General features: G+C 45.0%; 4 protein-coding genes across 9 annotated transcripts; 3 read left to right on the top strand and 1 right to left on the bottom strand.

Annotated features, from left to right (window-relative positions):
* Positions 1 to 654: 654 nt before the first annotated feature.
* LOC110510179 (reticulon-3) lies at positions 655 to 11,872 on the bottom strand. Of its 4 annotated transcripts, none has more exons than XM_036968008.1 (8): positions 11,854 to 11,872; positions 11,410 to 11,502; positions 4,405 to 4,612; positions 4,119 to 4,257; positions 3,361 to 3,430; positions 2,124 to 2,170; positions 1,982 to 2,040; positions 655 to 1,773 (listed from the first exon to the last, which is right to left on the bottom strand). In XM_036968008.1, the coding sequence occupies exons 2-8, from the start codon at positions 11,486 to 11,488 to the stop codon at positions 1,725 to 1,727; spliced, it is 651 nt and encodes a 216-aa protein (XP_036823903.1). In that variant the 5' UTR covers positions 11,489 to 11,502; positions 11,854 to 11,872; the 3' UTR covers positions 655 to 1,724. The 4 variants fall into 4 exon arrangements, with proteins under 4 accessions (XP_036823903.1, XP_036823902.1, XP_036823904.1 ...); XM_036968007.1 differs by lacking the exon at positions 11,854 to 11,872 and adding an exon at positions 11,606 to 11,821; XM_036968009.1 differs by lacking the exons at positions 11,410 to 11,502; positions 11,854 to 11,872 and adding an exon at positions 10,760 to 11,007.
* Positions 11,873 to 12,048: 176 nt separating this feature from the next.
* Positions 12,049 to 44,608, top strand: LOC110510173 (mitogen-activated protein kinase kinase kinase kinase 2). Of its 2 annotated transcripts, none has more exons than XM_036968004.1 (32): positions 12,049 to 12,478; positions 14,206 to 14,263; positions 14,796 to 14,886; positions 15,515 to 15,579; positions 15,880 to 15,935; positions 17,130 to 17,177; positions 17,389 to 17,431; positions 17,568 to 17,640; positions 17,737 to 17,868; positions 18,037 to 18,099; positions 19,629 to 19,710; positions 19,862 to 19,972; positions 20,122 to 20,200; positions 22,260 to 22,318; positions 22,431 to 22,477; positions 22,570 to 22,614; positions 25,283 to 25,316; positions 25,408 to 25,621; positions 25,801 to 25,907; positions 26,007 to 26,048; positions 36,009 to 36,093; positions 36,186 to 36,265; positions 36,360 to 36,420; positions 36,503 to 36,623; positions 37,416 to 37,474; positions 37,593 to 37,696; positions 42,374 to 42,548; positions 42,690 to 42,758; positions 42,920 to 43,006; positions 43,244 to 43,314; positions 43,418 to 43,473; positions 43,589 to 44,608. In XM_036968004.1, the coding sequence occupies exons 1-32, from the start codon at positions 12,386 to 12,388 to the stop codon at positions 43,674 to 43,676; spliced, it is 2,598 nt and encodes an 865-aa protein (XP_036823899.1). In that variant the 5' UTR covers positions 12,049 to 12,385; the 3' UTR covers positions 43,677 to 44,608. The 2 variants fall into 2 exon arrangements, with proteins under 2 accessions (XP_036823899.1, XP_036823900.1); XM_036968005.1 differs by having other exon boundaries at positions 12,051 to 12,478; positions 22,576 to 22,614.
* A 153-nt stretch (positions 44,609 to 44,761) lies between these two features.
* Positions 44,762 to 67,238, top strand: LOC110510176 (serine/threonine-protein kinase 26). 2 transcript variants are annotated; one of them, XM_021591544.2, is made up of 11 exons: positions 44,762 to 45,244; positions 47,545 to 47,775; positions 62,190 to 62,246; positions 62,329 to 62,437; positions 63,401 to 63,558; positions 63,896 to 64,081; positions 64,193 to 64,341; positions 64,487 to 64,583; positions 64,665 to 64,727; positions 64,812 to 64,945; positions 65,739 to 67,238. In XM_021591544.2, the coding sequence occupies exons 1-11, from the start codon at positions 45,194 to 45,196 to the stop codon at positions 65,797 to 65,799; spliced, it is 1,296 nt and encodes a 431-aa protein (XP_021447219.1). In that variant the 5' UTR covers positions 44,762 to 45,193; the 3' UTR covers positions 65,800 to 67,238. The 2 variants fall into 2 exon arrangements, with proteins under 2 accessions (XP_021447219.1, XP_021447220.1); XM_021591545.2 differs by having other exon boundaries at positions 44,764 to 45,244; positions 65,593 to 67,238.
* A 30,773-nt stretch (positions 67,239 to 98,011) lies between these two features.
* LOC118945291 (proline-rich extensin-like protein EPR1) lies at positions 98,012 to 117,209 on the top strand. Its single transcript, XM_036967716.1, has 12 exons — positions 98,012 to 98,129; positions 110,195 to 110,544; positions 111,002 to 111,107; positions 111,271 to 111,350; positions 112,686 to 112,773; positions 112,955 to 113,052; positions 113,978 to 114,075; positions 114,284 to 114,839; positions 114,967 to 115,066; positions 116,135 to 116,322; positions 116,405 to 116,863; positions 117,129 to 117,209. Exons 1-12 carry the CDS (start codon positions 98,012 to 98,014, stop codon positions 117,207 to 117,209), a joined length of 2,322 nt encoding a protein of 773 aa, XP_036823611.1.
* Positions 117,210 to 121,896: the final 4,687 nt, after the last annotated feature.

Genomic DNA, 121,896 nt, shown 5'->3' with positions numbered 1-121,896 from the left:
TCCAGGGGCCCCCCACTGATGTTATGTAAAGAACCTGGCATAAACTATGGCAAAATATGTAGAATGTCATGACATTTGCTTTAAAATTGAATTGTTTTAGCCATAAGGAAAAATGTAGAATTATATCCAGCGGATCTTTCATTACAACAAAAATGGACTCGGCTGATGAGTCACTCCCTGGTTATACATGGCCTTTGTGTGCCGCAAAATGGATGTCATGGTTTAAAATATTACACTCACTGTCAGTACGAAACACACATGACATTCTCTGTGACATGAGCACATTCATTTGACATTAGGTGGTAATGTCTCGTCGTTGGCTTGGAGGAACGGTAGTCCATACTAGTTTCTTTCCCCTAGCGCCTAACATGTGCAAGCCAGATGGCACTATATCCTCCGTGTTACTTAGCAGAGTAATGTAGTGCCATCGTCATACTCCTTAAACCCATCTTCTCAGGGTTGAGTCATGTAAAAATGCTTTGGCATTTTTCATTCAATAATCAGAGGCAAATACGTAGCCTACTTTTACAAGCAACCTTTTATCTAATCCTCCGATTGCATCATGTGTGATCCTTTACACCGATACGCTAATTCTGTTGGTTTTACCAGCTCACACACACTGACAAAACAGGATAAATGAGCCGTGACAGCTTGTTGCGACGGTTTCTTTCCTTTTTATTTCAAGTTTGAGGACTTGCTTGCAAAATACTCAGTGCAGATAGCAAACAAGTGTCCTATAGGATGAACTGAGATGATGCTGAATTGGTTGAGTGCCCCCTCCAAACAAAGACATTACGTCAAACAATTCATTTTTCCCCCCCATCAGACATCATTGCACACATGATAGAACAGCAGAAGGTCACTTTCTTTATTACCACGACTCAGAATGCTCCTCTGCCCGGTTTAAAAAAAATCCATAACCGAGACACCAGTGATGCAGTCTCACCTAATCTGGATCCCAGCTTTGAGTTCTTTCATAAATAAAAATGTAAAAAAAAATCTTTATTTTATGCCAATTCACAAACTAAACCAACAAATTACTTTTCCCTCAAAAAAAAAAAAAAACTAACCAGATTAGTGTACAAACATTTGCTTTAAAAAAAAATAAATAAAAGCTATACACCATTCTGTATCCTTGAAATAATTAAAAGTTCCCCCTGGCTCAATCAGGAATAATTTGTTAAAGCCCCAATCAGTAGTTGAAACCAAGCGCCTTCCACCATTTCGTTAAAAAGATGAGATATGGGGTTGGAGAAATGTAACCACTGTCAAAGTCATAGACAGCGATATGGATGCAAGGACAAACAATCCATGATAACAACATTAGTTCTACCAATGCTTTGAGGCTATATAGTGTTAGTTCCCATTTACTTTGTTTACAAACATTGGAGTAAAACAAGTTTATATTTCAGGTTCTGATGGGGTACGACAATTGAACTAAGCTCATGAGGCATTTATACATTATATTCTTCAATAATTAATGGGTACATATCATTCATTTATAAGTCACAAAATGGATGTAACAACTACAGATTGAGTTATTCAGAATGTGTCTGACTCCAACAACAAATACAAGCATTGCACCCTTTGCAAGTTAGTTACGGTACATTGAATATTGAGCGATGACTTGGCCACAGGTTTGACGCTGGGAATGCATTTGAAAGGGTAGGACTGAAGTTGCAGAATTAGGGAGAGCGCAGTTGTTGAATAGGGGTCATGGACAATCACTCTGCTTTGGTACGCTTCAGTGCCCCTGGAAGTTTATCTTGAAGCCTGAAAAGGGGAAATCATGCTGTACTTCTCACATGTATATACACTGCACCTGGGAAGACAAATCCTTTAGGGTGGTTTAACCAAGAAGAAGCTACTGATGTGGTGTGGTCCTGCCATGTAGAAATTATATTACCAAAAAAACAGAACACGGTGTTCTGTGATTTCACCTCATCTACATATTGATGGTTAGAAAAAGATGTGCCCTTACTTTGCAAGTGTGACTTCAACTCTGGTGCGAATCAGTTCAATGTATTGATCAATCTGGGTCTGAAAGACAAAAAAATTGTTAACCAACACAGGTTCATAACAAACATTAGTAATTGTATGTAAAAACAAACTTTCATTCTTACTTTATTTTTGTCATAAACCGGAGGCGTGCTGAATAAGATGACATCAGCTGTCAATGAGAAACAGAGTGGACTCTGGTTAGGCACATTTGTATCTCTGGAGGTTTCCAGATCGCATGGGACACCTCTAACATGCTATTTCAATAAAGCTACAGTATTCATTGAATACTATGGACCTGTTAAAATTACAATATATTACTGTACCTCTCAAGGCTATTTAAACCATGTCTACTGTACATCATTCAGACCTTGTCCCCTCCCATCTTTAGAGTAAATATAAGTCTGATTGCTCCCCGCAATTATGTAGGCAGAAGTACTGATCTGTACAATACAAGAACATAGACCAGGGATGGGCAACTTGGATGGGGTGCCCCAAAAAAAATCTGAACTCACGAGGGGCCAGTGTTGTTGGCGGGTCTGAGTACCCATATGTGGATACGCCCCCACATTGCGAGTGAAACATTTTAGGAACCCCACTCTTGACAGCAGAGAGAAATGTTTGAGTTAACTTTGTGCAATTCTACACATTCTGCCATGGGGTGAAGAGAAAATGTTGCCATTTTAAAGCAAGTTTCCTGCAAGTCTACGTATTTTGCCATAGTGCGGAGACAAATGATCACAGTTTTTAAATATGATACCTGAGACTGACGAACAAAATCAAATGGGGGGGCCCCCCCAGACAGTAATTAGACCATGATAACAAGTTTAGATAGCTGACCGCTAGAATAATTTACCAATCTAAAAATGTTTAGCTGACAATGGGCTAATTGAGTGACTATCAGTGCCTGACATAAGAGAAACACCGCAGGTGCACACGCACATTTCCACCTTGTGTATTCTACTATTCTAACTTGCAACAGTAGGTTGAAACCCCGACGGAGTAAATAATAAAAACGGTAAGTTAATTTTTTGTTATTGATTAATCTGAGGGCAGCCAGTTGCCCATCCCTGACACAGGACGACTTACAGAGCCCCATTAGTTATTAACAAACATGACATGTAATGAGAAGTCTAGGTTCCCAGAGGATCGTAAAGGAATGCATGACATGTAATGAGAAGTCTAGGTTCCCAGAGGATCGTAAAGAAATGCATGACATGTAATGAGAAGTCTAGGTTCCCAGAGGATCGTAAAGAAATGCATGTGCACATTATTAGAACATCAGTGTCTACATGACCGGGTGCAGAACACTTATTTGTGAGCATCAAACAAATGGAAGACTGGACAGTGTGTGATTCTTACCCAGTATGAGGATTGTGATGCCATTGAAGACAGCTCCCACATATGTCATCAGCCACATAAAACCAGCCAGCTGCAACAGAGGGACCAGAACATTTCAGAAACCTACCACACCTTATGGATAAATGTCATGACAAGAAAAATGACATTTTCCTTGGCCACTATCAATCAATTTAATTATTATCTTCTTATTCAAACATTGACTGTGTTTGATATGAGCGTCCCACAATGTTTAGCCTCTATAGTAACTTACTGTTGGAAAAACACACTAGCTGTAATCCACTCCTTCCTTCATCTGATAAACTCTTAATCCCTCATTTGAACATCTGCCAGGCATTTCTTTCTCTGCCACCACATGACAACTTTTCAGGCTTTCTTAGTCAGGCGTAACAATACATAAGAGACCGACTTCAGTGTTGTGAAAAAATCTCAAGAAAAAATCTCCAAAGACAACTGACCACAGTTAAAATAGACCAACAGCTCTTAAGGTGTGCAAAATACTACTTTAATTTTACAATTCTAAGCACCTTAAGTCAATTTTCCATCCAGTCAAAATAAACCCTAATTTTGTCCCAAGAGCATTACCCTTCAGCCGAGTAGATGAAACTGGTGAGACTCACAAAACTACTCCCCTTGCTATACATGTCTGACAGAAGATTTCTACATCAAGCACTTCTAGAATGAATCATTTAGATCCAATTGAAGACCATAGCATTGGAAATCTCCAAGACGGCAGTAGCTTATAGCCTAATGAACATTACCTTGAGTGAGTCCACCAGGTCCTCCACCAGCAGCAAGTGTTTGATCTGTTTAACGGCTCGGTTCACATAGGTCAGAAACACATCCACATATTTACGGAAAGTCTCAGGCTGAACAGTTAGGTCCTGCTCCATCAGACCCCTGTGGGAGAAAACGCATCAGTCATCACCTAACAATCAAATCAGACAATGACTCCAAGGGGGTCAAGTTCAATACAAGTAGACTCAGTTCTAATAATACATCCTTGTTTCCCCATGTTCCAACATATCCCAAGTTGAGCGGTCATACTTGAAGGGGTGGCCCTCTCCAGACTTCTGCACTGCCTGAATGACAGACTTGTAGATGCGGAAGGTGATTGTGACACAGAGCAGGGCAAGCAGCAGGTAGGACAACACACTGATGATGCTGAAGATGGCCAGGGACAGAAGGACCAGCAGGGACATGCCAAAGGCCACCGCAGACTTCTTGGGGTCCCGCCAGTACACCAGCTCCATCACTGGATGAGGAACAAACAGGATGGAACAGGGGAGAGAGAGTTAATTCTCAAGCCAAACCTGACTGTCAGATGATCACAGATGTCCTTTATAAATCCTAATACTGAAGGAAGGTTTTGATGAGAAACCTGAGAGCATAAAGTTCCCAATTTCCCTCATATGATCTCAGGTATGACCATAACGCCACTGCCAACATGCAGTTCATTCTAGTTGAATGAGTCGTGGCTGTGAGGATTATCCATGTTACAACACACAGATCTCAGACAGAGCCAAATCTAAAAGGCATTTTCTCAGGGTTCAAAATAATGGAATGGAACACATGGGCAACTCCTTTTCGCCGTTATTTGGTCACGTCATGTTAGTCTAATTCTCCATAGCACCAGGGCATCAGTCCACAATCAACACTGGAAAATAATTTCCCTCAGTTCTCAGGTGAGCGCAACTGGTGGCAAATGGTTATCATTATCCTGAAAAATGTGTAATCCAGTCAACGGTCTCATATCTAGTGAAATTCAGTGGGGACCTACATTTCATTCATAGTTGTCCTAATTCAGGAGTTGTTCACTTTCCCCAAATGGGCTGTAGCCTGCAGCCAGGGTTTTTGTAGTCTAGAATGGTGCCAAAAACATGCGCTTCGACACAAATGGCCCCTCATCTGTTAACTTGATGCCAGTTCAGGAACCACTAGGCTACATCAATAGCTAGGATTCCATGTGAATATTCTCAAATTCACATTAAGAAAATAAACACATTGTCCCACCATTGGTGTGTTTCCACTAGGGTTGCAAAGGGTCAGAAACTCTGGTAAATGAATCCCTGGAATTTCTGAACTTTTGCTTAAATTCATCAAACAAGTTAACGTATAACAGTGAAGTGTTTTTGTGGGATACACAAGGCAATTCTAGGTCTTGTGGCCTAATTTTTAGTTAAACTATCCCCAATTCTATGGAATTGCAACCCTCTGCATGCAGTGTATTCTTCCATCACATGTACAGCTGATTCTCAAGATCTTGCACACTAATGAGATGCTATTGAGCCCACACTACTACACTGTCTGAGCCAAGGACTACATGCTTTCTGGTAAGTTTTGATTACAATACTGGGTGGGGTGAATATATTTTATATGACTTACATGATTTTTTGTTAACTAGAATAATAGTAGCGTACAGCAACGTTTGTTTAAATCAATTCTAACTTGTTAACAATTCCTGCTAGTTAGTTTTTGCTACAATGTGGGTTTTAGCTTGCTTGAGCCTGCTTGCCGAGGACTGTTAATTCACCCGTTTCCATACGTTTCATTTGAAAACATTTCTTACAAAAGGAGTTGTTTAATCTAACTTAACTATTTATCTATTCCTGGAATGTCAAATTTACAAAAAATGTAATCTATGTATAACAATGAAGGTTCATTTAATTGTAAAATAAGATAAAAAATATTCTAAAATATTAGCTTTGAATGCCTGAAATCTATCATCTTGTTGTAGTTAAAGTTATTTTGCAACTGACATGCAGGCATGACAGTTAGCATGAAAAAAATAGGCACAGGGTAGCTAGCTTAAGTTTGGTACCTAGCTAGCACCAATACAACTAGCCTAAAAACAATGACCAGTAGAAACTGCCGTAATCTTCATTATTCTTAGCAATGATTTAGGAATCCTTGTGATTAAGTATTAGCTAGGTAGCCACTTGTTGACCTATTGAAATTGAACTCCAGTTCATGAAGCTAACATTATAGGCAACCAGATAGCTTCATCTGGCTAGTGAGGCTCAACCGGACAGGGTTATGCGTTGTGAAGCTAGCCACAATAAAGATTAGGCACAAGTGGAAGTTGCCATTTGCCTTCAAAATAAAAGGATCTCTTTGAAAGTGATACGGAAGGTTACAATCGGTGGACTCGTGCCATATTTAGACTAATGTTAAATCAAGGTTTGAATGCGAAGCAATAAAATGGGGTATCAGTCTACTCGGTGACACCCACAGAACACAATTGTTCAGAGTTTACACAAATATTAGCGTTGTAGCTCTTATCGCGGGACTGACTGTGAAATCACCTCCCCAGTAAGCCTATTTTGTGTATTGACATTCAAATTGCACTGTACAGCTTTACCTAAGGATTGGGGATCAATGAAATGGGGTATATTTTTTCCCCAACATCCTCTCAGAGTTAGACTCCAAAACATCCAGCCAGTATTGTTTTTCCTTGGGAATAGTGTTCAATACACAGGTTGACAATAAATGTGGCTCAATTCAGTTGTTTCAAAGTCCCGCAATAAGAGCTACAATCCATAGGTAAGGCTGTACAGTGAAATAAGTATGTCCCCAATGCAATTCTAAAGTATAATACATCCAGTGTGGTTGCAATAGATGTCAAATTAACAACATTGTCTTTTGCTGGTTTTACATAACATTCCAACCTCATTTAGAATGACCTATTCAATTATGGCATAATTCTACTATTTGTATTCATTTGCATCACTGACAATGGCGTTTGTGGCTGATCCTTATTGTGGCTAGCTTCACATAGATGGGTCCGACCACCATTAATCAAATAAAAACTGTCTTATAAATTAGGGTTATTTTTTATGACACCTAGCTATAGCTACTGAAACCGATGTCGTTTTGCAATATTTTTGAGGAAGACATTGTTTGCATCCATGAGCTAGCTAGCTTTTTTATGACCAGTACTGTAGGTTCACAAGACAACTTTACCAGCATCATAGCATCAGTATTGATGACTTGTGACATATGACATACGAGTGATAATTGAATAAAAACGCAAAACATTAATGAACGTGTTAAATTATTGTGTGACGTGCAGTCATATTCAGGTCCTGATTGGCCAAATAGTGTTATTTGATACGCAAAGACTACACTATATTTAGTGTAACCTACCTATATTTACACTATCCTTCAAATACTGAGCAACACATTTACCATTTGTCTCCGTACTCCATAAGTGGTGAAACACTAAAATGTGATCGTCTTTGTTCAAATGTATATGCATGAAACATACATTATGGAACACATGCCTCACACTCAGTCATAGTTAGTGGAAATCAAAAGCTGGCCTCCTTATTGTAAGGCACATTGTGCACATTTTGCCAAGCTGTTTTTAGCTTCTGAAGCAGCCAAATGGACTTTTACAATAGCTGGCCAGGCTAGTCAAACTAACATGGGAGAGACGATATGGACATTACAATAGCTGGCTAGTCAAACTAACATGGGAGAGACGATATGGACATTACAATAGCTGGCTAGGCTAGTCAAACTGTAACATGGGAGAGACGATATGGACATTACAATAGCTGGCTAGGCTAGTCAAACTGTAACATGGGAGAGACGATATGGACATTACAATAGCTGGCTAGGCTAGTCAAACTGTAACATGGGAGAGACGATATGGACATTACAATAGCTGGCTAGGCTAGTCAAACTGTAACATGGGAGAGACGATAAGGACATTACAATAGCTGGCTAGGCTAGTCAAACTGTAACATGGGAGAGACGATAAGGACATTACAATAGCTGGCTAGGCTAGTCAAACTGTAACATGGGAGAGACGATATGGACATTACAATAGCTGGCTAGGCTAGTCAAACTAACATGGGAGAGACGATATGGACATTACAATAGCTGGCTAGGCTAGTCAAACTGTAACATGGGAGAGACGATAAGGACATTACAATAGCTGGCTAGTCAAACTAACATGGGAGAGACGATATGGACATTACAATAGCTGGCTAGTCAAACTAACATGGGAGAGACGATATGGACATTACAATAAACTGGCTAGGCTAGTCAAACTGTAACATGGGAGAGACGATATGGGCATTACAATAAACTGGCTAGGCTAGTCAAACTAACATGGGAGAGACGATATGGACATTACAATAGCTGGCTAGGCTAGTCAAACTGTAACATGGGAGAGACGATATGGACATGCCTGGTGCCCAGAATGATGACGTTGGTAGCAAGAGTGGAGGAGAATGAATTCGGTTCAGTGAGTCCTCCTGATGACCCCTTCACAGCTAGTTAGTTATACCTGTGCCTAGAAACTTCAGAGTGAATTTGAAACGTGTCTGCCGGAGTTGGGACTGTACATTATCATTCATTTTGTACAGGAATAATAGTTTAAGCTAGACGGAGAGACGATAAGGACATTACAATAGCTGGCTAGGCTAGTCAAACTGTAATATGGGAGAGACGATAAGGACATTACAATAGCTGGCTAGGCTAGTCAAACTGTAACATGGGAGAGACGATATGGACATTACAATAGCTGGCTAGGCTAGTCAAACTAACATGGGAGAGACGATATGGACATTACAATAGCTGGCTAGGCTAGTCAAACTGTAACATGGGAGAGACGATATGGACATTACAATAGCTGGCTAGGCTAGTCAAACTGTAACATGGGAGAGACGATAAGGACATTACAATAGCTGGCTAGTCAAACTAACATGGGAGAGACGATATGGACATTACAATAGCTGGCTAGTCAAACTAACATGGGAGAGACGATATGGACATTACAATAAACTGGCTAGGCTAGTCAAACTGTAACATGGGAGAGACGATATGGACATTACAATAGCTGGCTAGGCTAGTCAAACTGTAACATGGGAGAGACGATATGGACATTACAATAGCTGGCTAGTCAAACTAACATGGGAGAGACGATATGGACATTACAATAGCTGGCTAGTCAAACTAACATGGGAGAGACGATATGGACATTACAATAAACTGGCTAGGCTAGTCAAACTGTAACATGGGAGAGACGATATGGGCATTACAATAAACTGGCTAGGCTAGTCAAACTGTAACATGGGAGAGACGATATGGACATTACAATAGCTGGCTAGGCTAGTCAAACTAACATGGGAGAGACGATATGGACATTACAATAGCTGGCTAGGCTAGTCAAACTGTAACATGGGAGAGACGATATGGACATTACAATAGCTGGCTAGGCTAGTCAAACTAACATGGGAGAGACGATATGGACATTACAATAGCTGGCTAGGCTAGTCAAACTGTAACATGGGAGAGACGATATGGACATGCCTGGTGCCCAGAATGATGACGTTGGTAGCAAGAGTGGAGGAGAATGAATTCGGTTCAGTGAGTCCTCCTGATGACCCCTTCACAGCTAGTTAGTTATACCTGTGCCTAGAAACTTCAGAGTGAATTTGAAACGTGTCTGCCGGAGTTGGGACTGTACATTATCATTCATTTTGTACAGGAATAATAGTTTAAGCTAGACGTTAATCCCGTAGTTGTGATTTTCACCTAATGTACTACAAAAAGTGCTTTAGCCGTCATCCTGGCCTGATATCGGCTACATCATCTTAGCTACTTCCCTCTCCTTAATGCGGAGCGAAGGACACTGTGCCGCATCTGTTGCAGCGCATACTCTCCCCATTGAGCAGTAGACTATCAGTGACATCCAGATGGTTACTACCAATATTACAAGTTATTTCTCGTATAGGCTGCCATCGTACTAAAAATAAAATCAAGTGGGATGGAACAAATTTGAGATTGTGACCAATACTACAAGGTATTTCTCCGTAGCCCATCAAAATAAACATCACTTACTTTTACAAGTAACTAGTGCCATGCTGCTGCCAGTAGCCAGCATTTCTAGCTGGAAGGGCTGATCAGAACAACTGACTGAACCGAATCCATTCGTCGCCACACTACGCCGCATGACATACGCCATCCATTTGGGCACCAGGCCTGTCCATATAGCCTCTCCCCTGTAACACTGGCTAGCTTTCAATAAATTGGCTGAGCGGTCAAGAGTTACCTCTACATACGATCAAGACAAGTCACATTGCATGCTGCATATTTCAGGTGCACTCGAGCTGATCAGAGGAGAGGCATAGAGGCCTCTTTATCTTATTTCAGTCATCAGCTCGGGTTTTACATTGAGATATAAGCAGGATATTGGCCACCTTCATGACGAGGAGTATGTACAGGAGTTCTGATTGCGTCCAAGTTTAGGAGTTCAGTAAATTTGCCTAGAGTATAGTGTTGAAATGTACTAATGAGAAAAATGTGCAAGAATTGAAGGTGCCAAAAATAATGTCATAAGGTTTTACCGTATACACAAAAAAAACATTACGTTTCTTGGCTCACCACTTACATTTCCTTGACGAAACCACTGAGCTGACATGGTTGGTTTGATTAATGAAAGCAAAGGGATGGTAACCATGCCTTCCTTGGTCCAATCCTTGTCAGGGTGATTAGAACCATTTTAAAAAGCCTTCAAACAGGGCCATGTGCTCGCGGTCGCTGCTACCCGGGATCCTTGGTATGTCCCTAAACTGACAATACCGTAGCTACATAACATTGGTCAGAGATCAACTGGGTGAACAAACGAACTATTGTGGGCTACGGAGCTACTCAAAAATACAAAAGGCTTTCTCTGGTCTTCGGCCTTTGCTAGCTACCAAATTACCCAAACAATTGCTTTATGGTATGGGCAATTCGCAACACTGTTAACCAACATAGAGGGACTGTAACGTTACCTATAATATAATAAACCAATAACTAGCTAACGTTAGCCAACATGAGTCCTGTTCAACATGTGATCAAATCGCTAATTCTCTGGGGCACCGTTAGCATTCATTCACTCACTCACACACAAACACACACACCACACAAACAACAACCCCCGGCCATCAATTGTTTGAACATGAATCGCATACGAGTGTGGTTGAGCTGAGCTCGAGCTATTACGGTCAAAATGTTTGCATTCAAAATAAAACAATTCAAAAAATAATAATTTCCTACCGGAATATGTGGATTCTTTTGTCGATGAAGCGTTCAGAGAGGACGAGATCTGGCCAGACTGTGTCATCGGATCTGCCATTTTTGTGATGATTTCTACCCAGACAACGAGACAATCAAAATAAACGTAAAATCGAAGTGCGTAGCTAGCTAATATGTTCTGTTCCAAATTCTTTCCAATTTGTAATAGATGACTGACGCTAAATTGACTCCTCAAGCCCGTTTGACGCCTTGAAAATGATGTTTCGGAGCACAACGATGGACGTGCCTTCACCACGAAGGGGGGGCTTGGCTTTAAAGGTGTGGTCTCAATATGGTCTAGTCAGTATCATTACCTTATACCGCATATTTATACAGTGGTTTACTTATGCTACTATTTTCAAAATAATTGTTTAAAAAATCCTGAGTTCATTTTTCCTATATCCATAAAATAACTTTAATAATCACCCAGTCAATCAACCAATCGTCTCAAGAACCCCAGGGGCTCTCCCAAGTTTATTCACAGGGTTTACTACCTACCCCTTTATATGTGTGTGTGTGTGGGTGTGGGTGTGGGTGTGTGTGTGTGTGTGTGTGTGTGTGTGTGTGTGTGTGTGTGTGTGCGCGCGCGCGAGTGCGAGTGCGAGAGGGGATTATTATCACAAATATTTTTACTGAAATAGAAGGAAAATATAAAATATAATTTAAACAATAACCGAAATGGGGACCAATTACTATTTTTTGACAAGGCTTTGTGTCACTGAAAAACCCAGAATGTAGATTCTGTTTTCCATTCAGTGGCAACAACAATGCCTTATTATTTACAAAAATGTCATGGCACTGGTAGGCTGCCGTTCTCTGAGCATCACAAGGCTGTATAGCTGCCATTTTTATTTCAGCTTTTGCTTCTGATGGTTTGTTGCAGAGGAAGTGCAGACATCTGGATTGGAATCATATAATTAGTGGCTAGAAAGCACTAGTCGAGACATACAGTGCTGCGATGGATGCAATTGGTGTTTCCTACTCGAACCCATTGGAGGACTACGAGATGATTCACCGGATCGGTAGTGGTACATACGGAGACGTATTTAAGGTAGGCCTATTTGAAATAAACCATGCTCTGATATTTTGCAGTCCTTTAGTGAAAATTATGTATCTTTCGAACAGGATTTGTAACCACCCCACGATTTATAAGATTGTTTTGATATGGCTTTATTGGTATACCTGAGCAGACCCACCTGTTTGATTAAATGGTTATTCATATCCCTAGTCGGTTCCATGTTGACGGGTTGCAGTCAACGTTTAAAAAAATAATGTGATGGTTTTATTAATCAATAGTGATATAAATTGTTTTGTGATTTTATTTTTTTATATATTTTTTCCTGATATAATGTTTGCCAGAAAAGTGGTATTTCACCATCTGTTCTGTCATCAATTTGTGCATGGAGGCAGGCTGCATGGTCTCTCTCCATAACTGTATTGAATGTTTGGTTGACATGTGCACAGAGTTTAACATCAGAATGACTGATGTCAAAACAAGGCTCATTGAAATGCTGAAAAAGCCCTTTCTATTGGTCTACCTGGTCATTTGTTGAAAAAGGTCCAGCACACTAAATTATGAAATGCACTCCACTGTTAAATCTTACAATATGGTTAGCTGAGATGGTGACTAGAAGGGAGCAGTTGGTAACAGGAAACTAACAATGAGTTGAGAAAGGAAGAAGTGTCATCTGTGAGAAACTCACTGTACACATCAAGCCAGTACCCTGACCGATAGCATAATATTTGGAATGGCCAGCAAATATAGTATTTTCACTGCAGCTTCACTGTCATAGCACATGACACCCAATACACCCTTGTAAAGTATTGGAGATAGTTCTGTAATGAATGTACTTTTTCTAATTGAAAAAATAAAATGAGTAGATCATTATGAAATTAGGGAACGATTGGTCGCCTAGGTCCTGTTTGGTAAGTGATCTTGCAATAATAGCCGAGGTAAAAGTTCTGCTGCAATATGATACATGCCTTACATCTCCGGAAATCTTTTACTACAGAAACAAAACAGGAAGTGAGTACCGTTCCGTAACAGATGTATTTTTTTCAAAGGTAGCAGTTCTTCTATTGGTGACAGGAGCCTCATTGTTCCCTGGTGGCCGTTTGCTGCTTTGCTTGGTAACAGAAGCATGGTGTCTGTATGATCTGTAGACCAGTGGAAGCTGCATAGGAGAGGACGTGGTATAATAATGTCTGAACGAAGCTAATGGAATGGCATCATGATCTGTAGACCAGTGGAAGCTGCATAGGAGAGGACTGCGTATAATAATGTCTGAACGAAGCTAATGGAATGGCATCATGATCTGTAGACCAGTGGAAGCTGCGTAGGAGAGGACTGCGTATAATAATGGCTGGAACAGAGCGAATGAAATGGCATCAAACACATAGAAACCATTTGTTTGATACCATTCCACATATTCCGCTCCAGCCATTACCACAAGCCCGTCCTCCCCAATTAAAGTGCCACCAACCTCCTGTGCTGTAGCCATACAGTGAGGGTGTTCTTTCCTTTATCACCCAAGTTTTCTCAGAAAGAGAAAGTGTGAGCACAAGGCCTACAAATAAGATAATTTATCTGGAAATATTTTAACTACTGATGCGTGGTAGGCTACTATTCCTTTTCCCATTGTAGAACTGAGATGCTGTGACACTCATGACTTCAAAGGTCATGTCACTACCTATAACGTTCACAGCAAGAAGTGAAACCACAATGTCATATGATCAGAATAAAAATCTTTTTTTTTTTGTACTTTGTCTTCTCTATAGGCACGAAACATCAAGACATCCGTGATCTCTGCAATCAAAGTTGTAAAACTAGATCCTGGTAGGATATTTATCCCAAATGTGATTGTGTTTATCTTAAAGGCCCAGTGATTCTCCTTTGTTTAATATATATTTACACACTATGAGTTTGGAATAATAGTGCGAAATTGTGAAAATTATGATTATGCTCTTTTATAGAGTTGTTTGAAAGGACTGCCTGAAATTTCTGCCTGTTTTGACGGGATTGAGTTTTGGCCTGCCTGGTGACATCACCAGGCGATACGTTAGTTAATACACCAACAAGAAAGAGGGCTCCAAACCTATCTGCCAATAACAGCTAGTTTTCAGTTTTCCCTTCCCCACTCAGACCACTCCTAGACAGTCCTAGCTAAATTCTTGCTTGAAAAATTATCTTTGCTAAGAAGCTATTTTTTGGTTATTGTTTTTCAATTAAAATGGTCAAAAATCACAGTAAGGTACTTAATTGTTACCCAGATATGATATGATATTGAGATACAAATATCTGCATTGGACCTTTAATCACATTGTGGTGAAGTCGTGATATTCCAGTCTTTTCTCATCTCTCTCTTCAGGTGATGACATCTTATCTATCCAGCAGGAGATTACCATGATTAAAGAATGCACTCACAAGAACATTGTGGCCTATTTCGGCAGCTACCTCAGGTTTGGTCTGCAATCAAACATTACGTTGAAACTTGATATGAAATGCAATGAGGTATTCCATTTAATAGTGGTGGGAAAAGTACCCAGTTGTCACACCTAAAAGGTACTGTACCTTAATAGAAAATGACTCAATTAAAAGTGAAAGTCACCCAGTAAAATACTACTTGAGTAAAAGTCTAAAAGTATTTGGTTTTAAATATACTTAAGTATCAAAAGTAAAAGTATAAATCATTTCAAATTCCTTATATTAATCAAACTATGCGGTTTATTTATCGATAGCCAGGGGCACACTCAAACACTCAGACATAATTTACAAACAAAGCATTTGTGTTTAGTGAGTCTGCCAAATCAGAGGCAGTAGGGATGACCAGGGTTGTTCTCTTGATAAGTGTGTGAATTAGACCATTTTCCTGTCCTGCTAAGCATTCAAAATGTAACATGTACTTTTGGGTGTCAGGGAAAATGAATGGAGCAAAACTTCCATTTCCATTATCTTCATGAATGTAGTGAAGTAAAAGTTGTAAAACAAAATACCCCCAAAAAACTACTTAAGTAGTACTTTAAAGTATTTTTTTACTTAAGTACTTTACACCACTGTCCTTTAACGGCATGCCTCTTCCTTTGATAGAAATAACAAGCTGTGGATTTGCATGGAGTACTGCGGAGGAGGTTCCCTGCAGGACATTTATCATGGTACTTAATACATGGCTCTGGTGTATATGAATGGCATCATCCAGTGTTCAAGTATTCAACCAGGAAAATATGTAAAAAAAAATATATATATATATAATGTATATATTTACCCCCAAAAATATGGGGGATTGGAAATGATGCAGACAATTACATTGATGGAATCCACAATCAATCTGCAATATTAAAGCTGATCTATCCCTTTAAAAAATGATCAAATAAATGATATCAGTTACTACTGTGTACATCATTCATTTTTTTTTTATGATGGCCCTGAAATACTTCATTTTTATGTTTCCATAGTTACTGGCCCCCTGAATGAGAGGCAGATTGCATATGTGTGCAGGGAAACACTACAGGTAAGCATGAAATTATATGCAGCTTTATTCATTGGCTGAGGCGTTCAACCATTTTCTACTGTGAAACCTTCTATTTGGATGTAACATTATTCACATTATAAATTCATAAACGTCCTGCTTGACTGTTGCTCTGGGGTACAGTGCCACACTCTAAAAAATAAAGGTGCAAGTTGGAACCAAATAAGGTTCTTGAGAGCAATGCCACAGGGCATGGGTATTCAACTTTGACCCTACGAGGTCCGGAGCCTGCTGGTTTTCTGTTTTACCTAATAATTAATTGCACCCACCTGGTGTCCCAGGACTAAATCAGTCCCTGATTTAGAGGGGAACAGTGAAAAAAGCATTGGAACTGTCTTTGAGGTCCAGAGTTGAGTTTGAGGGCCATAGGGTAACCATTTTAGGGCCTCTGAAGAACCGTTCAAAAATCCAAACCAGAAATGTGTTTGGCCTTCCAGGACTGGAATTGAATAGCCCTGCTGTAGTGTTTTAAGCCTTATTTGCATATTTCTCAGTGCCTTTTGAATGGATTTGAGTTACCAGTACCACCCATGACTGTGTTTGCTACTGAGAGAGACATGGTTGTTGCATTCATTCATTTACAGTCATGTGGCATTCACAAAGTGACAAAACAATACATATTTCATAAGGACTTATTTTAAGGGCCTCTTAAATTACATTAAGCTGGCTTGCAAAGTGATTCCTATTGGAATCCAGCCTGAGTGGGGATATCCAATATTTTGAACTTGTATTCACATGCAACCTGCATTCAGAATGACTACCAGGGTTGAGAAGATTAAGGTATGAGACGACCTTAAACATCTTAACTGGAACACTAACTGATGCAATAAGTTCAAGTAACAGATTGGAATAGTTTAGAAAAATGTATGTTATATATTTGAGTAGCATGATATTCAATTAATCAATCAATGTGCATGCAAAAACATAGATATCGAAACAAACAATTCTAAAAACCAACCTGCAATAGAGCATGCTGGGAAATAGATTAATTATGGGTGTGGTTTTGGTTAAACTCTGGTTATTAACACCAACACTGAATGTATTTTACACCAGTGAGTGGTACTACCCCCCCCCCCCCCCCCCCCCCCTTTAAATCAATGGTTCTTTATCAGGCAAGAATTCTCCAGAACATTCATTTTTTTCAGTGTGGTGTTATTGGGTTTTCTGTGTTTATAGGGACTGCATCACTTACACGAGACTGGGAAAATGCATAGAGATATAAAGGTAATGTATTGTTGAATATAAAACATGTAAACAGTTTACTCTACCCCTCATCTGAATTGAATCATTTTGGTCTGGCGTGTTGGAACTACTCCTTCATACTTACTGAAATCTAATATTTAAGTGTGTGTGTGTGTGTAATTGGAGCTGTGGGCGGTCCTCATGAGAGAGCATGAGACGGTGCACTCATTGTGTCACTGTGGGTTTTTCACAGGGAGCAAACGTTCTTCTGACAGAGCGAGGAGATGTCAAACTGGGTCAGTGACTGTCAACCACCCTCACACTGTCACTCACTCTCACACATCCTCTCTGCCTCTCCCATAGACGCACTCAAAAACAGATCTACTAAAATACTTTTTTTCCAACTCTCTCACGGCATCTTTTTTTCCCCAGCGGATTTTGGCGTTGCAGCTGAGATCAACGCCTCCGTTGCCAAGAGGAAGTCATTCATAGGCACGCCTTACTGGTGAGTGATCTGGTACCAAAGTTCGTCCATGGTACCAAAACAAGGCCATTGATCATGGTTTACCATAGTTATCCACGGGCAGCTTTGCTCTTTTAGGATGGCACCCGAGGTGGCAGCAGTGGAGAAGAAAGGTGGCTACAACCAGCTATGTGACATCTGGGCAGTGGGCATCACCGCTATCGAGCTGGCAGAGCTTCAGCCTCCCATGTTTGACCTGCACCCCATGAGGTGAGGGCACCGTTGCTGGGATGTCACCTCTCATTATTATCAGTATACAGATTCAATCTAGTTTCATCTATCCAGTCATATTAACAGATCAGATTTAGATAATTAACACTGCATCATGTTTCATCAACAGGTTAAGTACATACAATTTTTTTTGTTCTTTTTTCCCAGGGCCTTGATGATGATGTCAAAGAGCAGCTTCCAGCCACCCAAACTAAAGGACAAGGCCAAATGGTTTAAGTTACTTTATTGTTAAAAAGTCATATGAGCTCCAGAACCGAAAGTACACTGCTAAAAAAAAATAAAGGGAACACTAAAATAACACATCCTAGATCTGAATGAATGAAATATTCTTATTAAATACTTTTTTCTTTACATAGTTGAATGTGCTGACAACAAAATCACACAAAATTATCAATGGAAATCAAATTTATCAACCTATGGAGGTCTGGATTTGGAGTCACACTCAAAAATGAAAGTGGAAAACCACACTACAGGCTGATCCAACTTTGATGTAATGTCCTTAAAAACAAGTCAAAATGAGGCTCAGTAGTGTGTGTGGCCTCCACGTGCCTGTATGACCCCCCTACAACGCCTGGGCATGCTCCTGATGAGGTAACGGATGGTCTCCTGAGGGATCTCCTCCCAGACCTGGACTAAAGCATCCGCCAACTCCTGGACAGTCTGTGGTGCAACGTGGCGTTGGTGGATGGAGCGAGACATGGCGTCCCAGATGTGCTCAATTGGATTCAGGTCTGAGGAACGGGCGGGCCAGTCCATAGCATCAATGCCTTCCTCTTGCAGGAACTGCTGATACACTCCAGCCACATGAGGTCTAGCATTGTCTTGCATTAGGAGGAACCCAGGGCCAACTGTACCAGCATATGGTCTCACAAGGGGTCTGAGGATCTCATCTCGGTACCTAATGGCAGTCAAGCTACCTCTGGCGAGCACATGGAGGGCTGTGCGGCCCCCCAAAGAAATGCCACCCCACACCATGACTGACCCACCACCAAACCGGTCATGCTGGAGGATGTTGCAGGCAGCAGAACGTTCTCCACGGCATCTCCAGACTCTGTCACATGTGCTCAGTGTGAACCTGCTTTCATCTGTGAAGAGCACAGGGCGCCAGTGGCGAATTTGCCAATCTTGGTGTTCTCTGGCAAATGCCAAACGTCCTGCACGGTGTTGGGCTGTAAGCACAACCCCCACTTGTTGCCCTCCTACAGCCTCCTCCATGTCTCCTGATGTACTGGCCTGTCTCCTGGTAGCGCCTCCATGCTCTGGACACTACGCTGACAGACACAGCAAACCTTCTTGCCACAGCTCGCATTGATGTGTCATCCTGTATGAGCTGCACTACCTGAGCCACTTGTGTGGGTTGTAGACTCCGTCTCATGCTACCACTAGAGTGAAAGCACCGCCAGCATTCAAAAGTAACCAAAACATCAGCCAGGAAGCATAGGAACTGAGAAGTGGTCTGTGGTTATCACCTGCAGAACCACTCCTTTATTGGGGGTGTCTTGCTAATTGCCTATAATTTCCACCTGTTGTCTATTCCATTTGCACAACAGCATGTGAAATGTATTGTCAATCAGTGTTGCTTCCTAAGTGGACAGTTTGATTTCACAGAAGTGTGATTGACTTGGAGTTGCATTGTGTTGTTTAAGTGTTCCCTTTATTTTTTTGAGCAGTGTATATACTGTATGTTACTGTGAGTGTCTAGGAGTCCATGTGGTAATGACCAATAACTATCTGTTTAGGTCTGCAGACTTTCACAGCTTTGTGAAAATATCCCTCACCAAGAACCCTCGCAAGAGGCCCAGTTCGGAGAAACTGTTACAGGTACTACCTCAGAGTTCCATCCTTTTAGAGGAGCGCAACAAAATAGCATCAACGTTAATAAAAAAACTGGTGAATTCATGTCCCTAGTGGAAAAACTGTTCTGTAGTCCTTTGGGTGACAGACACTCCCCACATTATCTATTTCTCTTCAGCACCCCTTTGTGAGTCAGCTGCTGACCAGGACTCTGGCCATTGAACTGCTGGACATGGCCAGCAACCCTGTTCTGCAAACCACACACACTATGGATGAGAGTGATCTTGACGTGAGCATGTCCCCCTATCCTATCCTACCCTTTCCTGAAATGTATGCTTGGGCTCAACAATATATGATGTGGATTACTATACTACTAAGATGAATATGTCACTAATGATCTGTATGTGCTGTGTATGTTGTTGTTGTGTGGGTTTGCAGACATGCAGTGCATTCCCTGATCAGATCCATTCCTTAGCGAAACACCTGCCGGTCCAAAGGACTCAGTCTGAGGAGCATTGTGAGTAACTACAGATGTAGGATCTTAATTTGATCACCCTGTTCCAGAAACATGGAGTGTATTTGAGGTTCATAAAGGCTTCTGAAGTTTGTAATTTGCACTTAGAAATTTCAGAATTGATTTTCCCTCATGAAAAATGTATCAACCTCTACAAACATGTATATTTAATTATATTCCACATAATAACTAACATCCTGTTGCTGCAGGATTTTTTTCCTGCAAATTAAGATACGGCATCTGTATAGCCTCTCATATCCTTGCCCTCTAAGCACAGCTCCTCAAGGACTCTGTTACTGATGAGCCATTGTTATGGCCAATGTAGCATTACATTACAGCATCCAGGGGCAAGCAGCCAAGGTCAGTAGGACACGAGGGGATAGTCACTGGTATCTATTCACAGAAAATGAAAGAGAGTAGTGTGAGAACAAGTGTGTTTTTGTTTACTGGTATCTCATATCATTGTCATAACAAAAATATATGATTATGATGATGATAATGATGATTATCAACTACAGAGTTTATTTCATAAACTCAGCAAAAATAGAAACTTGCTCTCACTGTTAACTGTTTATTTTCAGCAAACTTAACATTGGTAAATATTTGTATGAACATAACAAGATTCAACAACAGAGACATAAACTGAACAAGTTCCACAGACATGTGACTAACAGAAATTGAATAATGTGTTCCTGAACAAAGGGGGGTCAAAACCAAAAGTAACAGGCAGTATCTGGTGTGGCCACCAGCTGCATTAAGTACTGCAATGCATCTCCTCCTAATGGACTGCACCAGATTTGCCAGTTCTTGCTGGGAGATGTTCCACCAAGGCACCTGCAAGTTCCCAGTCATTTCTGGGGGGGAATGGACCTAGCCCTCACCCTCTGATCCAACAGGTCCCAGACTTGGTCAATGGGATTGAGATCCGGGCACTTCGCTGGCCATGGCAGAATACTGGAATTCCTGTCTTGCAGGAAATCACGCCCAGAACGAGCAGTATGGCTGGTGGCATTGTCATGCTGGAGGGTCATGTCAGGATGAGCCTGCAGGAAGGGTACCACATGAGGGAGGGGGATGTCTTCCCTGTAACGCACAGCGTTGAGATTGCCTGCAATGACAACAAGCTCAGTCTGATGATGCTGTGACACACTGCCCCAGACCATGACGGGCCCTCCACCTCCAGATCCTGCTCCAGAATACAGGCCTTGGTGTAACGCTCATTCCTTTGAAGATAAATGCGAATCTGACCATCACCCCTGGTGAGACAAAACCGTGACTCGTCAGCGAAGAGCACTTTTTGACAATCCTGTCTGGTCCAGCAATGGTGGGTTTGTGCCCATAGGCGACGTTGTTGCCGGTGATGTCTGGTGAGGACCTGCCTTACAACAGGCCTACAAGCCCTCAGTCCAGCCTCTCAGCCTATTGCGAACAGTCTGAGCACTGATGGAGGGATTGTGCATTCCTGGTGTAACTCAGGCAGTTGTTGTTGCCATCCTGTACCTGTCCCACAGGTGTGATGTTCGGGTGTACCGATCCTGTGCAGGTGTTGTTACACATGGTCTGCCACTGCGAGGACGATCAGCTGTCCGTCCTGTCTCCCTGTAGCGCTGTCTTATATGCGTCTCACAGTACAGACATTGCAGTTTATTGCCCTGGCCACATCTGCAGTTCTCATGCTTCCTTGCAGCATGCCTAAGGCACGTTCACGCAGATGAGCAGGGACCCTGGGCATCTTTATTTTGGTGTTTTTCATTGTCAGTAGAAAGGCCTCTTTAGTGTCCTACATTTTCATAACTGTGACTTTAATTGCCCACCGTCTGTAAGCTGTTAGTGTCTTAACGAGCGTTCCACAGGTGCATGTTCATTAATTGTTTATGGTTCATTGAACAAGCATGGGAAACAGTGTTTGAACCCTTTACAATGAAGATCTGTGAAGTCATTTGGATTTTTCAGAATTATGTTTGAAAGACAGGGTCCTGAAAAAGGCACGTTTCTTTTATTTTTTGCTGAGTTTATTTAAAGGTGCTATTCTGGATCATAATTGTATATGTGTGTTTTCCAGTTGATCTGCTGAAATTTGGGCCTCCCATGAGGAAGGAGACTGAGCTCTCTCCTGACCTGGTGAGGATTATCTGTGTCTAACCTCTATGTTCCACAAACAGCAGGTTGAACATAGAAAAACAATTAATTTATTTGTCAAATTGTCAGTGCATTAACATATTTTCCCCAACAGGGATCATATGACGAATGGAGCATTACAGGAGATGAGAAGAACTCACCGTAAGCTATTATTTCTCACACTTCCTATGTGACGTCAGCCGTAATAAATCGCAAATGAAAGCAACAATAACTGAATCTACTCTACATTTGAGGTGCAGAAGTCTACTGGAGTGTGTTGAGGAAGCGTTACTTGAAAGGTGAGGCTATAAGACATTCCATATACATCTCTTTTATAGCACTTACATACCTACTGTATTGTGTCTGGAAGGTAAAACAACCGTACCTACCTACTGTATTGTGTCTGGAAGGTAAAACAACCGTACCTACCTACTGTATTGTGTCGTCTGGAAGGTAAAACAACCTTACCTACCTACTGTATTGTGTCTGGAAGGTAAAACAACCTTACCTACCTACTGTATTGTGTCTGGAAGGTAAAACAACCTTACCTACCTACTGTATTGTGTCTGGAAGGTAAAACAACCTTACCTACCTACTGTATTGTGTCTGGAAGGTAACACAACCTTACCTACCTACCGTATTGTGTCTGGAAGGTAAAACAACCTTACCTACCTACTGTATTGTGTCTGGAAGGTAACACAACCTTACCTACCTACTGTATTGTGTCTGGAAGGTAAAACAACCTTACCTACCTACCGTATTGTGTCTGGAAGGTAAAACAACCGTACCTACCTACTGTATTGTGTCTGGAAGGTAAAACAACCGTACCTACCTACTGTATTGTGTCTGGAAGGTAAAACAACCTTACCTACCTACTGTATTGTGTCTGGAAGGTAAAACAACCTTACCTACCTACTGTATTGTGTCTGGAAGGTAACACAACCTTACCTACCTACTGTATTGTGTCTGGAAGGTAAAACAACCTTACCTACCTACTGTATTGTGTCTGGAAGGTAAAACAACCTTACCTACCTACTGTTATTGTGTCTGGAAGGTAAAACAACCTTACCTACCTACTGTATTGTGTCTGGAAGGTAAAACAACCTTACCTACCTACTGTTATTGTGTCTGGAAGGTAAAACAACCGTACCTACCTACTGTTATTGTGTCTGGAAGGTAAAACAACCTTACCTACCTACTGTATTGTGTCTGGAAGGTAAAACAACCTTACCTACCTACCGTATTGTGTCTGGAAGGTAAAACAACCGTACCTACCTACTGTATTGTGTCTGGAAGGTAAAACAACCTTACCTACCTACTGTATTGTGTCTGGAAGGTAAAACAACCTTACCTACCTACCGTATTGTGTCTGGAAGGTAAAACAACCGTACCTACCTACTGTATTGTGTCTGGAAGGTAAAACAACCGTACCTACCTACTGTATTGTGTCTGGAAGGTAAAACAACCTTACCTACCTACTGTATTGTGTCTGGAAGGTAAAACAACCGTACCTACCTACTGTTATTGTGTCTGGAAGGTAAAACAACCTTACCTACCTACTGTATTGTGTCTGGAAGGTAAAACAACCTTACCTACCTACCGTATTGTGTCTGGAAGGTAAAACAACCGTACCTACCTACTGTATTGTGTCTGGAAGGTAAAACAACCGTACCTACCTACTGTATTGTGTCTGGAAGGTAAAACAACCTTACCTACCTACCGTATTGTGTCTGGAAGGTAAAACAACCGTACCTACCTACTGTATTGTGTCTGGAAGGTAAAACAACCGTACCTACCTACTGTATTGTGTCTGGAAGGTAAAACAACCTTACCTACCTACTGTATTGTGTCTGGAAGGTAAAACAACCTTACCTACCTACTGTATTGCGTCTGGAAGGTAAAACAACCTTACCTACCTACTGTATTGCGTCTGGAAGGTAAAACAACCTTACCTACCTACTGTATTGTGTCTGGAAGGTAAAACAACCGTACCTACCTACTGTATTGTGTCTGGAAGGTAAAACAACCTTACCTACCTACTGTATTGTGTCTGGAAGGTAAAACAACCTTACCTACCTACTGTATTGTGTCTGGAAGGTAAAACAACCTTACCTACTTACTGTATTGTGTCTGGAAGGTAAAACAACCTTACCTACCTACTGTATTGCGTCTGGAAGGTAAAACAACCTTACCTACCTACTGTATTGCGTCTGGAAGGTAAAACAACCTTACCTACCTACTGTATTGTGTCTGGAAGGTAAAACAACCTTACCTACCTACTGTATTGTGTCTGGAAGGTAAAACAACCTTACCTACCTACTGTATTGTGTCTGGAAGGTAAAACAACCTTACCTACCTACTGTATTGTGTCTGGAAGGTAAAACAACCTTACCTACCTACTGTATTGTGTCTGGAAGGTAAAACAACCTTACCTACCTACCGTATTGTGTCTGGAAGGTAATACAACCTTACCTACCTACTGTATTGTGTCTGGAAGGTAAAACAACCGTACCTACCTACTGTATTGTGTCTGGAAGGTAAAACAACCTTACCTACCTACTGTATTGTGTCTGGAAGGTAAAACAACCTTACCTACCTACTGTATTGTGTCTGGAAGGTAAAACAACCTTACCTACCTACTGTATTGTGTCTGGAAGGTAAAACAACCTTACCTACCTACCGTATTGTGTCTGGAAGGTAATACAACCTTACCTACCTACTGTATTGTGTCTGGAAGGTAAAACAACCGTACCTACCTACTGTATTGTGTCTGGAAGGTAAAACAACCGTACCTACCTACTGTATTGTGTCTGGAAGGCAATAACACCCCAAAGGGAAAAAAATAACAAAATATAATTTCCATTACAAACAAACATACCAAGTAAAACAATACTGCACATTCACACCACTACACATGTTTAATTCCCATAACATAGTATATTTGTGTCTGTTTGATATCCCTTGCAGGAGGTTAACCATAAAGAGAGCGCCCTCTGCTGAGGTGAGCGAGAACTACAGACTATCATCAGCCTCTCAGGCACTCAACAATGTTTTTTTGGAACCACACCAGTGTCTGTGTTCATCTGTTGCAGCACTCTCCTGAAGATGAGGATATGGATAAAAGTGGTACCGTGAAGCGGAGTGGGGTCCTCAGCCCTGCCTTAAGGCATACCATCTCCCCATCCACTGACTCGACTCCTTCCACTGTCACACCTTCAGTCGCAGACTCTGCTCTGGCTGAACCCTCTCTCTTCAACTCCACTATCTTCTCAGACCTCTCACTTTCCTCCAACTGCTCGTTTGAAGGTACAGCACCACACACGACACACCCAGGAACGCTAAAACAATCTATGACATCATTGCGTAACAAGTAGTGAAATCAACTGCTTGTCATGTATACTATCTGCATGACCAATTTAAGAACAGTCTCAAACCCATAATCCTGAGACGCTATGCCGCACTGATGGGTCTGTGTGTTCCTGCAGAGGGCAGTGAGTCAAAGGGACTTTGGCCGGGAGAGACATCCTACATGGCCCTGGGGCCCCCACTGTCTCCAGAATGGAGCACACTGAGGAGGAGAACGGAGGACTCGGTGAGACACCATCAACAAGTCACTGACAGCACTTTTCAATTCATATTTTGTGCACACATGATGACAGATGATCTATCGTGGAATTTGTTTTTTCTTCAGAGAGGTGATTGTCATGGACTTCCACCCACGCCCAAAGTCCATGTAAGTCAAGATGTCTGGATATACAGTCACCAAAAAATAAAATACGTGTTTAGTTTTAATGTCATGTGCAAAAGTACAGTGAAACGCCTTTCTTGCAAACTCAAAACCCCAAAATGCAATAATCAATAACAATTTAATACTAGGAAAAAACACGAGACATAAGAACACAATAAGTAAGTAAGCATATTATATACAGGGTCAGTTCCATATTTACAATGTGGAGGGATGGAGGTAGATATGTATAGGGGTAAGCATACTATATACAGGGTCAGTTCCATATTTACAATGTGCAGGGATACTGGAGTGATGGAGGTAGATATGTATAGGGGTACAGTGACTATATACAGGGTCAGTTCCAATACCATATTTAAAATGTGCAGGGATCCTGGACCTAATATTGTGTACAATATGTTTTTTGTAGTGTTTCATATGTTGATGATGTAAAGAATATTTGCTGGTATGTAATAAGGAGAAACTAGACGTTGCACTTGATACATTTATAAAATTGCTTATTCCAGTTACTAATAAACACGTACCCATTAAGAAAATAACTAAAAATGGTTAAATCTCCTTTTTAAATTTGTTAAATTTCACCTTTATTTAACCAGGTAGGCTAGTTGAGAACAAGTTCTCATTTGCAACTGCGATCTGGCCAAGATAAAGCACAGCAATTCGACACAATACAACAACAGAGTTACACATGGAATTAACAAAACATCCATTCAATAATACTGTAGAAAAAAATAAAACCAAAAGTCTATATACAGTGAGTGCAAATGAGGTAATATGAGGGAGTTAAGGCAATAAATAGGCCATGGTGGCGAAGTAATTACAATATAGCAATAAACACTGGAATAGTAGATGTGCAGAAGATGAATGTGCAAGTAGAGATACTGGGGTGCAAAGGAGCAAGATAAATAAATATAGTATGGGGATGGGCTATTTACAGATGGGCTATGTACAGATGCAGTGATCTGTGAGCTGCTCTGACAGCTGGTGCTTAAAGCTAATGAGGGAGATATGAGTCTCCAGCTTCAGTGATTTTTGCAGTTCGTTCCAGTCATTGGCAGCAGAGAACTGTAAGGAAAGGCGACCAAAGGAGGAATTGGCTTTGGGGTGAACAGTGAGATATACCTGCTGGAGTGCGTGCTATGAGTGGGTGCTGCTATGGTGACCAGTGAGCTGAGACGAGGCGAGGCTTTACCTAGCAGAGACTTGTAGATGACCTGTAGCCAGTGGGTTTGGCAACAAGTATGAAGCGAGGGTCAACCAACGAGAGCGTACAGGTCGCAGTGTAGTGTATGGGGCTTTGGTGACAAAAATGGATGGCACTGTGATAGACTGCATCCAATTTGTTGAGTAAAGTGTTGGAAGCTATTTTATAGATGACCTCGTCGAGGATCGGTAGGATGGTCGGTTTTACGAGGGTATATTTGGCAGCATAATGAAGGATGCTTTGTTGCGATATAGGAAGCCGATTCTAGATTTAATTTTGGATTGGAGATGCTTAATGTGAGTCTGGAAGGAGAGTTTACAGTCAGACACCTAGGTATTTGTAGTTGTCCACGTATTCTAAGTCAGAGCCGTACAGAGTAGTGATGCTGGATGAGCGTGCAGGTGCGGGCAGTGATCGATTGAATAGCATGCATTTAGTTTTACTTGCATTTAAGAGCAGTTGGAGGCCATGGAAGGAGAGTTGTATGGCATTGAAGCTCGTCTGGAGGTTAGTTAACACAGTGTCCAAAGAGGGGCCAGAAGTTTACAAGATGGTGTCGTCTGCGTAGAGGTGGATCAGAGAATCACCAGCAGCAAGAGCAGTTTCATCATTGATGCATACAGAGAAAAGAGTTGGCCTGAGAATTAAACCCTCTGGCACCCCCAGAGAGACTGCCAGAGGTCCGGACAACAGGCCCTCCGATTTGACACACTGAACTCTATCAGAGAAGTGGTTGGTAAACCAGGCGAGGCAATCATTTGAGAAACCAAGGCTGTTGAGTCTGCCAATAAGAATGTGGTCATTGACAGAGTCGAAAGCCTTGGCCAGATCAATGAATACGGCTGCACAGTAATGTCTCTTATCGATTATGATATCGTTTTGGACCTTGAGCATGGCTGAGGTACACCCATGACCAGCTCTGAAACCAGATTGCATAGCAGAGAAGGTATGGTGAGATTCGAAATGGTCGGTAATCTGTTTGTTGACTTGGCTTTCGAAGACCTTAGAAAGGCATGGTAGGATAGATATAGGTCTGTAGCAGTTTGGGTCAAGAGTGTCCCCCCCTTTGAAGAGGGGGATGACTGCAGCTGCTTTCCAATCTTTGGGATTCTCAGACGACACGAAAGAGAGGTTGAACAGGCTAGTAATAGGGGTGGCAACAATTTCGGCAGATCATTTTAGAAAGAAAGGGTCCAGATTGTCTAGCCCGGCTGATTTGTAGGGGTCCAGATTTTGCAGCTCTTTCAGAACATCAGCTGAACGGATTTGGGAGAAGGAGAAATGGGGAAGGCTTGGGCGAGTTGCTGTGGGGGGTGCAGTGCTGTTGACCGGGGTAGGAGTAGCCAGGTGGAAAGCATGGCCAGCCGTAGAAAAATGCTTATTGAAATGTTCAATTATGGTGGATTTATCAGTGGTGACAGTGTTTCCTATCTTCAGTGCAGTGGGCACTGAGTAATGATGAGAGAGATCAAGTCTCTAGAGACGTTTAAACTAGGTGATCGCATGTGTAGGAGGTGGAACAACACTGTTGGTTCAGACATATTGAGCAGGGATTGATGAGGAATTGAAAAATTGTATGGTTAATACGAGGGATGAGGCAAATGGTAGGGCAAATAAGTCTGGCAGCCCAACTGATTGGCAAACTAACAAATTAATAAATCATGTGACTAAGCTAAACAAAATTATATAAAGAATGTTAGTAAAAAGCTTTGGAGCACCTTACATTACATTTTGGGGGAAAAAGCCAACTTGGCTCCATCATTCATTGAATCAAATGGCTCATTTATCACAAGAACCACTGATATTGTCAACTACTTTAATTACCTTTTCATTGGCAAGATAAGCAATCTTAGGGATGACATGCCAGCAAAAAGCCCTAACACTACACGTCCAAGTATATCTGACCAAATTATGAAAGACAATAATTGTACTTTGAATTAAAGTCAGTGTGGAAGAGGTGAAGAAATTATTGTCTATCAACATTGACAAGCCACTGGGGTCTGACAATCTGGATGGAAAATTACTCAGGATAATAGTGGACGATATTGCCACTCCTATTTGCCACATCTTCAATTTAAGCCTGATAGAAAGTGTCTGCCATCAGGCCCCGGGGAAGCTAAAGTCATTCTGGTACCCTTGAATAGTAAAACCCCCTTTTACTGGCTCATAGCCAACCAATCAGCCTGTTACCAACCCTTAGTAAACTTCTGGAAAAATTTGTTTGACCAGATACAATGCTATTTCACAGTAAACAAATTGACAACAGACTTTCAGCACGCATATAAAGGACACTGAACAAGCACAACACTTACACAAATTACTGATGATTGGCTGAGATAAATTTATGATAAAATGATTGTGGGGCTGTCTTGTTAGACTTCAGTGCAGCTTTTGACATTATTGATCATAGTCTGCTGCTGGAAAAATCTGGTGTGTTATGGCTTTACACCCCCTGCTATAATGTGGATAAAGAGTTACTTGTCTAACAGAACACAGAGGGTGTTCTTTAATGGAAGCCTCTCAAACATAATCCAGGTAGAAGCAGGAATTCCCCAGGGTAGGAACCTTGCTTTTTACTAACAACATGCCACTGGCTTTGAGTAAGGTCAGTGTGCCTATGTATGCGGATGACTCAACACTATACACGTCAGCTACTACAGCGACTGAAATGACTGCAACACTTAACAAAGAGCTGCAGTTAGTTTTGGAATGGGTAGCAAGGAATAAGTTAGTCCTAAATATTTCCAAAACTGAAATCATTGTATTTGGGACAAATCATTCGCTAAACCTCAACTACATTTCATAATGAGTAATGTGGAAATTGAGGAAGTTGAGGTGACTAACTGCTTGGAGTTACCCTGGATTGTAAACTGTCATGGTCAAAACATATTGATACAACAGTAGCTAAGATGGGGAGAAGTCTGTGCATAATAAAGTGATGCTCTGCATTCTTAACAACACTATCAACAAGGCAGGACCTACAGGCCCTAGTTTTGTAACACATGGACTACTGTTCAGTCATGTGGTGAGGTGCCACAAAGAAGGACTTGGGAATATTGCAGTTGATTCAGAACAGGGCAGAACGGCTGGCCCTTAAAAGTACACGGAGAGCTAACATTAATGACATGCATGTCAATCTCCCATGGCTCAAAGTGGAAGAGAGATTGCATCATCATTACTTGTTTTCGTAAGAGGTGTTGACAAGCTGCAGGTACCGAGCTGTCTGTTTAAACTAATAGCACACAGCTCAGAGACCCATGCATACCCCACAAGACATTTCACCAGAGGTCTCTTCACAGTCCCCAAGTCCAGAACAGACTATGGGAGGTGCACAGTACTACATAGAGCCATGACTACATGGAACTCTCCACATCAGGTAACAGCAGTAGAATCGTATTTAAAAAGCATGTAGAAATACAGCTAATAGAACAGCAGGGACTGTGAAGTAACACAGAGGCACAGACACATGCATACACACACAATAACATACGCACACACGTATACATAGATTTTGTGTTGTAGATATGTGGTAGTGGAGTATGGACCTGAGGGCACATACTTAGTGTGTTGTGAATAACTGCTTTAATTCTGCCGGAACCCAGGAAGAGTAGCTGAATGGGGATCCATAATAAATACATATACAGTGCCTTGCGAAAGTATTCGGCCCCCTTGAACTTTGCAACCTTTTGCCACATTTCAGGCTTCAAACATAAAGATATAAAACTGTATTTTTTTGTGAAGAATCAACAACAAGTGTGACACAATCATGAAGTGGAACGACATTTATTGGATATTTCAAACTTTTTTAACAAATCAAAAACTGAAAAATTGGGCGTGCAAAATTATTCAGCCCCCTTAAGTTAATACTTTGTAGCGCCACCTTTTGCTGCGATTACAGCTGTAAGTCGCTTGGGGTATGTCTCTATCAGTTTTGCACATCGAGAGACTGAATTTTTTCCCATTCCTCCTTGCAAAACATCTCGAGCTCAGTGAGGTTGGATGGAGAGCATTTGTGAACAGCAGTTTTCAGTTCTTTCCACAGATTCTCGATTGGATTCAGGTCTGGACTTTGACTTGGCCATTCTAACGCCTGGATATGTTTATTTTTGAACCATTCCATTGTAGATTTTGTTTTATGTTTTGGATCATTGTCTTGTTGGAAGACAAATCTCCGTCCCAGTCTCAGGTCTTTTGCAGACTCCATCAGGTTTTCTTCCAGAATGGTCCTGTATTTGGCTCCATCCATCTTCCCATCAATTTTAACCATCTTCCCTGTCCCTGCTGAAGAAAAGCAGGCCCAAACCATGATGCTGCCACCACCATGTTTGACAGTGTAGATGGTGTATTCAGGGTGATGAGCTGTGTTGCTTTTACGCCAAACATAACGTTTTGCATTGTTGCCAAAAAGTTCAATTTTGGTTTCATCTGAACATAGCACCTTCTTCCACATGTTTGGTGTGTCTCCCAGGTGGCTTGTGGCAAACTTTAAACAACACTTTTTATGGATATCTTTAAGAAATGGCTTTCTTCTTGCCACTCTTCCATAAAGGCCAGATTTGTGCAATATACGACTGATTGTTGTCCTATGGACAGAGTCTCCCACCTCAGCTGTAGATCTCTGCAGTTCATCCAGAGTGATCATGGGCCTCTTGGCTGCATCTCTGATCAGTCTTCTCCTTGTATGAGCTGAAAGTTTAGAGGGACGGCCAGGTCTTGGTAGATTTGCAGTGGTCTGATACTCCTTCCATTTCAATATTATCGCTTGCACAGTGCTCCTTGGGATGTTTAAAGCTTGGGAAATCTTTTTGTATCCAAATCCGGCTTTAAACTTCTTCACAACAGTATCTCGGACCTGGCTGGTGTGTTCCTTGTTCTTCATGATGCTCTCTGCGCTTTTGACGGACCTCTGAGACTATCACAGTGCAGGTGCATTTATACGGAGACTTGATTACACACAGGTGGATTGTATTTATCATCATTAGTCATTTAGGTCAACATTGGATCATTCAGAGATCCTCACTGAACTTCTGGAGAGAGTTTGCTGCACTGAAAGTAAAGGGGCTGAATAATTTTGCACGCCCAATTTTTCAGTTTTTGATTTGTTAAAAAAGTTTGAAATATTCAATAAATGTCGTTCCACTTCATGATTGTGTCCCACTTGTTGTTGATTCTTCACAAAAAAATACAGTTTTATATCTTTATGTTTGAAGCCTGAAATGTGGCAAAAGGTCGCAACGTTCAAGGGGGCCGAATACTTTCGCAAGGCACTGTATACACTGCTCAAAAAAATAAAGGGAACACTTAAACAACACAATGTAACTCCAAGTCAATCACACTTCTGTGAAATCAAACTGTCCAGTTAGGAAGCAACACTGATTGACAATAAATTACACATGCTGTTGTGCAAATGGAATAGACAACAGGTGGAAATTATAGGCAATTAGCAAGACACCCCCAATAAAGGAGTGGTTCTGCAGGTGATAACCACATGACCACTTCTCAGTTCCTATGCTTCCTGGCTGATGTTTTGGTCACTTTTGAATGCTGGCGGTGCTTTCACTCTAGTGGTAGCATGAGACGGAGTCTACAACCCACACAAGTGGCTCGGGTAGTGCAGCTCATCCATGATGGCACATCAATGCGAGCTGTGGCAAGGTTTGCTGTGTCTGTCAGCGTAGTGTCCAGAGCATGGAGGCGCTACCAGGAGACAGGCCAGTACATCAGGAGACGTGGAGGAGGCCGTAGGAGGGCAACAACCCAGCAGCAGGACCGCTACTTCCGCCTTTGTGCAAGGAGGAGCAGGAGGAGCACTGCCAGAGCCCTGCAAAATGACCTCCAGCAGGCCACAAATGTGCATGTGTCTGCTCAAACCGTCAAACAGATTCCATGAGGGTGGTCTGAGGGCCCGACGTCCACAGGTGGAGGTTGTGCTTACAGCCCAACACCGTGCAGGACGTTTGGCATTTGCCAGAGAACACCAAGATTGGAAAATTTGCCACTGGCGCCCTGTGCTCTTCACAGATGAAAGCAGGTTCACACTGAGCACATGTGACAGACGTGACAGTCTGGAGATGCCGTGGAGAACGTTCTGCTGCCTGCAACATCCTCCAGCATGACCGATTTGGCTGTGGGTCAGTCATGGTGTGGGGTGGCATTTCTTTGGGGAGCCGCACAGCCCTCCATGTGCTTGCCAGAGGTAGCCTGACTGCCATTACATACCGAGATGAGATCCTCAGACCCCTTGTAAGACCATATGCTGGTGCAGTTGGCCCTGGGTTCCTCCTAATGCAAGACAATGCTAGACCTCATGTGGCTGGGGTGTGTCAGCAGTTCCTGCAAGAGGAAGGCATTGATGCAATGGACTGGCCCACCCGTTCCCCAGACCTGAATCCAATTGAGCACATCTGGGACATTATGTCTCGCTCCATCCACCAACGCCACGTTGCACCACAGACTGTCCAGGAGTTGGCGGATGCTTTAGTCCAGGTCTGGGAGGAGATCCCTCAGGAGACCATCATCAGGAGCATGCCAGGCGTTGTAGGGAGGTCATACAGGCACATGGAGGCCACACACACTACTGAGCCTAATTTTGACTTGTTTTTAAGGACATTACATCAAAGTTGGATCAGCCTGTAGTGTGGTTTTCCACTTTCATTTTGAGTGTGACTCCAAATCCAGACCTCCATGGGTTGATAAATTTGATTTCCATTGATAATTTTTGTGTGATTTTGTTGTCAGCACATTCAACTATGTAAAGAAAAAAGTACTTAATAAGAATGTTTCATTCATTCAGAACTAGGATGTGTTATTTTAGTGTTCCCTTTATTTTTTTTTAGCAGTGTACTTTCGGTTCTGGAGCTCATATGACTTTTATTATTATATTATTATATTTTTTTGAGCAGTGTGTGTGTGTGTATATATATATATATGGGGTAAGGGTACTAGGTAACAGGATATAAGATAGCAGAGTAGCAGCAGCTTGCGTCTGGGTGGGTGTTTAGAGTCAGTATAAATGTCTGTGCTTATTATGTGTGAGTGAGTGTTCGTGTGTGTGTTGGAGTGACAGTGTGTGAGTGTGTAGGGCCCTGTGAGTGTGCATAGAGACAGTCTATTGTAGCTATTTATCAGTCTTATTGCTTGGGGATATAAGTTGTTCAAGAGCCTGTTGGTGTTAGACTTGATGCACTTGATGCACTAGATGCACTATAGTCTATGGCTTAGGTGGTTGGAATTTTTTACAATTTTCCGGGCATTCCTACCACACCCCTGGATGGTAGGTTGTTCGGCCCTGGGGATGCACTGTGCTGTCTGCACCACCCACTGTAGCGCCATGTAATCGAGGGCAGTGCTATTGCGATACCACGTGGTGATACAGCCAGTCAAGATGCTCTCAATGGTACAGCTGTAGAACGTTTTGAGGATTTGAGGGCCCATGCCAAACCTTTTCAACCTCCTGAGGGGGAAGAGGCGCTGTTGCGTGTTCTTCATGACTCTGCGCATGTTTGGACCATTTTAAATCTTTAGGGATTTGAACGCCGAGGAACTTGAAGCTCTCGACCTGCTCCACTACAGCCCCATCGATGTGGATGGGGGCCTGCTCGCCAACCCACGATCAGCTCCTTGGTCTTCCTGATTTTGAGGGAGAGGTTGTTGTTCTGGCACCACACTGACAGGTCACTGACGACCTCCCTGTAGGCTGATTTATTGTCGCTGGTGTTCAGGCCTACTACCGTCATGTCGTCAGCAAACTTGATGATGGTGTTAGAGTCGTGCGTGGCCACGCAGTCGTGGGTGAACAGGCAGTAAAGGAGGGGACTAAGCACACACCCCTGTGGGGCCCCTGTGTTGAGGGTCAACGTGGCGGAGGAGATGTTGCCTAGCGTCACCACCTATGGTCGGCCCATCAGGAAGTCGATGATCCAGTTGCAGAGGGAGGTTGTTCAGACCCAAAGTCCTAAGCTTGGTGACGAGCTTGGAGGTGACAGTGGGGTTTTATAACGCTGAGCTGTAGTCAATGAACAGCATTCTCACATAGGTTTTCCTCTTGTTTAGGTGGGTGAGGGCAATGTGGAGAGCAATTGAGATTGCATCGCCTGTGGATCTGTTGGGGCAGTATGCACATTGAGTGGATCTAGGGTGTCTGGGATGGTGGAGTTAATGTGTGCCATAACCAGCCTCTCAAAGCACTTCATGACCATAGAAGTGAGTGCCACAGGGCGGTGGTCATTGTGGCAGGAAGTCTTAGTTCTTGAGGACAGGAATGATGGTGGTCATCTTAAAACATGTGGTGATTACAGACTGGGACAAGGAGAGGTTGAAAATGACCGTGAATATGCCTGCCAGCTGTTCTGCGCATGCTCTGAGAACGCGCCCTGGAATAACCTATGGACCTGCGGCCTTGCGGGTGTTGACCTGATTAAAGACCTTTCTCCCATCGGCATTGGAGAGCGAGATCACCACTACCTCTGGGTCGGTGACGGCCCTCACACCCAGCACAATGTTGTTGTTGTCAAAGCGTGCATAAAATGCATTGAGTTCGTCTGGTAGAGTGTCATTGTTGGGCAGATCACGGTTGGGTCTTCCTTTGTATTCCGTAATAGACTGTATCCCCTACCACATTCGGCGTGTGTAGTATGATTCCACCTTATTCCTATATTGCCTTTTTCTTGTTTGATAACTCTGCGGAGGTCATAGCGGGACTGAAATGATGTACAGTGTATATTGACCCACACAATCTTTTCCAGATGGGGGCCTGTTTTTCCAAGGTGTTTAATGGCTGTCCATTGAAGATTCACTGTGCTGTCACATGGGTCCTGCCAAAGACTAAAGGTACGCACAGGTTATAAAGACAAACAATAGGTAAATGGAGCTTCTGTCAAACCAGTCAGATCTCAGGATAATGTCTGACTTTCCTCCCTCAGATCAACACCTCATCCTGGGGACGGAGGAGGGCATCTACACCCTGAACCTCAACGAGCTCCATGAGGACACCATGGAGAAGGTAGCTACCATCAATTGGCTTAACACAAAAAGCAGTGTTGCTCTACCTGTCATTTTTTTTGTTGTAATGTATTATTATGTATATATTTTTTCAGTTATTACCCCAGAGGTGCAGCTGGCTGTATGTCATGAACAACGTGCTAATGTCTATCTCAGGTAGGGCCCTCCGTGTCTCCACCACACCCTAATACTTATGTTCTATCTAGATGTGTGTGTTGACTGTCTTTGTGCTCCGTAGGGAAATCATCCCAGCTGTGCTCCCAGAGGCTGACTACCCTGTTTGACCGTAGACATCTGCAGAAGAGGCAGGGCCACCTGTACATCAACGCCCACCGCCTCACTGAGAGGATCAACTCAAGGTAGGGACACCCGACCACTGGTCAGAAGGAGGCTGCAGTGAAAATAACAATGGTTTATATATATACACTAGATAACTAATAGGGGGCGCTGTGTTGAAGCCACTGACTCCATCTTGGCATTCTCCCAATGTTCACAAAAATATTTTGTACACTATAGAAATCCATTTATCCATGTCTACATTTGTGTTTGCCACATTTATTCCATTACAGACACTTTAATGCCTACTTTTAAATTATATTTTGTGAGCTAAACATACAAATAGAAAATGAAAAATATATATATTAATGTAACTGCCCCTACTACAACAATACTAAACATACAAATAGAAAATGAAAAATATATACAAACATTTTCCTTCGTGTAGTTTAAAAAATATATATATTAATGTAACTGCCCCTACTACAACAATACTAAACATACAAATAGAAAATGAAAAATATATACAAACATTTTCCTTCGTGTAGTTTAAAAAATATATATATTAATGTAACTGCCCCTACTACAACAATACTAAACATACTAAATGCATGGAATTTGGACCTTGAAACATTTAATTGGAATACAGTAGAATTTCATTCATTCCTATGGAGGACTGCTCCTACTGGGAAGTGCCAATATAGCCAACATGGGGCTTCAAATCCTGTCAATGGCCAATACATAGCATCAGCAATCCAGGGTTTCTATATATCATTGGAAAATACCAGAGCACTGATACTAACATGAGAGGAAGGGAAATCATCCTGGAAATTGTACCAAAAAAAACTGTCGTGTTAATGTGTACTCTGTTTTAGAAAGTTTTCTGTGTCTGGGAAGATATCAGACACCAAAGGCTGTCGACGCTGCAGTGTTGGTAAGAAACATGTTATTTTAGTCTAAAATGGAGGTGTACTGCACAGTATCTATGACTAAGATGACATCTCTCTCTCCCTTTCTTTCTGTCTCCCTTCTGCCTTATCAATGCTTCTCAGTGCATAACCCGTACACTGACAGCACATTTTTGTGTGCTGTTGTACCAACTGGCCTTGTCCTACTTCTATGGTATGAGCCTCTTCAGAAGTTCATGCAACTCAAGGTGTGTGATCCCAATGCACATATATACAATTCTAGCATAGCTTTTATATATATATATATATATATATATATATATATATATATATATATATATATATATACACATACATACATACATACATACATACATACATACATACATACATACATACAGTACCAGTCAAAAGTTGACACACCTACACATTCCAGGGTTTTTCTTTATTTTACTATTTTCTATAACACATATGGAATCATGTAGTAACCAAAAAAGTGTTAAACAAATCAAAACATGTTTTATATTTGAAATTCTTCGAAGTAGCCACCCTTTGCCTTGATAACAGCTTTGCACACTCTTGACATTCTCTCAACCAGCTTCATGAGGTAGTCACCTGGAATGCATTTCAATTAACAGGTGTGCCTTTTTAAAAGTTAATTTGTGGAATTTCCTTCCTTAATGCAAATCAGTTTTGTTATGGCAAGGTAGGAGTGGCATACAGAAGATAGCCCTATTTGGTCAAATACCAAGTCCATATTATGGCCAGAACAGTTCAAATAAGCAAAGAGAAATGACAGTCCATCATTACTTTAAGACATGAAGGTCAGTCAATCAGGAACATTTCAAGAACTTTAAAAGTTTCTTCAAGTGCAGTCGCAAAAACCATCAAGCACTATGATGAAACTGGCTCTCATGAGGACCGCCACAGGAAAGGAAGACCCAGAGTTACATCTGCTACAGAAGATAAGTTCATTAGAGTTACCAGCCTCAAATTGCAGCCCAAATAAATGCTTCACAGGGTTCAAGTAACAGAAACACATCTCAACGGCAACTGTTCAGAGGAGAATATGTGAATCAGGCCTTCATCAAATCGATCAAATGTATTTATTTAGCCCTTCGTACATCAGCTGATATCTCAAAGTGCTGTACAGAAACCCAGCCTAAAACCCCAAACAGTAAGCAATGCAGGTGTAGAAGCATTCTGCAGCAATACGCCATCCCATCTGGTTTGCGCTTAGTGGGAGTTTCATTTGTTTTTCAACAATAACCCAACACACCTCCAGGTTTTGTACCGGCTATTTGACCAAGAAGGAGAGTGATGACATGGCCTCCACAATAACCCAACCTCAACCCAATTGAGATGGTTTGGGATGAGTTGGACCGCAGAGTGAAGGAAAAGCAGCCAACAAGTGCTCAGCATATGTGGGAACTCCTTGAAGCCTGTTGGAAAAGCAATCCAGGTGAAGCTGGTTGAGGGAACGCCAAGAGTGTTGTCATGTCTTTACTATCATTAAATGTAAAGACTGTTATTTTATCAAATCAATTCTCTATGTAATTATTATTATCATTATTATGTGATGAAACTAATCATGTAAACTTGAATTAACTAGGAAGTCGGGGCACCACTGGAAAATGTTTGTTGTCTCTATTTCCCGAATCGACTCTTCATATATTTTCATATCTAATTGAGTACAGTCTTCTTTTAATGATTGTTAGTCTTTACCTTCCATTAGTCTCATTCCAAACGTTGTAAAATTCTTGGTTTTCTGCACGAACCCAATCTTAAATTAAGAATCAGCGATATACAAATCCGCTTAAATTATTTATTTACTAACTAATCAAATCACAGAAATACATGAAAACACACACAATTAGTTCATACATTTTTCATTGTACATGATACAATGAAAAAGTCCCTAGTGGGCTAAGCTGATATGACAGCTTGGTAGACAAAAAGAAAGGGGTTGGACTGAGAGAGCAGAAAAGACAAATGGATTCACTACACACAGACTATAATTATATTCATTGAAATGCTAATCCTTTGTACATGAGCTCATTCGAGAATAATTGCAATGTACAGTTGAAGTCGGAAGTTTACATACACTTAGGTTGGCATCATTAAAACTAGTTTTTCAACCACTCCACAAATTTCTTGTTAACAAACTATAGTTTTGGCAAGTCGGTTAGGACAACTTTGTGCATGACACAAGTAATTTTTCCAACAATTGTTTACAGACAGATTATTTCCCTTATAATTCACGGTATCACAATTCCAGTGGATCAGAAGTTAACATGCACTAAGTTGACTGTGCCTTTTAAGCAGCTTGTAAAATTCCAGAAAATTATGTCATGGCTTTAGAAGCTTCTGATAGGCTAATTGACATAATTTGAGTCAATTGGAGGTGTACCTGTGGATGTATTTCAAGGCCTACCTTCAAACTCAGTGCCTCCTTGCTTGACATCATGGGAAGAAAAAAAATTAAATCAGCCAAGACCTCAGAAAACAAATTGTAGACCTCCACAAATCTGGTTCATCCTTGGGAGCAATTTCCAAATGCCTGAAGGTACCACATTCATCTGTACAAACAATAGTACGCAAGTATAAACACCATGGGACCATGCAGCCATCATACCGCTCAGGATGGAGACGCGTTCTGTCTCCTAGAGATAAACGTACTTTGGTGCGAAAAGTGCAAATCAATCCCAGAACAACAGCAAAGGACCTTGTGAAGATGCTGGAGGAAACAGGTACACAAGTATCTATATCCACAGTAAAACGAGTCCTATATCAACATAACATGAAAGCCCCCTTTAGCAAGGAAGAAGCCACTGCTCCAAAACTGCCATAAAAAAGCCAGACTACGGTTTGCAACTGCACATGGGGACAAAGATCGTACTTTTTGGAGAAATGTCTGCTGGTCTGATGAAACAAAAATAGAACTCATTGGCCTTAACAACCTTCGTTATGTTTGGAGGAAAAAGGGGAAGGCTTGCAAGCCGATGAACACCATCTCAACCATGAAGCACGGGGGTGGCAGCATCATGTTGTGGGGGTGCGTTGCTGCAGGAGGGACTGGTGCACTTCACAAAATAGATGGCATCAAGAGGGAGGAAAATATGTGGATATATTGACACAACATCTCAAGACATCAGTCAGGAAGTTAAAGCTTGGTTGCATATGGGTCTTCCAAATGGACAATGACCCCAAGCATACTTCCAAATTTGTCAAAATGGCTTAAGGACAATCAAAGTCAAGGTATTGGAGTGGCTATCACAAAGCCCGACCTCAATCCTATAGAAAATGTGTGGGCAGAACGGAAAAAGCATGTGTGAGCAAGGAGGCTTACATACCTGTCTCAGTTGCACCAACTCTGTCAGGAGGAATGGGCCAAAATTCACCCAACTTATTGTGGGAAGCTTGTGGAAGGCTACCTGAGACGTTTGACCCAAGTTAAACAATTTAAAGGCAATGCTACCAAATACTAATTGAGTGTATGTAAACTTCTGACCAACTGGGAATGTGATGAAAGCTGAAATCATTCTCTGCTATTATGCTGACATTTCACTTTCTTAATATAAAGTAGTGATCCTAACTGACCTAAAATGGAATTTTTACTTGGATTAAATGTCAGGAATTGTGAAACTGAGTTTAAATGTTTTTGGCTAAGGTGTATGTAAACTTCCGACTTCAAATGTATATATATTTGCGTCCATATGTCGTTGTTGTCTTCTCTGTTGGAATTCTCGGTCATCCTGTAGAGTCTCTGGTTAACTTTCATTGAAGTCAGTCTTTTGTGTTTGTAGGTGGTTAGGATGGATACTTCAGAGTACCATTCGGAAATGTTCTCATAGAGTATATACTTCAGCGGTTGTCGGTAATCTTGTTCTAGGTTTCCATAATTTCTAGCTGCAGACTAGTAAATATTAATCTAAGATTTGCTATTAGTCTGGGGGGATTGATAGTCTCATAGTTTAACCATTTCCAGCCGTGTAGCCAATACTCCACGTGGTATAGTCTTATCCTTTGGTAGAGTTGTAGTTTAAACCACTTCACACACCAGCGTCACCCGGCATGTTTTGGTCTTAACCATTCAAGACGTCCAGCTTACAGTGGGTCTCTTTGGCATGAAATGTACATTTCTCCACAGGTGGTTTTATATATTTCAGTAGAAAAGGGGGTTCCATGATGCCAGATGTAATGGCTGGCCTAACGGGGGCGTGGCCATTGACAAGTTCAACTTTACATGGAAGAAAATTCTCTCATTTTCAAGGTTAATATCACATTACATAGTTTCATGTTTAATCACATACGTTTCACAATATTTAGATCTAAACCTGACAGCTGGGACATGTACACTTTAGGAGATACCGTTATGTGTGTTTCCTGTCCTTCATGAGATCACCAAATGAAACACACTCATCATAACTGTCCCTTAAGCGTCCACAGACCATTCTCAAAAGTAGAAATATTGTTTTAATTCTCCCATTTTGGGGATTTAGGAGTTTGGCCAAGTGAAGTCCTTTGTTCTCTCCGTGCTCTCTCCCTCTCTACTGCATGGCAGTTTCTACCCGATATTTATGACCTGAGGTACTAAACCTGGTTTAGGAGAGTGAGAGAGGGAGGGAGGGAGGGAGGGGGGAGCCACGATCTACACCCAAAAAGGGCCACGTCATGACCGTGTGTAAACCTTTCATCAAGGCAAAGGGTGGCTAACACTTTTTTTTTGGTTACTTCATGATTCCATTTGTGTTTTTTCAAAGTTTTGATGTCTTCACTATTATTCTATAATGTAGAAAAAAGTTTCAAATAAAGAATAACCCTTGAATGAGTAGGGGTGTCCAAACTCTTGACTGTTACTGTATATAGAAAAGCATTGCAACGAATTCCGACGATGTCCTCCCGCTCTCTCCTTCCCCTCTCAGTACATAGCTGTGAGTCTCCCAGAAACCCTCCCCATCTTTGAGCTGCTTGTCCTGGAGACTGATGAGCTGCCACAGGTGTGTGTAGGTGTGAGTAGGCTACAGACCCCTGTCAAGACCTGTGAGCGGGTCCACTTTGACATCATCCACCTGAATGACACACCAAGAGCCCAGTCAGGTACTGTAGATGGAATCGATGTCATTATTATTATGATAATCACCCTCCATCACTAATTGGATATTTTAATGTAGTTTTAATCTAGACAAACACCAGTAGAGTGTACAAGCTGTGATGCTATTGTTTGTGATGTTTTCACAGATAGTCGATCTATGAAGGTGATGCAGGTAACCCAGCTGGACAGAGACACAGTCCTGATCGGTCTGGAGAGTGAGTTCATTCTTCTTCTTTTTTTCAATAGTCTTCTTTCAGTATCATTTGGTCAGGAACATTGGATGTGCTAGTGTTCTATTCAGAGCAATAAAGACCCTTGAATGAAAGAAAAAAAGCAATGATTGAATTGTGACTGTTTTTCCATTGTACCTTTGCAGATACTGTGAACATTGTGAACCTGGATGGCAGCCCAAGCAAAGGGATGACCTCAACATTGACCTTTGACTTTTCCATTGAGACTCTTGGTAAGGGAATAGATGCGTTCTGATTTCTAATCATTTAGCTTGGTGTCTGGATTGGAGCAGAGGAGGCTGCTGGGGGAGGGGGGAGGGGGGGGGCTCATAATGGCTGGAATGGAGTCAATGGAAAGGTATCAATCGTGGTTGAGACCATTCCATTGACTCCTTTCCAGCCATTACTATGAGCCGTCCTCCCCTCAGCAGCCTCAACTGGATTGGAGGTGAATAAATTGTTCTTTGCAGTATGTTTGCAGGACAGTGTTCTGGCTTTCTGGAAGCATGGGCTTAAAGGTAGAAGCCTACATAGTGATGAGGTAAGGCAGAACAAGTTTTTCATGCCAGGCCAGCTTTTCGGTGTTGTCAGACTCTCCTATTGACAATAAAATGCTGTTGTGACATCTGTGATGTTTTTCATAGGTTACACAAGAGATCACAGATGAAAGTCGAATATTCAGAGTCTTGGGAACCTCAAGGCATGTCTCTTAATTATAGAAGTTTGATAGCAATTTGATAACAAAACATTTCTGTCAAATCAGTGAAGCAAAATAAAAAATGTGTTGCACATTAACATATGCTTTCATTCCTCAGGGACATTATCTTGCAGAGTACTCCCACGGACAATCCATCAGCCTTAAGCAACTTGTACATCCTGACAGGTCATGAGAGTAGCTACTGAAGAAATCAGAGAAAGGAGGACCTTCTGGCTCGAGGAAGTACACAGCAGTCTCCTGCTACTCCTAAAAGGACAAGCGCCAAGTCAATAAGGATGGAACAAGGAGCAAAGCTGCTTACAATGGCGAGTTGTTTGCAGAAGAGACACTGCAGGAACTGTCTGAGCTGTGATTGGAGTGGGTCTCCTCAGGCTCTCTTCACATCCATGTGCCAAATGGACCTGTGAATATCAGTGGTTCTTAACATTACCATTGGTCTAGGCTACATAAAGATATTGGCAAGGATTTAAAACCACACTTGTGTGCATTCATCTGACTGGGAGAGTCCCCCCCCCCCCCCCCCCCCCCCAACAGTATCTCAAGACTGTCTAAGTCTGCAGTAACCCAGTACCAGTCTGGACAATACTTCCCATAGGGCTGTGGTGTCAGTACTGAAGGGAAGAAAAGTAGATGACACAGTGTCCATGGTGTGAGGTGGAAAGCAATGGTATCATGTAGTAGCAGCTCTGTGTGTAGGCTACCTGAGAAGAAGTTATATGCAGTGAAAAACGCTTATTCACCATGGGTTGATGCATAGGAGGCTGCTGAGTGAAGAATGGCTCATAATAGTGGCCGGAACGGAGCAAATGAAGGGCATTAAACACCTGGAAACCATGTGTTTGATGTATTTGATACCATTCTACTGATTCCGCTCCAGTCATTACCACAAGCCCGTTTTCCCAGATTAAGGTTCCACCAACCTCCTGTGGCTGATAGAGAATACATATGGAAAACATAAGTAACAGCAATTGTTCTAATTAACAGTATCAAATGTCAACAAGATGTGATTTATAGAGGCCTATTAGATTTGTTGTGCTGTGAAGCTGGCTGCTATACTCAAAATAAAAACTGACCAGATGGATATTTGGTTCCCTGTCAAACAGAAACAAATCATTCATATCCATATGTTTCTTCTTTTATGTCCATATGTTTAAATATAGTCAATTGTTTTGTCCAGTAGAAAGAGAAGTTGTAGAGAGAGTTATTTTGACAACCCCCAAAAAGGTGACAGAAACAGTGACGCATGTGTCTCTCTGTACATTCAGTATTCGGCTCCACCCAACTGCTGATAACTTCAGCCAGCCACATCAACGCAGGTCTGACTCTGACAAGTCGTCGACTGCTCTGCCTTTGGGAGTGCATTTGTACTCGCTAAATCCACAGATGAATAGCCTGTCGTAACATCTAAGACATTGCTTTACAACTATTAATTATATATTTTTAACATCTAGATCGATTGTTATCATGGAACGAAATAGTCGCCTGTTGTTTTGAAGTAGCTAGCTACGACGACTTAATAGCAGCTAGCTCGCTAGCTAAGTCAAGATACTGGTAACTAGCTCCTATCTGAGGTTACGTTGTTTTTCTAAAGGAAAAAAGGTTGCTACGTCTAACTAGCGAATAACAAAAAGCAAACTACGTTAACTAGCTAGTCTAGCTAGCTAAAACTATTATTTAATTGGTTGGCTTTCTGTTCCTTTGGATGCGGAAGATGGCCCAGTCACCGGGTGCGGTGCAAGTGCCTGGGATGCAGGTAAGTGGAGGCCTCCAACTTTTTCTACAACGAAACCATTTAGCTAGCTTGCTAGCTGTGACGCTAGTTAGCAAATGTTAGCTAACTTTCAAGGCGTTGTTAGTTAGATGGTGTGTAACTTTAGAACTAACGTTACATTTTGTAACTAGCTGTCTCAGTGGTTGGATTGCTAGATCGTTTTTGAGGGGCATTATGATACTAACAAATCAAAGTCGGCTTGCTACCTTTTCATTAGCACTCATGACCGCAGGTATTCAACGACAGTTCAGTGGAAGGAATGACAAATGTCTGACATTGTGTAACAGGTGAGCTAAATGACCTAACGTTAGCTTAGCTCGCGTGGACTATCTGCTTGCCTTGTTTACTATCTAGCTAACGTTAGTTGTCTGGAGAAGAAGCACCAGAGGTTTTTAGCTATATATTTTGAGGGTGGCGTTGGTCATCTTAGCAATCAAGGAAAGGTTAGTTGGCTAATTGGTAGGTGACGTTTCATAAAGGCACAGGTGTTCACATCTGGTCGCCTGAAATTATATTTTGTGTGTTCCTTGCCTTTGCAAATTTAGCTATACATGTCATTGTTTAGGCGGCCATAAGGTCACCGTTCCCTAGATTTGTGACTTGAAATAGGCCTAAGCGACTAGCTACAAATGCTGCTTTCCATTTACAGCCTGTAATCTGACATGGGTGAGAACCTTTCAGTGCAATAACGTTAGCGATATTATTGGGGCCCGTCTGTCATTGATGTGAACATCAGAGGGAAGATTGCTCCATGAGAACGTGTGTGTGTGTGTGGAGCTATAAGACTACAGTTGAAACTGGAGCAGCAACACGACCAGGTGGGACAGGGAAGGCCAGATAGTCCTGAGGCATAGCCCTAGGGCTCAGGTTCTCTGGGAGGGGAGAGAGATGGGAGAATTAGAGGGAGCATATTAAAATTCACACAGGAGCCCAGATAAGACAGGGGAAATTCACCAGATAGGACAGACTGACCCTAGACCCCCTGCACATAGACTATTGCAGCATAGATACTGGAGGCTGAGACGGGTCAGGGCACACTGTGGCCCTGTGACGATACCCCTGGACAGGGCCAACCAGGCAGGATATAACCCTGCCAACTTTGCCAAAGCACAGCCCCCACACCAGCAAATTCATTCCTATCCAACTGTCTGTCTCCGGGGAGATCAGCAGCTCCCCTCTCCCTTATGATTTCCTGTTGTTTTCTTATGTAGCCTGGTCATTAGGCCTACCTGGAGTCCAAAGTCTGACGCTAAATCAGGCCGCAAGCCTTAATGTCTTGTGAAACTGGTATGATACTGCCAACTATGACCAGTAGCATTTGTCATGTTGAAGTGTTGTTCTGTAAGCTTGTAGAGGGTGTGGCCTGAGATGAAGTATTCCTTACGCTCTTGTCATCACCCTGGCTTCCTGTGGGTAACTCCTGAGGTGGAGCTAGGCTAGTTGTCAACAGTGCAGGAATATTGAAACGGCCCGTTAGGACTGTTTGTGCACGTGTGTATGTTAGGCTAAATGTTTAGTATGCTGCATATTCTCTCCACAATGTGCATAGGGGCCTATTCTCTTCAGCTTTTAGTTTTGAATATAGAAAGTTTCATGCGTGAGACAAGGGGGCAGGCAGGATACAGCCTCCTATCGCTGCTCTGGCCCTCTGTGACGCCATGAGCCGGGCTCTGCTCACCCAGACACGGACACTGGTGCCATTCTAGGTAGTGCTGGAGCACCACACGTCCAAAGGTGTTGAAAGACAAGGAAGTCCTCTAGCCATGCAGTGCTATTAATAGTCAGGGCAGGGCGAGATCAAGGCTGATGCCTCTGATTTCTTCCACTCTCTATACACCACTCTCTATGCCTTCTGGAACTGGAACCTCATTCTTCCTGTGTCAGGTAAGGCAGAGGGGTCATGATGATATTATAACACGTCTGCTTCCCAGTGTTCTCAAGGCAGCACTCTCTCAACTTTGCTGAATTTTAAATGTCCCACATTTTGAACGAGGAAAGTTCTTATAATAAGCTTAACAGAGAAGAAAGTGTGTCATTTATTTGGATCCTCCAGCTTCCTTTTGCAAACATGCTTGTGGATATTTAGGGATGGGCTACATTACAGCAATAGTGCAGATTTATATGGATTTTCCTAATTGGGTGTTTTTTATCAAATAGTTGATCATCAGTTTTATGCAATGGCCTATCAATAAAATGTCTTTTTTTATTCTTATTTTTTTTTACCTGATCCAACAGTATAAACTAGCTACATAACTTGTATGTCTTCGTCTCTCGACCTTCAGAACAGCCGGACGGACCCTGAGGAGCTGTTCACCAAGCTGGAGCGTATTGGGAAGGGCTCCTTTGGCGAGGTGTTCAAGGGCATCGACAACCGCACCCAGAAAGTGGTGGCCATCAAGACCATAGACCTGGAGGAAGCTGAGGATGAGATGGAGGACATCCAGCAGGAGATCACCGTGCTCAGCCAGTGTGACAGCCCCTACGTCACCAAGTACTACGGCTCCTACCTCAAGGTAACACACACGGCCTACTAGGAATTGATTGACAAATGCCTGAACACAAGCATTTAACAAAGCATAGGCCCCACAGACTCTAGCATACAGCTTGCTGTTGCTTGGTGGAATGTTTCCTCATACTTGGAGACCTCGGGCAATATTACACTCACAGCTGGGAGTGTAAATCAGCTACAATTCAACAGGAGATGTTAATGCCTGTTCCTTCAAATGATAATAGATCAGTCTGTACCATAGAAATACAGTGCCACTTATCAGAAGAACCCTCTTTTACTATTTTACAATATGTGTATTTCTAGAAGAGGCAGATGTGACCCCTGGTTAAATACACCAGGGCCTTGAAATGTTACAATAACTCAGTGGAGGCTTTCATAAAAAAAATTGTTTTTTTATAAAACTATTCTAAATATATTGTCACCAAATAACTGTTTTAAAACACTGTTGTACAATGGTCAACAGTATCCTCAACAGCACTCTGTAGGGTAGCGCAATGGTGTATCTGGACGACAGCTATTTTACATCCTCCTCTGGGTACATAGACTTCAATATAAAACCTAGGAGGCTCATGGTTCTCATCCCCTTCCATAGACTTACACATTAATTATGACAACTTCCGGTGGACGTCCTCCAACCTATCAGAGCTCTTGCAGCATGAACTGACATGTTGTCCATCCAATCAAAGGATCAGAGAATGAATCTAGTACTGAAAGCATAAGCTCCACCTAGCTACTGTAGCACTGCAGTGCATAACATGTGGTGAGTAGTAGACTCGGAGAGAGCGGGACAATAGTTGAACAGTTAACAAATTACTTAAATTTAGGAGCAGCAGGAGTTTCATTTTCACACTGTGCTAGCTAATGCAGCTAATTTAGCCTACACAACAACCTGACTCAGAGGAATGATATTTGTTAGCTAGCTGGCTGATGCTATCCAACACCAACTTTTCCAAATCATTAAGTCCATGTAAGCTTTCGGATTTATAAATGTATTGCCACCAGGGCCCGCCTATGTAACTGCTTGTTGTACACTACGGCGTGATTGTACACATGGATTGGATTGTGGGTTTACTAACTTGTTAGTTCTAGCAGCTATTTTGATTATGACGGTGATGATGTAGGCTGTGTAGCGGTTATGGTATGAAGGTTTGGCTTATAGATGTTTGTTCGCCTGGTCACAGACAGCTGTTGTGCAAAGGAAAAATGTGAGAGGAGAGCAGGTAGATATGACAATGCTGTTTGTATAACTGCTATGAAAGGGAACTTTGGGTGTATTCCACCAATTCTGTTGCAAAACATTTCTTGAATGGAATGAAATTGGAATGGATTTACCTGAATTTGTCCAAATAAACTTGTTTGGACTAATGATTACATCCTAGATCTGCTAAATGCAGGCAAGAGTGTGCAAGGTGGTATTGAATGTGTCAATGTCTGTCATCTTGATTACTCCAATTTGTGTCTCGGGCCTATTTTTATAAACATTCATTTGTAGGCTAGGTTGTAGCACCCTCGTGTGTGTGTGTGTGTGTGTGTGTGTGTGTGTATATAGGCAGGCCTGGCATTTTTTTTTTTTTTGTTGTTTTTTTGTAGGGACAAGGGGATTTGGCCTTCTGGAGGTGCCCATCTGCTAGGGCACCAAGGCCATTAACCTCTCTTGTACAAGTGGGATGCTAGCGTCCCACCTCGACAACAGCCAGTGAAATTGCAGGGCGCCAAATTCAAAACAACAGATCCCATAATTAAAATTCTTCAAACATACAGGCTTTTCTGCGAAAGCACACCATGCGATTATGTTAGATCAGCACCTAGTCACCGCCATTTTCCAGCCATGAAATTAATCACTAACCTTTGATCTTCATCAGATCAGGCACTCATAGGACTTCATAGGACTTCATGTTACATAACACATGTATGTTTTGTTCGATAAAGTTCATATTTATATACAAAAATCTCAGTTTACATTGGCACGTTATGTTCAGGAATGCATTGTCAAACAAACATTCGGTGAAAGTGCAGAGAGCCACATCAAATTTCAGAAATACTCATCATAAACATTGATGAACGATACAAGTGTTAAACATACGAATAAATAAACTTCTCCTTAATGCAACCGCTCAGATTTCAAAAAGGCTTTACTGCGAAAGCACACTTTGCGATTGTTAGGTCAGCACCTAGCCACAGAAACCCATACAGTCATTTTCCAGCCAAGGAGAGGGCTCACAAGTCAGAAATGGCATTAAAATTAATCACTTAGCTTTGATCTTCATCTGGTGGCACTCCCAGGTCTCCATGTTAGACAGTAAATGTTTGTTTTGTTCGATAATGTCCCTCTTTATGACCAAAAACCTCCCTTTTGTTTGCACGTTTTGTCCAGTAATCCGAATGCTCAAGTCCAGACAAAGTATATATATATTTTTTTAAGTACAATAAAAGTTTGTAGAAACATGCCAAATTATGTTTAAAATCAATTCTCTGGTTGTTTTTGTCATAAATGATCAATAATATTTCAACCGGACAAAAGCTTCGTCAATAAAAAAAAGAAAGGCACGTTCCCGATCAGGCTGATGTCTGGAAATTTCCACTGGCCCCTGATTGCAAGTGCTGTATCTCCCTCATTTTCAGAGTAAAAGCCTGAAATGATGCTGGCCACATGTAGAAGAAGCCATAGAGCTCGTGAACTGGGTCCTAAGTCTTTGTATGGTGGACAGGCTTTCAATGGAAAAATTTTCCTCTGGTTTTCGCCTGCCATATCAGTTCTGTTATACTCACAGACATTGTTAAAACAGTTTTGGAAACTTTAGTGTTTTCGATCCAAATCTACTAATTATATGCATATCCAATCTTCTGGGCCTGAGTAGCAGGCAGTTTAATTTGGGCATGCTTTTCATCCAAAACTTTGAATGCTGCCCCCTACCCTAGAGAAGTTAACAAAAATAGCCAATTAATTTGATTTGAAAAACAGTAGTTATTCTGTTGAGAAAAGCATATGTAAATGTACATAAATAATTAGCCTACATGTTGAAGTGTAGGTGATAGCCTGTGTTGGCTACAGCCTGTCATGTCCAGACCGATGCTTCCGTGAGGGAGGCACCAGAAAATGGAGCCAGACTTTAAGGAGACTTTTAATTACATACAGGGCATTCGGAAAGTCTTCAGATTCCTTCACTTTTTCCACATTTGTTACATTACTCTTATTCTAAAATGGATTAAATAATTTTCCCTTTATCTATCTACACACAATTCCCCATAATGACAAAGCGAAAACAGGTTTTTAGAAATTTTTTGCAAATGTATACATCTAATAAAATGTATTTATATAGCCCTTCGTACATCAGCTGATATCTCAAAGTGCTGTACAGAAACCCAGCCTAAAACCCCAAACAGCAAGCAATGCAGGTGTAGAAGCAAATAAAAAAAATAAAAAAAACTTGACTTGAAATTGAGCTCCGGTGCATCCTTTTTCCATTGATCATCCTTGAGATGTTTCTACAGCTTGATTGGAGTCCGCCTGTGGTAAATTCAATTGATTGGAGAGGCACGCGCCTGTTTATATAAGGTCCCAACGTTGACCGTGCATGTCAGAGGAATAACCAAGCCATGAGGTCGAAGGAATTGTCCGTAGAGCTCAGAGACAGGATTGTGTCAAGGCACAGATCTGAGGAAGGGTACCAAAAAATGTCTGCAGCATTGCAGGTCCCCAAGAACACAGTGGCCTCCATCATTCTTAAAAGGACGAAGTTTGAAACTACTAAGGCTCTTTCTAGAACTGGGAGGTGACCAAGAACCCGATGGTCACTCTGACAGAGCTCCAGAGTTCCTCTGTGGAGATGGTTGTCCTTCTGGAAGGTTCTCCCATCTCTGCAGCACTCCACCAATTAGGCCTTTATGGTAGTGGCCAGACGGAAGCCACTCCTCAGTAAAAGGCACATGACAGCCTGCTTGGAGTTTGTCAAAAGGCACCTAAAGACTCTCAGACCCAGAGAAACAAGAGTCTCTGATCTGATGAAACCAAGATTGAACTGCATCAGCCTTTTATTATTGTATTTTTTTTAATGTACAGTGGTTGTATTAATTAGGGATCTATCACATCCCACAACTGTCCCAAGCTGATCAGTAGAACCTGTTTTTTTTTTTTTTTTTTTTGGTACTATGCGGGATAGTAGATTGACACAGGCTAGTGCTTTTTGCTGTTCTTTACTCATCTTGTTAGTTGAGTCATGGGACAGTTTTTCTAACATCTTCAATATGCGTATCGGAAATCTAGAAGGACACGTGCCTTTGCATCCCTATTGTCTGGCTTCACCTGTCGCCTGCTTCGGCGTCGCCTGCTTCGGCGTCACTTGTCGCCTGCTTCGGCGTCGCCTGCTTCGGCATTGCAATGCCTGTGAGAAGAACTCAATCACGTGACTGTCATTGGCTAATAAGAAGTGAGATATCTAAGAGAGCCATGTGAGTGGTGCTTTGGAGCACAGCGATTGGCAGCGGGGAGAAGATAATTATAATTATTATATTCAGCCGCAGGGCACAACGGCCACTTCTTGATATTTTTTTTGAGGGCATTGCGGTGATGTTGGGAAATTCGATACTCATGTAGTACCCTAAACTTATCAATGTTATGTTGAGCTGGGTGTATGGAAAATGAATGACAGTCATCCAACATACTGTAGTAGAAGGCCATGCTCATCAAAAAGTAAATAGTCCTCCCTAATCTTAAACAACACCGACCGCCACACCTGTATTTCTAGAAGAGGGAGATGTGACTCACCCCTGGTTAAATACACCGGGGCCTTGAAATGTTACAATACCTGTATTTCTAGGAGAGAGCGATGTGACTCAACCCTGTGTGTTTCATTCTATAGCTAGAGGACTCCTGATATCTCCAGGAGTGATATGTATCTGTTGTTCAGTACAGTTTTTTTTTCCTAGCTAGTGCCATTTACTTTAAGTGCTGCCTGTCTTCCCAGTAGCCTACTCTGTGTGTGTGTGTGTGTGTGTGTGAACTGTTGACTGCTCATGAATTGCAGATTGTTGACAAATGAATCAAGATCAAAGGGCAGGGCAATTTGTGACTTACTTTGGTAATCAGTGGCTGTATTGGAGGGGGAGTGGTTTCTTTTCCTCTACTTCAGTCTACCCTGGTTTCTCAGCGGCAGCTGTAAGCGCCAGTTGTGTCAGTGGTGGTCTCATCTGCAAAGCTAAGATGGTTCTGACGAGTAGTTTGAGGAAGGAACGCGAGGAAGGCGCTACACCTTCCTCTCTCACTTGACTATCTTAGCTAGTTATTTTCTGATCTAATTTTGCTTTTTTGCAGCTTTGACACCTGTTTTCTATACCAGTTCACTCCTCTCCCTGTAGGCTTTACAGACGCTCCCCACCCCTTGACTGTAAACCTTCTAATTTAGTGTACTCCGCACACAACCCATGTGGAATAAAGGGTCTCTGGCAGCGTTTGGAACTGCCGATCTGCGGTAAAGAACGCAGAGTTCATCTCGGCCTATGCTGCCCTTCGGTCCATTGACTTTTTTTGGCCCCGATGGAGACATGGATCACCCCAGAGAACACTGCTGCTCTCTTCATCTGACTATGTTTTATCTCACAGTCCGAGAGCATCTGGTTGTTGCGGTGGTGGTACATGGCTACTCATTTCTCCCTCTCACCTGTCCATCTCCTCATTTGAATTCCATACTGCCACTGTAACTTGTCCACTCAAGCTTAACATTGTCGTCTCACCCACCAGGTAAGCTTGACACCTTGATGAGCTAATTTCTTGACAACGGTTCACCGCTCTTTGTACTTAGCGACTTCAACCTCCCGACGTCTGCCTTCGACGAATTTATTTTTGACCTCACCCTTTCCCAATCCCCACCAAATCACAAGGCAGGCAATAACGCTAGCGGTTGTTCGCCTACTAATCTCACTGCAACCCCCATCCAGATATTTGATCCCTACTTTGTTTCCTTTTCTGTCTCATTTTCCTCCAACTCTAACCACTCAACCCTACCCAGATGGTCATCCGCTGTCGCAATCTACTTTCTCCTCTTATGTCCTATCATCTCTCCCTTCTGCTAAATCCTCATTTCCTTCCTGTCTCATTCTGCCTCTTCAACCCTACTCTCCTCCTTTTCCACATCCTATCACTCGCACTGTCCCCTTTCCTCCCAGCCAGCTCGGGACTGTGGCAGAATGACTCATTGCAAGCTTAAAAAACAGGACTGCAGGCAGCTGAGTGAAAACGGAGGGAAACAACTTTTTGTAAGCTTATCATCCTTTCACACTTTTCTACCTTTTCTTCCTCTGTATCAGCTTCTGAAACTACTTTCTATCAATCTAAATTTCAAGCTTCTGCATCTAACCCTAGGAAATTCTGTTCCACCTTCTCCCTCCCTCTGCGGGCGACTTTGTCAACTACTTTTAAAAAGTTGATGACATCCGCTCCTCATTCACCCAGTTTGAATATTTTCTATTACCACCCAGATCTGCACTGGTCTCACACAGAACTACTCTACACCTTGACCTCTTTCTCCCCTCGCTCTCCAGATGAATTATTGCGTCTATTGAGGTCTGCAGCCCGACAACCTGCCCGCTCGACCCCATCCCCTCCTGCCTTCTCCAGACCATCTCAGGAGAACTTTTCCCATTCCTCATTAACTCATCCCTGACCACTGGCTGCACTCGCTCCCTTCCGGAAACCAACTCGACTCATCTGACGTCAAAAACTATAGACCTGTATCTCATTTTCTTTCCTGATTTAACTCTCTCGTTATCTCTCTCAGAATGATCTTCTTGACCCTAACCAGTCAGGCTTCAAGACGGGTCATTCAACACAGTGTCACAGAGGCTCTCCGCACCAAAGCTGACTCTCTCCTCTGTTCTCATCCTCCTAGATGGAGTCGCTTCCTCTGACACCGTGAACCATCAGATCCTCAGCTCCGCCCTCTCAGGGCTGGTTGTCTCAGGCACTACACACTCTTGGATTGCATCCTACCTGGCAGGCTTCCTTGTGGAGAGGATCTGTGTCTGCACCATGTACTCTCACTACTGGTGTTGCCCCAGGGCTCAGTTCTTGGCCATCTTCTCTCTAAACACCAAGTTACTCGGTTCCATCATATCCTCACATGGTCTCTCCTATCATTGTTGTGCCGATGACAGTCAACTACTCCCACCCCACCCCCCTAACTGTTGCTGCGTGCCTGGCATATATCTCCGCTTGGATGTAGGCCAACCACAAGCTTAATCTCGGCAAGACAGACCTGCTCTTGTTGTTCCTCGGCCATGAAACGCTTGCGTTCAGTCTGCATGCTCAATGCTGCACATGCAACAATGTTGGTGAAAACTATCCTGTTTTTGCTTAATATAAATCCACTAATTACACTTTGTTTGTTTTTTACATCTGCAAACAGCTATTTTTTATTTTCTTAGCAAGTTGTGCCTAAATCTTGTTAGCCAGCTAACTAGCGATTAGCATTAGAAGCTATCTACCTAATAAAGGTACTGAGTCAGAGCAAAAGTAATTAGCTATACAGCCTATAATACCAGTGATGGTGTAGACTTAAATCAGCAAATCAGTTAGTGTTGCACAATCTTCTAAATCTGAAGAACACACAAATAATGAATATCTTAGCTACATGAGGTAGCTAAGAGAACATTCAATGTAGCCAAAGATTATAGGGTCCACTAGAAAACACTTGTCAACACTCTTCCCTGGCATTTTCATTCATTGTCATGTCAAACATTGTATTCAAAGTGTCCACTATTATATTCTCTAACTATAGAATTCGACTTATCATTCTATTTCCATGATTCCAACAGTTCACCAAAGTGTGTTGCTCTAAATCGCTAGTCAAATCGTGATTGCAGTGTTTGGTTAAAAATAAGGCTTAGGCCTTACCCATATCATGCATCCCTGTGTGGAAATTCTCAAATTAGTGCAGGAAATGCAGAACATTTTGAGGGGGTGGGTTTGAATTGAACAGTATAAAACAATCAGAATTGAAATCACTTAGAATGTACAGTACCAGTCAAAAGTATGAACACCTACTCATTCCAGGTTTTTAAATTTTTTTTTTATTTTTTTTTTTACTATTTTCTAAATTGTAGAATAATAGTGAAGACATCAAAACTATGAAATATCGCATGGAATCATGTAGTAACCACAAAAGTGTTATATTTTTGATTTGTTTATTTGCGATTCTTCAAAGTAGCCACCCTTTGCCTTGACAGCTTTGCGCACTCTTGGCATTCTCTCAACCAGCTTCAGGAGGTAGTCACCTGGAATGCATTTTAATTAACAGGTGTGCCTTAAGTTAATTTGTGGAATTTCTTTCCTTAATGAGTTTGAGCCAATCAGTTGTTGTGACAAGGTAGTGGTGGTATACAGAAGATAGCCCTATTTGGTAAAAGACCAAGTCCATATTATGGCAAGAACAGCTCAAATAAGTAAAGAGAAATGAAAGTACATCAGTACTTTAAGACATGGTCAGTCAACCTGGAAAATTAAGAACTTTGAACATTTCTTCAGGTGCAGTCGCAAAAACCAAGTTTTATGCTGAAACTGGCTCTCATGAGGTGACCCTGTCAGTGATTTATTTAGAATTGAAGGCACACTTACCAGCATGGGTACCACAACATTCTGCAGCGATACGCCATCCCATCTGGTTTGCGCTTAGCAGGTCTATCATTTTTTTCTCCCAACAGGACAATGACCTAAAACACACTTTCAGGCTGTGGAAGGGCTATTTGACCAAAGAGTGATTGTGTGCTGCATCAGATGACTTGGCCTCCACAATCACCCGACCTCAACCTAATTGAGATGGTTTGGGATGAGTGAAGGAAAAGCAGCCAACAAGTGCTTGGCATATGTGTGAACTCCTTCAAGACTGTTGGAAAAGCATTCCAGGTGAAGCTGGTTGAGAGAATGCAGAGTGTGCAAAGCAGTCAAGGTGGTTACATTGAAGAATCTCAAAGAAGAAATATTTTTTGATTGAACACTTTTTTTTGGTTACTACATGATTCCGTATGTGTTATTTCATAGTTTTGATGTCTTCACTGTTATTCTACAATGTAGAAAATATTAATAAAATAAAAGTCCAAACTTGATTGGTACTGTTTATACGGAGACTGGTGCAAAACATATGGGGTTAAATGTATGTCAAAATAAACAAATGTTTCCCGATCTTTCAGATTTAGGACAGACATTTCAGAACAAACTTCCTTTTTATAATTTTTTTTGGGGGGGTTTATCAGTTCCATGGCAGGGACTCTGTATCTGGGCTTCTGTAGAGGGCATTGGTGTGGTTGCCACAGGTTTTTTCTATTTGCACGTAAAATAATCTGAATAAATAATAACTTCCCCAAACCACTAATTCCTACGATTAATGGCGTTAAATAACACTGAATCAATCCAATTTATTTATGATGCCCTTCTTACGTCAGCTGATATAAAAGTGCTGTAAAGAAACCCAGCCTAAAACCCCAAACGGCAAGCAATACAGATGTAGAAGCACGGTGGCTAGGACAAACTCCCTAGAAAGGCCAAAACCTAGGAAGAAACCTAGAGGAACCAATGAGGGGTGGCCAGTCCTCTTCTGGCTGTGCCGGGTGGAGATTATAACAGAACATGGCCAAGATGTTCAAATGTTCATAGATGACGAGCAGGGTCAAATAATAATAATCATCATAGTGGTTGTCGAGGGTGCAACCGGTCAGCATCTCAAGAGTAAATGTCCGTTGGCTTTTCATAGCCGATCATTCAGAGACACTCTTCCGCTCCTGCTGTCTCTAGAGAGTTGAAAACAGCAGGTGTGGTGAACAGGTCAGGGTTCCATAGCCGCAGGCAGAACAGTTTGAAAGTGGAGCAGCAGCATGACCAGGTAGACTGGGGACAGCAATTAGTCATCAGGCCAGGTATTCTTGAGGTGTGGTCTTAGGGTTCATGTCCTCCGAAAGAAAGAAAGAGTGAATTCGAGAGCATACTTAAATTCACACAGGACACCGGATAAAACAGGAGAAACACTCCAGATATAACCGACTGGCCCTAGCCCCTCGACACAAACTACTGCAGCATAAATACTGGAGGCTGAGACAGGAGGGGTCGCGAAACACTGTGGCCCTGTCCGACGGTACCACCGGACAGGGCCAAACGGGCAGTATATAACTCCACCCACTTTGCCAAAGTACAGCCCCTTGAGGGATATCTTCAACCACCAACTTACTATCCTGAGACATGGCTGAGTATAGCCCACAAAGATCTCCTCCCCCACGACACAACCCAAGGGGGGGCGCCAACCCAGACAGGAAGATCACGTCAGTGATTCAACTCACAAGTGATGCACCCTCTAGGGTTAGAGGCAGAGAATCTCAGTGGAGAGAGGGGCACCGGCCAGGCATAGACAGCAAGGGTGGTTCGTTCCTCCAGTTTCTTTCCATTCACCTTCACACCCCTGGGCCAGACTACACTCAATCATAGGACCTACTGAAGAGATGAGTCTTCAATAAAGACTTAAATTGTTATGGCTGCTTTCCCACTAACGGGATAAGTGTCATCAACAACCGCTGAATAGCATAGCGCTACATTCAATAAATATTACTAAAAATATTTATATTCATGAAATCACAAGTGCAATATAGGAGAACACAACTTAGCCTTTTGTTAATCCACCTGTCATGTCAGATTTTGAAATTATGCTTTACAGAGAAAGCAATACAAGCGTTTGTAAGTTTATCGATCGCTCGACAAAACATTAAGTACACTTAGCATCAGGTAGCTTGGTCATGAAAATCAGAAAAGCAATCAAATTAATCGTTTACCTTTGATCTTCGGATGTTTTCACTCACGAGGCTCCCAGTTACACAACAAATGTTCCTTTTGTTCCATAAAGATTATTTTTATGTCCAAAATACCTCAGTTTGTTTGGCACGTTATGTTCAGAAATCCACATGAAAGGGCGGTCACGACAACGCAGACCAATTCCAAATAGTTTCCATAATGTCCACAGAAACATGTCCAACTTTTTAAAAATCGATCCTCAGGTTGTTTTTAAAATAAATAATTGATAATATCAACCGCAAATGTCTTTCACAGTAGGAGAGGGAAAAGCCATACCTATCCAAATTCTGTTGTGTGAGCAAAACTCAGGTGACCATTTGACGCGATGTTCTTTCTGGCTCATTTTTCAAAATAAAAGCCTGAAACTATGTCTGAAGACTGACACCATGAGGAAGCGATAGGAAAAGGAATCTGGTTCATATCCCTTTAAATCCAGCAAAGGGAGGCTATGGAACATGGAGTTTTCAAAATAGAAGCCACTTCCTGTTTTGATTTTCCTCAGGGTTTCGCCTGCAATATCAGTTCTGTTATACTCACAGACAATATTTTGACAGTTTTGGAAACTTTAGTGTTTTCTATCCAATACTAATAATAATATGCATATATTAGCAACTGAGACTGAGGAGCTGGCCGTTTTACAATGGGTACCTTTTCATCCAAGCTATTCAATACTGCCCCTGCAGCCATAAAAAGTTAAAGGTCGAGACCGAGTCTGCGTCTCTCACATGGATAGGCAGACCATTCCATAAAAATTGAGCTCTATAGGAGAAAGCCCTGCCTCCAGCTGTTTGCTTATAAATTCTAGGGACAATTAGGAGGCCTGCGTCTTGTGACCGTAGCGTACGTGTAGGTATGTACGGCAGGACCAAATCAGAGAGATAGGTAGGAGCAAGCCCATGTAATGCTTTGTAGGTTAGCAGTAAAACCTTGAAATCAGCCCTTGCCTTAACAGGAAGCCAGTGTAGGGAGGCTAGCACTGGAGTAATATGATCACATTTTGGGGTTCTAGTCAAGATTCTAGCAGCTGTGTTTAGCACTAACTGAAGATTTATTTAGTGCTTTATCCTGGTAGCCGGAAAGTAGAGCATTGCAGTAGTCTGACCTAGAAGTGACAAAAGAAAGCATGGGTGCATTTTTCTGCAGCATTTTTTGACATTTCTGATTTTTGCAATGTTACGTAGATGGAAAAAAGTGGTCCTTGAAACAGTCTTGATATGGTCGTCAAAAGAGTGATCAGGGTCCAGAGTAACGCCGAGGTCCTTCAGTTTTATTTGAGACGACTGTACAACCATCAAGATTCATTGTCAGATTCAGCAGATATGCTTGTTTCTTGGGAACTAAAACAAGCATCTCTGTTTTGTCTTAGTTTAAAAGTAGAACATTTGCCACCTTCCTCTTCCTTATGTCTGAAACACAGGCTTCCAGGGAGGGAAATTTTGGAGCTTCACCATGTTTCATCGAAATATACAGCTGTGTGTCATCCGCATAGCAGTGAAAGTTAACATTGTTTTCGAATGACATCCCCAAGAGGTAAAATATATAATGAAAACAATAGTGGTCCTAAAACGGGAACCTTGAGGAACACCGAGGACAAACCATCCACAGAGACAAACTGATATCTTTCCGACAGATTAGATCTAAACCAGGCCATATCTTATCTTTGTAGACCAATTTGGGTTTCCAATCTCTCCAAAAGAATGTGGTGATCGATGGTATCAAAAGCAGCACTAAGGTCTAGGAGCACGAGGACAGATGCAGAGCCTCGGTCTGACGCCATTAAAAGGTAATTTACCACCTTCACAAGTGCAGTCTCAGTGCTATGATGGGGTCTAAAACCAGACTGAAGCGTTTCGTATACATTGTCTTCAGAAAGGCAGTGAGTTGCTGTGCAACAGCCTTTTCTAACATTTTTGAGAGTAATGGGGGATTCGATATAGGCCAATAGTTTTTATTTTCCGGGTCAATTTTTGGCTTTTTCAAGAGGCTTTATTACTGCCACTTTTAGTGTATAGGGAGCCGTTTGTGTTCAACATAGGAGGGCCAAGCACAGGAAGCAGCTCTTTCAGTAGTTTAGTTGGAATACGGTCCAGTATGTAGCTTGAAGGTTTAGAGGCCATGATTATTTTCATCATTGTGTCAAGAGATATAGTACTAAAACACTTGAGTGTCTCTCTTGATCCTAAGTCCTGGCAGAGTTGTGCAGACTCAGGACAACTGAGCATTGGAGGAATACGCAGATTTAAAGAGGAGTCCGTAATTAGCTTTCTGATGATCTTTTCGTCAAAGTAGTACATTAATTTATTACTGCTGAAGTGAAAACCATCCTCTCTTGGGGAATGCTGCTTTTTAGTTAGCTTTGCGACAGTATCAAAAATACATTTTGGATTGTTCTTATTTTCCTCAATTAAGTTGGAAAAATAGGATGATCGAGCAGCAGTGAGGGCTCTTCGGTAGTACCGTGCAGTATCTTTCCAAGCTAGTCGGAAGACTTCCAGTTTGGTGAACTATTTTGTTATAGCAAAGTTGGTAGCAACATAAATCTGTTGCAGCTCAAGTCGACTACGAAACCCGCAATGCTTTCTCTGGGGTGACTGGCTAGGTAACGTAGCTACACACTACCATGGTTAACATCAGCATGTGAAGTAGCTAGCTAGACAAACTGCACTAGTAATTTAGGAGTCATCTCCGAGTTCAACTTTCAGTTTGTCTGCCCAGAGCTTCATGTGTCTATACAGTCATTGGCCCAGAGCCAGTGCAGAGTATGTTGCTATGGCAACTACATCCCTTTCCCCACGTTTCCCATAGACACACAGGGCTCATTGAGACATGGTACTTGGAAGGAGAAACTGAGTTGAATAATTAGGTACAATGTTTAGATTGAGCACATCTCAACAAAATATATTTTGTCAGGTCGTAAACGGGTTGATGTGTTCTCGACAGTGCCCATACCATCTGTTATTGGCTAATAGGGCGATCTGGAGTGAAGGTAATTGTTTTAAACGTTATGAAATGTGATATTGGATACAACACTATGCCCAGTGATGAGAATCATATGGCTATGACGCGTTCCTATACAATTTCCTGATTTTCAGACTGATCACTTAGCGGCAGGTAGCCTAGTGGTTAGAGCGTTGGACTAGTAACCGAAAGGTTGCAAGATCGATTCCCCGAGCTGACAAGGTAAAAATCTGTCGGCACTTAACCCACTGTTCCTAGGCCGTCATTGAAAATAAGAATTAGTTTTCTTAACTGACTTGCCTAGTTAAATAAAGGTTAAATAAAAAAAATATCATGGTCATTTTTATTTTACCCACTGATAGGCTTTCACCAAATTGACAGAAGTTTCATGATTTTTATTTCTGTGGGTGGGTTATCCCTTTAAGTCATGTTTATTGAATAGAGAGGTAGAGATGGCGTGGGCTGGATTCAAACCCACGCTGCAGTGGTACATTGTGTACCAGAGGCTACTGCCTAGACCTCGAGACCATCCTAAGCCACGTTGTTCCATGCAGAGTGTCTTACATGTTTACAGCCATGTGTATCCCCTAGAAGAGGTTGATATTAGAATGTCTAATGAGTCTCTCTCTGTACAGGGCAGTAAACTATGGATCATTATGGAGTACCTTGGTGGTGGCTCAGCTCTGGACCTGGTAAGAGAGACAATATGTCAACATGAACAATGTCTGTTGGTGGATTTGTCTACTGGGTGTGTTCACTGTGTTTTGTGTGTAGCTGCGAGCAGGGCCCTTTGATGAGTTCCAGATTGCCACCATGCTGAAGGAGATCTTGAAGGGCCTGGACTACCTCCACTCCGAGAGGAAGATCCACAGAGATATCAAAGGTGCGTGTCATCACGTCCAGCATGTAGGATATCTCGGACAGAGGCGAGCTGCAGCAGTACAGGGTTAAAGCTGCCATGTCCGTTTTCCATATTGAAACATCAGACATTACTTAAAACCTGTCTAGGACTGTTGCTTGTGGAACCCCCCCCCCCCCCCCCCCCCCCCCTGCAACAGCCAGTGAAAGTGCAGGGCGCCAAATTCAAAACAACAAAAATCTCATAATTTAAAATTCCTCAAGCATACAAGTATTTTACACCATTTTAAAGATAACATTCTTGTTAATCCAGCCAAAGTGTCTGATTTCAAAAAGGATTTACAGCGAAACCACCACAAACGATTGTTAGGTCACCACCAAGTCACAGAAAAACACAGCCATTTTTTCCAGACAAAGAGAGGAGTCACAAAAAGCAGAAATAGAGAAAATGAATCACTAACCTTTGATCTTCATCAGATGACACTCATAGAACTTCATGTTACACAATACATGTATGTTTTGTTGATAAAGTTCATATTTATATAAAAAAATCTGAGTTTACATTGGCGCGTTACGTTCACTAGTTCTAAAACATGCAGTGATATTGCAGAGCCACATCAATTTCCAGAAATACTCATAAACATTGATAAAGATACAGCTATTATACATGGAACTTTAGAAACTTCTTCTTAATGCAACCGCTGTGTCAGATTTAAAAAAAACTTTATGAACATGTCCCCCCCCCTTCCATCAGACATCATTGCACAATACAACAGCAGAATGTCCAAATAGTTTTTTACCATGATTCAGAATTGAACTGCCCAGTTTAAAAACCCATAAGATGCACCTGTGGTGACCAGTGGTGCAGTTTCACCTAATCCTGGATCTCAGCTTTAATATATCAGGTTCTCTCACCTTTTGTGCCAGTAGTGTGTTGTGTATTAATGTCAGTAATTGCTGTTGACATCATGACTGTGTGCTTTGGTAGCGGCCAACGTTCTTCTGTCAGAGTGTGGCGAGGTGAAACTGGCAGACTTTGGCGTGGCGGGCCAGCTGACAGACACCCAGATCAAGCGGGAGACGTTTGTGGGAACGCCCTTCTGGATGGCCCCCGAGGTCATCCAACAGTCTGCCTACGACCACAAGGTTACCAGCTTTCTGTTCTCTCTTTAGTTTCTTCCTAAATAGTGTCCTACAGATATGTGATTCAAACAGACATCGACTTGGAGACAACGCAGTTGTAAGCTCATAAAGGACTGATAATGCACTAAGTTGACTATTGGTTATACTATTAGCGGAAATAGATTGGGGTCATCGTGAGGGGCTGGAACTGCTTATCCAGGGGACGAGAGAAGAATGGGCTTGTGTTTAGTGGAAGACACTTAAGTTGAACTCTTTACTTTTCTACAACATAATGATGTTGCCCAAATACTGCAATCTTACTCCCACATAATGACTACCTAACACACACTCCCTCCTCCAGGCTGATATCTGGTCTCTGGGCATCACTGCCATCGAGCTGGCCAAGGGTGAGCCTCCCAACTCAGACATGCACCCTATGCGGGTCCTCTTCCTCATACCAAAGAACACCCCACCCACACTCAGTGGAGATTTCTCCAAGACCTTCAAAGACTTTATAGACTCCTGCCTCAACAAAGACCCTTCATTTGTAAGTAAAATGCCCCAGCTCCCACCCCATTTTGCGTTATTGAGTGGTAGTCCATTTGGTTGTTCTTGGTAAGCCTGCCTTTAATTGTGGGCTGATTGTCCCTCTGTATAGAGGCCAACAGCTAAGGAGCTTCTGAAGCACAAGTTCATAGTGAAGAATGCCAAGAGGACGTCCTACCTCACTGAGCTGATAGACCGGTTGAAACGCTGGAAGGCCGAGGGACACAGTGATGGAGACTCCAGCTCTGATGACTCTGACTCGTGAGTAGAGAAGGCTCTAAACAATCACTGACTGACAGTTGGTAGAAATGTGATCGAAGACCCTGTCTGAACTAGAGTAAAATTCAACCTGTAGATGATCCTTCCTGCTGTCTGTCTGTGTGTGTCTCTGTCGGTATGTTTCCAGGGAGTCCAGTAACAAGGAGAACAACTCCTCCCAGCCAGGCTGGTCCTTTACTACAGTTCGCAAGAAGAAAGACCCTAAGAAGGTTTCCAATGGAACGGTGAGTTTGCCTCTGTGGGAGGAGTATGAGGAGAATGTTGTGTGTCTATAATGTTTACCTCTGCTCACCATTTGATGACAGGACCAAGACCTCCTGAAGAAATCTACCAGCTTGACCACGCTGATTGCCCCAGTATTCACTGAGGTAGGGAAGGGTGAACTCTACATCCACACTCTTTTGTAAGTTGTAACGATGAGTAAATCCTCTGTCTGTTTCCACCCCTCCTAGCTGAAGCTGCAGCGCAGGGATGGAGAGATGAAGGGAGTGATGGAGGACTTGGAGAAAAGCATCCACCTGGCTGAGGACATCTGCCCCGGAGTCACAGACAAGATGGTCAACCGCATCGTCGACAAGTTCCAGAGGTGAGTTAGGGGACGGGAGGCTGTTTAGGGGACGGGAGGCTGTTTAGGGGACGGGAGGCTGTTTAGGGGACGGGAGGCTGTTTAGGGGACGGGAGGCTGTTTAGGGGACGGGAGGCTGTTTAGGGGACGGGAGGCTGTTTAGGGGACGGGAGGCTGTTTAGGGGACGGGAGGCTGTTTAGGGGACGGGAGGCTGTTTAGGGGACGGGAGGCTGTTTAGGGGACGGGAGGCTGTTTGGGGGACGGGAGGCTGTTTAGGGGGACGGGAGGCTGTTTAGGGGGACGGGAGGCTGTTTAGGGGGACGGGAGGCTGTTTAGGGGGACGGGAGGCTGTTTAGGGGGACGGGAGGCTGTTTAGGGGGACGGGAGGCTGTTTAGGGGGACGGGAGGCTGTTTAGGGGGACGGGAGGCTGTTTAGGGGGACGGGAGGCTGTTTAGGGGGACGGGAGGCTGTTTAGGGGGACGGGAGGCTGTTTAGGGGGACGGGAGGCTGTTTAGGGGGACGGGAGGCTGTTTAGGGGACGGGAGGGGTGCGGCCATTGTAGAATAGTGCCATAGACTAGGAGTGGTTGGAAGCTGTGGAGATGACATGTTATAATTTGGAGCAGTTGGCCTTCAACTGTGTTCTTCCTGTGGACTTTCCCATCAGATTGTCTGTCAGTTAGTGGCATGTGGAGGGCAGGTTTAGACGCTTGATGAGGACCACGCCTCCAGAGTGCATCATCAGCCTCTATGCCTTTTCCCATCATCCCCCATTCCTTTTCCCATCATCCCCCATGCCTCTCCTCTGATCAGCTCCCCCAGGACCAATGGATGCAGGGAAAGAGGGAGGACTCCTGCTGTGCACACTCACTGATCTTATAACCAAAAGGATATTTTTTAAATGTATTTGTTGAATATGTTTTGTTTTTCTATTTTATTTAATCCCTTTAAAAGTAGGCTCAAGCTAGTGCCCAAAGCAGAGCCTGTTACTGTTATGGTAGTCAATAGTATTTTAGTTTTGTAATATTTTCAGTCTGAGACAACAACAAAAAACTCTAAGGTTGCAACATCAATCTTCTGCTGAGTATAAGACATAGCTACTTAAAGATATTTCAATTTTGAATTAATTTTTTACTGCTACTAAAAATGTTTAAGTAGCTATATTTTAGATGTTCAGTGTACTGCACTTGTTTCTGATGTCTAGCTTACCATCTTCATGTCACTTGTAGCATTTAGAAACCTGCTGTTTGGAGAACTGCATATCTAGTCAAACCACAGGAGTTCAGTACCTCTCTGCTGAGAGCAAGCCATGGTTGAGGAAAGACTCAGACCCAGTGAATGTCCATAGAAACAAAACTTCTGTTTGTGACCATTTGGAAACGGGTCACTTGTTTGGGCATTGGGGAAAGATTGTATAGGAAATGGGTGGAGGACTTTGCTGCGCAAAAATGTATCACACCCTCTCATTCCAAAAGATACAAATCATATCTATCTTATGGGATCTTAGCTCTGTAAGGGGCAATCCTATTGGAACCTTCGGAGATCTGCTTCTGAAGGAAATATGCACTGCACACACTTTGAAGGGGGTGGAGCTTTTTCTAAATATACTTGCTAGTTATTTCCCTGTTTCAGACTAGATCTCATGGGAGACGGGGTACTTTTCTGTCTTAAAGACAATATACTCTCCCTCTACCAAAAAATACTTGAGTGCTCAAGTGAAATGGCAATGTCGGTATTGTGGACGTGTAATGTTTGAAACATTGGTATGAGTCCTTGAGTACTCTCTCTACTGGGGAGTCGTGTATCTTTGAACAAATCCCAAATAAAGACTTTTATTGGGAATTTTATCAGCCAAGCTCAAATGCATACAAAAGGGTGCCATCTTTGGTGTGGTGATGACACTGCACCTTTTGGAGGAAGTATGCCAACTTAACATCCAACAGTGCCTAAAACTTAAGAATTGCAGTGATATTCTCTATTTAAACTTAAGAATTGCAGTGATATTCTCTATTTAATTGTGGTCATGTATCATCAAATGCATTAAATGGTAATAATACATTTTGCCAGAGTGTTTCAAGTTTTTAAAAGCAATAAGGTATTTGATCATTGCATATTTTTATATTTCCTCAAATGACATTCAGATGGCAAAACTACGATTTTTTTTGTTTATAGATTTCTGTATCTGAACTTTATAATGGAAACCGTGTTGACTTAGCTTTACAGGAAGCTGTCAAATGTACATATTGGATAGTCTTTGCTTCAATCGTTATTCATTTTGGTTTGGTCTTGAAAAATAAATATTTAAATTATGAATTCCTGTGTTTTATTGATGTAATATCCTTGTTAAAACCAAGTATTCATTTTATTTGTTATAATTGGTTTTAGATTTAAAATGTGATTGAATTGCTTCTGAACTGTAATGTCGTTAATGCATTTCTTTTGAATAAATATTTCTTTAATGTACATGTGAATAGGTTGGTTTAAGTTTTGACCAATAAGGTAGTTTTTAACCAGGTCAACTCTCCCATTGGCCCCAGCATAACAGGAGGCCTGGGAAAGAGAAGTTGAAGAAAGATGGAGAGATCAATGTTGGTGAAAAACTGTGAAAATAGAACAAAACCCATATCTACTGAGTTTCGAAGGGAAATACTGATTTTATTTTATAGGAGAGTATTATTTTGTTAGACTTCTCCGACTCTTCTGTAAACATCAATGATGTCGCTCTTGCTGCTGGTGATTCTCTGATCCACCTCTATGCAGACGACACCATTCTGTATACTTCTGGCCCTTCTTGGGACACTGTTGGATGCAGTCTATCAGTGCCATCTGTTTTGTCACCAAAGCCCTATATACTACCCACCACTGTGACCTCTATGCTCTTGTTGGCTGGCCCTCGCTTAATGTCCATTGCCAAACCCACTGGCTCCAGGTCAGCTACAAGACCCTGCTAGGTAAAGTTCCCCCTTATCTCAGCTCGCTGGTCACCATAGCAGCACCCACCTGTAGCACGCGCTCCAACATATATCTCTGGTCAGCCCCAAAACCAATTTTTTGGCCGCCTCCTTCCAGTTCTCTGCTGCCAATGGCTGGAACGAACTACAATAATCTCAAACTGGAAACACTTACCTCCCTCACTAGCTTTAAGCACCAGCTGTCAGAGCAGCTCACAGATTACTGCACTTGTACATAGCCCATCTATAATTTAGCCCAAACAACTACCTCTTCCTCTAGTGTATTTATTTGTTTATTTTGCTCCTTTGCACCCCATTATTTCTACTTCGCGCATTCTTCCACTGCAAATCTACCATTCCAGTGTTTTACTTGCTATATTGTATTTACTTCGCCACCATGGCCTTTATTTTGCCTTTACCTCCCTTCTCACCTCATTTGCTCACATTGTATATAGACTTATTTTTCTACTGTTTTATTGACTGTATGTATGTTTTACTCCACGTGTAACAATGTTGTGTCGAACTGCTTTGCTTTATCTTGGCCAGGTCGCAGTTGTAAATGAGAACTTGTTCTCAACTTGCCTACCTGGTTAAATAGAGGTGAAATAAATAAATAGACTGAAGCTACCGTCTCACATCGTGGAGGTATTTGACAGCTCGAGGTTAGCCTAGCATCGTGCGAGACTTGGAGAGAATTGCCTGTGGAAGATTAACGACTTTGTTTCCATTGGATATCTGTTGCTGCTGAGGAGTACTGTCTGCCTTGATAGCTGTGGATCTTGTGAGGACACCTGCACGGAACTGCTTTACTTCGCTGAGGAAATATCTACAAGTAATATAACCACAACGGTGGGGTGCTTGTCGTTCATTTTTATTTCTAGCTCCAACTTGCGCCAACGGGTAAGCAAGCTTGCCAGTCATTTGGATGTGGGTTGTGAGATCATTGGGGTTTATTATTTGTATTTATTTTGATGTGGTACATGTACTATGTCTGTTGACAATAGGGATTCTTATTGGAGATGTCCTCCCCTAATATCCCATGCTGTTGCATCAGCGTCTTTGACATTCAACAGCTATGGCGGACAAGTCTAGTATTCACGTTTGTATCTGTAGTCAGTACACTTTTCCTGTGCAGCTAAGTAATTCACAAAAATAAGTCCTTGTTTCTTCCACAATCCTTGCATGGAGGACCAGGTAAAAATGAGGTGTGTTGTGTGTGCAGGCGTGATAGGTGGGGTTAGTGACCTAAAGGGTGGAACTCTGCTCAGACAGGGAGTCAATGAGGACGGGCTGGAGAAACTGGAGGAGTGGATGAAGTCGTCCAGGAGGGTGACGGAGAGTGGGCCGGGCGGCGTAGCAGGACAGAGGGAGTGGGGCTGGAGAGCGGGCCGGGCGGCGTAGCAGGACAGAGGGAGTGGGGCTGGAGAGCGGGCCGGGCGGCGTAGCAGGACAGAGGGAGTGGGGCTGGAGAGTGGGCCGGGCGGCGTAGCAGGACAGAGGGAGTGGGGCTGGAGAGTGGGCCGGGCGGCGTAGCAGGACAGAGGGAGTGGGGCTGGAGAGTGGGCCGGGCGGCGTAGCAGGACAGAGGGAGTGGGGCTGGAGAGCGGGCCGGGCGGCGTAGCAGGACAGAGGGAGTGGGGCTGGAGAGTGGGCCGGGCGGCGTAGCAGGACAGAGGGAGTGGGGCTGGAGAGCGGGCCGGGCGGCGTAGCAGGACATAGGGAGTGGGGCTGGAGAGCGGGCCGGGCGGCGTAGCAGGACAGAGGGAGTGGGGCTGGAGAGTGGTCCAAGGAGAAAGAGGCGCAGTCGGCCTGGGCAGAGGGCCTTGACGGGGTGCACCTCCAGGCAGGGGTAAAGCAGAACCAGCTGCTGTGTGTTGGCTATAAGTCGGCCCCTCAGTCACATTGCTGCTGTGGATGAAGCTCTGTCTGGGCCGGAGTTATATATTTTTTTTAACCAGGCATGTCAGTTAAGAACAAATTCTTGTTTACAATGACGGCATACCAAAAGGCCTCTTGCAGGGATGGGATTAAAAATCACGACAGGAGACACAACACAACACTACATAAAGAGAGACCTTAGACAACAACAGCATGGCAGCAACACAACATGGTACAAACATTCTTGGGCACAGACAACAGCACAAAGGGCAAGAAGGTAGAGACAACAATACATCCTGCAAAGCAGCCACAACTGTAAGTAGAGAGTCCATGATTGAATCTTTGAATAAAGAGATTGAGATAGAACTGTCCAGTTTGAGTGTTTGTTGCAGCTCGTTCCAGTCGCTAGCTGCAGCGAACTGAAAAGACAAGTGACCCAGGGATGTGTGTGCTTTGGGGACCTTGAACAGAATGTGACTGGCAGAACGGGTGTTGTATGTGGAGGATGAGGGCTGCAGTAGATATCTCAGATAGGGAGGAGTGAGGCCTTAGAGGGTTTTATAAATAAGCATCAACTAATTGATCTTGCGACGGGTATACAGAGATGACCAGTTTACAGAAGAGTATAGAATGCAGTGATGTGTCCTATAAGGAGCATTAGTGGCAAATCTGATGGCCGAATGGTAACGATCATCTAGCCGCTCGAGAGCACCCTTACCTGTTGATCTATAAATTATGTCTCCATTATCTAGCATGGGTAGGGTGGTCATCTGAATCAGGGTTAGTTTGGCAGCAGGGGTGAAAGAGGAGCGATTACAATAGAGGAAACCAAGTCTTGATTTAACTTTAGCCTGCAGCTTTGATATGTGCTGAGAGAAGGACAGTGTACCATCTAGCCACACTCCCAAGTACTTGTATGAGGTGACTACCGCAAGCTCTAAACCCTCAGAGGTAGTAATCAGAGGGGCATTCTTCTTACCAAACCACATGACCTTTGTTTTGGAGGTGTTCAGAAGGTTAAGGGCAGAGAAAGCTTGTTGGACACTAAGAAAGCTTTGTTGTAGAGCATTTAACACAAAATCCAGGGAGTGGCCAGCTGAGTATAAGGATGTACAGTGCCTTGCGAAAGTATTCGGCCCCCTTGAACTTTGCGACCTTTTGCCACATTTCAGGCTTCAAACATAAAGATATAAAACTATATTTTTTTGTGAAGAATCAACAACAAGTGGGACACAATCATGAAGTGGAACGACATTTATTGGATATTTCAAACTTTTTTAACAAATCAAAAACTGAAAAATTGGGCGTGCAAAATTATTCAGCCCCCTTAAGTTAATACTTTGTAGCGCCACTTTTTGCTGCGATTACAGCTGTAAGTCGCTTGGGGTATGTCTCTATCAGTTTTACACATCGAGAGACTGACATTTTTTCCCATTCCTCCTTGCAAAACAGCTCGAGCTCAGTGAGGTTGGATGGAGAGCATTTGTGAACAGCAGTTTTCAGTTCTTTCCACAGATTCTCGATTGGATTCAGGTCTGGACTTTGACTTGGCCATTCTAACACCTGGATATGTTTATTTTTGAACCATTCCATTGTAGATTTTGCTTTATGTTTTGGATCATTGTCTTGTTGGAAGACAAATCTCCGTCCCAGTCTCAGGTCTTTTGCAGACTCCATCAGGTTTTCTTCCAGAATGGTCCTGTATTTGGCTCCATCCATCTTCCCATCAATTTTAACCATCTTCCCTGTCCCTGCTGAAGAAAAGCAGGCCCAAACCATGATGCTGCCGCCACCATGTTTGACAGTGGGGATGGTGTATTCAGGGTGATGAGCTGTGTTGCTTTTACGCCAAACATAACATTTTGCATTGTTGCCAAAAAGTTCAATTTTGGTTTCATCTGACCAGAGCACCTTCTTCCACATGTTTGGTGTGTCTCCCAGGTGTGGCAAACTTTAAACAACACTTTTTATGGATATCTTTAAGAAATGTCTTTCTTCTTGCCACTCTTCCATAAAGGCCAGATTTGTGCAATATACGACTGATTGTTGTCCTATGGACAGAGTCTCCCACCTCAGCTGTAGATCTCTGCAGTTCATCCAGAGTGATCATGGGCCTCTTGGCTGCATCTCTGATCAGTCTTCTCCTTGTATGAGCTGAAAGTTTAGAGGGACGGCCAGGTCTTGGTAGATTTGCAGTGGTCTGATACTCCTTCCATTTCAATATTATCACTTGCACAGTGCTCCTTGGGATGTTTAAAGCTTGGGAAATCTTTTTGTATCCAAATCCGGCTTTAAACTTCTTCACAACAGTATCTCGGACCTGCCTGGTGTGTTCCTTGTTCTTCATGATGCTCTCTCTCTCACTGAACTTCTGGAGAGAGTTTGCTGCACTGAAAGTAAAGGGGCTGAATAATTTTGCATGCCCAATTTTTCAGTTTTTGCTTTGTTAAAAAAGTTTGAAATATCCATTAAATGTCGTTCCACTTCATGATTGTGTCCCACTTGTTGTTGATTCTTCACAAAAAAATAGTTTTATATCTTCATGTTTGAAGCCTGAAATGTGGCAAAAGGTTGCAAAGTTTAAGGGGGCCGAATACTTTCGCAAGGCACTGTATCATCTAAGAGAGCTTTCATCTGAGAGAGCTTCCTACTGCCTCAGCTATGTTGTTGATGAAAATTGAGAAGAGCATCGGGCCTAGGATCGAGTCTTGGGGTACACCCTTGGTGACAGGCAGTGGCTGAGACAGCAGATGTTCTGATTTTATACACTCTACTCTTTGAGAGGGGTAGTTAGCAAACCAGGCCAAAGACCCCTCAGAGACACCAATACTCTTTATACCGGCCCACAAGAATGGAATGGAATGGTCTACGTATCAAAAGCGTTGGCCAAGTCAATAAAAATAGCAGGACAACATTGCTTAGATCAAGGGCAATGGTGACATCATTGAGGACCTTTAAGGTTGCAGTGACACATCCATAACCTGAGCGGAAACCAGTTTGCATACCAGAGAGAATATTATAGACATCAAGAAAGCCAGTCAGTTGATTATTGACAAGTTTTACCAACACTTTGGATAAACAGGGCAAAATAGAGACACACCTATAACAGTTAGGATTGGCTTGATCTCCCCCTTAAATAAAGGAGGAACCGTGGCTGCTTTCCAAGCAATGGGAACCTCCCCAGATAGAAGAGACAGGCTTGGCGATGATTTGGGCAGCAACCTTAAAGAATAAAGGGTCTAAACCATCTGACACAGATGGTTTTTGGGGTCAAGGTTCAGGAGCTCCTTTAGCACCTCAGACTCAGTGACCGCCTGCAGAAAGAAACTTTGTAGCGGGGCTGGGGGAAAAGAGGGAGGAGCATCGGGGCTAGTTGCATTAGAAGGGGTGGGAGAGGAGGAAATGTTGGACGGGCAAGTTGGCATGGCTGAGTCAAATAGAAATCCTGACTTAATGAAGTAGTGATTAAAAAGCTCAGCCATGTGCTTCTTGTCAGTAACAACCACATTATCCACTTTAAGTGACATGGGCAGCTGTGAGGAGGAGGGTTTATTCTCCAGGTCTTTAATCGTTTTCCAGAACTTCTTGGGTTTAGACCCACAGAGAGAGAACTGCTCCTTAAAGTAACTAACTTTGGCCTTCCGGATAGCCTGAGTGCACTTATTTCTTATTTGCCTGAACGAAAGCCAGTCAGCCTGAGTATGCGTGTGCTGAGCCTTTAGCCAAATGCAATTCTTGAGGTGGAGTAACTCTGCAAGATCACAGTCGAACCAGGGGCTGAACCTGTTTTTAATTCTCATTTTCTTTATGGGAGCGTGTTTTAACAAATCACTGAAAATATCAAAAAAGAAGGTCCAAGCGTCTTCGACAGAGCTGATTCTATACCAATTTACAGAGGCCAGGTCATGAAGGAAGGCTTGCTCATTAAAGGTGTTTAGTAAGTGTCTATGACAAATCAGGACAGGTTGTTTCACTGAGCAGCCATTACGAACACAGGCTGTAAACCAGTGATCACTAAGGTAATTACAGAAAACACAGACTGATACCTATCAGGATTATTTGTGAGGATAACATTGAGGAGAGTAGCCTTTTCTGGGTGTTTGGAGTCATACCTTGTGGGATTGGTGATCATCTGAGAAAGATTTAGGGAGTCCCATTTGCTTTAGGACTTGGTCAGGTGGTCTAAGCATGTCCCAGTTTAGGTCACCTAGCAGGACAAATTCAGACTCGGTGTAAGGGGCCAGGAGAGAGCTTAGGGCAGGTAGGGTGCAGGCCAGTGCTGATGGAGGACAATAAGACCCAGCAACAATCAACAAAGAGCTATTTGAAAGTGTAATGCTTAAAACCAGCAAATCAAATTGTTTGGGGACAGACTTGGTGGAGACAACCGAGCACTGAAGGTGATCCTTGGTAAAGATTGCCACTCCCCCACCTTTAGAAGATCTGTCTTGCCGAAAAAGGTTATAACCAGAAAGGTTAACATCAGTGTTCAAAACATTTCTTAACCACATTTCTTAACTTTCTTAACCACGTTTCTTAACTTTCTTAACCACGTCTCAGTAATGACCAACACATCTGGAAAGGAGCTGTGAACCCACACTTTCAATTGACCCACTTGGGCCCCTATAGCACTGTGGGCCCTGGCTTGGCCCCGGAGGAGGAGGTGTGCCCATCCGCATCATGGGGAAAGAGGTCTGTTCATACACCTGGGAAACACGTGTTACTGTAGGCTCCCGTATGTCTGGCATGCAGTGTCAACAATGATTTGTCAGAAGAAGATTGTATTGGCAAGATGGATAATGACATTCAGAAGTGTAGTACACTGTCAAAGTGCTGTTTGCTTGATGCAACATATAATTATAAATGATTCCTCTGGCTGCAGAGTACAAGGCATGATGCAGGCCAATACAAGAGAATGGAGGTAGCGAGAAGTACAACGACTTGAAAGAACATCCAACTTCAGCAAGAACAGGAGTCCATTTAACTGATTTAAATGTACCTTAAGAGGCAAAGGAATGCATTTTGAACACAGACTGCCACTGTGTTTAAACTGTTTAAAGGGGTTTAAAACCATAGAAACTGAACTGTGTGACACTTGGCTGTGCAGACATTGTTCATCTCCATCTCCTTGTATGCCTTGGGATATGTGATCATACTGCAACCTTACCTCATACTACAAACTTGCGTCATCAAAACAAACTGACCAAAAAAATGCAGAAGTGAGCCATTGGAATTGGCTCACAGGAAATCTCCTATTGTACTTGTGCATCTACAGGTTTGGCTGTGAGCACGGTTCCTAACAGAAGGTACCTGTTTGGAGACATCAGTGAGGACGGCAACCTGCGCTGCCTGTTGTCATAGTGGGCCGTGTACAACTTCCTGGAATGTAGATGTTTAGAAGGGTTTGGTTATTGCTTTGTTTAACCATATTCAAGCAATGTAAAGATTTATTTCACAGTAGGTCTAAGAATTGATTAAGAATAGTTTTTTTTATTTAGTTATCCTTTTTAGATAAAACTATACTAAATATATTCAAGTCTACAAATAATTGATTACAATAACCTGTTTTCTGATGGTCTACAGTAGCCTCAACAGCACACAGTAGGGTAACACCATGGTGTAGCCGGAGGACAGCTAGCTTCCGTCCGATTTTTTTTTTCTTCAGTTTCACTTACTTAGCTAGCAAGTACAGCTAGCTAGTTCAGTTACTCAAACACCCGGCTCAAACAGAGGGATGCTATGTTAGCTAGCTGACTATAACAGAGGGATGCTATGTTAGCTAGCTGACTATAACAGAGGGATGCTATGTTAGCTAGCTGACTATGACGATCCAACACAACACTGGAACTATTCCAAGTAAAGGTAAGCTTTTGGTTTTACTCATTTATTGCCACTGTAAGTGCTAAACTGCTTACTGACTGTACACTGTAACGTTACTGCATGATTGTAGCAGGTTTACTAACACGTTAGTTCTATTAGCTATGCTGACTATGATGTTACTGTAGTTAATATGGAGACAACGATGTAGGCTGTGTGTAGCGGTTATGACATGGTTTTGCTTGGAAAGGCTTTTTCACCTGGTCACATACAGCTGATGTGTTGTTCATTGAAATCCACAAGACGATAGCCCTATTTGGTAAAAGGCCAAGTCCACAAGACGATAGCCCTATTTGGTAAAAGACCAAGCCCACAAGACGATAGCCCTATTTGGTAAAATACCAAGTCCACAAGACGATAGCCCTATTTGGTAAAAGACCAAGCCCACAAGACGATAGCCCTATTTGGTAAAATACCAAGTCCACAAGACGATAGCCCTATTTGGTAAAAGACCAAGTCCATAAGACGATAGCCCTATTTGGTAAAAGACCAAGCCCACAAGACGATAGCCCTATTTGGTAAAAGACCAAGTCCATAAGACAATAGCCCTATTTGGTAAAAGACCAAGTCCACAAGACGATAGCCCTATTTGGTAAAAGACCAAGTCCATAAGACGATAGCCCTATTTGGTAAAAGACCAAGCCCACAAGACGATAGCCCTATTTGGTAAAAGACCAAGCCCACAAGACGATAGCCCTGTTTGGTAAAATACCAAGTCCACAAGACGATAGCCCTATTTGGTAAAAGACCAAGTCCACAAGACGATAGCCCTATTTGGTAAAAGACCAAGCCCACAAGACGATAGCCCTATTTGGTAAAAGACCAAGCCCACAAGACAATAGCCCTATTTGGTAAAAGACCAAGTCCATAAGACGATAGCCCTATTTGGTAAAATACCAGGTCCACAAGACGATAGCCCTATTTGGTAAAAGACCAAGCCCACAAGACGATAGCCCTATTTGGTAAAAGACCAAGCCCACAAGACGATAGCCCTGTTTGGTAAAAGACCAAGTCCACAAGACGATAGCCCTGTTTGGTAAAAGACCAAGTCGACAAGACGATAGCCCTATTTGGTAAAAGACCAAGTCCACAAGACGATAGCCCTATTTGGTAAAAGACCAAGTCCATAAGACGATAGCCCTGTTTGGTAAAAGACCAAGTCCATAAGACGATAGCCCTATTTGGCAAAAGACCAAGTCCACAAAATGATAGCCCTATTTGGTAAAATACCAAGTCCACAAGACGATAGGTAAAAGACCAAGCCCACAAGACGATAGCCCTATTTGGTAAAAGACCAAGCCCACAAGACGATAGCCCTATTTGGTAAAAGACCAAGCCCACAAGACGATAGCCCTATTTGGTAAAAGACCAAGCCCACAAGACAATAGCCCTATTTGGTAAAAGACCAAGTCCATAAGACGATAGCCCTATTTGGTAAAATACCAGGTCCACAAGACGATAGCCCTATTTGGTAAAAGACCAAGCCCACAAGACGATAGCCCTATTTGGTAAAAGACCAAGCCCACAAGACGATAGCCCTGTTTGGTAAAAGACCAAGTCCACAAGACGATAGCCCTGTTTGGTAAAAGACCAAGTCGACAAGACGATAGCCCTATTTGGTAAAAGACCAAGTCCACAAGACGATAGCCCTATTTGGTAAAAGACCAAGTCCACAAGACGATAGCCCTATTTGGTAAAAGACCAAGTCCACAAGACGATAGCCCTATTTGGTAAAATACCAAGTCCATAAGACGATAGGTAAAAGACCAAGCCCACAAGACGATAGCCCTATTTGGTAAAAGACCAAGTCCATAAGACGATAGCCCTGTTTGGTAAAAGACCAAGTCCATAAGACGATAGCCCTATTTGGCAAAAGACCAAGTCCACAAAATGATAGCCCTATTTGGTAAAATACCAAGTCCACAAGACGATAGGTAAAAGACCAAGCCCACAAGACGATAGCCCTATTTGGTAAAAGACCAAGCCCACAAGACGATAGCCCTATTTGGTAAAAGACCAAGCCCACAAGACGATAGCCCTGTTTGGTAAAAGACCAAGTCCACAAGACGATAGCCCTGTTTGGTAAAAGACCAAGTCCATAAGACGATAGCCCTATTTGGTAAAAGACCAAGTCCACAAAATGATAGCCCTATTTGGTAAAATACCAAGTCCACAAGACGATAGGTAAAAGACCAAGCCCACAAGACGATAGCCTTATTTGGTAAAAGACCAAGCCCACAAGACGATAGCCCTATTTGGTAAAAGACCAAGCCCACAAGACGATAGCCCTGTTTGGTAAAAGACCAAGTCCACAAGACGATAGCCCTGTTTGGTAAAAGACCAAGTCGATAAGACGATAGCCCTATTTGGTAAAAGACCAAGTCCACAAGACAATAGCCCTATTTGGTAAAAGACCAAGTCCACAAGACGATAGCCCTATTTGGTTAAAGACCAAGTCCACAAGACGATAGCCCTATTTGGTAAAAGACCAAGTCCATATTATGGCAAGAAAAAGCTCAAATAAGCAAAGAGAAACGACAGCCCATCATTACTTTAAGACATGAAGGTCAGTCAATCAGGAACATTTCAAGAATTTTGAAAGTTTCTTCAAGTGCAGTCACAAAAACCATCAAGCGTTATGATGAAACTGGCTCTCATGAGGACCGCCACAGGAAGGGAAGACCCAGAGTTACCTCTGCTGCAGAGGATAAGTTCATTAGAGTTACCAGCCACAGAAATTGCAGCCCAAATAAATGCTTCACAGAGTTCAAGTAACAGACACATCTCAACATCAACTATTCATAGGAGACTGCGTGAATCAGGCCTTCAGGGTCGGATTGCTGCAAAGGAACCACTACTACAGGACACCAATAATAAGAAGAGGCTTGCTTGGGCCAAGAAACATGAGCAATGGACATTAGACCAGTGAAATCTGTCCTTTGGTCTGATCAGTCCAAATGTGAGATTTTTGGTTCCAACCACCGTGTCTTTGTGAGATGCAGACTAGATGATCTCCGCATGTGCGGTTCCCACTGTGAAGCATGGAGAAGATGGCGTGATGGGGTGGGGTGCTTTGCTGGTGACACTGTCAGTGATTTATTTAGAATTCAAGGCACACTTAACCATCATGGCTACCACAGCAATGATCATTCTGGCTGGAGTTCAGTTCAGCTCATGTCCACACATTGACACAAAATAGCAGAATAGCATCATATCCTTGACAAAGTGTTTGTATCTTTGTGTTGTGTCAAAATATGACTGAATAACTTAAATGTAAGTTGGATGGAATCATGGAAACTTTTTGGACTATTCAACAAAATGTGTTACCAACCTTTCTCTCTCCTGTGGATTTTATCATCTCCTCAATGATACATCCTCACTATAGTCCAAGTAACATCTTGTAAAAGCCACTGTGAAGAGGGGTCCTTTCTATCCTTGGATGACAGCCTTTCCCACTAACATCTCCAGCTATTGCTCCAAATAGAATGCTACACGGGTTAAAGGGATCCAAGGAAAGAGTCACGCGAGTTGTGTGTCTGTTGAAACGGGTGGCACACGTTAAACGTGTTTGTGCACACACACACACACACACACACACACACACACACACACACTCGGTGTGATTGCTGAGGCATGCAAGGTCAGGTGGTCACTATGGTAAAATCATGGGCATCTATTTTGAAAAATAAAGAAACAGTACTGGGGACTGCCACTAGATGTCACCAAGTGCATGCAACATGACTGCCAGCTTCACTTATTATAGTGAGCTGGAAAGGGCTATCATCTCTTCAATACAAAGTTTTATTGGAAAGTAGCATATAGCCTGTTGTATTTTCCATTGGCAGAATGGCCAAGGATGTTTAATATTTCAAATGAGATCATTCACTTGATCGAACCATATCGGTCAATATAAATAAGATCGTTAAGAATAAGCCATTGAAAGATAATTCATTACTTACTGTACAGGGCTTTTATCTAGTAATTTCACTGATTTCAGTGTTCAGTAATGGCCATGTTTGCAACAAGTTTACAATGTTTGAATTACTGGGAACTTTTATACTGAAGTCAACTGAAAAGGATGCCTGAAGTAAATGAGATAATCTCTGGAGAAATCTACAGAAAAACCTGGACTGTAACAAGCAGTGTGAAATCTGCCCCGCTAGGTGAGTGAAATCTGCCCCGCTAGGTGAGTGAAATCTGCCCCGCTAGATGAGTGAAATCTGCCCCGCTAGGTGAGTCAAGTCTGCCCCGCTAGGTGAGTCAAATCTGCCCCGCTAGGTGAGTCAAATCTGCCCCGCTAGGTGAGTCAAATCTGCCCCGCTAGGTGAGTCAAATCTGCCCCGCTAGGTGAGTCATCTGCCCCGCTAGGTGAGTCAAATCCGCCCCGCTAGGTGAGTCAAATCTGCCTCGCTAGGTGAGTCAATTCTGCCCCGCTAGGTGAGTCAAATCTGCCCCGCTAGGTGAGTCATCTACCCCGCTAGGTGAGTCAAATCCGCCCCGCTAGGTGAGTCAAATCTGCCTCGCTAGGTGAGGCAATTCTGCCCCGCTAGGTGAGTCAATTCTGCCCCGCTAGGTGAGTCAATTCTGCCCAGCTAAGTGAGTCAAATCTGCCCCGCTAGGTGAGTCAAATCTGCCCCACTAGGTGAGTCAAATCTGCTCCGCTAGGTGAGTGTAATCTGCCCCGCTATGCGAGTTAAATCTGCCCGGCTAGGTGAGTCAAATCTGCCCCGCTAGGTGAGTCAAATCTGCCCCGCTAGGTGAGTCAAATCTGCCCCGCTAGGTGAGTCAATTCTGCCCTGCTAGGTGAGTCAATTCTGCCCTGCTAAGTGAGTGAAATCTGCCCCGCTAGGTGAGTCAAATCTGCCCCGCTAGGTGAGTCAAATCTGCCCCGCTAGGTGAGTCAAATCTGCCCCGCTAGGTGAGTCAAATCTGCCCCGCTAGGTGAGTCAAATCTGCCCCGCTAGGTGAGTCATCTGCCCCGCTAGGTGAGTCAAATCCGCCCCGCTAGGTGAGTCAAATCTGCCTCGCTAGGTGAGTCAAATCTGCCCCGCTAGGTGAGTCAAATCTGCCCCGCTAGGTGAGTCAAATCTGCCCCGCTAGGTGAGTCATCTGCCCCGCTAGGTGAGTCAAATCCGCCCCGCTAGGTGAGTCAAATCTGCCCCGCTAGGTGAGTCAAATCTGCCCCGCTAGGTGAGTCATCTGCCCCGCTAGGTGAGTCAAATCCGCCCCGCTAGGTGAGTCAAATCTGCCTCGCTAGGTGAGTCAATTCTGCCCCGCTAGGTGAGTCAATTCTGCCCCGCTAGGTGAGTCAATTCTGCCCAGCTAAGTGAGTCAAATCTGCCCCGCTAGGTGAGTCAAATCTGCCCCACTAGGTGAGTCAAATCTGCTCCGCTAGGTGAGTGTAATCTGCCCCGCTATGCGAGTTAAATCTGCCCGGCTAGGTGAGTCAAATCTGCCCCGCTAGGTGAGTCAAATCTGCCCCGCTAGGTGAGTCAAATCTGCCCCGCTAGGTGAGTCAATTCTGCCCTGCTAGGTGAGTCAATTCTGCCCTGCTAAGTGAGTGAAATCTGCCCCGCTAGGTGAGTCAAATCTGCCCCGCTAGGTGAGTCAAATCTGCCCCGCTAGGTGAGTCATCTGCCCCGCTAGGTGAGTCAAATCCGCCCCGCTAGGTGAGTCAAATCTGCCTCGCTAGGTGAGTCAATTCTGTCCCGCTAGGTGAGTCAATTCTGCCCCGCTAGGTGAGTCAATTCTGCCCAGCTAAGTGAGTCAAATCTGCCCCGCTAGGTGAGTCAAATCTGCCCCACTAGGTGAGTCAAATCTGCTCCGCTAGGTGAGTGTAATCTGCCCCGCTATGCGAGTTAAATCTGCCCGGCTAGGTGAGTCAAATCTGCCCCGCTAGGTGAGTCAAATCTGCCCCGCTAGGTGAGTCAAATCTGCCCCGCTAGGTGAGTCAATTCTGCCCTGCTAGGTGAGTCAATTCTGCCCTGCTAAGTGAGTGAAATCTGCCCCGCTAGCTGAGTCAAGTCTGCCCCACTAGGTGAGTCAAATCTGCTCCGCTATGTGAGTTAAATCTGCCCGGCTAGGTGAGTCAAATCTGCCCCGCTAGGTGAGTCAAATCTGCCCTGCTAGGTGAGTCAAATCTGCCCCGCTAGGTGAGTCAATTCTGCCCCGCTAGGTGAGTCAATTCTGCCCTGCTAAGTGAGTGAAATCTGCCCCGCTAGGTGAGTGAAATCTGCCCCGCTAGGTGAGTGAAATCTGCCCCGCTAGGTGAGTCAATTCTGCCCCGCTAGGTGAGTCAATTCTGCCCTGCTAGGTGAGTCAATTCTGCCCTGCTAAGTGAGTGAAATCTGCCCCGCTAGCTGAGTCAAGTCTGCCCCACTAGGTGAGTCAAATCTGCTCCGCTATGTGAGTTAAATCTGCCCGGCTAGGTGAGTCAAATCTGCCCCGCTAGGTGAGTCAAATCTGCCCTGCTAGGTGAGTCAAATCTGCCCCGCTAGGTGAGTCAATTCTGCCCCGCTAGGTGAGTCAATTCTGCCCTGCTAAGTGAGTGAAATCTGCCCCGCTAGGTGAGTGAAATCTGCCCCGCTAGGTGAGTGAAATCTGCCCCGCTAGGTGAGTGAAATCTGCCCCGCTAGGTGAGTCAATTCTGCCCTGCTAGGTGAGTAAATTCTGCCCTGCTAAGTGAGTGAAATCTGCCCTGCTAGGTGAGTGAAATCTGCCCCGCTAGGTGAGTGAAATCTGCCCCGCTAGGTGAGTGAAATCTGCCCCGCTAGGTGAGTCAAATCTTCCCCGCTAGGTGAGTGAAATCTGCCCCGCTAGGTGAGTGAAATCTGCCCCGCTAGGTGAGTCAAATCTGCCCTGCTAAGTGAGTCAAATCTGCCCCGCTAGGTGAGTCAAATCTTCCCCGCTAGGTGAGTGAAATCTGCCCCGCTAGGTGAGTCAAATCTGCCCTGCTAAGTGAGTCAAATCTGCCCCGCTAGGTGAGTCAAATCACCCACTAGGTGTCTAGCCTGTAGCTCTCTTTACCCTTTTGCATTTTAATGTCACGACTCCATGCAGAAAATGGATTTCCAATGATACCATTGATAAACTGGGTCACAGTGGAGAAAAATAAGAAAAACAAGAACAATGATTCAACAAACACAAAATGTTGAGTGACACTAAATAAAGAAAATATCCAAGAAATACAGGCGATATTGAAGTGGAAACATATGTCAGGTTGATTTAATGTTCTAGAAGGTCTGTGACTGGCCGAACTGATGAGGGTCTGGCAGTGCAGAATGCTTGTTACTGAGACAGTGGAGCCTTCAGGCCCAGACATCCAGCACAACAGCCATGAATAGTCTCCAGGAATAGTCAGATATACAGTACCAGTCAACAGTTTGGACACACCTACTCATTCAAGGGTTTTTCTTTATTTTTACTTTTTTCTACAGTGTAGAAAAATAGTGAAATCATCAAAACTATGAAATAACACATATGGAATCACATAGTAATCACAGAAATGCTAAACAAATATATTATATTAAAGTTTCTTCAAAGTAGCCACCCTTTGCCTTGATGACAGTTTTGCACACTCTTGGCATTCTCTCAACCAGCTTCATGAGGTAGTCAAATGGAATGCATTACAATTAACAGGTGTGCCTTGTTAAAAGTTAATTGTGGAATTTCTTTCCTTCTTAATGTATTTAAGCCAATCAGATGTGTTAGCTCAAATAAGCAAAGAGAAACAACAGTCCATCAGTCCATACTTTAAGACATGAAGGTCAGTCAATCAGGGACATTTCAAGAACTTTGAAGGCTTCTTCAAGTGGAGTCGCAAAAACAATCAAGAGCTATGATGAAACTGGCTCTCATGAGGACCACCACAGGAAAGGAAGACTATCATTTATTTTCAACAGGACAATGACCCAACACACCTCCAGGCTGTGTAAGGGCTATTTGACCATGAAGGAGAGTGATGGAGTGCTGCATCAGATGACCTGGGAACTCTTTCAAGACTGTTGGAATAGCATTCCAGGTGAAGCTGGTTGAGAGAATGCCAATAGTGTGCAAGTAGTAAAAATGAGTAGGTGTGTCCAAACCTTTGACTGGTACCGTATACGACACTAAACTAACCTTAACAGAACATCTACCATGGGAAAAATACCACTACTGTATATATGTAGCTTGATACCCCTCCATGAAGTGGTTGAGTTTTATTCTCTCCTCCAATAAGAGTATCCTTGCCAGCTCTTAATGACCCAGCCATGTGTTTTATAGTAATTCATCCCCCTTCAATCTGTAAATACTCTCAACAGAGCGGAGATCAAATTATGGCAAAACAAAGCCCTGTGAGCAGAGCGAGGAGAGACTGTGCATTCACAGGCGTAATGAGCCATCTGTTCCGTCCCACCACCGCAAAACAAATGTCATCAAACCCTTGGTTCTCACCTCCCTTTCTTTCCAGGTAAACTGGGAGCTTTGTTTGTTCTGGAAGCAGGAACACCTTGCTAATGTGAGACTGTGCTGTGCCCTGCCGACAGCTGCTGTCACCACACATTGTGACAGTTGTATCTGATTTTTCCAATGGAAATTGATTCACACCTGTCGACGCCACAGAGCGTGTCATTGGAGCTTTCTCTCTGCTGCGGTTGCTTCTGTTCTGTGAATTCTCCTCTTCCACTTCGGTTGGAAACTGATCTCCAATGTAAATTACAGTTGTAAAATGAAAAAATAAAAACAGAGGTTTTCCAGTAGCATGTTAATGTTGTCAACCTTACTAAAAAGATAGTGACAGCAACACAGAATATGAGAGAACAGAGGTAGAATACTAAAACATATTAAAAACAGACATGGGTTTTTGATGACACAGCAGAGGTTGTAAAAAAAACATGCAGGTTGAATTGCGAGGCTATCCCTGTCCCAGTGTTTTGGGAGGGGTTCAAATTGAGGATGAGGTGCCTTATGGTTCCTGTAAGAGTTACTGTAATCCCTAAACCATTCCAGAAATATACACGAGAGAAACAAAACAGCATCAGACACTCTGGCTGAGCAAAACTCAAACTAAACCAACATCCACGACAGTGCAAAAAGTAAAAGGCAATTGATTTCTTCAGTCACTTCACCATATATACACACATTTATCATAATGCAATGGCTTTTACAAAGAACAGGCTGCTGCAACAGATGTCATGAGTAGCAGATGGCAAAACTGGGACAAATATAAATAAAAGACACGTCAAGAAAAGGGGGCGGAACCTATTTAAACCAATCATATCCCCAAAGCAGAGCTGAAACAGCATCCCCCCCCCACTCATTGGAACCTTTACACCAACCTCAGGTGAGAGGAGAAACACAGCGAGTAGTCTTCTACCCATATACTGCCCAGACTCCATTCATATGCTGTGCATGCCAATGTACAGACAGTATGTGTGTATCTATCTACATATATATTATACATATATACACATATACACATATATATACACACTACCGTTCAAAATGTTGGGGTCACTTAGAAATGTCCTTGTTTTTGAAAGAAAATCACATTTTATGTCCATTAAAATAACGTCAAATTGATCAGAAATACAGTGTAGACATTGTTAATGTTGTAAATGACTATTGTAGCTGGAAACGGCTGATTTTTAATGGAATATCTACATAGGCATACAGAGGCCCGTTATCAGCAACCATCCCTCCTGTATTCCAATGGCACGTTGTGTTAGCTAATCCAAGTCTAACATTTTAAAAGGCTAATTGATCATTAGAAAACCCTTTAGCAATTATGTTAGCACAGCTGAAAACTGTTGTTCTGATTAAAGAAGCAATAAAACTGTCCTTCTCTAGAATAGTTGAGATCTGGAGCATCAGCATTTGTGAGTTCGATTACAGGCTCAAAATGGACAAAAACAAATAACTTTCTCCTGAAACTCGTCAGTGTATTCTTGTTCTGAGAAATGAAGGCGATTCAAGAAATTGGCAAGAAATTGAAGATCTCGTACAACGCTGTGTACTACTCCCTTCACAGAACAGCACCAACTGTCTCTAACCAGAACAGAAAGAGGGGTGGGAGGCCCCGGTGCACAACTGAGCAAGAGGACAAGTACATTAGTGTCTAGTTTGAGAAACAGACGCCTCACAAGTCCTCAAATGGCAGCTTCATTAAATAGTACCCACAAAACACCAGTCTCAACATCAACAGTGAAGAGGCGACTCCAGTATGCTGGCCTTCTAGGCAGAGTTGCAAAGAAAAAAACATATCTCAGACTGGCCAATAAAAAGAAAAGATTAAGATGGGCAAAAGAACACAGACACTGGATGTATATGTATAAAGTTCCTTCGGAAAGTATTCAGACCCCTTGAATGTTTCAACATTTTGTTACATCACAGCCTTATTCTAAAATGGATTGAATAAATACAAATCCTCAGCAATCTACACACAATACCCTAAAATGACAAAGCGACAACTGATTTTTAGAAACTTTTGCAAATTTATTTAAAAAATAAAACAATTTAATCATTAATGCAATTCATATTTTCGTGTAAAAATACTCAGCCATAATTGTGTCAATTTAGTTTTGTAAGTATATTTTAGTCAGTGTGGGAGGAGAGAAAAGGAACTTCACAGACTCCTTTCAACACAGCTTATTGGTAAGGAACTATGATTTCTGTAAATGGGGTGACTTTTGGTTTACCGACCAAGGCACACGGAAAGTGTTTCTTGACACTCTTTGATCGGCCCGTGAGTGAGACTTAAAACGGTCAAACAAAACAAGAGAGGATGATTTGGAGCTGTCTATATCATTACCCTTTAACAAGCTTGGGATCAAAAAAAGGTACCCAAAGAAAGAGAGAGAAAAAGGTGTCAGTCTGAAATGTCAGTTTGGTCATTACCAAAATGTCAAACAATTATAATAGGTGTTCTTTTCCTGCCGTGGGTAGCAGAGTGATTTAGTTCAATAGGAGAGTAGCAGAGGTGTTATACCATCAACGTGATGTCTCCCAACCTCAAAATGCACTGTCCTCTACACCCCTCTGTCTGTCCACGCATACACATGCACACACCTGACCAGAGACACACCAACACACACCTGACCAGAGACACACCAACACACACCTGACTAGATACACACCAACACACACCTGACTAGATATACACCAACACACACCTGACCAGATACACACCAACACACACCTGACCAGATACACACCAACACACACCTGACCAGATACACACCAACACACACCTGACCAGATACACACACCTAACCAGAGACACACCAACACACTCCTGACCAGATACACACCTGACCAGATACACACTCTTGACCAGATACATACTCCTGACCAGATACACACCAACACACACCTGACCAGATACACACCAACACACACCTGACCAAATACACACCCACACACAACTGACCAGATACACACTAACACACACCTGACCAAATACACACCCACACACACCTGACCAGATACACACTCCTGACCAGATACACACTCCTGACCAGATACACACCAACACACACCTGACCAGATACACACACCTGACCAGATACACACCAACACACACCTGACCAGATACACACCAACACACACCTGACCAGATACACACCAACACACACCTGACCAGATACACACCAACACACACCTGACCAGATACACACCAACACACACCTGACCAGATACACACCAACACACACCTGACCAGATACACACAAACACACACCTGACCAGATACACACAAACACACACCTGACCAGATACACACCAACACACACCTGACCAGATACACACCAACACACACCTGACCAGATACACACCAACACACACCTGACCAGATACACACCAACACACACCTGACCAAATACACACCCACACACACCTGACCAAATACACACCCACACACAACTGACCAGATACACACTAACACACACCTGACCAAATACACACCCACACACACCTGACCAGATACACACTCCTGACCAGATACACACACCTGACCAGATACACACCAACACACACTTGACCAAATACGCACCCACACACAACTGACCAGATACACACTAACACACACCTGACCAGATACACACTCCTGACCAGATACACACTAACACACACCTGACCAGATACACACTCCTGACCAGATACACACTCCTGACCAGATACACACCAACACACACCTGACCAGATACACACTCCTGACCAGATACACTCCCACACACTCCTGACCAGATACACACCAACACACTCCTGACCAGATACACACCCACACACTCCTGACCAGATACACTCCCACACACTCCTGACCAGATACACACCCACACACTCCTGACCAGATACACACACTCCTGACCAGATACACACTCCTGACCAGATACACACCCACACACTCCTGACCAGATACACACCAACACACACCTGACCAGATACACACCCACACACACCTGACCAGATGCACACACCTGATCAGATACACACCAACACACACCTGATCAGATACACACCAACACACACCTGACCAGATACACACCAACACACACCTGACCAGATACACACTCATGACCAGATACACACTCCTGACCAGATACACACTAACACACACCTGACCAAATACACACCCACACACACCTGACCAGATACACACTCCTGACCAGATACACACTCCTGACCAGATACACACTCCTGACCAGATACACACTCCTGACCAGATGCACACACCTGATCAGATACACACCAACACACACCTGATCAGATACACACCCACACACTCCTGACCAGATACACACACTCCTGACCAGATACACACTCCTGACCAGATACACACCCACACACTCCTGACCAGATACACACCAACACACACCTGACCAGATACACACACCTGACCAGATACACACCAACACACACCTGACCAGATACACACCAACACACACCTGACCAGATACACACAAACACACACCTGACCAGATACACACCAACACACACCTGACCAGATACACACCAACACACACCTGACCAGATACACACCAACACACACCTGACCAGATACACACCCACACACTCCTGACCAGATACACACCAACACACACCTGACCAGATACACACACCTGACCAGATACACACCAACACACACCTGACCAGATACACACCAACACACACCTGACCAGATACACACAAACACACACCTGACCAGATACACACCAACACACACCTGACCAGATACACACCAACACACACCTGACCAGATACACACCAACACACACCTGACCAGATACACACCAACACACACCTGACCAGATACACACCAACACACACCTGACCAGATACACACCAACACACACCTGACCAGATACACACCAACACACACCTGACCAGATACACACACCTAACCAGAGACACACCAACACACACCTGACCAGATACACACACCTGACCAAATACACACCCACACACACCTGACCAAATACACACCCACACACACCTGACCAGATACACACACCTGACCAGATACACACACCTGACCAAATACACACCCACACACACCTGACCAAATACACACCCACACACACCTGACCAGATACACACTCCTGACCAGATACACACAACTGACCAGATACACACTAACACACTCCTGACCAGATACACACTCCTGACCAGATACACTCCCACACACTCCTGACCAGATACACTCCCACACACTCCTGACCAGATACACTCCCACACACTCCTGACCAGATACACACTAACACACACCTGACCAGATACACACTCCTGACCAGATACACACTCCTGACCAGATACACACCAACACACACCTGACCAGATACACACAACTGACCAGATACACACTAACACACTCCTGACCAGATACACACTCCTGACCAGATACACTCCCACACACTCCTGACCAGATACACTCCCACACACTCCTGACCAGATACACACCCACACACTCCTGACCAGATACACACTCCTGACCAGATACACACACTCCTGACCAGATACACACTCCTGACCAGATACACACCAACACACACCTGACCAGATGCACACACCTGACCAGATACACACCAACACACACCTGACCAGATACACACCAACACACACCTGACCAGATACACACCAACACACACCTGACCAGATACACACCCACACACTCCTGACCAGATACACACCCACACACTCCTGACCAGATACACACTAACACACACCTGACCAAATACACACCCACACACACCTGACCAGATACACACTCCTGACCAGATACACACTCCTGACCAGATACACACCAACACACACCTGACCAGATACACACACCTGACCAGATACACACCAACACACACTTGACCAAATACACACCCACACACAACTGACCAGATACACACCAACACACACCTGACCAGATACACACTCATGACCAGATACACACTCCTGACCAGATACACACCAACACACACCTGACCAGATACACACCAACACACACCTGACCAAATACACACCAACACACACCTGACCAGATACACACCAACACACACCTGACCAGATACACACCAACACACACCTGACCAGATACACACCAACACACACCTGACCAGATACACACCAACACACACCTGACCAGATACACACCAACACACACCTGACCAGATACACACACCTGACCAGAGACACACCCACACACTCCTGACCAGATACACATCCACATACTCCTGACCAGATACACACCCACACACTCCTGACCAGATACACACCCACACACTCCTGACCAGATACACACCCACACACTCCTGACCAGATACACACCCACACACTCCTGACCAGATACACACCCACACACTTCTGACCAGATACACACACTCCTGACCAGATACACACTCCTGACCAGATACACATCCACACACTCCTGACCAGATACACACCCACACACTCCTGACCAGATACACACCCACACACTCCTGACCAGATACACACCCACACACTCCTGACCAGATACACACACTCCTGACCAGATACACACTCCTGACCAGATACACACCCACACACTCCTGACCAGATACACACCAACACACACCTGACCAGATACACACCCACACACACCTGACCAGATGCACACACCTGATCAGATACACACCAACACACACCTGCTCAGATACACACCAACACACACCTGATCAGATACACACCAACACACACCTGACCAGATACACACCAACACACACCTGACCAGATACACACCAACACACACCTGACCAGATACACACACCTGACCAAATACACACCTTGTTAGACATCATTGTCTAGTTTTTCACTCACACACACATGCGCAGCCCCATCACAGATGTGAGAAAAATCAGATTAGCATTGATCTGTTTCTTCTTGCTCCACATCCCCAAATATCAGCCAGCTCTCTGCCTGGGCAGCCTGCCACCCTACACCACAACACACATCTACACACCAACACTCTCTTCTGGCAGTCATTCTTAAAGTGGCAATCAGGAGTTGAAACAGTAACAAATCGCACTCCCCACCCGTTTTTCTCCCCACCCGACCATCCATGATATCAAAATTAGAGTTCTAACCATGTTTTGTTGCTGAACATTGTGTGTTTCCATTTTTTTTTGTTTACAAACATTGCAGTGAAACAAGGTTATATTTTGGGTTCCGATGGGGTACGACAGTTGAACTAAGCTCATGAGGCATTTGTAACATAAATTATTCAAGAATAATATGATTTTTTACATGATCATTATCATCATCACCATCATCATGATGATGTAGCAAGTACCACTTTGCTTCTTGAAAGTCCAAAAGACATCAAATCTATGAAACAACACGTATGGAATCATGTAGTAATCACAAAAGTGTTGAACAAATCAAAAAATATTTTATATTTGAGATTCTTCAGATAGCCACCCCTTACCTTGATGACAGTTTTGCACACTCTTGGCATTCTCTTAACCAGCTTTATGAGGTAGTCACCTGGAATGCCTTTCAAGTAACAGGTGTGCCTTATTAAAAGTTAATTTGTGGAATTTCTTTCCTTCTGAATGCGTTTGAGCCAATCAGTTGTGTTGTGACAAGGTAGGGGTGGTATAAAGAAGATGGCATAATATGGACTTTTACCAAATAGGGCTAAGAACAGCTCAAATAAGCAAAGAGAAACAACAGTCCATCATTACTTTAAGACATGAAGGTCAGTCAATGCGGAACATTTCAAGAAGGTTTCTTCAAGTGCAGTCGCAAAAACCATCAAGCTCTATGATGAAACTGGCTCTCATGAGGACCGCCACAGGAAAGGAAGACCCAGAGTTACCTCTGCTGCAGAGGATAAGTTCATTAGAGTTACCAGCCTCAGAAACTGCAGCCCAAATAAATGCTTCACAGAGTTCAAGTAACAGACACATCTCAACATCAACTGTTAAGAGGAGACAGTGTGAATCAGGCCTATATGGTCGAATTTCTACAAATAAAACCACTACTAAAGGACACTAAGAAGAGGAAAAGACTTGCTTTGGCCAAGAAACACGAGCAATGGACATTAGACTAGATATCTGATGATATAAGATGATGGTCTGATGAGTCCAAATTTGAGATTTTTGGTTCCAACCGCCATGCCTTTGTGAGAGGCAGAGTAGGTGAACGGATGATCTCAGCATGTGTATTTCCCACCATGAAGCATGGAGGAGGAGGTGTGATGGTGTGGGGGTGCTTTGCTGGTGACACTGTCTGTGATTTATTTAGAATTCAAGGCACACTTAACCATCATGGCTACCACAGCATTCTGCAGCGATACGTCATCCCATCTGGTTAGGGCTTAATGGGACTATCATTTATTTTTCAACAGGACAATGACCCAACACACCTCAAGGCTGTGTAAGGGCTATTTGACCAAGAAGGAGAGTGATGGAGTGCTGCATCAGATGACCTTGTCTCCACAATCCCTGACTTCAACCCAGATGAGATGGTTTGGGATGGTTTGGGAATCTGAGAGAATGCCAAAAGTGTGCAAAGCTGTCATCAAGGCAAAGGGTGGCTATTTGAAGAATCTCAAATATAAAATATATTTTGATTTGTGTAACACTTTTTTGGTTACTACATGATTCCCATATGTGTTTTTTTCATTGTTTCAATGACTTCACTATTATTCTTCAATGTAGAAAATAGTAAAAATAAAGAAAAACCCTTGAATGAGTAGGTGTTCTAAAACTTTAGACCGGTAGTGTATATGTGGACCTTTTACTGACTGCTCCAGCCCCTAACGCCCAGCACCCTCAACCCCCCCAGAGCCTCTGCTGAGCCCCCCCCCCCCCCTGTCCCTTTCCAATCCCCCACCACATCTCCTACCCAGTGGATGAATGAAGAGCCTTCAGCCAGTCAGCCAGGTGACTTTGTCTCTTTGACCTGTTCTGGCCCACTGCTCTCCTTATCTAGTGATTCATCCTCAATAACTCTCACAGTATTTGTCCTGACATTTTAATTAAAATACTACTACCTCCTTCCTGTGATGAAAAGGGTGGCGTCACAGAGCACGGCCCCACACTACACTGGCCTACTACCTGACCACCTCGTCTACCAATACACACACACACACACACACACACACACACACACACACACACACACACTCACACTCACACTCACACTCACACTCACACTCACACACACACACACACACACACACACACACACACACGGGGTGAAAGAGAGAAAAGGGGAACAGTTGTGGTGGGGGAAAGAGATATGTCAGAGAAAGATGGAGAGAGACAAGACAGAAAAAGAGATGTGGTGGGGTAAAGAGAAAGAGGAGAAAATGAGAGGGATCCCAATCACGTCTGTCACTTGACAGATGATGACGTCTCACAGCTGGAAAGAAACAGTAGTAAAATGGCTTCAACAGGCGACTGTGGACCTCTGTGTTGGTTTGGGTCAGAATGGAGCTGCCTCTGACTTGAGAAAAGCCTTAACCTGACAAACAGATCCCTGCCTCAGTAAAACAACTGACTCCTCCAATATATTAGATATAGCTGCGTGTAGACATTAAAAGTTTAAAATCCAAAATAGCAAAACACATTCAATATGGCAAAAGTTATGGGTTCTAGAAGCAAATGTGTTCCCCATGAGGTGATGGAAACATACATTTTGAGTGCAGGCTAAATGAGGACCTGGAGATAATCAAACGTTACAGATTCCCATAGAATTTCTTGCTAATGAAATATTGTGTCTCATTTGAACCAAATTCCTTGTACGGATGTGACATGTGGACCTTTCTCCTTCTGTTCTGCTCTGCTCTGTTCTGTAGGTGAAATTAAACTGGTCCAAAACCTAGGGGGACAAAATGACAACGTTGACCAAAACAATGCATCTTCACAACAAGGAATGAACCCCTAAGGATATAGTTAGGCCTATAAAAACATCTCCACAGAGACATGTTGAAACAGTATTTCCATAATTTCTTGTAATAAGGAGGTTTCATCTGAGGTCATGTGCTAACTTACTATCAAGGAACCAAGCAGAGCCTGACAGAAGGTAATGGGAATCAATGGGACAACAGCCTGATGCCAGTCTGGCACGCAGCCATCAATATCAATCATTGTTATTACTGATGATGTCTCCATGCAACCCCGATAAATGTCAGTGCCGCCTCACCCAACACCAAACCAGCCAGATCTCTCTTCTTTAAGAAATGATATTATGAGGTACTTAGAAACGCACATTATTTTGTATCAAGTATTGACAGTGAAGGTGAGGATATGGAAATCAATCAAGAGAGAGGTAAGGTTAGATATTTGACGGTGAAAAGGGGGGTCAGATGAGAGTTTCCTAGTGTACCTTCCGTGGGTTCCTCTCCAGGACTAGCTGGTGTGTAGAACAGCCTGGACACCACAGGACACACTCTTCTTGGGCAGAGGCAGAGCAGGAGGAACACGTCAGGTACACACACGTACCACCCTGTATTATTAGCCAAGCAGAATACCATCGTCTCCTCATTAGCAAATGTTCTCCATGATGACATCAGCCCATTTTCCATCTGTCTTGTAGAGAGTGAGACGAACCTTCCCTAAAGATATGGAACATTGTGTAATTACCCTCCGTAGTCAGTTTCCTAACAACCTGTTCTTTAACACACTGCCGATGTAGGGATTCAGTTTCTCCTCTGCAGCATGGCAGGGACTATTCCATGCGAAGTGGCCAGAGAGGGTGGGTTGGACGGAGCTGGGCTCTGGATGCATGTTGGACCTCAGAGGGGGTTCATCTCTCCTCCTGGAGGGCAGTACTCTGAACACCATGTTAATGGTGGCAGGTTTGAGGATTGAAAGGGAACCCGATAGCTCCTAACTGTCCCGTGCTGGCCTGGGAGGGGGGCGTTGCAGATACAGGTCCTCCCCAGTGGGATACGCGGTGTGTCATTGCCATAGGGTCCATGGACATAGGGAACGTCAGTGCTCCAAGATGCAGCTCAGAGGACGTGTCACACTCTCCTCACACTGGGACACTACTCTGTCGGGAGGACAGACACTACTCTATTAGGAGGACAGACACTAACTACTCTATCAGGAGGACAGACACTGCTCTGTCTAGAGGACAGACACTACCCTATCGGGAGGACAGACACTACTCTATTGGGAGGACAGACACTACTCTATTTGGAGGACAGACACTATTCTATTTGGAGGACAGACACTATCGGGAGGACAGACACTACTCTGTTTGGAGGACAGACACTATCGGGAGGACAGACACTACTCTGTCTAGAGGACAGACACTACTCTATTCGGAGGACAGACTCTACTCTATCAAGAGGACAGACACTACTCTGTCTAAAGGACAGACACTACTCTGTCTGGAGGATAGACACTACTCTGTCTGGAGGATAGACACTACTCTGTCTGGAAGACAGACACTACTCTGTCTGGAGGATAGACACTACTCTGTCTGGAGGATAGACACTACTCTGTCTGGAGGATAGACACTACTCTGTCTGGAAGACAGACACTACTCTATCAGGAAGACAGACACTACTCTGTCGGGAGGACAGACACTACTCTATTTGGAGGACAGACACTATCGGGAGGACAGACATTACTCTGTTTGGAGGACAGACACTACTCTGTCTAGAGAACAGACACTACTCTGTCTGGAGGATAGACAATACTGTCTGGAGGATAGACACTACTGTCTGGAGGATAGACACTACTCTGTCTGGAAGACAGACACTACTCTGTCGGTAGGACAGACACTGCTCTGTCGGGAGGACAGACACTACTCTGTCGGGAGGACATACACTACTCTGCCGGGAGGACATACTCTGTTGAACAGGGCTGCCGACTGAGACACTTGATGCTTATTCTGTGGAAATGAAAGAAGGAGATGGAGTATCTGGTGCATATGTGTTGTCTACATGCTTTTACTTTTTAAAGTACTCAGGGAGAGAACTCTTTACTGTTAAGACAGCTATTGCTGTAGGTAGCTATACCTACCTGTTCTATTTGAAATGGCACAACACCATTGTTCTCATAGTGTTGCTAGTTCAAATCCTAGGAAGCCAAGGTGCCATTGAGGAAGACACTCAGATTTAAAAAATATATATACAGTATATATTTCACCTTTATTTAGCCAGGTAGGCCAGTTGAGAACAAGTTCTCATTTACAACTGCGACCTGGTCAAGATAAAGCAAAACAGTGCGACACAAACAACAATACAGAGTTACACATGGAATAAACAAGCGTACATTCAATAACACAATATAAAAAGAAAGTCTCTATACAGTGTGTGCAAGTGGCATGAGGAGGTAAGGCAATAAATAGGCCATGGTAGCGAAGTAATTACATTTTAGCAGATTAACACTGGAGTGAATAATGAGCAGGTGATGATATGCAAGTAGAAATACTGGTGTGCAAAAAAGCAGAAAGTAAATACAAACAGTATGGGGATGAGGTAGGTAGATTAGGTGGGTTATTTACAGATGGATTATGTACACCTGCAGCGATCGGTTAGCTGCTCAAATAGCTGATCTTTAAAGTTAGTGAGGGAAATATAAGTCTCCAGCTTTAGCAATTTTTGCAATTCGTTCCAGTCACTGGCAGCAGAGAACTGGAAGGCCAAAGGAGGAGTTGGCTTTGGGGATGACCAGTGAGATATACCTGGTGGAGCACGTGCTGCGGGTGGGTGTTGTTATTGTGACCAGTAAGCTAAGATAAGGCGGAGCTTTACCTAGCATAGACTTATAGATGACCTGGAGCGATGGCCAGCCGACTAGAGCTTACAGGTCGCAGTGGTGGGTGGTATAAGGGGCTTTGGTAACAAAACGGATGGCACTGTGATAGACTGCATCCAGTTTGCTGTGTAGAGTATTGGACGCTATCTTGTAGATGACATTGCCAAAGTCGAGGATCGGTAGGATATTCAGTTTTACTAGGGTAAGTTTGGCGGCGTGAGTGAAGGGGGCATTGGTGCGAAATAGAAAGCCGATTCTAGATTTGATTTTTAGATTGGAGATGTTTAATATGAGTCTGGAATGAGAGTTTACAGTCTAGCCAGACACCTAGGTATTTGTAGTTGTCCACATATTCTAGGTTAGAACCATCCAGGGTGGTGATGCTAGTCGGGCGTGCGGGTGCAGGCAGCGAACGGTTGAAAAGCATGCATTTGGTTTTAGTAGCGTTTAAGAGCAGTTGGAGGCCACGGATGGAGTGTTGTATTGCATTGAAGCTTGTTTGGAGGTTAGTTAACACAGTGTCCAAAGAAGGGCCAGAAGTAAACAGAATGGTGTCGTCTGCATAGAGGTGGATCAGGGAATCACCCGCAGCAAGAGCGACATCATTGATATATACAGAGAAAAGAGTCGGTCCGAGAATTGAACCACTGTACCCCCATAGAGACTGCCAGGGGTCCGGACAACAGGCCTTCCAATTTGACACACTGAACTCTGTTTGAGAAGTAGTTGGTAAACCAGGCGAGGCAGTCATTTGAGAAACCAAGGCTGTTGAGTCTGCCGATAAGAATATGGTGATTGACAGAGTCGAAAGCCTTGGCCAGGTCGATGAAGACGGCTGCACAGTACTGTCTTTTATCGATGGTGGTTATGATATAATTTAGTACCTTGAGTGTGGCTGAGGTGCACCTGTGACCAGCTCGGAAACCGGATTGCACAGCGGAGAAGGTACGGTGGGATTCGAAATGGTCAGTGATCTGTTTATTAACTAGGCTTTCGAAGACTTTGGAGAGGAAGGGCAGGATTGATCTAGGTCTTTAGCATTTTGTATCTAGAGTGTCACCCCCTTTGAAGAGAGGGATGACCGCGGAAGCTTTACAATCTTTAGGGATCTCGGACGAGAATAAAAGGAGCAGATTTCTGGGCGTGGTAGAATAGATTCAGGGTATAATGTGTAGACATGGGTATGGTGGGGTGCGGGTACAGTGGGGGTAAGCCCAGGAACCGAGTGATGATAAGAGAGTTCGCATCTCTGGACGTGCTGGTTATACTGGGTGAGGTCACCGCATGTGTGGGAGGTGGGACAAAGGAGGAATCTGAGGCATGTAGAGTTGGACTAGGGGCTCCACAGTAAACTAAAACAATGATAACTATCCTAAACAACAGTAAACAGTATTGACATTTGAGAGAAACATAAAGCGAGGCATAAAGCAGCCACAGGTGTTGATTGGAGCTAGCTAAGACAACAACGGGTAAGACCACAACAGCTAATCAGCTAAGACAACCACAACAGGTAAAATGGCGATGAATGGGCAAAAAGGGTCGGTTAGCTACACACAGGGCCTGAGTTCACGGCTGGGGCTGACAGATAAACAAAAATAAACAGAATGGAGGACCGTGATTAATGAACAGTCCAGCAGGCATCAGCTATGTAGCCAAGTGATCATAGGGTCCAGTGAACAACAATAGATGGAGCAGGGAAGCCGCGGTGTGTTCGTTACTACGTTGGCACGCAGGAGACACAGCGTTTGTTAGCAAGTTAGCAGGCCGGGGCTAGTAGAAGCGTCTTCCACGACGTCCGACAGCGGCTGGTTGCAGGCACAGCGGATGGAGTATTCATCGGCAGACCAGTCGAGGTGGTACGACGGGGTGCCGTGTCGACAAGGGGTCCAAGCCAGATGGCGAGAGAGGTATTGTTGTTGTAATAATTTCCTTTGCTAGCCGGGAGATGCGCCTGGCTCGCAGCTAACTGGTGCTAGCTTTGGGGCAGGGGCATTAGCCACTATAGCCACTCAGTAGCAGCGATGATCCGGTGCCAGTGTCCAGAGCTTACGGCAAGGAACTGGTGGAGTAGTGGATTCTATCCGTGTTTGGGTGGAGTCCGGGTGAACACTGAGTAGGCCGGGAGGTGGGCCTGGCTCAGGGCTAGCTGCAGGGCTGGGTCACTCGGTGGCAGCTAGCTAGCTGTGAAGATCAGGTGTAATGGTCCAGGGTTTACGGCAGGAATCCAGCATTGTAGTGGAGAAACAGTCCGATAGTGGTAGGCCGGCAAGTATTATCCAGGCAAAAAAAAAGGGTTGGTGTCTGTGCAGAAGGAAAAGGCCACTAGCAGTGGCTAACAATGACTAAATAGCTAGTAGCTAATTAGCTGGTTAGCTCCTGATGGCTAGCTTCCGATGGAGTTCTGGCTACAAGGTCTAAAAAAAATAGCGGTTCCGTAACACGTTGGGTGAGGCAAGTTACCGGAAGGTATATTTCATTTCAAATGGAAAAGAGATTGAAAATAAACTTGAAATATAATACAAAAAATTACGAAAAATACAAAAGTACACAAGAGGACGAACAAAAACACGTCTGCACTGCTACGTCATCTTGGAGATGAAATTGGTCTGGTATATATTCATCAGTATAAATGGATCATCTGTAAACTGTAAACTGCAAGCATTGTTCAATGCAGATTAATGATATAAAATATGTCCCTCTACTTTTGTGTGTGTGTGTGTGTGTGTGTGTGTGTGTGTGTGTGTGTGTGTGTGTGTGTGTGTGTGTGTGCGCATGTGTGTGTGTGTGTGCGCGCATGTGTGTGTGTGTGTGTGTGTGTGTGTGTGTGTATTGCACGCCTGTCAAGCTCATCATCATCTCATGATTGCAACTGATCCACTCAGGTAGAACTACATTACTTAAGGGACACTCCAGCTATCCATCACACACACACACACACACCACACGCACAAATTCCTCAGAGTGAGGGAGTGGAGGAGTTCTGAGGAGTCCCCTCCCCCCAACCCCATGGAGATGGCCACTGGACAAACGTCACCATTGCTCATCTATCTAAGTATGATGACTGACTGGGAAATAATACCAGGATTGCTAAAAACAATAACACTCATAAATAACTATACAGTTAGCGATATAATCATCATCATCACTGTCGCCACTGTCGCCACAATTCAAATGGAAAATGGGGATATATTGTTTGACCCAAAACCCTACACACACACACAGGAGATGGAAGGTTCAGGAACACTATCATTCACTCACCCGACCTACTTCCCTCAATCTTGGTTTTCTGTCTTATTTTTTCCATGAATTCTAGTCTGCCTGACAACCCTGATGTCACCTGGTCTGCCAGAAACACTGCCTCGTCTAAGCATCATGGAATTACATTTCTAAAACAACGGCCCTCTATGTAAATGGCTCTGTCTAATACCAATCCCACCCCCTCACCCCCTTCCGTCTTATCCCCTGTCCTGGGCGGTGGGTGGCGAGGTGCAGCTGGACTCACAGGTGCCTGGCATACAGGTCATGGTGGAAGAGCAGAGCTCTGAGGCGCACCACTGGACCGCCAGGCTCCATGGGAGGCACAGTGACCAGGGAGATCTATAGTAGACAGACAGACAGACAGACAGACAGACAGACAGACAGACAGACAGACAGACAGACAGACAGACAGACAGACAGACAGACAGACAGACAGACAGACAGACAGACAGACAGACAGACAGGTAGATAGACAGACAGACAGGTAGACAGACCAGGTAGTTAGACAGACAGACAGACCAGGTAGACAGACAGACAGACAGACAGACAGACAGACAGACAGACAGACAGACAGACAGACAGACAGACAGACAGACAGACAGACAGACAGACAGGTAGTTAGAGAGACAGGTAGATAGACAGACAGTCAGACAGACCAGGTAGTTAGACAGACAGACAGGTAGTTAGACAGACAGACCAGGTCGACAGACAGACAGACAGACAGACAGACAGACAGACAGACAGACAGACACAGGCAGACAGACAGACAGACAGACAGTCAGACAGACCGGTAGTTAGACAGACAGTCAGACAGACCGGTAGTTAGACAGACAGTCAGACAGACAGGTAGTTTGACAGACAGTCAGACAGACAGACAGGTAGTTTGACAGACAGTCAGACAGACAGACAGACAGACAGGTAGTTTTACAGACAAGCAAACCTTACTTTGCTACCTGACAACTTTATGGTTTTTACTTTTTAATTACCGTTTATATTTTTTGTTTTTCCTTCACTCAACTTTTTTTCATTCAACTTTTCACTCCGGACGCAAAAACTGTTTTCTGCCCCTCCCAAAAGATAGAATTTGTAGATAATTGGCCCTCTTTCTGGGACTCACCCACAAACAGGACCAAGCCTGGCCTGCTGAGGAGTGACGGACTCCATCCTAGCTGGAGGGGTGCTCTCATATTATCCACCAAACATAGACAGGGCTCTAACTCCTCTAGCTCCACAGTGAGAGGGTGCAGGCCAGGCAGCAGGCTGTTAGCCAGCCTGCCAGCTTAGTGGAGTCTGCCACTAGCACAGTCAGTGTAGTCAGCTCAGCTATGCCCATTGAGACCGTGTCTGTGCCTCGACCTAGGTTGGGCAAAACTAAACATGGAGGTGTTCACTTTAGCAATCTCACTAGAAGAAAGACCTCCTCCATTCCTGCCATTATTTAAAGAGATTCTGATACCTCACATCTCAAAATAGGGCTACTTACTGTTAGATCCCTCACTTCAAAGGCAGTTATAGTCAATGAACTAATCACTGATCATAATCTTGATGTGATTGGCCTGACTGAAACATGGCTTAAGCCTGATGAATTTACTGTGTTAAATGAGGCCTCACCTCCTGGTTACACTAGTGACCATATCCCCCGTGCATCCCGCAAAGGCGGAGGTGTTGCTAACATTTACGATAGCAAATGTCAATTTACAACAAAAAACCCGACGTTTTCGTCTTTTGAGCTTCTAGTCCTTAAATATATGCAGCCTACTCAATCACTTTTTATAGCTACTGTTTGCAGGCCTCCTGGGCCATATACAGTGTTCCTCATTGAGTTCCCTGAATTCCTATCGGACCTTGTAGTCATAGCAGATAATATTCAAATTTTTGGTGACTTTAATATTCACATGGAAAAGTCCACAGACCCACTCCAAAAGGCTTTCGGAGCCATCATCGACTCAGTGGGTTTTGTCCAACATGTCTCTGGACCTACTCACTGTCACAGTCATACTCTGGACCTAGTTTTGTCCCATGGAATAAATGTTGTGGATCTTAATGTTTTTCCTCATAATCCTGGACTATCGGACCACCATTTTATTACGTTTGCAATCACAACAAATAATCTGCTCAGACCCCAACCAAGGAGCATCAAAAGTCTATAAATTCTCAGACAACACAAAGATTCCTTGTTGCCCTTCCAGACTCCCTCTGCCTACCCAAGGACGTCAGAGGACAAAAATCAGTTAACCACCTAACCGAGGAACTCAATTTAACCTTGCGCAATACCCTAGATGGAGTTGCACCCCTAAAAACTAAAAACATTTCTCATAAGAAACTAGCTCCCTGGTATACAGAAAATACCTGAGCTCTGAAGCAAGCTTCCAGAAAATTGGAACGGAAATGGCGCCACACCAAACTAGAAGTCTTCCGACTAGCTTGGAAAGACAGTACTGTGCAGTACCGAAGAGCCCTTACTGCTGCTCGATCATCCTATTTTTCCAACTTAATTGAGGAAAATAAGAACAATCCGAAATGTATTAAAAAGCATCATTTCCCAAGAGAGGATGGCTTTCACTTCAGCAGTAATAAATTCATGAACTTCTTTGAGGAAAAGATCATGATCATTAGAAAGCAAATTACGGACTCCTCTTTAAATCTGCGTATTCCTCCAAAGCTATGTTGTCCTGAGTCTGCACAACTCTGCCAGGACTTAGGATCAAGAGAGACACTCAAGTGTTTTAGTACTATATCTCTTGACACAATGATGAAAATAATCATGGCCTCTATACCTTCAAGCTACATACTGGACCCTATTCCGACTAAACCACTGAAAGAGCTGCTTCCTTTGCTTGGCCCTCCTATGTTGAACATAATAAACGGCTATCTATCCACCGGATGTGTACCAAACTCACTAAAAGTGGCAGTAATAAAGCCTCTCTTGAAAAAGCCAAACCTTGACCCAGAAAATATAAAAAGTATCGGCCTATATCGAATCTTCCATTCCTCTCAAAAATGTTAGAAAAAGCTTTTTGTGCAGCAACTCACTGCCTTTCTGAAGACAATGTATATGAAACGCTTCAGTCTGGTTTTAGACCCCATCATAGCACTGAGACTGGACTTGTGAAGGTGGTAAATGACCTTTTAATGGCGTCAGACCGAGGCTCTGCATCTGTCCTCGTGCTCCTAGACCTTAGTGATGCCATCGATCATCACATTCTTTTGGAGAGATTGTAAACCCAAATTGGTCTACACGGACAAGTTCTGGCCTGGTTTAGATCTTATCTGTCGGAAAGATATCAGTTTGTCTCTGTGAATGGTTTGTCCTCTGACAAATCAACTGTAAATTTGGGTGTTCCTCAAGGTTCCCGTTTTAGGACCACTAATGTTTTCATTAGATATTTTACCTCTTGGGGATGTCATTCAAAAACATAATGTTAACTTTCACTGCTATGCGGATGACACACAGCTGTACATTTCAATGAAACATGGTGAAGCCCCAAAATTGCCCTTGCTAGAAGACTGTGTTTCAGACATAAGGAAGTGGATGGCTGCAATATTTTTACTTTTAAACAAAACAGAGATGCTTGTTCTAGGTCCCAAGAAACAAAGATCTTCTGTTGAATCTGACAATGAATCTTGATGGTTGTACAGTCGTCTCAAATAAAACTGTGAAGGACCGCGGCGTTACTCTGGACCCTGATCTCTCTTTTGACGACCATATCAAGACTGTTTCAAGGACAGCTTTTTTTCCATCTACGTAACATTGCAAAAATCTGAAACTTTCTGTCCAAAAATGATGCAGAAAAATTAATCTGTGCTTTTGTTACTTCTAGGTTAGACTGCTGCAATGCTCTACTTTCCAGCTACCTGGATAAAGCACTAAATAAACTTCAGTAGTTAGACAGACAGGTAGTTAGACAGGTAGCTTGACAGACAGGTAGTTAGACAGACAGTCAGACAGACAGGTAGTTTGACAGACAGACAGGCAGTCAGACAGACCGGTAGTTAGACAGGCAGTCAGACAGACAGGTCGTTTGACAGACAGTCAGACAGATGGGTAGTTTGACAGACAGGTACTTAGACAAACAGTCAGACAACTAGTTAGACAGACACTCAGACAGACAGGTAGTTTGACAGACAGTCAGACAGATGGGTAGTTTGACAGACAGGTACTTAGACAAACAGTCAGACAACTAGTTAGACAGACACTCAGACAGACAGGTAGTTTGACAGACAGTCAGACAGCCATGTAGTTTGACAGACAGACAGGTAGTTAGAAAGACTGACAGACAGGTAGTTCGACAGACAGGTAGCTTGACAGACAGGTAGTTAGACAGGCAGTTAGACATACAGTCAGACAGAGAGTCAGACAGACAGGTAGTTAGACAGACAGCTAGTTAGACAGACAGTCAGACAATTAGTTAGACAGACAGACAGACAGACAGACAGACAGACAGACAGAGATAGACAGACAGACGGGTAGTTTGACAGACAGGCAGACAGACAGACAGGTCGTCTGACAGACAGTCAGACAGACAGGTAGTTTGATAGACAGGTAGTTTGTCACAGTCAGACAGGCAGACTGAGAGAAGTACAGCACCTACACACGTAGACCTGATGAAGTCTGCCAGACAATCCTAAAGCCTATTACCAAACTTCAGATCTAAGTAATGGATCCCTGTAATCCTTTTATATGAATCCCCTGGATGTTATTATAATGTCCATCTGGCTGAGGCCGAAGTGAGATCACTCCTTTTTAATCAAGTGGACAAATTTAAGGAAGCAAAGTCAGTGTATCCCATGTTGGGAGAGAGCAGGGGATAGAGGGAGAGCAGGGCCAATCTCCCTTTGTATCTGCCTGGGTCCACACTGTCATTCCACAGGACCATCCAACAGCTAATTAAAAAGAGAGTGAATATTTAATTCCGTTTTGTCACACAGTCATGTAATATTCCATTTCCACACTGTGTCAAGACACATAAATTAATTTAATCTTCTCCCTACTAACTAATGAGCAGAAATTACACACGGTTTTCCCTGTCTTCTTTCTGAGTGATATTCAAAGACGGATTTCAGCCGGAAAACCAAACTTGTGTCACGAAGAGGGATGAAAATTCTATGGATATATGCTCTTTATGCAGACACTTTAGGGAATTGGATTGATCAGATTTCTTTCAGCGTGTTCTAAACCATTATTCCATGTTTGTCATATTCATATTGAAGACTGGCACTCAAATTAGCGTACCTAATGCTAGCATGTCAATTCCCATTCTCCAGCCGGTAGGATTATTTAATCAAATTCCAAACCAGTCACAACAAACAGCATTAGGGAGCTTTCATTGAACTGGTTAGTTTTTTTCACAATGGATTTGAAATCTTCATGGTAGACAGCTGCATGTCAGGACTACTGTAATGATCTCTCAAATCAGCTCTGATGTTTTGTTGTTCTTGGACGCGGACCAAGAATCTATACAAATGTGATAGAGCATAAAATAGAATGTAATGCAAAACAACACGAGTAGCTAAAGTGCAGACATGGCAGGAATAGCGCTAAGCTACACTGGATATCTGAAATGAAATGTATGTGTGTGCCCTTTGAATATGTCGTAAAGTCTCACTGTATGGAGAGGAACAGGGGATGAGCCTTATGGAGAGGAACAGGGGATGAGCCTTATGGACAGGAACAGGGGATGAGCCTTATGGAGAGGAACAGGGGATGAGCCATATGGACAGGAACAGGGGATGAGCCATATGGAGAGGAACAGGGGATGAGCCGTATGGAGAGGAAACGAGGATGAGCCATATGGGGAGGAACAGGGGATGAGCCATATGGAGAGGAACAGGGGATGAGCCATATGGAAAGGAACAGGGGATGAGCCATATGGACAGGAACAGGGGATGAGCCATATGGAGAGGAACAGGGGATGAGCCATATGGAAAGGAACAGGGGATGAGCCGTATGGAGAGGAACAGGGGATGAGCCATATGGACAGGAACAGGGGATGAGCCATATGGAGAGGAACAGGGGATGAGCCATATGGAAAGGAACAGGGGATGAGCCGTATGGAGAGGAACAGGGGATGAGCCATATGGACAGGAACAGGGGATGAGCCATATGGAGAGGAACAGGGGATGAGCCATATGGAAAGGAACAGGGGATGAGCCGTATGGAGAGGAACAGGGGATGAGCCATATGGACAGGAACAGGGGATGAGCCATATGGAGAGGAACAGGGGATGAGCCATATGGACAGGAACAGGGGATGAGCCATATGGAGAGGAACAGGGGATGAGCCGTATGGAGAGGAACAGGGGATGAGCCATATGGACAGGAACAGGGGATGAGCCATATGGAGAGGAACAGGGGATGAGCCGTATGGAGAGGAACAGGGGATGAGCCGTATGGAGAGGAACAGGGGATGAGCCGTATGGACAGGAACAGGGGATGAGCCATATGGACAGGAACAGGGGATGAGCCATATGGAGAGGAACAGGGGATGAGCCGTATGGAGAGGAACAGGGGATGAGCCGTATGGAGAGGAACAGGGGATGAGCCGTATGGAGAGGAACAGGGGATGAGCCGTATGGAGAGGAACAGAGGATGAGCCATATGGAGAGGAACAGGGGATGAGCCGTATGGAGAGGAACAGGGGATGAGCCATATGGAAAGGAACAGGGGATGAGCCGTATGGAGAGGAACAGGGGATGAGCCGTATGGAGAGGAACAGAGGATGAGCCATATGGGGAGGAACAGGGGATGAGCCATATGGAGAGGACCAGGGGATGAGCCATATGGAGAGGAACAGGGGATGAGCCGTATGGAGAGGAACAGAGGATGAGCCATATGGAGAGGAACAGGGGATGAGCCGTATGGAGAGGAACAGGGGATGAGCCATATGGAAAGGAACAGGGGATGAGCCGTATGGAGAGGAACAGGGGATGAGCCGTATGGAGAGGAACAGAGGATGAGCCATATGGGGAGGAACAGGGGATGAGCCATATGGAGAGGACCAGGGGATGAGCCATATGGAGAGGAACAGGGGATGAGCCATATGGGGAGGAACAGGGGATGAGCCGTATGGTACAGAACAAGGGATGAGCCGTATGGAGAGAAACAGGGGATGAGCGTTATGGGACAGAACAGGGGATGAGCCGTATGGAGAGGAACAGGGGATGAGCCATATGGAGAGGAACAGGGGATGAGCCATCTGGAGAGGAACAGGGGATGAGCCGTATGGAGAGGAACAGGGGATGAACTGTATGGAGAGGAACAGGGGATGAGCATTATGGTACAGAACAGGGGATGAGCCATATGGAGAGGAACAGGGGATGAGCCGTATGGAGAGGAACAGGGGATGAGCCGTATGGAGAGGAACAGAGGATGAGCCATATGGGGAGGAACAGGGGATGAGCCGTATGGAGAGGAACAGGGGATGAGCCGTATGGAGAGGAACAGGGGATGAGCCATATGGGGAGGAACAGGGGATGAGCCGTATGGAGAGGAACAGGGGATGAGCCATATGGAGAGGAACAGGGAATGAGCCGTATGGGACAGAAGAGGGGATGAGCCGTATGGAGAGGAACAGGGAATGAGCCGCATGGAGAGGAACAGGGGATTAGCTGTATGGAGAGGAACAGGGGATGAGCCGCATGGAGAGGAACAGGGGATTAGCTGTATGGAGAGGAACAGGGGATGAGCCGTATGGAGAGGAACAGGGGATGAGCTGTATGGAGAGGAACGGGGACTAGCCGTATGGAGAGGAACATGGGATGAGCCGTATGGGACAGAAGAGGGGATGAGCCGTATGGGACAGAACAGGGGATGAGTTGTATGGAAAAGAACAGGGGATGAGCCGTATGGAGATGAACAGGGGATGTGCGTTATGGGACAGAACAGGGGATGAGCCGTATGGAGAGGAACAGGGGATGAGCCGTATGGAAAGGAATAGAGGATTAACCGTATGGAGAGGGACATGGGATGAGCCGTATGGGACAGAACAGGGGATGAGCCGTATGGGACAGAACAGGGGATGAGTTGTATAGGACAGAACAGGGGATGAGCCGTATGGGACAGAACAGGGGATGAGTTGTATGGAAAAGAACAGGGGATGAACCATATGGAGAGGAACAGGGGATGAGCCGTATGGAGATGAACAGGGGATGTGCGTTATGGGACAGAACAGGGGATGAGCCGTATGGAGAGGAACAGGGGATGAGCCGTATGGAGAGGAACAGGTGATGAGCCGTGTGGAGAGGAACAGGGGATGAGCGTTATGGGACAGAACAGGGGATGAGCCTTATGGAGAGGAACAGGGCATGAGCCGTATTGGACAGAACAGGGGATGAGCCACATGGAGAGGAACAGGGGATGAGCCGCATGGAGAGGAACAGGGGATGAGCCGTATGGAGAGGAGCAGTACACTCACTCACTACCTGCTTGTCAGAATTCAACGGCAGAACTGACCGGTCTGTGACGAGAACCGCTCTGGATATCTGCCTGTGAAATGAGAAGATGGATGAAAGAGAGGAAAGTGGAGGGAGGACATGAGAAAAACAGAAGCACCATTATTAGATTGTTACTGCACTGTTTTCCTTTCTTCTCTGTTCTCTGTTGTGGTAGATTTTGGCTGTGAGACAGTCCAGTCTAGGCCATGCTACAACAGAACAGTGGCTGGTTTGGTTCTGGCCAGCCGGGCCTGTCATTCTGCGCTGCTGTCTTTAAGAGCATTAGTCGTGCTCTAATTGGGGTCAGTGGTGTAAATGTCAAGGTCTCCATTGACACAGGCAGGCAGGCAGGCAGGCAGGCAGGCAGGCAGGCACGGTGTGGTGGGCAGAGCAGAGCCCAGTCACCTGCAGCCGGGTCTGTGGAGTGTGTCTGGGATAATCAGCCCTTTCACCATGACGCCACTGAAACTGTCCCACAACATAAAGAAAAGATCCCTCTTATCTGCACTGAGACCCTCCTCCCAAGTTGACTCCAAGGAGAAATGTCACCACTATGTAGGCTATGCACTGTTCTCACTAAATGAACCCTGAAACAGTGAGTGAGAGCAGTATCAATGACTATGAAGGGACGGTGATGAGGAGGAGGACTGGGTGAGTAGAGGTGGTCCTCTCTGAGCCCCTAGTCCTCTCTGCACCCCCAGTCATCTCCGCACCCCCAGTCCTCTCTGAGCCCCTAGTCCTCTCTGCACCCTCAGTCCTCTCTGCACCCCCAGTCCTCTCTGAGCCCCTAGTCCTCTCTGCACCCCCAGTCCTCTCTGCACCCCCAGTCCTCTCTGCACCTCCAGTCCTCTCTGCACCCCCAGTCCTCTCCGCACCCCCAGTCCTCTCTGAGCCCCTAGTCCTCTCTGCACCCCCAGTCCTCTCCGCACCCCCAGTCCTCTCTGAGCCCCCAGTCCTCTCTGTGCCCCCAGACCTCTCTGCACCCCCTGTCCTCTCTACACCCCCAGTCCTCTCTGCACCCCCAGACCTCTCTGCACCCCTGTCCTCTCTGCACCCCCAGACCTCTCTGCACCCCCAGACCTCTCTGTGCCCACAGTCCTCTCTGCACCCCCAGACCTCTCTGCGCCCCCAGTCCTCTCTGTGCCCCCAGTCCTCTCTGTGCCCCCAGTCCTCTCTGCGCCCCCAGTCCTCTCTGCACCCCCAGACCTCTCTGAGCCCCCAGACCTCTCTGCACACCCTGTCCTCTCTGCACCCCCAGACCTCTCTGCGCCCCCAGACCTCTCTGTGCCCCCAGTCCCCTCTACACCCCCAGACCTCTCTGCGCCCCAGTCCTCTCTGTGCCCCCAGCCCTCTCTGCACCCCCAGTCCTCTCTGAGCCCCCAGTCCTCAATGTGCCCCCAGTCCTCTCTGAGCCCCCAGTCCTCTCTGTGCCCCCAGTCCACTCTGAGCCCCCAGTCCACTCTGAGCCCCAGACCTCTCTGCACCCCCTGTCCTCTCTGCACCCCCAGTCCTCTCTGCACCCCCAGACCTCTCTGCACCCCCTGTCCTCTCTGCACCCCCAGACCTCTCTGCGCCCCCAGACCTCTCTGTGCCCCCAGTCCTCTCTGCACCCCCAGACCTCTCTGCGCCCCCTGTCCTCTCTGTGCCCCCAGTCCTCTCTGCACCCCCAGTCCTCTCTGCAGCCCCAGACCTCTCTGAGCCCCCAGACCTCTCTGTGCCCCCAGTCCACACTGAGCCCCCAGTCCACTCTGAGCCCCCAGTAAACTCTGCACCCCCAGTCCACTCTAAGCACCCAGACCTCTCTGTGCCCCCAGTCCACACTGAGCCCCCAGACCACTCTGAGCCCCCAGTCCTCTCTGCACCCCCAGTCCACTCTGCACCCCCAGTCCACTCTGCGCCCCCAGTCTTCCCTGAGCCCCCAGTCCTCTCTGCGCCCCTAGTCTTCCCTGAGCCCCCAGTCCTCTCCGCACCCCCAGTCCTCTCTGAGCCCCTAGTCCTCTCTGTGCCCCCAGTCCTCTCTGTGCCCCCAGACCTCTCTGCACCCCCTGTCCTCTCTACACCCCCAGTCCTCTCTGCACCCCCAGACCTCTCTGCACCCCTGTCCTCTCTGCACTCCCAGACCTCTCTGCACCCCCAGACCTCTCGGTGCCCCCAGTCCTCTCTGCACCCCCAGACCTCTCTGCGCCCCCAGTCCTCTCTGTGCCCCCAGTCCTCTCTGCACCCCCAGTCCTCTCTGCACCCCCAGACCTCTCTGAGCCCCCAGACCTCTCTGCACCCCCTGTCCTCTCTGCACCCCAGACCTCTCTGCACCCCCAGACCTCTCTGTGCCCCCAGTCCTCTCTGCATCCCCAGACCTCTCTGCGCCCCAGTCCTCTCTGTGCCCCCAGTCCTCTCTGCACCCCCAGTCCTCTCTGCACCCCCAGACCTCTCTGAGCCCCCAGTCCTCTCTGAGCCCCCAGTCCTCTCTGTGCCCCCAGTCCACTCTGTGCCCCCAGTCCACTCTGAGCCCCCAGTCCACTCTGAGCCCCCAGTCCACTCTGAGCCCCCAGTCCACTCTGAGCCCCAGACCTCTCTGCACCCCCTGTCCTCTCTACACCCCCAGTCCTCTCTGCACCCCCAGACCTCTCTGCACCCCCTGTCTTCTCTGCACCCCCAGACCTCTCTGCACCCCCAGAACTCTCTGTGCCCCCAGTCCTCTCTGCACCCCCAGTCCTCTCTGCACCCCCAGTCCTCTCTGTGCCCCCAGTCCACTCTGCGCCCCCAGTCTTCCCTGAGACCCAAGTCCTCTCCGCACCCCCAGTCTTCCCTGATTCCCCAGACCTCTCGGTGCCCCCAGTCCTCTCTGCACCCCCAGACCTCTCTGCTCCCCCAGTCCTCTCTGTGCCCCCAGTCCTCTCTGCACCCCCAGTCCTCTCTGAGCCCCCAGACCTCTCTGAGCCCCCAGACCTCTCTGCACCCCCTGTCCTCTCTGCACCCCCAGACCTCCCTGCACCCCCAGACCTCTCTGTGCCCCCAGTCCTCTCTGCACCCCCAGACCTCTCTGCGCCCCAGTTCTCTCTGTGCCCCCAGTCCTCTCTGCACCCCCAGTCCTCTCTGCACCCCCAGACCTCTCTGAGCCCCCAGACCTCTCTGCACCCCCTGTCCTCTCTACACCCCCAGTCCTCTCTGCACCCCCAGACCTCTCTGCACCCCTGTCCTCTCTGCACTCCCAGACCTCTCTGCACCCCCAGACCTCTCGGTGCCCCCAGTCCTCTCTGCACCCCCAGACCTCTCTGCGCCCCCAGTCCTCTCTGTGCCCCCAGTCCTCTCTGCACCCCCAGTCCTCTCTGCACCCCAGACCTCTCTGAGCCCCCAGACCTCTCTGCACCCCCTGTCCTCTCTGCACCCCCAGACCTCTCTGCACCCCCAGACCTCTCTGTGCCCCCAGTCCTCTCTGCACCCCCAGACCTCTCTGCGCCCCAGTCCTCTCTGTGCCCCCAGTCCTCTCTGCAGCCCCTGTCCTCTCTGCACCCCCAGACCTCTCTGCACCCCCAGACCTCTCTGTGCCCCCAGTCCTCTCTGCACCCCCAGACCTCTCTGCGCCCCAGTCCTCTCTGTGCCCCCAGTCCTCTCTGCAGCCCCAGTCCTCTCTGCACCCCCAGACCTCTCTGAGCCCCCAGTCCTCTCTGAGCCCCCAGTCCTCTCTGTGCCCCCAGTCCACTCTGTGCCCCCAGTCCACTCTGAGCCCCCAGTCCTCTCTGCGCCCCCAGTCCTCTCTGTGCCCCCAGTCCTCTCTGCACCCCCAGTCCTCTCTGCACCCCCAGACCTCTCTGAGCCCCCAGACCTCTCTGCACCCCCTGTCCTCTCTGCACCCCCAGACCTCTCTGCACCCCCAGACCTCTCTGTGCCCCCAGTCCTCTCTGCACCCCCAGACCTCTCTGCGCCCCAGTCCTCTCTGTGCCCCCAGTCCTCTCTGCAGCCCCTGTCCTCTCTGCACCCCCAGACCTCTCTGCACCCCCAGACCTCTCTGTGCCCCCAGTCCTCTCTGCACCCCCAGACCTCTCTGCGCCCCAGTCCTCTCTGTGCCCCCAGTCCTCTCTGCAGCCCCAGTCCTCTCTGCACCCCCAGACCTCTCTGAGCCCCCAGTCCTCTCTGAGCCCCCAGTCCTCTCTGTGCCCCCAGTCCACTCTGTGCCCCCAGTCCACTCTGAGCCCCCAGTCCACTCTGAGCCCCCAGTCCACTCTGAGCCCCAGACCTCTCTGCACCCCCTGTCCTCTCTACACCCCCAGTCCTCTCTGCACCCCCAGACCTCTCTGCACCCCCTGTCTTCTCTGCACCCCCAGACCTCTCTGCACCCCCAGACCTCTCTGTGCCCCCAGTCCTCTCTGCACCCCCAGTCCTCTCTGCACCCCCAGTCCTCTCTGCACCCCCAGTCCTCTCTGCACCCCCAGTCCTCTCTGCGCCCCCAGTCCACTCTGCGCCCCCAGTCTTCCCTGAGACCCAAGTCCTCTCCGCACCCCCAGTCTTCCCTGATTCCCCAGACCTCTCGGTGCCCCCAGTCCTCTCTGCACCCCCAGACCTCTCTGCTCCCCCAGTCCTCTCTGTGCCCCCAGTCCTCTCTGCACCCCCAGTCCTCTCTGCACCCCCAGACCTCTCTGAGCCCCCAGACCTCTCTGCACCCCCTGTCCTCTCTGCACCCCCAGACCTCTCTGCACCCCCAGACCTCTCTGTGCCCCCAGTCCTCTCTGCACCCCCAGTCCTCTCTGCACCCCCAGACCTCTCTGAGCCCCCAGACCTCTCTGCACCCCCTGTCCTCTCTACACCCCCAGTCCTCTCTGCACCCCCAGACCTCTCTGCACCCCTGTCCTCTCTGCACTCCCAGACCTCTCTGCACCCCCAGACCTCTCTGAGCCCCCAGTCCTCTCTGCACCCCCAGACCTCTCTGCGCCCCCAGTCCTCTCTGTGCCCCCAGTCCTCTCTGCACCCCCAGTCCTCTCTGCACCCCCAGACCTCTCTGAGCCCCCAGACCTCTCTGCACCCCCTGTCCTCTCTGCACCCCCAGACCTCTCTGCACCCCCAGACCTCTCTGTGCCCCCAGTCCTCTCTGCACCCCCAGACCTCTCTGCGCCCCAGTCCTCTCTGTGCCCCCAGTCCTCTCTGCGCCCCCAGTCCTCTCTGCACCCCCAGACCTCTCTGAGCCCCCAGTCCTCTCTGAGCCCCCAGTCCTCTCTGTGCCCCCAGTCCACTCTGTGCCCCCAGTCCACTCTGAGCCCCCAGTCCACTCTGAGCCCCCAGTCCACTCTGAGCCCCAGACCTCTCTGCACCCCCTGTCCTCTCTACACCCCCAGTCCTCTCTGCACCCCCAGACCTCTCTGCACCCCCTGTCTTCTCTGCACCCCCAGACCTCTCTGCACCCCCAGACCTCTCTGTGCCCCCAGTCCTCTCTGCACCCCCAGTCCTCTCTGCACCCCCAGTCCTCTCTGCGCCCCCAGTCCACTCTGCGCCCCCAGTCTTCCCTGAGACCCAAGTCCTCTCCGCACCCCCAGTCTTCCCTGATTCCCCAGACCTCTCGGTGCCCCCAGTCCTCTCTGCACCCCCAGACCTCTCTGCGCCCCCAGTCCTCTCTGTGCCCCCAGTCCTCTCTGCACCCCCAGTCCTCTCTGCACCCCCAGACCTCTCTGAGCCCCCAGACCTCTCTGCACCCCCTGTCCTCTCTGCACCCCCAGACCTCTCTGCACCCCCAGACCTCTCTGTGCCCCCAGTCCTCTCTGCACCCCCAGACCTCTCTGCGCCCCAGTTCTCTCTGCACCCCCAGTCCACTCTGCGCCCCCAGTCTTCCCTGAGCCCCAAGTCCTCTCCGCACCCCCAGTCTTCCCTGATTCCCCAGTCCTCTCTGTGCCCCCAGTCCACTCTGCACCCCCAGTCTTCCCTGAGCCCCCAGTCCTCTCTGAGCCCCCAGTCCTCTCTGCGCCCCTAGCCCTCTCCGCACCCCCAGTCTTCCCTGAGCCCCCAGTCCTCTCCGCACCCCCAGTCTTCCCTGAGCCCCCAGTCTTCCCTGAGCCCCCAGTCCACTCTGCGCCCCCAGTCTTCCCTGAGCCCCCAGTCCACTCTGCGCCCCCAGTCTTCCCTGAGCCCCCAGTCCACTCTGCGCCCCCAGTCTTCCTTGAGCCCCCAGTCCTCTCAGAGCCCCCAGTCCTCTCCGCACCCCCAGTCTTCCCTGATTCCCCAGTCCTCTCTGTGCCCCCAGTCCACTCTGCACCCCCAGTCTTCCCTGAGCCCCCAGTCCTCTCTGAGCCCCCAGTCCTCTCTGCGCCCCTAGCCCTCTCCGCACCCCCAGTCTTCTCTGCACCCCCAGACCTCTCTGCACCCCCAGACCTCTCTATGCCCCCAGTCCTCTCTGCACCCCCAGTCCTCTCTGCACCCCCAGTCCTCTCTGCACCCCCAGTCCTCTCTGCACCCCCAGTCCTCTCTGCGCCCCCAGTCCACTCTGCGCCCCCAGTCTTCCCTGAGACCCAAGTCCTCTCCGCACCCCCAGTCTTCCCTGATTCCCCAGACCTCTCGGGGTGCCCCCAGTCCTCTCTGCACCCCCAGACCTCTCTGCTCCCCCAGTCCTCTCTGTGCCCCCAGTCCTCTCTGCACCCCCAGTCCTCTCTGCACCCCCAGACCTCTCTGAGCCCCCAGACCTCTCTGCACCCCCTGTCCTCTCTGCACCCCCAGACCTCTCTGCACCCCCAGACCTCTCTGTGCCCCCAGTCCTCTCTGCACCCCCAGACCTCTCTGCGCCCCAGTTCTCTCTGTGCCCCCAGTCCTCTCTGCACCCCCAGTCCTCTCTGCACCCCCAGACCTCTCTGAGCCCCCAGACCTCTCTGCACCCCCTGTCCTCTCTACACCCCCAGTCCTCTCTGCACCCCCAGACCTCTCTGCACCCCTGTCCTCTCTGCACTCCCAGACCTCTCTGCACCCCCAGACCTCTCTGAGCCCCCAGTCCTCTCTGCACCCCCAGACCTCTCTGCGCCCCCAGTCCTCTCTGTGCCCCCAGTCCTCTCTGCACCCCCAGTCCTCTCTGCACCCCCAGACCTCTCTGAGCCCCCAGACCTCTCTGCACCCCCTGTCCTCTCTGCACCCCCAGACCTCTCTGCACCCCCAGACCTCTCTGTGCCCCCAGTCCTCTCTGCACCCCCAGACCTCTCTGCGCCCCAGTCCTCTCTGTGCCCCCAGTCCTCTCTGCGCCCCCAGTCCTCTCTGCACCCCCAGACCTCTCTGAGCCCCCAGTCCTCTCTGAGCCCCCAGTCCTCTCTGTGCCCCCAGTCCACTCTGTGCCCCCAGTCCACTCTGAGCCCCCAGTCCACTCTGAGCCCCCAGTCCACTCTGAGCCCCAGACCTCTCTGCACCCCCTGTCCTCTCTACACCCCCAGTCCTCTCTGCACCCCCAGACCTCTCTGCACCCCCTGTCTTCTCTGCACCCCCAGACCTCTCTGCACCCCCAGACCTCTCTGTGCCCCCAGTCCTCTCTGCACCCCCAGACCTCTCTGCGCCCCCAGTCCTCTCTGCACCCCCAGACCTCTCTGCGCCCCCAGTCCTCTCTGTGCCCCCAGTCCTCTCTGTACCCCCAGTCCTCTCTGCACCCCCAGACCTCTCTGAGCCCCCAGACCTCTCTGTGCCCCCAGTCCACACTGAGCCCCCAGTCCACTCTGAGCCCCCAGTCCTCTCTGCACCCCCAGTCCTCTCTGCGCCCCCAGTCCACTCTGCGCCCCCAGTCTTCCCTGAGCCCCAAGTCCTCTCCGCACCCCCAGTCTTCCCTGATTCCCCAGTCCTCTCTGTGCCCCCAGTCCACTCTGCACCCCCAGTCTTCCCTGAGCCCCCAGTCCTCTCTGAGCCCCCAGTCCTCTCTGCGCCCCTAGCCCTCTCCGCACCCCCAGTCTTCCCTGAGCCCCCAGTCCTCTCCGCACCCCCAGTCTTCCCTGAGCCCCCAGTCTTCCCTGAGCCCCCAGTCCACTCTGCGCCCCCAGTCTTCCCTGAGCCCCCAGTCCACTCTGCGCCCCCAGTCTTCCCTGAGCCCCCAGTCCACTCTGCGCCCCCAGTCTTCCTTGAGCCCCCAGTCCTCTCAGAGCCCCCAGTCCTCTCAGAGCCCCCAGTCCTCTCTGTGCCCCCAGTCCTCTCAGAGCCCCCAGTCCACTCTTCGCCCCCAGTCCTCTCTGCGCCCCCAGTCCTCTCAGTGCCCCCAGTCCTCTCAGAGCCCCCAGTCCTCTCTGAGCCCCCAGTCCTCTCAGAGCCCCCAGTCCTCTCGGTGCCCCCAGTCCTCTCAGAGCCCCCAGTCCTCTCTGAGCCCCCCAGTCCACTCTGCACCCCCAGTCCTCTCTGTGCCCCCAGTCCTCTCAGAGCCCCCAGTCCTCTCTGTGCCCCCAGTCCTCTCAGAGTCCCCAGTCCTCTCTGAGCCCCCCAGTCCACTCTGCGCCCCCAGTCCTCTCTTTTCCCCCAGTCCTCTCTTTTCCCCCAGTCCTCTCTGAGCCCCCCAGTCCTCTCTGCACCCCCAGACCTCTCTGAGCCCCCCAGTCCTCTCTGCACCCCCAGACCTTTCTGAACCCCCAGTCCTCTCTGCACCCCCAGACCTCTCTCCACCCCCAGTCCTCTCTGCACCTCCAGACCTCTCTGCAACCCCAGACCTCTCTGCACCCCCAGACCTCTCTGCACCCCAGACCTCTCTGAACCCCCAGTCCTCTCTGCACCCCCTGTCCTCTCTGCACCCCCAGACCTCTCTGCACCCCCAGACCTCTCTGTGCCCCCAGACCTCTCTGCACCCCCAGACCTCTCTGAACCCCCAGACCTCTCTGCACCCCCAGACCTCTCTTAGTAGCAGCAGCAGCAGTGTGACCTTCCTGCCTTGCTCGTCTCAGACAGAGGGGAAACGATGGGGAATCTCTCTGCTTGTTATGTCAAGAGTTATAAATGTGCTTTATAGGGCTCATTATCCAAACTAATGGGCTAGGGGTGACATCCTTGAAACGGACTTTCACAATAAAGGAGAAGGCAAGCTGCACTCCAAAACGCCCTCTCCCACCCCACTCCAAACCACACCCCTCCGAATAATCCACGCCTCGGAGAGATTGACTGCAGGATGGACAGTTTATGTAATTGAAGACGTATTTACTAGGAGAGGGCTTGGCAGTGGGAGCTGGCAGTTCAAATCAATCCTAAACCAATGGAGTGAGATATGGGATATAGGAGACGGGATCGCTGGTTTTAAACAAAAATACTGCACTCTCTGGAAAGTACCTTCACAAGCGGTATATAATAGCAATAAGGCCTGAGGGGGTGTGGCATATGGCCAATATACCACTGCTTTCAGCCAATCAGCATTCAGGGCTCGAACTACCTAGTTTATATAGAAGAAGTAGAAATGATGGGTCGATAATGTGAATGGATGTGCTTCAGCACTAATCTATATCCTCTGTCATCTATACACCTGTATACATAACCTGGGAATAAACCTCAAACTATCCACTAATCTATATCCTCTGTCAACTATACACCTGTATACATAACCTGGGAATAAATCTCAAACTATCCACTAATCTATATCCTCTGTCATCTATACACCTGTAGACATGACCTGGGAATTAACCTCAAACTATCCACTAATCTATATCCTCTGTCATCTATACACCTGTAGACATAACCTGGGAATAAATCTCAAACTATCCACTAATCTATATCCTCTGTCATCTATACACCTGTATACATAACCTGGGAATAAACCTCAAACTATCCACTAATCTATATCCTCTGTCAACTATACACCTGTAGACATGACCTGGGAATTAACCTCAAACTATCCACTAATCTATATCCTCTGTCATCTATACACCTGTAGACATAACCTGGGAATAAATCTCAAACTATCCACTAATCTATATCCTCTGTCATCTATACACCTGTATACATAACCTGGGAATAAACCTCAAACTATCCACTAATCTATATCCTCTGTCATCTATACACCTGTATACATAACCTGGGAATAAACCTCAAACTATCCACTAATCTATATCCTCTGTCATCTATACACCTGTAGACAAAACCTGGGAATAAACCTCAAACTATCCACTAATCTATATCCTCTGTCAACTACACACCAACACGTAATTTCAATGTGGACAATTGGGTAATATTTGGTAGATTTGTTGATCAATGAGATTCCAACCTATTTTCACCCACTCAAAATACAGACCAAAAAAAGGTTGTTGAATTGCCAATGTTATTACTATGCTTTCAACCATCTAAAAGCACAACAAAATTCAAAAGGGAATACAATGTCAGATATTTTGTTTATTTATTTAACAACTTAATGTGTTATCACTGTGCTTCATCTAATAGCACAAACAAATGTCCTGGATTGTAGTTGAGATTTCATTAAAGTACATGGTGCAGGTGATCAATGCTGTTTGAGACTCGGTGCAGATTATTACAGCAATTGTGAAGATTTCCATAGACCCACTGAACATACATGCTTTCTATAATTACATAAGAAGACATTTACTGTTACAGTAACTGTGAACAGGGATGTGTTACTCATGTTACGGTTGAATAAATACTGTTACATTAGTTTGTCAGATAGCCTTAACATTAGGCTATTTACTGTTTCACAAAAGTAATATTGAATTGTGTTTGGTTGACAACACTACTAGATATCAATTTATTTATTTTTGTCTTTTAAAAAAGATATATATTTTTTGTATATATATATGACACATCAATACAGGGACATTCCTGTGAATATAGAATATAATAATATAACATAGAATGGAAAATTAAATAATAGAACAGCAGGTGAACCCCCCCCATTTAAAGGAGAAGTATCTACTGCTGAGATAGTTCCGTCTGAGCCACTGGCTTAATCCCATTCTTTAACCTTTTGAGTGAGATAGAGACGTTAATACAACCTATCATTTGTTAACTTGTAGACAAGTTAATAGACTATTTGTCGTATTGCAAAACTAATATTGTATTGTGTTTGGTTGTTAGCGCAACCAAATATCAATATTTGAAGGCGATGTTTCTTCTGCTTGTATAGTTCCATCTGCACCACTGACGCTGGCTTTAAATCCAGTTTGTCTACAAATTAATAATTTATATGTTGGATTCACGTTATATAACGTGTTGGATTCACGTTAAATAACGTTAAATAACGTGTTGGATTCACGTTAAATAATAGGACTAAGTCAAATCAAACTTTAAATGCACTATACATTCAGTTTCATTTGATTTAATCCTATTCTTTAACTTTGATTTTTGGTTGAGATGGAGAAGTGAATCCAACATATTTATTATTGACTTGTAGATGCCATTTAGAAATCAACTGAAGCTTGAAACCCCAGGCCTACAGTATATGTACTGTCTAGTTTTAGTTGAATCCTGGGCTGGATTTAAACAATAGCTGTTGATGACTTCCCAAATGCTACAGTATATGTACTGTCTAGCTTTAGTTGAATCCTGGGCTGGATTTAAACAATAGCTGTTGATGACTTCCCAAATGCTACAGTATATGTACTGTCTAGTTTTAGTTGAATCCTGGGCTGGATTTAAACAATAGCTGTTGATGACTTCCCAAATGCTACAGTATATGTACTGTCTAGTTTTAGTTGAATCCTGGGCTGGATTTAAACAATAGCTGTTGATCACTTCCCAAATGCTACAGTATATGTACTGTCTAGTTTTAGTTGAATCCTGGGCTGGATTTAAACAATAGCTGTTGATGACTTCCCAAATGCTACAGTATATGTACTGTCTAGTTTTAGTTGAATCCTGGGCTGGATTTAAACAATAGCTGTTGATGACTTCCCAAATACTATATTATATGTACTGTCTAGTTCTAGTTGAATCCTGGGCTGGATTTAAACAATAGCTGTTGATGACTTCCCAAATGCTATATAGGCCTAAAAACCATAATTGATTATATACTGTATGATTGATAACATATGGTTACATTTAACCTACCCTTTCGAATGACTTCTTTAGCAACAGTGATTCTATATCGTGAAGATTTCTCAACAATCATTCTCACGATAGCACATTGGTTATATATTCAGTGATAGATATTAAAGCGAGGCTTGGATAAAACCCTGGACAGGACTGCTGTAGATAGATCAACTCTCCAGTAGGAGGTGCTGCGAAGCCTATAGTTTTTTCTTATCGTGAATATTACGTTGAAGATCTGACGTTGATTCAAAGTACAAATTCAACGTAATTTATACAAGGTTGTCTGTTGAAAATTGGTTACCATGATGACATAATCCTGTGGTTAGAAATGATTACTTTTTTCAAATCCAATGTATTTTCCACGTCATCAAACTTTGATTTAACCCGTTTGTACCCAGTGGAATTAGACTATGATCCGTGCATTAACACCAAGGGATAGATAGTGACAGGAGAAGTCAGAGAGAGGAGGGACTGTCAGAGTGAAAAGTCTGGACAGTTGAGTCTGGACAGTTGAGTCAGCACAGACAGAGAGATGCAGACAGAGAGAGACAAAGAGAGACAGAGATACAGAGAGACACAGGCAGAGACATAGGGAGAAAGACAGGCAGAGACAGTCAGAGATTGAGAGAGACAGAGAGAGACAGGCAGAGACAGGCAGAGACAGAGAGAAACAGAGAGAGACAGGCAGTGACAGGCAAAGACAGAGAGAGACAGGCAGAGACAGAGAGAGACAGAGAGAGACAGGCAGAGACAGAGAGAGAGAGACAGGCAGAGACAGGCAGAGAATGAGAGAGACAGGCAGAGACAGGCAGAGACAGAGAGAGACAGACAGGCAGAGACAGGCAGAGACAGAGAGAGACAGACAGGCAGAGACAGGCAGAGGCAGGCAGAAACAGTGAGAGACAGTCAGAAACAGAGAGAGACAGGTAGAGACAGGCAGATACAGAGAGAGAGAGACAGGCAGAGACGGGCAGAGACAGAGAGAGACAGACAGAAAGAGACAGGCAGAGACAGAGAGCGACAAGCAGAGACAGAGAGAGACAGGCAGAGACAGAGAGAGACAGTCAGAGACATAGAGAGACAGGCAGAGGCAGTGAGAGACAGTCAGAGACAGAGAGAGACAGGTAGAGACAGGCAGATACAGAGAGAGACAGACAGACAGAGACAGGCAGAGACAGAGAGAGACAAGCAGAGACAGATAGAGACAAGCAGAGACAGGCAGAGACAGAGAGAGACAAGCAGAGACAGGCAGAGACAGAGAGAGACAAGCAGAGACAGAGAGAGACAAGCAGAGACAGGTAGAGACAGAGAGAGACAAGCAGAGACAGATAGAGACAAGCAGAGACAGATAGAGAGACAGAGACAAGCAGAGACAGAGAGAGACAGGCAGAGACAGGCAGAGGCAGGCAGAGACAGA

The sequence above is a fragment of the Oncorhynchus mykiss genome, chromosome Y (genome assembly GCF_013265735.2).
Source record: "Oncorhynchus mykiss isolate Arlee chromosome Y, USDA_OmykA_1.1, whole genome shotgun sequence".
Classification (NCBI taxonomy): Eukaryota; Metazoa; Chordata; class Actinopteri; order Salmoniformes; family Salmonidae; genus Oncorhynchus; species Oncorhynchus mykiss.
Note: the sequence above shows the minus strand (reverse complement) of the source record. Positions and strands in the feature narration are given on the sequence as shown.

Bases quoted from the DNA above. Each gene is read 5' to 3' on its own strand.
- LOC110510179 (XM_036968006.1), bottom strand. From the start codon at position 10,333: ATGGCGTATGTCATGCGGCGTAGTGTGGCGACGAATGGATTCGGTTCA. The intron at 3,431-4,118 runs GTAATGTTCATT...CCTCTGTTGCAG, and splicing joins ACCTGGTGGACTCACTCAAG to CTGGCTGGTTTTATGTGGCT. The intron at 1,774-1,981 runs GTAAGGGCACAT...TCCCCTTTTCAG, and splicing joins GTTGAAGTCACACTTGCAAA to GCTTCAAGATAAACTTCCAG.
- LOC110510173 (XM_036968004.1), top strand. From the start codon at position 12,386: ATGGATGCAATTGGTGTTTCCTACTCGAACCCATTGGAGGACTACGAG. The intron at 12,479-14,205 runs GTAGGCCTATTT...TCTTCTCTATAG, and splicing joins CATACGGAGACGTATTTAAG to GCACGAAACATCAAGACATC. The intron at 37,475-37,592 runs GTAAGAAACATG...AATGCTTCTCAG, and splicing joins CTGTCGACGCTGCAGTGTTG to TGCATAACCCGTACACTGAC.
- LOC110510176 (XM_021591544.2), top strand. From the start codon at position 45,194: ATGCGGAAGATGGCCCAGTCACCGGGTGCGGTGCAAGTGCCTGGGATG. The intron at 63,559-63,895 runs GTTACCAGCTTT...TCCCTCCTCCAG, and splicing joins AGTCTGCCTACGACCACAAG to GCTGATATCTGGTCTCTGGG. The intron at 64,082-64,192 runs GTAAGTAAAATG...CCCTCTGTATAG, and splicing joins TCAACAAAGACCCTTCATTT to AGGCCAACAGCTAAGGAGCT.
- LOC118945291 (XM_036967716.1), top strand. From the start codon at position 98,012: ATGGGTATGGTGGGGTGCGGGTACAGTGGGGGTAAGCCCAGGAACCGA. The intron at 111,351-112,685 runs GTGCCCCCAGTC...CTGTGCCCCCAG, and splicing joins CTGATTCCCCAGACCTCTCG to TCCACTCTGTGCCCCCAGTC. The intron at 115,067-116,134 runs GTGCCCCCAGTC...CTGCACCCCCAG, and splicing joins GATTCCCCAGACCTCTCGGG to ACCTCTCTGAGCCCCCAGAC.